At 37.9% G+C, this 144179-nt stretch overlaps 1 long non-coding RNA gene and 2 other non-coding genes across 3 annotated transcripts; all 3 read left to right on the top strand.

The window, feature by feature from the left end:
- Positions 1-117332: 117332 nt before the first annotated feature.
- LOC109453535 (uncharacterized) lies at positions 117333-119269 on the top strand. The gene is made up of 5 exons (XR_002138309.2): positions 117333-117434; positions 117999-118045; positions 118303-118367; positions 118652-118719; positions 118931-119269. It is a non-coding gene; the product is annotated as an uncharacterized LOC109453535 (long non-coding RNA).
- On the top strand, positions 118448-118517 carry LOC141571969 (small nucleolar RNA SNORD50). Its single transcript, XR_012497003.1, has one exon. It is a non-coding gene; the product is annotated as a small nucleolar RNA SNORD50 (small nucleolar RNA).
- LOC141571968 (small nucleolar RNA SNORD50) lies at positions 118766-118836 on the top strand. The gene has a single exon (XR_012497002.1). It is a non-coding gene; the product is annotated as a small nucleolar RNA SNORD50 (small nucleolar RNA).
- Positions 119270-144179: the final 24910 nt, after the last annotated feature.

The following is a 144179-nucleotide window of genomic DNA, read 5'->3' as shown; positions in this document are numbered from 1 at the left end:
GTATAGACTTAAAATTTTTTGTCTCTCCTACAATATTGTAAGTATATTTATCCTCCCTCAAACATCTCCAGTAAAGGAGGTATACTGTATCAAATAAAAGATGCCATTAAAATCATTAGCCAAGTTTTCAGCAGTTGGCTAAAATTTCTGATATGCTGCTAGACGTTTCCAAAATTGTTGACTATTGACCCTGAAAATATTTCCATGAGAGTAGTTTCCAGGAACAGTATGTATTGTTATTCATTTCACATTTATTGACACTTCATAGCTTGATATATGTCTAGAGCTTTTTATTCTTGTCAAATTCTCTTCGGGAAGATTTGATTACTTTCAGAACTTCAATACTTCTCTTAAACGTAACTCATTTCTACAAGCAGTTCTTTGGCCTAATTTTTTTGTGTGACTGTTTTAGTCACCGTTAGTTTAGAAGCAAGGACTAAATGTTATTAGAGCTAGTTCAAACAAAGGGGACCTCACAGGACAAGGTGCTAGAAACAAAGAAGCCATCAAAACTCAAAACAAATACTCTCTGGACATCTTGGTCCATTTCTTGACCTTGATCTTAATCTCTCTCCTTCCCCACCAATCTCCACACTCCCCTACCCAAAACTGGCTCTCATCTCTGTTTTCTTTGTCTGCTATATTCTCTTGTCTGCAGATAGGCTTCCTTCTTCATAGTTTGTCAGACTGCCCCAACTTTAGCCTGTGGGTGGTTTTGGCTTTAAAGGCACAGACTCCAAACCCAACACTACATGATCTCAAGGTCCAGCACCAACCAACAAGTTGAGTCTTTTGATTCAAGTCCCTGAGAGAAAGAATCTTTGGGGCACTTGCCAGACAACGGATTGACTCCACTAGGACAGGTAGCCACCACAATCCAAACCAGTTGCAGCAGGGCTATGTTTGGTGTAGTTCCAGAGAAAACAATATGGATGTACAGCCCCTCACTATTGTTTCAGAGGATCACCAGATTCCTCCAGGAAGCTGATGATCTGTTTAAGTTCTCCGCTACAGCCCCAAACTGGCAGGAGCTGGATGAAATTGAGTCTTGGGAGCACTGGGCACACTAAATGTAGTTTCTCCCATTCCCACATGCTGTTGGCCCCAGAGGAGAAATAAAAGCTCCCTGAGTTAGGCAATATTTTCAGACACAAACTATCTCCCTGCCTACTCTTATTTTGACATTGGATTTGGATGAAATTTATCTTTGAGAAGTAAAGCAGTTTCTAGAAATATTACTAAGGTATTTTAGCCCATTATCTTGTCACTGGGCTTCTTTTTCTTAATAGAAAAAGAAAAAGAAAAAAAAGGTACTCCACAAGTGGTTACCTAAGTTACTTAAACTACCTGAATTACTTAAACATTTAAGGTAAACGCTAAATATAACTAATCAAATCCTGTAATATGTTAGGCATAGGCTTTGGCTTCTGCTCCAAGCACATCTGGCCCCTCCCTATTGACATACCACTGCCAGATTTGTCAGCCCAAAGTGAACAGAAAGCCGGGAACAAGGGTGGCAAGGAGCTTCAACCCAGATTCTGGAACACTCACATCCCTACACTTGTCAAGAGATGTTTTTTTAATTAAGAAATAATAATTATTAACCAAGCTGAGTTTCTCAACTACAGGAGAAATATCACACCAGCAGCGCCAATGGTATTAGTCTTCTGGATCCTTAAAGCAAACTATATGAGACGCCCATATAGAGCCCCCTGCGGTCACACAGCAAGTAGGAGCGCTGAGGTTGGTAGGGTGGCTATCACAGAATACCCTCATTTATACCACCTTATCGAGCTCTCTACATTTACTGAAACTGCAGTGTGAGCTTTATATCCTTGAAAATCCACCTGTATACATACATTCCAAAACTGATGATGGGGGTGAAATCTTTTATCACACATGCATTCTGATTTTAAATTTAGAATGAAAATTAGAATAATCTAACGGGTATAGATTCTCATCATAAATTCTTTTAAAACAACTTCAGCTCAGGTCCTTATAGATTTTAAGCATATGTAACACAATCTGAAAGAAATAAAATGGTATTAAAACTTCTTACATTATTCAACAATAAAAAGTACCATCAAAAAAAGAGCCTTAATTAAAAAGAACAAGTGGGATAAAATATTATCAGTAATGCAGACAAAGGTAACAGAAGTATACTTATAATTTATTATCATCAGAATTATGAACAAGAAAGTAGTATATAAACTATGGCTAGCTAAAGAAAATTCTAAACATATGGAGAGAGACATAGTTTCAGCAATAAATAAATTTAAAATTATTTGTACTCTGGAACAAAATTAGAATTACTCTAGAAGATTGAAAGGACATCTCAATTAATGGATATGTAAAACAGTGGATATAAACTGTAAAATAATAGCAATATGACTAATAGAAGTAAATGAAATGTTTTCCTTTTTCTTTAAAATGAGTTCTTAAAGAGATTTTAGAGAAAAAAATCAAACAAGTAGAAAAAAAAAGCATTAAAGATAGCGTCAACTAAGCCATGTATTTGTTACAATTCACTGGAAAACAAAGGATAATTTCATCCTTAAATGCATAGTTTAGTTAAATTATGCTTTCAAATCACTGTGGAAAAATCTATTGTAATCAGAACAATACACACACACACAATCTAAGATTTAGAATCTTGCAAACAAAATCATAACATGAATTCCTAAAAAGTTTTAAAAATCTAACTCATAAGTACATAAAATGTTTTCAATGTTTGACTTTTTTGTTTCTCTGCTAACAAAAAAAGCAACAGATGCCACTCCATAAATAAACACAGCAACCAGATGCCACTTCCAAAATTAGAAAGTATTTTCCAAAATAAAACAACAAAAAGAAATGAGAATGGTATTCTTATATTTGGCATTCCAATATTCATTAAATACCTATGATCTGGCAGGCTTTGTCCTAGGCAGATATAATATTAATTAAACTAGCAAGTATTTACTTATTCTTTATTATGTGCCAGGCATTGTGTTAAACACTTTATATTCATTATCTCATCAAATTTTCACCAAAAAAAAAGACTATAAGGTCCTTAACATGCATGAAGGCAATGATAGATGAGTGACAGAGCTAGGGCTTGAACCTAAGTCATCTGACTCCAGGTATAAACACTTCAGTGTCACTGCCGAGGAGCAGAGGGCCTAGAGCCAGATCCCAGAGGGTCATAAACAAGTGCTAATCTGTTACAAATGTTAATGATAAAGTGAAGGCCATAGTGAGCATGGAAAAACCTTCTTATCGGTCATTTATTAATTCAACAAGTATTTACTGAGTGACTGTTCTGAGCATCAAGGACCCAGCAGTGGACAAAATAAAGTTCCTGTCTTCATGTAATGCGCATTCACTTGAAGAAACACACAATAAAAAAGTGAACAATTTCAATGAGTGGTAAGTGTAAAGAGAAATGCACAGCATTTCTGGGAAGGCCTCACTGAGAAGATGGCATTTGGAGAGATTGAAATCTCAGTGAGGTAAGGCAACCAGCCCTGCAAAGACCCAGGGAGAGTATTCCAGGCAGAAGAGAAAAGCAGGCATAAATTCCTCAAGTCTAGAACAACTTTGGTATCTTCCAGGTCCCAGGAAGAGGGACAGAGTGAACATCAGATAAAAAAAGTTCAGAGAACTAGTGGGGACCAGATCACGTGGTTAAGAAGATTGCTTTTTCTTATCTTTTTATTTGGGAATAGTATCAAACTGACAAAAAGTTGAAAGAATAATCATACAAAGACTCATATACCTTTTATCTATTAATAGATTTGCCTACTGTTGACATTTTCACCCCATTTGCTTTATCATTTGTGTTGTGTGTGTGTGTGTCTGTGTGTGTGCGTGTGTGTGCAATTTTTTGGAACCATTTTGAGAGTAAGTCGCATGCATCTTAGCCCTTTACCCCGAAACACTTCAGTGTGCACTTCCTAAGAAGGAATATTCTCTTACATAACCACTATATGGTGATCAACTTCTGTAAATGTAACATTAATACAATTATCTACTCTCCCATCCATAATCCAATTTAATCAATTTGACCTAACAATGCCGTTTACAGTCTTGTTTTTTCCTTTTCAATACAGAATCCTGTCTACTAGAATCAGGTATTTCACTAGTTGTCATGTCCCAAATAAACATTACTCATTTTAGGTTTGTCTGATGGTTCCTTAGTGATAAGGTGGATCCCAGCCAGAACACTACCTACATGGTGCTGTGTCCCTCCAGGTTGGCGCATCTAGAAGAAGTCAATGTCCATCTTTCTTCACTGGTAATGCTAATTTTGACCACCTAGTCAAGGTGCTATCTGATTTCTCCACTGCAAAGTTACAATTTCTTCTTCTTACAACCAATAAGCCATCAGGGAGACTATGCAAATATCCTGCCCTTCATCCAAATTTCCCTCTAGATTTTGTATCCGTTAATGATTCTGGGATTGTTGCAAAATGGTAATTTCAAACTGCAGGATTCCTCCATGTTTACCATGGTCCTTGGCATTCTATTATAATAAAGAGTGTTCCTTTCTAGCCATGGAGATATGTATTAGTTTATCTATTTATCATCAGTACAGATTCATGTATTTGTATTTTTCCAGTGGTATATAAGTCATTAATGTTTTTAATAATTTCAATGCTCACATTTTCCCAGTCTTCCCTTCACATTGTGTGATATGAACTCATTAGTTTTTGGAGCACTCCTTTATCTGTTCTAGCATAATGCTGTCCAATAAAACTTCCTGCAATGGTGGAATGTTCCATACCTGCGATATCCAATATTATAGCCACTAGCCACAGATGGCTACTGAGCACTTGAAATGGTGCTAGGGCAACTGAGGAACAGACTTGCTAACTTTACTTAATTTTAATTAATATAGTTTTAAATAGCCACCAGAGGCTAGTGGCTACCACAGTAATCTAGCAAAATGAGATATTCTAAGATCATCTTTTACCTACCCTGGCACAGCTCTGGAATCAACAATTTCTCCAAGGAACCCTGGTTCCTTTTAATAAGGAATGATGTTAGAAATAAGATCTAATACTAGGCTATCTTTGCTTCCAGACTCTTCAAGTAGAGAGAGCTAAGAAATATATATGTGTGTATATATACATACATATGTATACATATAGATTATACACACACATACATACATACAGAAACTGTGCATATATACATGCACATACACCAATTTATTTATAAATATTTTAGAATCATGGGTTCACACCAGTAACTCCAATTTCAACCCATCTCCACAAAGGTCTTTCTTGTCCTTCCCATTTTATTTTTCTACGTCTCTTCTTCCATTGGGAACCCTGGATCCCAACAATATCAACTCATTTCTTCATTGCTCAAACCTATATACTTCAAAACTAGTTTCAGAATTGCCTCACCCATACCAACATAAAAATCAAACCTATGAAAAGGAGCTGAAGATTTACTTGCAGATCTCCTCAAACCATGCCCCAATCTATAATGCCACCCAGACGGGTTATACAGTGTTCATAAAATCAAAATTATATAAGGTATACTCAAAGATGTGTCACTTGTTTTCCTATCCTTTCCACTCTGTTTCCCCTCCCTCACCATTCTTTATAAGTAACCAACCTCATTGTTTTGTGGTTTGCACTTCTGATGTTTGTTTTTATAGAGATAAGCAGATACAGGAAGGTCTGACAAGTTCATGAACTTGTTGCATCGATGTTGCTAACCTTTTTCTGATATCAGAGGGATTATTCATTATGAATTTGTACCAATTAGACAAACAGTTAACCAAGTTTACTATTTGGAAGTGCTGAAAAGGCTGCGTGAAAAAGTTAGATGAAAACGACCTGAACTTTTCGCCAACAGTTAATGGCTCTTGCATCACGACAATGCACCAGCTCACACAGTACTGTCTGTGAGGGAGCTTTTAGCCAGTAAATAGCTGTATTGGAACACCCTCCCTACTCACCTGATCTGACCCTTAATAACTTCTTTCGTTACCTGAAGTTAAAGAAAATATTGAAAGGAAGACATTTTGATGACTTTCAGGACATTAAGGGTAATACAATGACAGCTCTGATGGCCATTCCAGAAAGAGTTCCAAAATTGCATTGAAGGGTGGACTAGGCACTGGTGTCAGTGCACAGCTTCCCAAGGGGAGTACTTCGAAGGTGACTGTAGTGATATTCAACAATGTGGTATGTAGCACTTTTTCTAGGATGAGTTCACGAACTTAATTGTCTGACCTCATATAAGTATTACTATCCCAGTTTTATTTTCATTTCCATTTTCATAAAATACCTTTTTCCCATCGCCTTACTTTCAGTCTGTGTGTGTCTTTTGATCTGAAGTGAGTCTCTTATAGGCAGCATATGTGAGGGTCTTGTTTTATTATCCATTCGGCTACACTTTCTTTTGATTGGAGCATTTAATCCACTTACTTTAAAGTAATTATTGGTAGAAATGTAGTTATTGCCATTTTATTATTCATATTTTTGATTTTTTTTTTTTCATCTTAAAGCAGTCCCTCTAAGGTTCCTTGTAATATTGGTTTGATGGTGATGAACTCCTTTAGCTTTTTCTTGTCTGGGAAGTTCCTTATCTGTCCTTCAATTCTAAATGATAGTTTTGATGGATAGAATAATCCTGGTTGTAGGTTCTTACTTTTCATCACTTTGAATATTTTCTGCCAATCCCTTCTGGCCTGCAAAGTTTCTGCTGAGAAATCAGCTGACAATCTTATGTGAGCTCCCTTGTAGCCAACTAACTGTTCTTCTCTTGCTGCTTTTAGGATTCTCTCTTTGCTTTAACCTTTGCCATTTTAACTATAATATGTCTTGTTGTGGGTCTGTTTGGGTTAATCTTGTTTGGGACTCTCTGTGCTTCCTGAGCTTATGTGTTTATCTCGTTCACCAGATTAGGGAAGTTTTCCATTATTATTTCTTCACAAGGTTTTCAATTTTTCCTCTCTCTCTTCTTCTGGTATCTCTATGATGCAAATGTTAGTACGCTTGATGTTGTCCCAGAATAAAAAAAAAATCCTCATTTTTTAGATTCTTTTTCTTTCTTTTTGCTGTTCTGACTGGGTGTTTTCTCCTACCTTAACTTTTAAATCACTGATTCAGTCCTCTGCTTCATCTACTCTACTATTGATTCCCTGTAATGTATTCTTTATTTCAGTTATTGTAATTCTTCATTTCTGACTGGTTCTTTTTTATGTTTTTAATCTCCATTTTTATGTTTGCTACCTCTTTATTAAAGTTCTCATTCAGTTCATCCACTGTTCGTTCCCCTAAGTTCACTGAGCATTCTTATAACCAGTGTTTTGAACTCTGCATTCAATAAATTGCCTTTCTCCATTTTGTTCAGTTCTTTTTCTGGAGTTTTGTTCTATTCTTTCATGTGGGACATGTTTCTTTGTCCCCATTTTGGCTACCTCCCTGTGTTTCTTTCTATATATTAGATAGCGCTGCTATTTCTCCCATTCTTACTAGAGTGGCCTTATGTAGTAGGTGCCCTATAGGGCCCTGTGGCACAGTCTCCCTGGCCACCTGAACCAAGTGCTCCAGGTGTGTCCTTGGTGTGAGTCATGTGTGCCTTCCTGTTGTAGTTGAGACTTGCTTGCCATTTGCATGTTAGTGGGAGGGGTTGACCCTCCAGCTGATTGGTTGTGAGGACTAGCTGTGACTACAGTAGAGGGGCTATTGTGTAGGGGCTGACCCTATGGAGCAGGATTTGCTTTAGAAGGGATCTGGTGCCTACCTAGTCTGTCCTTTAGGTGTGTTGCCTATGGTGGCAGCTGGGTGGTACTCCTGTGAGGTACAAAGTCAGCCACCAGGCATGCTGGCCCTAGGGCCTCCTAGGAGGGGCCCCACTGCAGGCCAAGTTAAGCTGCTATTTGTGCCTTGCCTGTGGTTGCCTGGCATGAGCAACAAAGCAATCCACAGATGGCAGCTACCCACACTGGGCTTGGAGGTGCCTGGGAGAGGACAAGTCATGAACTGAGGTCAGCTGCCACTAGTGCTGGGCTTGGAGCTGCTCAGCAAGAGGTATGGGATACATCGAAGTCAGATGCTGCTTGTCTGGGTTTTCTGAACCTTTAAGAGATTTTAGGAAAGTGCAAAACATGAGCTTTTATATGGAAAAGCCACTGGAAGCGGCTTGGGTGGGTCCACAATTTGGGTGGTGTGGAGTCTTAAGGAATCACCAGGATAAGATGAACAGTGTTAGTCAGGTTGATGGAGACTCAGATATGGTGGCAGCCTGCGTCTGCATGCTGCGAGAGGGAAGGGCTCAACAAAGAAATAATGCATTCTTCCAGAACTTCTATCTGGGAGAAAGCTACCCCTCCAACCCCTGCCCTACAGCCAGACAGTTCAGTTCCTCTCCAATGTCCCTGATACTTTTTGAGCTATTGTCCCAGAGCTGAAGCCCAGAATGAGTGAGTTTGTCAGCTAGTAAGTCATGTGTAGGCCATTTAAGAGGAGTACCTGGGACATGAGCCACCCTCCATCTCACTCAGCCACAATCTCCACTGGTTTTCACATCCAGAAGTTGTGGGGATTTCTCTTCCTGGCACTGGAACCCTGGGCTAGGGAGCCTGGTATGGGTTTGGGACCCCTCACTTCTCTGGGGGAACCTCCACAGCCAAGATATCATTCCTGATTTTTAACCACCTCACACTAGTCTAGGACCAGCCTGTCCTGTGTATCTGCCCCTCCTACCAGTCACAAGGTGGCTTCTTCTCTATGTTCTTAGTTGAGAAAGTCTCCCAGAGACTAGAACAAGAAAATAAGGAAGAAAAAAATAATAAAATTAGAGGATCAACCAAGGGGGTCTAACATCTAAATAAAAGTCATTTAATCAAAGACAACAGAAAAAAATATGCTGTATTCTAGAGCTTTTATGTATTTTTGTAAAATGTCTCATGTTTTGAGAGTGAAGAGAGAATACAATTTAAATCCATATCCCTTCAGATTTGTCTGTTGAGAAGAAACCTCCAGGCAAACCAGAAAGATCATTTATATTCCACCTGCATTTCCTTCCAACACATTTAGGCTCATTAGTCTAACCAGGAAAGGACTAACAAATTAGTTTTCTCTTCCCAATCCATGCAAAACAGTTCAAATCACCTAATACAATTCTTATATGCATTCCCTACTGTTTTTAATCACTGGATTTCATCAAGGCTTATCACCCCCACCTTTATCTGTGCCTGAGCATCCCCAGAATTCAGTATTTCCAAAGAGAATCCTGCAGTCTTCTGGCAGGTGTGGGAAGGCCTTCCTCTGGCTGCAGGGAGTAGGGCAAGGATCTGAGGTCCTAGCTGCTCTTTTCAACACTTTCAACCAATCATCATTTTCAGATCCTCTGCTTACCACTTTCAGAAGTATCTGGTACCTTTGATCTCTGCACCTTTCTGATGTGTCTTTTATTTTAATTAAACATTAGACACATTACACATTTGTATACAAATGACAAATTCCTATGACCAATTAATTTCCAAAAGGGTTCCAAAAAAATTGCTAGACACAGGTGCAAAAGGGTTATAGTTACTAACAGACACTTATAAAAGACTAACTGCTTTATAAGAAGAGGAAATATGCTTATTTTCTCTCTTACAGACACACAGAGATGTATGTCTGAGACAGCCTCAGTTTTACAACTTTAACCATCATCAAGAGTAGATACAGATTCATGAACATCCATTACTCTATTTTACATTTGAAATTGTCACAAACCTTTAGATATTTCCATACTTTTCAAAGACTTTCCAAAATAATCCTTGGCTTTCAGGCTCTAAACTGAAAGACAGAAGGCCAACCAGGTCCTCCAGGCTCTCCTCCTACAGACAACTCTGGCATCCAGACCAGATTGTTTAGAGTGCATGACTCTGTAAGAAAAAAAAAAAAGTGCTTAAATTATTTAGTCAATTTTCACTCAGCAGTTATGATTTATAGGAACAGATTCTTTTGGTTTCTAATTTTCAAAATGATGAAGACATTTTAACCAGGGCAGACATGCAGCTCAATGACCATCAGACTTTGACACATGAGCTCTAAAATTAAACATACCTGCCCACTTACCATTAAAAATCTCAAGGATCAGAAGTAACAGCATCAGAACATGAAAACATACAAAAGTGTGTGTTGTGATGGACACACAAAAGATATCTTAACGTTATACTGATTGTGACATTCTTTGATCCAAGGGCTGCTCTGTCATTACCTTGCATGCTTATCAGGTGAATATACCTTTTTTTTTTTTCTCTTGAGAGCAAGACAAATAGCAAAGGTGATTTTATCAGCAGTCAGAAAGGCAAAAGTATTCAGTAGCACAGGAAGTGATGTGAATATGTTATTAACCTCACAGTTGAGACAAGTCATTGTTCTGACTAAACCAAGGTCTACAGAGCCTATAACAAAGAGATGAGTATCTCACATGCCAGGAAATAAGAGAATTCTCAATAACAACAAACAAACAAGAAGATCATACACAAGGAGTCATCTAGATTGCTTGTTATCTCCTACACAAAGGGAATAGATGCCTTGTCTTTGATAGTGAGATCAAAAAACAAAAACATATTCCAGTGTTTCCTCCACAACAAAGGCACTAAAACAGCTGCTTTAAAAACAAAACTAGATTTCATCTATAATCAGAGTAAGTGAATATAAAATCTTTACTACCCAATGGTAAGATTCACCCTGAGAGCTGAAAAAGATGAATCCAGGTCCTTGGGGACCATGAGATGCACATCTCAGACAACAGAGTGTAGTTGACTCCCATAGTTGAATAGAGTTGGGTGATCGTATTGGGAATCCACGCTAACTGTGCAAGGAAGGAAGACTCAGAAACAAAGGTCAGCATTAAAAAAGTAGTTTTATTTGCAATTTTATATTTTACATTTCAGAAAAACTGGGCTCTCAATGAAGGATATAGCAAATATTTAAAGAAAAATAACCTCAAAGTTCCAATCAGTCTGTTTATAATTCTCAATGGTGAAAAAAAAAAGAGAGTTACCCCCACATAATTACTATATCTGCAAAGATCTTACATGTGTCAATATCAGCATTTAGTTAAGGAGTCATCAACTTACAGGAAAGGGGCTCAAGGCTTCATCTAACTTGCGGACTAGAGGGAAATACAGTGTTGGTGTGTGCGCGCTCACTTTACCTTTGGATGTGCTTAAATTAAATGGCAGCAGGGTAAGATATCTGTCTTGCTGCCTCACACTTCTATAACTTAATTGAAACTTTCTGTTTAAAGTACTTCACATTTAAGCCTCATTCATAGCTCATACTATACAGAGCTTTATTTGAATGCCAATTGTGTATTAAGAATATCCTAAACATTGGAACTATAGCAGCTAAGAGGATAGAAAAAGCCCCTGCCCTCATCTTTGAAAACTGAGCCATGCTTTATTCATTATAACATCCCCAAAAGCATCTTGCTTAATACCTCACATGTGTACATAACAGATGCCAAAGAAATGATTGTAAAATTGAATTGAATTTTTATTAGAAGTTGACTTGTAAATGAAGTATTGGAGTAATGCTTTTGTATGTAAGTATTTGGGTGCAATTATTGTATCTCTCAAATGTGAACTGGTTAAAATTCATTATTTTCCATGAATACACAATACATCATCATTGAGACTAATGTTGGTTAAGAGGAATCAGTGAAATTGTTTGTTAGATACTAAAACATATCTGTTTTTTTTTTTTAAAGATTTTATTGGGGAAGGGTAACAGGGCTTTATTGGGGGACAGTGTGTACTTCCAGGCCTTTTTTCCAAGTCAAGTTGTTGTCCTTTCAATCTTAGTTGTGAAGGGTGTCATTCAGCTTCAAGTTGTTGTCCTTTCAGTCTTAGTTGTGGAGGGCGCAGCTCAGCTCCAGGTCCACTTGCCGCTGCTAGTTGCAGGGGGCACAGCCCACCATCCCTTGCGGGAGTCGAACCCGCAACCTTGTGGTTGAGAGGATGCACTCCAACCAACTGAGCCATCCGGGAGCTCAGCGGCAGCTCAGCTCAAGGTGCTGTGTTCAATCTTAGTTTCAGGGGGCGCTGCCCACCATCCCTTGCGGGACTCAAGGAGTTGAACTGGCAACCTTGTGGTTGAGAGCCCACTGGCCCATGTGGGAATCGAACCGGCAGCCTTCGGAGTTAGGAGCACGGAGCTCTAACCGCCTGAGAGACCGGGCCACCCCAAAAACATATCTGTTTTAATCTCAGTCTCTTCCATTTCTATTTCTGGGACATTGCAAATTAAAATCCTGTTATGTTTGTCCATAGATACTTGAATTCTTCTTTTTAAACCTATATTGTTGAAGGACTTCCACATAGCACAATTCAGTAAGATCTTGTTTTTTCATCCATAGCTGACTCACAATGAATACACAGTTTATTTCCTCAGTCACTAATATTGACAGATTCCCTTCCCAAATCAGCCAATATTTGTCAAGCTATGGCAACTCTAAGGCAAAGGTCTCCTCAAAATGTCCAGCACAACACCTAACATAGAGCAAAATCTCACTCAGATTGTTAAATTGGACCACACTTATTACTTTTAACTAAGAATGCTGTCATCACACAACACTGCAACTGATTTAAGATTTTTTTTTCTTTAGAATCCAACTTCGTACTGTGTAACTTTTAAGATGACATGGGAACTCAAAAATATAGCATATTTTATGTTACTCAGGTAGACAGAAAATTAAACATTTTCTTCAGAATAGGAAAAAATTCTTCCATACATTGTTTTTCAAAATAACTCAAAAGTAGCTTTGGTTTTGTGATTTGCGTCTCCTGGATTATATTAGATGCCTCAGGTTGCTTCTCTTCTTTTTAATTGAGGAGCAAACCAAATCTTCATAATGATTCCTTTGTTTTGTTTTGTTTTGTTTTGTTTTGTTTTGTTTTGTTTTGTTTTGTTGTGTAATGCAAGCAACAAAACATCATTTCTGTTTCTCCTAGACACAAAGCCATTTTCCTCTTAATATAGGAAACAGTGCCTCCTGCCTAAAAATGTCTTGCACCAGCACTTCCTTGTAAAGGAGGGACACTCTAAACATACGTAGGAGGATAAATGTCCATGTGTTCGGATATGCAAAAAGCAGTGTTTCTATATTCTTTTGTAACAACATCGTTTCCTCAAAGCCTCATTCCATCTGACAAGAGATAACATAATCTTAGTCAAATCTGCTCAAGTTAGGCATTTCAGTTAAAATTCATTAAAATTCAGTTAAAAAGTCAGTATAGGACTTTTCCATCATTACGTTTCTCCCCTACTTGTTATTTTCTAAATTCCTGAGGCAGAGATTACCTAGTATCATGACATGAAAATGAGGCATTTGTCCATGCTGGACTGTCTGTCTAGACTAGATCCTCTGTATGTGCCTCTGTAGGGGCCAAGGAACTGGATTCACTGTTCAGGCAAGATTGTCTTTGCAGGCTGGATTGACTTTCCATACTACCCTGTTTTCCCGAAAATAAGACCTAGCCGGACAATCAGCTCTAGTGCATCTTTTGGAGCAAAAATTAATATAAGACCCAGTATTATATTATATTATTTTATATTATATTATATTTATTTATTATATATTATATTATGTTACGTTACATTATATTATATTATATTATATTATATTATATTATATTATATTATATTATATTATATTATATTATATTATATTATATTATATTATATTATACTATATTATAGACCTGGTCTTACATTATAGTAAAATAAGACCGGGTCTTATATTAATTTTTGCTCCAAAAGATGCATTAGAGCTGGTTGTCCAGCTAGGTCTTATTTTCAGGGAAACACGGTAGTACCTGTGGCCTTGGATTTGGTCATTTCTCTTCTACACTGGCATCTACACATATGTCCATACTCGTGGGCAGAGTCCGGTTACATCTTTCCCTTTATTTCCATCAAAAGCATCATTCATCACAACTCTAGACCGCTATAGGTTGGCCAACTCTCTTTCCCAGCCTGGGCTGGCAGAAAACCTGATGCAGTGGTCTGGGGTCTTCTCAGTTCCTCATACTGAGACCCGCTGTGTATACTGTCTGCACTGATTGCCTCTACTCTGCTATCCTACACCAGGGTGGGGGTGGGAACTCCAAGGCAGTGTTTTCCAGGCATGAAGAAGATACGCCTCACTTCTGTCCTCAGATTCCCACACCCATTGGTGGCTCTAATGCTAATCTGAGAGGGGAGGGGCAAGAAACCATCAATAACCCCTAAGTAGCTTACCACGTTTCCAATAATTGTTGCCTCCCCACCACCACCTTTCAGAATATTTATACAGTCTGGGAGAGAAAAAGAGTACTTATTGTTTATGAAAAAATGAAAAAAATGATGACTTGAGAGCTCTGCTTTTGAGAAACCAAAATTCAAGCTCTTAAAGCTCGAAATTATTCTCCTTGTCTTGGACTTCAAAAGAACATAAAAACAAAACAAAACAAAAAAAAACACCAATCCCTAACCTCCCTCTCCTGGACTTCCACAATATCAACATGTCCTGAAGACAGCAACCCTAGAATGTTCCAGCTACCTAGGCTTTGGAAAAGCTAAGATATATGCACAGTCCAGGGTCCAGGCTATAAAAAGAAACAAAATTAGTTATTTCTAATAGAGGAAGTTTAATATAGGCAATTAGTGTGAAAGGTGTTGGAAAGCTAACAGAACACAAATTGGACTTTGAGGTAACTCTAGGAGGAGCCACCACCCCTGGGGCTTGGAGAACAAAAAGGAAAAGAAAAGTGCTACCAGATCCTAAGAGCTCAGAAGAGATGCTGCCATGGGACTGGAGTTCTGACCAGTGAAGGGGTGTTCGCACACAGACCTCTGAGCAGGGTTGGGCCCCGCAGGGCTGGCACTCAGACCTCTGAGGGGACACTGCAATCCAGCGCTTGGACTCCTGTGGAGGGCACCACAATGGTTCGCTCTCAAACCTATGCAGAACGCAGTGCTCATCTGATCTTAAATTCTTGAGGGAGCCTTTTGAAAAACTGGTGCTCAGGGATCTGAGAGCGCACTGTTCTTCTAGTCCTTGGATTTCTGAGGGTCTGTGCATGCCTCCCAGGGGCACTCAGAGCTCTGAAGTGAGGCTTCTTAGGGGCTGTGTTCCAGCACTGAGGAGGTGCTGCACATATGAGGGGATGCTTTGCAGCTGCTGCTTGGCAAACCAAACAATGCAGGAGTTGGAGTAGCTGCTCCTATAGCTCCTGCTGCGGGAAGAATGCTTACAAGACTTGGGAACAACAGGATGAGTCCCTTTCTTCTGCTTCCCAGTCTCCTGCCAGTTCATCCCACTGGAGCTACAAGGGAGTACTGAAAATGTAATTTTCAGACTCTGAGCCTGGTATCACAAAGCCGAGTAAGGAAGGATGGGCATGAGTTAAGAAACAATATACTAATTGATAGTATAGTACAAAAAGAAAATGTGTCACTGGAGGGAAGCACAATGAGGATACTTCAACGTGCTGTGAAGGAGATACTTTTCAAGCAAACAGAGGTACTGCAGTAGTCTCTGGACTCAGGCATGAGTTTTGCCATCTGCCTTCAATCAAAAACCTTATCACTGATTTTTATTTTTATTAACAAAAGGTTGGAACTTACTGTCCTGTGCTATCAGAGTACTAAAACTTAGCTATGTTAGGCACTAAGTGGGCCCTCTAATAAAATGAGAACTTTGGAGCAGGTACATTTTGCTGAAGAAACAAGGGAAGCAGAATCTTATCCTCTGCCCACTTGAGCAAGGCCTGCAATGAGAAATCTCAGGAGTTTTGATTTGCATCATGTGTTCCCTCACTCAGTGGGCAAAGCTAAATCAGAAGAGGCAGGGTGGGGCTAGGTCACCATCAGTACAACTTGTATCTTGTGGTTTCCCAGCCCTGATCCACTGGACATAGCCTGTTCACTTCCAAACAGACTCTGAATTTGTCTGTGGCTGTTCTTGGGCTTCTGCCCTAGTTCTATCTCCTGCTTTGAGCTTTCACCTCCTTTGCTCCTTATGATGGTTAATTTTATTGTCAATTTTGTAGACAAAAATGCCCCATTGTTTAGTCTAGGTATCGCTGTGAAAGCATGCAATTAACGTTTTCAATCAGTAGACTTTGAGGAAAGCATATTATCCTCTCACTACATGGGTGGGCCTCATCTAATTAGCTGAAAGCCTTCAGAGTAAAGACTGAGGTTTCTTGAAGAAGAAGGAATTCTGCCTCAAGACTGCAACATAGAAAGCCTGTTTGAGTTTCAAGCCTGTTGCCTTGTGGAATTGAAACTCAAGACTGAAACATCAACTCTTCCCTGAATCTCCGGCTTGCCAGCCTGCCCTACAAATTTCATACTTTTTCACACTTACCAGCCCCCACAATATTGAGAGCCAGTTCCTTAAAATAAACGTGTGTGTGTGTGTGTGTGTGTGTGTGTGTCCTATCAGTTCGGTTTCTCTAGAGAAACACAACCCATAGACCCCTCACTCCACCCTGCCCTCCCCCAATATTCATTCAAGTCATCTATGGTTACTGCTATTTTGAGCTTCCAAGTCTAGCTGTGAGCACAATTTTTGAAATACCCCTTGCCAGGTTAAGGACATCCTTGACCTGCTCTTTATACTTCTCAAACACTTTCAAGGTCTCCAGCAGTCCTGACCAGCCTCCTGTCTTCCTAGCCTGGGAATGGAAAGTAATTTACTATTATCTTCTAAATCCTAATCACCACCGTATGTCCTGCCTAGGGCCGTCATATTCCAGCTGAAATTATTTATTTGGTTGCTGATAGCTTCTTATGCGGTTCACACTGAGAAGCTAGGGCACTAGAGGTCTGTTGGGAAAGTAAGTGGGGGAGCTGATGGGGGGATGCTCACACAAACACCAGGCAGAGTGAGGGCCATCGCTGTGAACTTCACCTGCTACACCACTGTGTGGAGGGATGTCTGTCCTGAAGCAAAGAACTGTAGCTTTATATACGTATTTTAATGGAACTCAAAAAATGCAAGATTAAGTACTGTTCAAATGATCAAGTATCCAGCTGCTAAATTGTTTTCTACTTTTCCCTAGAAAAGAAAACAAGCCTTGGGTGTTTTCAGACTGATTACAAAGGTTTTGCTCTGGATTTTATTGAAGCAAATGCGTTTGGCTGCTTTTTTTGTGGCTAAAAGCCATGCTCACCCCAATCACTCATATATTTCTGTCACTCTAATTGCTTCACAATTCACTTTGAAAAACTCTTAACAGCTTTCCTTTCCATTATGAAGCATCACAGAGAGAGTTGAGGCTGATGTTCAGTCATCAGCCTTCCCACCAAGAATCTCAGTGCCCAGACTGTGAAAGCTAAATATTTACTGAACCTCCTCTTTCCAAGGTCAGCGAGACCTTTTACTAGCCAAATCCAATGACCTTTTATCTATCCTTATTCTATTTGACCTCCTTCATTCATTTAAAAAATATTTGCTGAGGGCTTACTGGGTATCCGGCTCTATCTACGTGGTAGGGACAAAGAAATCAATAAGACATGGTTTCTGCTCCCAAATGAAGTCAAAGAAAGAGGGAGAGATAATAGTAAAAAATGTGTGCTGGTTCCACAGGAGTTTGTGAATTAGAGGTATGTTTGAAGGAGCACAGAAAAAGGCTGCCTTGTTCCAGCTGAGCTCTCAAGAGATGGCTTCCGAGAGGAAGTAGCAGGAATTAATTCACAAAGCCTAAGTAGGAATTAGCTCATTGGATGAAGGAAAGAAAAGTGACCCAGAAGAAGGAGTCACTTGTGTAAAAGCAGCAAAGCATGAAAGAGCAGGAAGCATTCCAAGAACCACTAGAAGACTGACTGGAGGGAAATGAGTGTAAGGAAACTGGCCAGATGTGAGGCAGGACAAAATGAGTTTGGGGGTGCGGGGGCAACAAAGCATTCAAAGGGACGCTCTAAGAGTAATATGGAAATAGACTACTGTGAAATGAGGGGGGGAGAAAAGCAGAAAGATTCTTTAGAAAGTTATTGAAATAGCCCAATAATGCGAGAAATGATGAGAACCTGAATTAAGGAATTGGCTGAATCATCCTGACGTTAAATGAGATGGCGCGTGCACGAGAAGAGTCCATCAAGCTGGTGTAAACTTGAGGAGCCTCCGGAGTAATGCAAGGTGTGGCCAGAATTCAGATATGGGAGTGAATGCATGCTTAGTAATTAAAACAATTAGTACGGTTAACGTCACCCAGTGTGGAGACTGAGAGGTACAGTGACCCGCAGATAGAACTTTTGAAAGGAATGTCATTTCTTAGAAGCGTGAAATGTGATGAGCCTGAAAAACAGGGGAGCAGTCAAGAGGAGAAAATCCGAAAGACAGCAGTATCAAAGAAGCATTTAAAACTGCTGACTACCTAGGAGGGGATCTGTGTAAAACTGGGAGAATGTGGGTAATGGAGGTAATGGTGTCATATTTTACAAATGTGCTTTGTTCTTTTGCCGTCTTGAGGGAACTGTATTTCACATTAGGCATCCACCTGCCTATGAGAAGACTAAATTTGCTACGTAAGACATGTAAAGAAAGGACAAAGAGAAAGTCAGTTTCTTACACCCCGCATACAATTGGATATGCAGCAAGACAATAAACCTTGCCCGCCAGGATGTTACCTCGAGGAAGAATAGGCTGAAAGACTTAGAATATTACTAATGTGGAGGGCTATCCCATACCCCTACCAACAGCCAGGACAGAGAAGAGAACATATAATGAAGAAGAAATAAGAGAGCTGTCTGGCTGTCTCTGGCCTGCGGGGAGAAAAGAGAGACAGATTAGAAGCTGTCAAAATTGTGTCTCCCCATCTCCTCCCTGGATTTCAGGAAGACGTTTGTTGTATAAGTGAAGATAAAATCCTTGATAAAGCTGTGGGCTATAGCCACCCACTCATTTTCTTATGGAATACTCTGGGGTGGGGGGCGGGAAGCACCTTTCAAGTGGTCCCCTTCCCCCAAATACAACAACCTTGGATGCCGCCACAACTCCTTGGCTGTGTGGTATGTGCAAAAAAAAGAAAAAGAAAAGGAGGATCAGAGGTTGAGCTTTCTCAGACCTCCCCAGATTTTGCATTTGGAGGGACAGTGGGCTGCCAAGGGGCTTCTTAGGCAGAGCAGGGTGAGCACAGAGGAGGCTTAGTAGACACGGGGACAGCAAGCTGGATGAAAACCCAGGCAGTTGCTCAGGAGCCAAGTGAGGCCAGGTCAGCTGAAAGCACTGCTGGATCCTTGCAAAGAAAACGAAGACTGCCTATAACAGGGCCCAGTCAGCCAAGAGACATTGTCCCTGAGAGCAGCAGACAAATGCGAGCAAACATCCCAGGACCAGCATGAGCCTGGGAAGCCTTTCCCCAAACACCTGGATGCTACCTTAGGGAAAGAAGCAGGAGCTGGAGAAGGCCATATAAGAGACTGAATAAATATGTGTCCCAAAGGAGAAACAAACAAACAAACAAAAAAACTCCTAATATTACATTGGCCTTTGTTTATCCCAGATGACACATTCAATCTGTTCTCCTGCTATTCCATAGATAAAAGCTCGGGAAAAAGATGAGATTCGTTGTAGATAACGTAAAGAATTTTTTTCTTTAGAGTGTAAGCACAATTTTCAATCTGGGTATATAGATAAAGGTGGGAAATAACATTTGCCAAAGTATATCCCACAAAATACTAATTCCTCAGAATACTGACAGATATTATATAGGCAAAAAAGTAAATAGAAATTTTAAATCAATGGTCATTTATATTGGGCTAAAAAAAACAAAATATGTTTAATGCAAAGTCTTCTGAGCATTTATTTTGCTACAAAAATTCTGAATCTCCAAGAGAGCGATATGATATGGCTCATTTCCCACATATTTGTCCAAGAACTTTCTTTTCATAGACCACCTCTCTGAAAAACAATTCTAGCATTTAAAAATGGAATCATGCAATATTTATCTTTCCATGACTGGCTTATATATTATGTAGCATAATGTCCTCAAGTTTCATCCATGGTGTCACATATTGCAGAATTTTCTTTTTTAAAAGGCTGAATAGTATTACAATGTATTACCACATTTTATTTCTCCATTCATCCATTCATTGGTTTATGGTGGTAGCTCTCTTGGGCCTAAGCGATTATATATGCCTTGTTCTCAAGCTTTATAGTAATTAGAGTTCCCAGTAATAATCAGAAATATTTTATATATAACATTTTAACTGCAAAGACACATACATAAGAAAAATTCTACTTGATGTAGGTAAAATTTTTGCTTAAAGAGCTGTATAGCTTTTTAGTCTAGTTGAAACAATGACTTTCCCCTATTATTGCAGAAAATGATAGTAAACTTCCTCACCTGGCACCAGAAAAACACTTCTGCCTTTAATAGAAGTACCACAACCAATGAATAACATGAGTTTTAGTTTTTCGACGTGGAAATAGTTCTCCCACATAAAAATTGGACACAATATTAGATTTGTTTTTTTGATTGCCATATTGGGAAAGGGCTTCCTGCCAAAAGCCTTCAGCTTAGAAGCCACATCTCACAACTCTTTAAGCTCTACTTACAGGCAAATAATACAAAAGGAAGAGAAAGGTAACATAATACATCAAGATACAAACCACAGCCCTATGTGGAAAGTCACCTATAGATGCATTTTTTGTTAACTCCTCACCAATTGTAACATGCCACAGTCTAACTGTACAATATTACACACTAGATCTTAAGCTCCTTCAAGTCGGGGCTTTATCCATATTTTATAATTTTGCTGACTCACAGTACCCTTTTCTCTGGCAATTAGAGCAGAGACTCATACACGGTAGGCACTGCTTAATAAAGAGCCCTTGAAATGTCATTACATGGAATCAAACTAAGCCACCAGCACGGGTATTCGTTTTGATACAGGAAGAGAAAGGGAAGAAGGTTATGTCAACATTCCCCAAGCTATGTTGCCACATATTCCACAGAAAAAGAAAAAGAATTTGATAGTCAACCAGATTCAGGAAAATCCATACGCTATATCATCCTCTTAGAAATTCACATCCCAATTGCAAAAGCTTCAAAAAGTTTTGTTGAAAATGTTTGTTCAACTTGATTTAATACAGCATTTCCCAAGTGTGGTTAGTGTTATGTGTCAACTGGGCTAAAGGATGCCCAGAAAGCTGGTAAAAAAAAATAAATAAATAAATAAATAATAATAATAATAATAATTACTGGGTTTGTTTCCAGAAAAGATTAGTTAGCATTTGAAATGATGAACTGAGTAAAGCATATTTCCCTTCCCAATGTGGACGGGCATCATGAAATCCACTGAGGGCCCCAATAGAACAAAAGGGTAGGAGAAGGGTGAATTTGATTTCTCTGTTTGAGCTGGGACATCCATCTTCTCCTGCCCTCAGACATCAGCCCTCCTGGTTCTCAGGCCTTCAGACTCAGACTATCAGCCCCCCGGTTACACTATCAGCTCCCCCTTCCCTCACCCTAGTTCTCAAGCCTTGAGATTTCACACTAAATTATACCATTGTTTTCCTTGTTCTCCAGCTTGCAGATGGCAGATTGTGGGAATTCTTGGCCTTCGTGAGCAAGTGAGCCAATTCCTATACAAATATAAGATGTGTGTGTGTGTGTGTGTGTGTGTGTGTGTGTCTATCCTACTTTATATACATATATATATATTTCATATATGAAATATGAAATACATATGTGTATATATATATGTGTATATATATATATATATATATGTGTGTGTATATATATATATATATATATATATATATATATATATATATATATACATATATATATATCCTATTGGTTCTATTTCTCTGGAGAACCCTAATATACTAAGCATGTTTGACAATAGAGCCTTTTCCAGAAACAACAGTGTCCTATGGAACAAAATCTCAGAAATCTTCAGTTGTCCAGTTCAAACCACTAATCAGACTTGAGAAGGAAAGGCACAGGCTTTTGGAGCCAAACAGACCATGAATTCTGCTGTTATTGGATTCACATGACCCTGTGCAAGTTATTTACAGTCTCTGAACCTGTTTCCCCAAATGCAAACTAGACAATAAGGCATCCTACAAAGATGGTTGTTATTTTTCAATAAAATAATGTACTATATTGCCTGTCATAAAAAGTTTTTTGTTCTGCCCCAAAGGAAGGACTACCCGTTCCCTTTAGGAAGATAGAAGAAGGAAATAGCAATCCTGTTAGGAGAGTAGTTATTGATGCATGTGAGAAAGTTAGGATCAATTAGGGGTCATTTTTATTCTCCTGAAAACAACAACAAAAAAATTTCTAACACATTGAAAAATAAAATAAGCCAGCCACGCTAAGAAAAATATAATAGTAAAAGCAAAAGAAATGGGGGGGCGGGAATAAACCCTTTCCTACCATGAACATGGAACAGTGGACTTCAGAAGCTGTAGGTTTGCAAATTAACAGGATAGCATTTGCCTCTGACCTAAATATAGATGTTCCCTGCCACTGGCACAGCAGAAGAGGAGGTAGTGGCTGCTCTCACAGCTCAGCCAAGGCTTTCACAGAGGGCAATAGACATTCTTAAAACACAGTTCCATTGCAGCTACAGAAATCATACATTTTTCTTACTCTAGTAAACAGGCATTAGTTTGTTTCAGAGTCTGATTATGAGGAAGTGATGGAAGTCATCAACCCTCTGCTCTAATTCTTTCATCTAATTTCCTATGGAAAAGCATATATGCTGCCTATGATATATGCAATGGAATATTAGGAGGCCAAAACATTAATATTATCCTTACTCTCCTCTCCTTGAGAATGCCCACATCCAAATAATTTGCTTTTAGTTGTCAGAATCTTCATTCTGCACAATAAATGAGGAGGGATCGAAAGGTTCTGTATAAAGCCAGCAAAACAGACCATGAAACACATACATGGGAGAGGTCTTTCCCCAATCACACCGTAAACTGACCAAGGTCTATGAATCTATCTAGATTCCCAACCAAAACACTGTCACTACCGTGACCAACCAGCAGTAATTCATAAATATTGGCCAGTGTATTGATATTTTTCCAAAATGCAGACGCCTTTTGCATGCCTCTAGAAAAAAGAGCAATGAAGTAAATCAGGAAAAAAGTGCAGTGAAGTAAAAAAGTGCAATGACGCTGCTTCTTTGTGCTCGTTGTCTTCACCACACACAGTAGGGCCTGGCAGGAGTTCAGCCCCAGGGAAGGTTTGATTTGTCTGAGATCAGACACTTTTTTGGAAGTAAACAGCATTTTCCCCAAAGAAACCACATAGAAATTTCAACCAAGTTTTACATCTGTTGCATTCCTTATACAAACAAGCATGTGTATGTTTATTTTCAAAGGAGAAAATTTCTTGTCTAAAGCTAATCTCTCATTCATACTCAGTGTTGTAGACTGAATGTGTCCCTCCCATATTCGTATGTTGAAGCCCTAACCCCAATATAACAGTATTTGGAGATGGGACCTCTGGGAGGCAATTAGGTTTAGATGAGGTCATGAGGGTGGGGGCCCATGATGGGGTTAGTCCCTTTACAAGAAAAGGAGGAGACACCAGAGCACTCTATCTGTCTATCTATCTATCTATCTATCTATCTATCTATCTATCTATCTATCTATCTATCTGTCATCTATCTCCACACGCACACACTGAGGAAAGGCCATCTCAGGACACAGTGAGAAGGCCGCCATCTGCAAGCCAGGAAGACAGCCCTTACCAGAACCCAATCTCACCGGCACCTGGTCTTGGACTTCCAGCCTCTAGAACTGAAAAAATAAACGTGGTTTAAACCACCCAGTCTATACAGTATTTTATTAAGCAGTCCAAGCAGATCAAGACATCCAATAAGACAATGGGAATACATGTGATTAAGAAGACAGCTAGTGGTCATATGGGAAAGGACAACAATGACACAAAGAGGGCATATACTCATAAAATCAGGATATGTTTTCCTCTAACTTTATTTTAAAATATGAAATACTGTAGGATTATCAGAGCCAGACAGGCTAAGTTTGCCCTTGCCAAGGGTCTAGGCACTATTGCTATGAAAGTTAGAAGTTCCGTGATGGGAGACTAAATACAGCCAGTGAGGTTGAAGGTGAACAAGCAGGTCTTCACCTGCAGCCCCCATGAGACAGATGCACACTGACAGCATTTGCAAAGTCAGATCCTAAGGTCCAGACTCTTTGGAACTTCATGCTATGGATTCCAAAGTCCAATCAACTCTCAAACTTCTATATTCACAGAGGGAAGAGGCCATTTTCATCTAATACTCCCCTAAGTATTCTACTTGTCTTTATAAATTTGCTCTACAGAGGGACATTGTATTAGTCCAATTCTGCAGAGAAACAGAGCCAACAGGAGAGAGAGACAGAGACAGAGATTTTAAGGAACTGGCTCATGCAACTGTAGGGACTGACAAGTCCAAAATCTGTAGGGCAGGCCAGTAGACTAGGAATTCAGGTAAGAATTCATGTTGTACTCTTGAGTCCAAAATATGTAGGGCAGGGTAGTAGGCAGGAATCTCAGGCAGGATTTCTATATTGTGGTCCTGAGGACAACTGATTCTTCTTTGGGAAACTTGAGTCTTTGCTCTGAAGGCCTTCAACTGATTGGATGAGGCCCACCCACATTATCTCTATTTTACTCAAAGTCTACTGACTAAATGTTAATCGCATATGAAAAAAAATGTATCTTCACAGCAACTGGTGTTTGGCAAACTGACTAAGCACCATAGCCAGCCAACTTGACACATAAAATTAATCATCATATTGTCACAGTCAGATGTTGTCACAGCCTCTTACCAGCCCTGGAAGCCTGGCTGGGGAGCCCAGTGTGGGGCTGGGACCCCTCGCTCCTCAGGGTCAAGGGAATCATCACCATCGAAATATCCCTCCCAATGCTCAACCACCACACGTGAGTGTGGCACAAACCAGTTTCGCATCTGTGCGCCTCCTACAAGCCTCAACATGGCCACTTTGTTATATCCTTAGTTATAGGCGTTCTGTTCAGCTAGTCTTCAGATGGTTCTCGAGGTTGGTTGCCCTATAATTTAGTTATAATTTTAATGTGGTCATGCGAGGTGGCAAACACAGCATTTACCTACTCGGTCATCTTGCCCAGAATGCAAACATTTTTAATGTAATGAAGAACAGAAGTAGTGGAAGGATAGCAACCTTACGGGCCTACTCACAAAACACTGTCAGACTTTATGCTACACCTCTTCACCTATTGTCATCTTGAATGACAATTGATACTAGCAATTGGAATCTTAAAAATTGTTGAGTTCCATGTCTTTTCCCAATGAATTGTAAAAGAAATATTTATCTCTCCCCTTCTCTCTCTCATTTACAGGTACTTTATTATTTACTCATTATTATCTTGTTCTTTAATTTTTTATTTTATTCAACAGGTATTTTCTACTTGTGCACTGTTTGCCAGGCACCACGCTGGCCCTATGGGATTCCATAATAAATAAGACTTCAGTGTCCCTGTCAGCATGAGGATTCTGAATTAACAAGAGAGACAGGGCCGGCCCGGTCTCTCAGGCAATTAGAGCTCCATGCTCCTAACTCCGAAGGCTGCCAGTTCGATTCCCACATGGGCCAGTGGGCTCTCAACCACAAGGTTGCCAGTTCGATTCCTTGACTCCCACAAGGGATGGTGAGTTGTGCACCCTGCAACTAGCAATGGCAACTGGACCTGGAGCTGAGCTGCACCCTCCACACCTAAGACTGAAAGGACAACAACTTGAAGCTGAATGGCACCCTCCACAACTAAAATTGAAAGGACAACAACTTGACTTGGAAAAAAGTCCTGGAAGTACACACTGTTCCCCAATAAAGTCCTGTTCCCCTTCCCCAATAAAATCTTTAAAAAAAAAAGGGAGAGAGACAGGCATTACCCACAAAATTACATAGTGATTGTTTCCTCACAATCCAATGGCTGTCTGAACACAAGTGTAGCGTGCTGTCAGAACATTTAGTAAGCCAGAAGGGGTTGATAATATATAGTTTGCAAGGTCAGGAAAAAACATTGAACTTGACCTAGATGAGAAGTGTTAGACAAAGGTGAGACAATGGGCAGACAAAGTGCTCCAAAGAGTGGAATAGATATTATAAACAAAATTGTTCTGAAAAGAGTGTTTAATGTAAAGTTACTTGCTGTGACTGTTAGATAGGCATACCTAATACAAAAATACAAAAGTCATTGAGGACAACAAATATCTATCGAATGCCTCTATTTGAAAGATATTTTACATATTGCGTTGAATTTTTCCTTGGTTTATTAGGCTGAGTATGAGTCTAACTAAGGGGAAGGCCATGGCAGTTGGTACAAAGCCACTCAAGGTCATGGCTACCTGTGTATTTGCCTCATGCATAGACCTGCTATCCAGTGGTCCCATTATCTGTGCTCTGGCTCTGGCTCTAACTATTTTAAACTTCATTTTCCTTTAGCAACCATGAAAAATAAAATTTACATAAAAGCAACTACCACAAAAAATTAATCATCATAAGCATAAAATGGGAAGCGAAAAGACAACAAAGACAGATTTTCAAATTGTCTTCTGTCCTAACCAACTAATCTTATTAAGAATTCATCTCATTCATTGTCACTTTAAACAACTTCCTGAATCAAATATGTTCTATTATATCCAAAGGGATACCTTGCATTTTTACTAACATTGCCAAGTACAAGACGAGTTCCTGGAATGCAAGAAATAAACATGGTCAGCTCTAAACCATGAGATGTCAAAGGTTAGTAACCTAAGACAGTCTGTTAGGGCTAGGATTCTGCATGTCTGATCAGCATTTTAGCCCCAGGGGCCAGCCCTATGCCTGGCACACAGTTGGTCCTCAAAAAATTTTTGTTGAATGAATACATGAATGAATTGGGAGGTAAGAGAGATTAATATTATCAAAGGTGCTTCCCACTAGGAGATGACAAAGCCAAGTAGAGGACTGTTTTGTTTGTTTATTAGTTTTTGTACTCCATTACAAAATAGATAATTACCTCTGCAAATTCAACAAAGTGCAGACTTACTGTTACTCTACTCTTGAACCCGGTCAATAAGGTCTCTTGGGTATTTTGGAGTCTTTCACTTTCATCCCATGTTGCAGCATTCAGAATTCAATAAACATGTTTACCAGCTATGTAATACTGGGTAATAATAATAATAATAATAATAATAGCTAACACTTACCAAAAGTCAGGTGTTATTACCTGTCCTTATTGCCTCTATTTACCCATTACATTCTTATGAGGTGAGTTCTATTAATCCCCTTTTTATAGAAGAGGAAACTGCAGCACAAATAAATTAAGGAAACTTGCTCAAAAGTCAGACTAGTAGTTAGTGACTGCATTGGAATTTGACTTAGTCTGGTTCCAGACACCTCTCTCAGCCTTTACTATACTGCAACTTACTTAGCTGCTCAGAGCATCACTATGTTCATTTACAAAACAGAGATAATAAATCCTCCCTCCTTGTAGGATTGTCTTAGATTTAGAGCCAATCTATATAAACATGGAACAGTGCCTGGAACACAGCCCATGGGTCTTGTATAAACAAATGGTGATGATGGAGGCGGGAATAGTAACAGTAGTTGTAATTGTTGTTATTGTCATCGTCACGACTGGAGTAGACTCCCTCTACAATCAACTCATCTTGCCATCGCTACTTAAGTAACAAAATTCAAGGGGCATGTACTTATCTCTATCATTTGGTTCATAAAATAAATAATAAAACACCACTAATAAAGTGAATTCAGAGATGCAGAGTAGTCACTTCTAAATTGTTTGCTATGTTAACATCTAGGTAAAGTGGGGTAGATAAAAGATGACCATAAGTCTTTTGCTATTTTTTCTATTAAAGAACTGATTCCAATTACCGCTCCCTGAACCTGGGCTGTCTTTAGTGAATTGCTTCACCAATAGAATGTGACAGAATCGACATTCTGGAAATTCTGAGACTAAGTCATGGAACCATTTCAGCTTCTGCCTGGGCCACTTAGAATACTTGCTCTAGGAGCCCTGCACTCTACATAAGGAGTCCAACCATCCTGAGTAGCTAAGGCCAACCTTCTAGCCATCTCCATCAAAGTGGCAGACACGTGAGAAAAGCCATTTTGGACCCTCCAGACCAGCCCATCTTCCAGCTGCATACCACCATGTGACCTCCGTCAGCGCCACTTGGAATAGACAAACCACCAAAATTCCCACATTCCTGTTCAACAAAATAGTGAGATATAATAAAACAGTTGTTTTAAGCCACTAAGTTTTGGGGTCGTTTGTTAAATAGCAGTAGTTAACTGGAACAGAAAGATTTCCAAAATACCAAATGAGTATTTGCACAGCACAATGCCCTGAGAGAAAATACTTGTGGATTCAGCTGCCAATCAATAGACTCTAAATGAGTGATGTTGAAGGGGCAGCATTGCTCAGAGGGGAATGTATTTATTGGCAAAAGAAAATGTACCAGGGTTAGTTAATTGGAATAGAATGTTGATGTCCGTGAATTCAAGGTAATGCTTACAAGTCACCAAGACCTTATAAAGCTAAAATAAGGGGACAGAAACTGCAGAATGTTTCCATTCTTTCTACCACAAAATTGAAACAAATCAATAACAGAATTTGACCAGATGGAGCAGGGTCCAACTGAGACAAAAAATGCATGTGCCATGTAGATGCCCTTACAATAGGAGCATCTTAGGTTAATGATACTGCAATGAAGAAGTCACATAGAAATTAAGCTTATCATAATTAAGGCAGAGCTACATGTGTCTTGCTAATTCCACCTGGGAAAGGATCTGGAAAGGAGTAAGGGAGCCATTTTTGCCCCCAAACAAAAGGTGAGATACTGAGAAAAAGAATTTGAGTTATGTGTAAGAGGATTAAACAGAGGCCATGTCCTCCAGACTTTTTATGTGGCAGACCTGTGATGTCTCCCTCTGGCTTGGGTCAGTAAAGAAAATAGACAACATTAATGTTTTATACGTAGAACTACCTGGCTTGTCAGCAGCTGTTGCTGGATAAAGAGAAATCGGGCAAAGGAAGACAGATGAACAAGCACCATGTAGTCTAAAAGTGTTTGCAATTTCCTTTATTTAACCTATGCAACACTCTTCTGGAGACAATAACAGAATTTTCATTTCTGGAGTTATAAACAGAGAGCTATTAAACAACTTATTTAAAGCCATGTGACACCTCAGATAAAAGTCTGCAAAACAAGTTTGTTTCCGATTTATAGGACTTTATTAAGCGATCTCTCTCTCTCTCTCTCTCTCTCTCTCTCTCTCTCTCTCTCTCTCTCTCTCCTCCCTCCCCCTTCTGTTTCTCTTCTTCTTTTTTTGTCCTTGTATACAAGGGAAAACCTTCCCTGAGAACGGTCATGCAGATATTTCAAAGTAGCCCTAAATTCCTATATTCTTAAACAGACCAATAACAAGGCAGAAGGACAGCTGAAACTATCCAAAGGCAAATTAACTAATAAGAACTTTATTCCATGACACTGTATGATCAATATTTTTATTCTAGGGAATTTCTGTCTGCAGAAACGTTTTGCTATTATGTCCAGCTGTTCTTGAAGAGCACAGTTAGGTGACAGCCCAAGGTTAAAAGAGACTGGAACAAAAGGAAAAAATGACAATTTGCTACAATCCAACATCAAATTATACATAATATACCACCCCACAAAACCTAAAGAAATTCTGACCCACAAATATTGATTTTTTTTCTTATTTGCTAAAAACATCAAGTTTAAGGAGACACATATACAGCTTCAGAAGTGTCTTTTTAGCTTTCTTGTTTTTAGTGAAAGAAATTAAAGATTTTGTTAAAAACAAAAACAGTTAATCCTTGAGACACAAACTATTTTCTAAACAATCCATCTTGGAAAAGAATGTTGCTCCCTCTGCAATTTAAATATGAGCTTAAGACAATTAACCCTATAGAGAAGAAAACAGAAGATCTTATTTTATTTTTAAATGTTAAGCAATTAAATACCTTGCTTTACCTTCTAATTAGAAAGACAAATACCATAGGGGTTCACTTATAGGTGGAATCTAAAAAAAAATATATATATATATATATATATTATATGTATATATATACATATTATATATATACACACACACACACACACACACACACATATATATTATATATATATAATATATAATGTTGATATTTGCAAGAATTTTAAATGACTGAATTTGGACTTCCAAGTCAACACAGTGAGAGACTCTACATGAGAATGGGATCCTGATAAGCTTCTTCTTAACTTGCTAATAAAATACCCTGAAGACACAGAAGTGTGAAAGCTAGCTTTGGAACCCAACCATAAGGAAGATCTTAGAAAATCCTGGTGGAATTCCCACTAAATGTACCATCAGTCAAGATGGAGTGAGAAGTACTTTACAGAACCACAAATCACCTACTCTATCCTCTGAAACAGAAGAAAAGGCCATCCCAAATCCAGCAAATCAGTGCTGAAGACAAAAATGAGAAGTCAAGAAAAGAAGACAAAAAGAAGAAAATAATGAGAGAAGATAATACATGTGGAAGGTAGAGGACAAAAACCCAGATAAGAATTATAAGTGTTCCAGTGAAAGAAAAAATAATGAACCAAAAATGATAATCAGGAAAAAAACATCTCAGTTGAAAAAATACATAAGCCTAAGTGTTCTTAGGGTTCCAGAAAAAAAAAAAAAAAAAAAAAAAGCAAAATACCAACATTAAATGACAACAAAGATTTAAAAAAAGAAATTTTGTAAGTATCTGAGGAAAATATCTGGCCTCACATTTCTCTCCAATACTAAATATACCAGAAGATAGTACAACGATCAAAGTCTACTGAATGATGAGGTAAAACAGCTCTGACCTAGGAATTTTATATCCATTCAAGTAATTTATTCATTTGTGACAACAGAGAGACTTTTTCAAATAAATACTAAAAAATATACTACTGAAATATGCCCTTTGTTAAATTTAAATAAGACAGTCTTCCCAAGCTCTTTGTTTATTAAATAAGAAATCTGCAGGGCAACTTTATTTTACCTCAAGCAGGTGAAATGAGGGAAATAACAGTGCCCTCCTTCAAATTTCACAGAGAGTTCACAAGTTTTATACCTTTTAGAAAAAAAATGATGCGTACATCAAAATCATTACCAAGGCAACACATTATTAAGTAAAAAAACCAATCAAAATTACTGACCTTTCAAGATTAAAGGTTACTGTCAATAGTAGTTAGCAACCACCTCTGAAGCCCAGTTAACTCATAAAAATGCTTATCTGCAATTAACATAACCAGGAACACTTTCTGGTTTTCTCTGCAGGGGCAGGAAACAAGGAAACATTTCCTTCTTATATTACACTGTCTTCTTTTATTTGTGATTAGGAGAGCCTGTGTTCCAAGACTAAGTACTAGGATTTCTTTGGTTACCACTAACAGAAAAAGGAACAGGCCACAGAAGCTCAAAGCATGTGTTATGGAATAGAAAGGATGAAATCCCATTATAAGCATTGGCATGTTGAGTGTGTAATGCTTTGCATCTCACTTTTCCAAGAACACTAAGAAGAGATTTACTCCAACTATGAAGGATGAGTCAATCTAGAGTGGACTTCTGTGTTATAATCATGGCTTCCTCACTTGCTTGAGCTCTCTGTCTCAGTTTCCTCCTCTGAAAAATAAGGATATGTAATTGAACCTACATCACCAGATTCCAAAGAGAATCAATTTAACATAGTGTCTGGTACACAATACGCACATAATGATAAACTTTTTAATATAATAAATTATCATCTAATACTATGTTATTCTCAGAGAGGAATATATTTGTATTAGTTATCTATTGCTTGTCATTACAAATTACATCAAAATTTAGTGTCTTAAAACAAGAAACATTTATTATCTCTCAAGACTTTCTGAAAGTCAGGAATCCAGAAGCAACTTATCTGGGTTTTTCTGACTCCCTATCTCTTATGAGGTTGCAGCCAAAATGTTGGTTGGGACGTAGACATCAGAAGGTTGACAGGCCTAGAGGATCCACTTCTGGGAAGACTCACTCACTTGGCTGGTGGCTGGAGGCCTTGGTTCCTCACTGGCTAATGGCAGGAGGCCTTAGCATCTGGCCTACCTGGGCCTCTGCTTATGACATGTCAGCTTACTTTACCAGAGTGAGCAATTCAAGAGAAAAAATGAAGTCATGGCATTTTTCATGACCAAGTCTTTGAAGTCCCACATCACAACTTCTGCTTTTTTATATTCATTAGAAGCGCATCACTAAGTCCTATTCATACTCGAAGGAAAGGTGAATTAGCCTCCACCTCTTGAAGTCTATCAAATAATTTGTGGAAATATTCAAAACCACTACAATTTTATTCATGTAGTATATGCATATATCTCTAAAAAAATAGAAAAGCATAATATACAAATTCCTTTTTTACTCAGATATGATTGACATATAACATTGTGTAAGTTTAAGGCATACAATGTATCGGTTTGGTACATTTATGTGTTACAATATGATTATCACCGTAGTCTGAGCTAACACTCCCATCGTGTCACATAATGATCATTTCTTTTTTCTGGTGAGAAGAGCTAAGATCTAGTCTCTTAGCAATTTTGAAGTATATAATACAGTATTGTTGACTATAATCACAACGCTGTACATTAGATCTCCGGGACTCACGGGTCTTCTAACTGCAAGTTTGTAACCTTTGACCAACATCTCCCCAATTCCCCCTGCTAATCACCCCAAGCCCCTGCTAATCACCATTCTCTCCATGTTTTAAAATTCTGGGTACCTGGAAAACTAATAAAATATATGGAATTAAGCAAAACGTTTTGAAACGTTTACAAAGTTCAATTCTAAAATGTGTCTGTAAATTAAAGTATATAATAATATAAAACTATAAAATAATAAGCCAAACTTATGACCCAAAATTATTTGAACAAACATATAGAAGTGAATATGGATTATAGAAGAGAAAGCACACTACATTTATTGTCGTGTATAGGAAGAAGTTACTATTTTGATACTAATTTTGATGATTACAGAAATATAAATTCAAATATATATCTGATAAGCAAAAATTTGGCCACTAGTAAGATTTTTATTGCAATGTTTTCTGATCACAAAAGAAAAATACCCTCAACATAGATAAAGAAAATTTGAAAAATACCAAAAAAGGATAAAAAATAAATAAAAACATCTATAAACCCATCACTCAGAAAGCCATTTGGTTTTTTTCCTTTCAGGCGATTATTCACGTGTGTGTGTGTGTGTATGTGTTATAAAACATTTAAAAGTATGATAACGTATTTCTCCAATATGCTACATAGAATCATAACATATTATACATCTATCATGCTTTTCCCTTAATATTATAAGCTTTGTCTCACGTCTTTGAATCTTTCAAAAATTATTTTTAAAGACTGAAAACTAACCCATTACTTGCATAGGTATAATTAAGTTAACAATTCCTCTGTTATTGAATAGTTAGGTGGTTTCCAATTTTTTATTAATATAAATAGAAAATATATAAATTCACATATTTCAAAAATCTAATTATTTTCATAGAATAAAATCCTAGAAGTAGAATTTCAAAAGAATGAAAACATGTTTAGAGATCTTAATTAGCATTGCAAAACTATACTTAAAAGGTTGTGCCAACTAATTAATGCCCCAGCCGTGTTGAAAGTTCTCATTTCTCAAATTAAGCCACACTGAGATATCACTTCACACTTGTTAGAATGGCTATCATAAAAAACAAGCAAACAAGTGTTGGCAAGGACCTAAAGAAAGGGGAACTCTTATGCATCGTTGATGAGGATGTAAATTGGTGCAGCCACTATAGAGATCAGTATAAATGTTTCTCAAAAAATTGAAAATAGTACTACCATATGATCCAGCAATTCCACTCCTGGGTATATATCAGAGGAAAATGAAAATACTAATGTAAAAAGATATACGCACCCCATGTTCACTGCAGCATTATTTACAATAGCCAAGATATGGAAACAACCTAAGTATCCATCAATGGATGAATGAATAAAGATGTAGTATATATATAAAATGGAATATTAATTAACCATAAAAAAGAAGGAAATCTTGCCATTTGTGACAGCATGGATGGATCTTGAGGGCATTATGTTAAGTCAAATAAGTTAGACAGAAAAAGACAATTATAGTATGTTCTCACTTACACATGGAAACTAAAAAACAAACAAACAAAAAAAAACCTAAGCTCAAAAATATAGAAAACATATTGGTGGTTGCCAGAGACAGGGGGTTGGGGATGGGCAAAATGGGTGACGGGTCAAAAGGTACAAACTTCCAATTAAAAAATAAGTAAGTCATGAGGACATAATGTACAGCAATGGTGACTACAAGTAATAATACTGTATTGCATATTTGAAAGCTACTAAAAGAGTAGATCTTAAAAGTTCTCATCACAAGAAAATTATAACTTTGTATGGTGACAGATATTAACTAGACTTATTGTGGTGATCATTTTTAATATGAGATCTGACAATTAGGTTCACGAACTTGCCACCATGTGCTTACATTGGCAGCACTGTACGAACAGCTCAGTAAGGTTTCAAAACCTTGGTATATCAGAGTCTCACAGCTGTGTTTGTGTTGACGTATGGTGGTGTCTTGCTGTCTTGCTGTTCATTATTGTTGTGCGTGATTTTGTGTGCCCTCACAAGAATGTCTGACCTTGAATTAGAGCAACGAAAACAACATTAAATTTCTTGTTAAACTTGGCAAAAGTGGAAGTGAAATCAGGGACATGTTAGTCCAAGTTTATGGGAATAATGCCATGAAGAAAACAACAGTGTACAAATGGATTAAATGTTTTTCTGAGAGTAGAAAACACATCACTGAAGAGAGGTCAATGCTGCCAGTAGCGAGCAGAACTGACAAAAACATTGCAAAAATTCCTTGAATTGTGCATCAAAATCGTCAGCTGACTGTGAGAAGCATAGCAGACCAAGTGAACATCAACAGAGAAACAGTTAGGAAAATCTTAACTGAAAATCTTGGCATAAGAAAGGTGTGTGCAAAAATGGTTCCAAAGGAGCTCACCGATAAACAAAAGCAAAGGAGAGTCGAAGTTCGCAAAGACCTTTTGGAGAGGCAAGACAATGTTTTGGGCCATGTTTTCATTAGTGGTGAAACATACGTGTACCAATATGACCCTGAAACAAAGCGTCAAAGAGCACAGTGGAAGTCAGCCAGTTTTCCATGACAAAAAAGTTCCGTCAGTCCAAATCAAGAGTCAAAACGATGTTGCTAAACTTTTTTTATATCAGAGGGATTATTCATTATGAATTTGTACCAATTGGACAAACAGTTAACCAAGTTTACTATTTGGATCTGCTGAAAAAGCTGCGTGAAAAAGTTAGATGACCTGAACTTTTCACCAACAGTTCATGGTTCTTGCACCAGCTCACACGGCACTGTCTATGAGGGAGTTTTTAGCGAGTAAACAAATAACTGTATTGGAACACCCTCTCTACTCTCCGGATCTAGCACCCAATGACTTCTTTCTTACCCGAAGATAAAGGAAATATTGAAGGAAGACATTTTGATGACATTCATGACATCAAGCGTAATAAGATGACAGCTCTGATAGCCATTCCAGAAAAAGAGTTCCAAAATTGCTTTGAAGGGTGGATCAGGCACTGGTATCAGTGCATAGCTTCCCATGGGGAGTACTATGAAGGTGTACACCATATTTTGAAGGTGACTATAGTGATATTCAGCAATGAGGTATGCAGCACTTTTTCTAGGATGAGTTCACAAACTTAATTGTCAGACCTCGTACACCGTTGGTGGGAATGCAGATTGGTGCAGCTGTTATGGAAAGCAATGTGGAGGTGCCTCAAAAAATTAGGAATAGAATTACCATATGACCCAGCAATCCCTCTTCTGGATATATATCCAAACAATCTGAAAACATTTATCCGTAAAGATATATATGCTCTGATGTTCATTGCAGCTTTATTTACAGTGGCCAAAACATGGAAACAACCAACGTGTCCTTCGATAGATGAATGGATAAAGAAGTTGTCTAACAATTGTCACCCCAATAAATTTAATAAAAAAGAAACCAAAAAAAAAAAAAAAAAGAACAAGTTGTAGTATATATACACAATGGAATACTATTCTGCCATTAGAAAAAATGAAATAGTGCCATTTGTGACAACATGGATGCATCTTGAGATTATTATGCTAAGTGAAATAAGTCAGACAAAAAAATTCGAGAACCATGATTTCACTGATGTGTGGGATATAAAACTGAAAACAACAAAGGAACAAGACAAGTACAGAAACAAAAACTCATAGACATTGACAGTAGTTTAGTGGTTACCAGAGGGTAAGGGTGCAGAGGGGTGGTAGAAGAGGGTAAAGGGGATCAAATATATGGTGATGGAAGGAGAACTGACTCAGTGGTGAACACACAATGTGATATATAGATGATGTATTACAGAATTGTACACTTGAAACCTATGTAACTTGACTAACTATTGTCACCCCAATAAACTATAATAAAAAAAAATCTTTTCAAAGAACCAACTTTTTGTTGCATTAATTTTTCTACTGTCTTTTTGTTCTCTATTTCATTTAACTATGCTCTGATTTTTATTATTCCCCTCCTTCGGCTGACTTTGGGTTTCATTTCTTCTTTTACTATGTATTTACTATTTACATTTACTTTTAAGATGTAATGTTAGGTTGTTTATTTGGGATTTTTCTTGTTTCTTGGGATAGGCCTGTAATGATATAAATTTCCCTCATAGTACTGCTTTTGCTGCATCCCAATAATTTTGATACAAGGTATTTCATTCTTATTTGTTTCTATGTATCTTTTGATCACTCTTTTTATTTCTTCTTTGACCCAGTCTTTCTTTAGTAGCATGTTGTTTTTTCTTCACATATTTGTGGGTTTTCCTGCTTTATTTTTGCAGTTGATCTCCAATTTCAAAGCACTGTAGTCAGAGAATATGCTTGGTATGATTTCAATCTTCTTAAATTTGCTAAGGCTACTTTTGTGTCCCAACATATGATCTATTCTTGAGAATGTTCCATGTGCACTAGGAAAACATATATATAGTCTGTTGTTCTAAAATTAAAGGGTCTGTAAATGTCAATTATATCCATTTGGTCTAATGTGTCATTTAAGGCTGATATTTCCTTATTGATTTTCTGTTTTGATGATCTATCCATAGCTGTCAATAGTGTATTTAGGTCCCATACTATAATTGTATTTTTCTCAATTTCTCCCTTTAGTTCCATTAGTCATTGCTTTATATATTTTGGTGCTCCCTGATTGGGAGCATGTATATTCATAAGTGTTATGTCTTCTTGTTGTATTGTCCCCTTAGTCATTATGAAATGTCCTTATTTGTCTCTTGTTACTTTTTTTATCCTGAAGTCTGTTTCATCAGATGGAAGTACAGACATACCCTCTTTTCACTGGATGCCATTTGCCTGAAGTATCATTTTCTTCCCTTTCACTTTGAATCTGTATTTATCCCTGCAGCTGAGATGTGTTACTTGGAGGCCACATATGGTTGGGTTTGTTTTTTCATTCAAGCTGCTACTTTGTGCCTTTTTATTGGAAAGCTCAGATCATTTACTTAGGGTGATTATTCATATATGAGGAGTTCCTATAGTCATGTTATCTTTTGTTCTCTGGTAGCTTGGTGTCTCCATTGTTTCTTTGTCTTTGTGTTTCTGCCTATTATTTTACTTAGGTGGCATTCTATGACTGTTTTTCCACTGTTTCCCCTTTTTTAATGTTATGTGTCTCAGTTCTGGGTTTGGGGGTTTGTTTGTTTGTTGTTTTGTTTTGTTTTGTGTTTTTTTTTTTGAGTGGTTACTATTAAGTTTATGTAATAGAAAGTTTCATATATACAGTACTCCTTTTTGTTCAGCATGCATCTTATATCAATTCCCCTTCACAAATTTAGACCTTTACTTCCTCCCCTTTTATGTTTTCTTGTCACAGATTATCTCTATTTGTCCTGTGAGTTCATTTCTTAGTTGCAGTAGCAAATAGTCTTCTTTTTCTTTTTCTTTTTTTTATGTTTTTTATCTCCTTTACCCTTTATGTTGTGTTTAAGTGTATAGTGCCCAATTCTGTGTAGGGGTTGTTATTTCCTGCTTGCATCTGTCTGTTTTAATCTTGCTCATAGTTTTGTATCCTTTGTCTTTTTGTTTCAAGTAGAATAACCTTCTTCAGTATTTCCTGTAATTCAGGCCTTGTGGTGGAAAACTCCCTTAGATTCTTTATACCTGGAAAGGTCTTTATTCCTCCTTCATATCTAAAGGATAACTTTGTGAGACAGATTATTCTTGGCTGATAATTTCTCTCTTTCAATAGTTTCAATACTTGATTCCACTCCCTCCTAGCCTGTAGAGTTTCAGCTGAAAAATATGATGATAACCTAATAGGCTTTTCTTTATAGGTAGGTTACCATCTTCTTTTCCACGGCTACCTTAAGAATTATTTGTCATTAATTTTTGACAGTTTCAATATAATGTGCGTTGGAGAAGGCCATTTCAAATTGAGGTAATTAGGTGTTCTACTTGCTTGCTGGATTTGAGAATCCAGTTCTTCCCATAGGTTTGAAAAGTTCTCATTGACTATCTCTGTGCCCTTCTCTCTGTCTTCTCCTTCTGATATACCCATTATGCTTATACTGCTCTTTCTGATTGAGTCAGATAGTTCTTGAGGAGTTCATTCATTTCTTTTAACTCTCATGTATCTCCTTTCTTCCATCGGCATCATTTCCAGATTCCTATCTTTAATATCACTAATGCTTTCCTCCATCTGGTCAGCTCTATTTCCTAAGCCTGCTTTTTAATTCTTCATCTCTTTTATTGAGTTCTTCAGCTCCAGAATTTCTATTTGGTTCTGTTTTTAATTTTCAGTCTCTGGGAAATTTTGCTCATTGATTTTATTTGAGTTCATTGAACTGCCTATCTGTGTTTTCTTGCATCTTGTTTAGTTTTGTGTAAGTGCAATCTTGAATTCTGTCATTTAAGTCACACATTTCTGTGTCTTTAAGTTTGTTTTCTGGAGATTTTTCATTTTCTTTCTGAGTTGCCTTGTTACCTTGAGTATTCATAGTAATTGATGGATTATTTCTCTTCCTGGGCATCTACAGAAATGAATTCTGCAGCAGGTTGATATGAATAGTTCTTTCTTTTGTTTTCCAGTAGGTAGCACTGGAGAGTTTTATTTTTTTCTTGCCCTGTTCAGGATTTTGTAGGCTTCTTGCATTGGAAGAGTCTGCAGTGGGAGGTAGGCATCTCTTCTGTGACCAAATTGCCTCAGTCTTTGGGCACTATCCCCATGGGAGGATGTGATGGATGATGGGGTTCTGAGCACCTGAAATCCCAGTGCTGCCCCAGAAGCCAGATGCAGAGCTGTGTGACTCAGTAGCCCTGGGTTCCCCTGCTGGGATCAGCTGCAAAAGGTGGTGGCAGGGTCTGGTGGTGGCAGGATCAGCTGGTAGAGCTTGCTGGTGTGTTTGTGTCTTTGTTCTCCTCCTAGTAATGGCAGATGCCAGACCACAGGGGCCTTGCCCCTGTATCTCATCCCTTGTCACTGGAATTAGCTGCATTGAGCTCCTCCACTCTAGAACTGTCTGTCCAGTTCTCAGGGCTATAGATGTTCTTCTGTTCTTTAACCTGAAACTGCTGCTGTTTCTTCTGGGGGAAGAAGAAACATGCTGCTAGCATTGGGAACATGTGGAGGAGGTGAGATCTAGGAACATGAAGGGAGGCAGCCAGGCTTTGTTTGGCTTTTTCTTTCTGCCGAGGAGTGAGGGCTGTTAGACCACAGCTGTCGCTCTCCTGTATTTGGTATTTGCCCTGAGGTCTGCCCCGATCACTGGGTTCAACATATTATATGCTGAGCTCTCAGGCAGGAATACTGGGGGCCACAGAGAGTGCAGTTTGAATGCTCCCCTCTCCCGTGACCACAGTGAGCTCCAAGCTGCATCTGTGGCACCTGTCTCTGCTCTTGTCCCTTTTCTCCTCCCCTGTTCACCCCAATTTGCCCACCTTCAGATGTTTCAATGTGTGGATCTCTCAGATGTTTTTGTGTCTTGCTCAGGGAATCCTTTGTTGAATTATAGCTGTTCAACTTGTTGTAACTTCAAGGGGAGAGATCAAGAGGGACGCCTCCCACCACCATGTTTTGACAGACGTCCTCTTTTTTTTTTGAGATATAATCGACATATAACATTGTGTAAGTTAAAGGGGTACAACATGTTGATTTAGTACTTTTATATGTAGCAATATGATTGCCACCATACCATTAACTAAAACCTGTATCATGTCACATAATTATTATTTCCTTTTTGTGGTGAGAAAAATTAAGATCTAATCCCTAGGAGTCATTCTTTTTTCTTTTTTTTTAAAATCAAATCTATCAAATCTATTGTTTGTTTGTTTTATTGGGGAATATTGGGAAACAGTGTGTTTCTCCAGGGCCCATCAGCTCCAAGTCAAGTCATTGTCCTTCAACCTAGTTGTGGAGGACGCAGTACAGCCCCAAGTCCAGTCGCCATTTTCAACCTTAGTTGCAGGGGGTGCAGCACACCATCCCATGCGGGAATTGAACCATCAATTTTGTTGCCAAGGGCTCGTGCTCTAACCAACTGAGCCATCCAGCCGCCCTACCGGCAGCTCAGTGGCAGCTCATTGTCTTCAATCTAGTTGTGGAGGGCGCAGCTCACTGGCCCATGTGGGAATCAAACTGGCAACCCTGTTGTTAAGAACTCACACTTTAACCAACTGAGCCATTCAGCCGCACCCCCCCCACCCCCAGGTGTCATTCTTGAACCTCTTCTCTCCCTTGGATCATCTTCATCCAACTCATCAACTAATCCTATTGGCCCTACCTCAAAAATGTATTGAATTCAATCACTTCTTTACAGCTACACTGTTGTCTTTCTAGTCCAAGATCCCATCATTTCTCTCCCAGACTAATGCAATAGATCTGCTCAGTTGGCTTACGCCCATGACTCTCCTAAATTCATTCTATCACAGCAAGTTACTTAAAACTCCAAGAGTCACAATGCATTTCGAATGAAATCTGTACTCCTCACCTTAGCCTATTCCTCCTAACTGGAGCTGCTTCCCTGTATCAGTTAGGGTTCAATAAGAGAAGAGATCCACTATGGCTGATATAGAATAAGACTTATCATAGAGGTTTGACACTGAGCAATTGTGTGAGCTAGCAAAAGAGTTTATGTAAGGATGTTATTTCTGTATATGATGCTGAGCCTACAAAAGAAGGATGAATGTGAAGTGAGGGAGAGTAAGAAGGAATTGAAACCTGCAAGGGTGAGCTGTAACTCATAAAATGAATTAGAACTTGTGACTGTCTTTCACTACATTCAGGCTTCAATTTCAATGACGTGGGTGACCTGCAGTAAAAGCTTTCACTGGTCATCGTGACTTTGCACAAATACCTGGCCTATGATTAGGAAGAACTGAAGAAGGAGATCCAGTAGCAATTGGAACAGCTACAGGCTTGGCTGCTATCCTGTATCACCAGCATGAACCAGCAGATCCAAGAAAATGTGTGTGAGCTGCTCAGAACATGATCCTACATGAACTTTCAGGACATAAATGTGGCTGCGACTTTACTTGTGCCTTCCAAATCTCATGCAAAGTTCTCTTGAGGCCAACCCTATTTAGAACTATATAGGGAAGGTCCTTGGACATACACTTCCAGCTTAGGTAGTTTAGCACAGTATAAAGGCACCTTTTTAAAATTCTACCTAACTTCCAAATCATGACAATAGAAAAATTATGTTTCTCCTAATATAATGCAACTATCCTTTGTCAAAGCAAGAGTCTGCATAATTCCTCTATCTATTTTTTTTTCCTCTATCTATATTTATTCTTCTAATTGAATCACTCTTTCTCTTTGATATCCTATAACCGAAACACTACACTATAAGTGGTTCACTGGTAAATGTTGGTCTAGCAACCAGTTCTCTGAGGCGGAAAAAGCCATGATACATAGTGTTTGCCAGTTTCCTCTGTATAACTACTCCCACCATGCCCAATTTCATGCCACATATATGCCATCCTCTGCAGCTAGCTATCCTCTGCATATATGATGTTGCTGAACACAGAATTGGGAAGAGATATGGAGTAGCACATTAAAATGTGCTATTTCCACCATATAGATGCAGCATACATAAACAACCTCAGAAATACAGATAATAGTAAAATGTAATAAAAATAATTAGAAAGTGATGTATTTAAAGTAGTTGTTACCATTGTTTTAATGTAATTTATTTAATCGTACGTTTATATAATTTAATTTTATATTGATTCTATTAAGGCCCAGTAGAGAACAGCTATCTGCAGAGGACGGCAAGAGGTATCGGGGAAGCTTCTGATGACAATAATATTTAGTTCCCTGCAAGCAAGTACCTCAGGAGAGGCAAGAACAGTCAAATACTTGCAGGTAGGAGAAGCAGAGCTCCTTCCACTGGCAAAGAAAATTGACGAGTCAGTCAGAAACCAGAGGAGCTACAAGCATGCCTGCTGGCACACACTGCCAAGATTAGTCAGCAGATCAGCAACAAGTATGTGGGAAAATACAGCACTGCCCGATGGTACACCAACCTTCTAGATATAAATATGATTACTCCTTTTATAATCGCATAGAAATGTTGCTTGTGGCCAACCCCAATCTAAAACCATGCAGGGAAGGGAATTCTGGAAAACAGCATTCCAGCTTAGCTAAATTGACAAGTACTAAGTAACCACACTGCCCACCTAGCTGACATTATGTTCCACTCTGATCATACCAACATCTTTCTGCTCTTAGACTATATCACAATTCATTGCCACCTCAGGGCCTTTGTACTTGGCACTCCTTCTGCCTGAAGTGCTCTTTCTCCAGAAACGACCTGGCTTCTTCTCATCATTCATTTCTCTACTTGCATAGCACCTCTTCCCCTATATAAAGTATATCTTGTCACTGGTTACTATCTATTGTGAAAATTTTGTGTTACTTGGCCAGTCTCAATTCCCCGCCTCTCTCCTTACTAACAGTAAATAGATCTTTTTCCAGGTATCTACCTTCCATGCAGCTCCTCTTTCCCAGCTCTAAGAATGGTCGCTGACTGGTTTAAATTAATCAAAAGATTTTATTCCCATGATGTAGATGCCTGATCACCGCACTGTACACCTGAAGCTAAAGCTGAACAATAATGAATGTCAACTACAATTTTATATACATATATGTATAGTTACAAGAAGCAGAGTACAGCATCAGGAACAGAGACAGTGGAAATGTAATGGCTGTGTGCGATGTCAGAGGGGTAGTAGATGGGAGGAGGGGGGTTATCACTGTGTGAGGGATATAAATGACAAATGTCTATTACATTGTTTTGTACACCTGAAACTAAAAATAAAAAAAAATTTATTCCCACCCTCAGTCATTTGATACAGAGATGAACAGTAGACCTAAACTAATCATCTCAGTACCTTTTACTAGAATGCTATGATGGAAGTCCTGCTGAATACGAACAACAACAGATGGGGTCCTGACTCCTCCTTCCCAGTCCTGAGAGCACGCAGCCCTACGATCAAGCCATCTCCATGGACTACAAGGCAGAAGAGTGAAACAACTGAGTCAGTGCTGACACTGTTAACCTCCTGGATCAAACAACCACAAACCTTCCCTACTTCCATTTTTCAGCTACATGAACCAAGAAATTTCCATGTTGTTTAAGTCACTTTGTTTGGAGGTTTCTTTTGTTTGTTTTTTATTGAGGTATAATTGACATATACCATTGTTTTCTTAACAAAAAAATCATCATACATGATATAACCCTATTATATCGTGTTGTTTTATTGTCTTTAAAGAAAGTGCTGCTATCTATAATTATCTTGTTTGTTTGTTTACATTTTCTCTTTTTGTAAATGTCTGCCTCCTCTACTAAATTGTAAACTCAACCCATATACAGAATTTGAGTGTTTTATTCCAAACTCTTAAAGCAATGCCAAGCACACATCAGAATTCAAAAACACCTGAGGAATTAATGAGTAAAATGGATGTAGATAGTCTTTTTCTATAGAATGTAAAATGTAGAACAGGGACTAATGCTGCCATCAAACAATAGCATGTTTTAATTCAGTTGGAGCACCAATTCCAGAATTTGCTGCCTATCTTTCCTTTTGCCTTGACCATTTTGTTCAAAGTTGATCTCTATGTGGAATAGTTGTGAGTATAACATAATTGCTAAATGACTAGCATGTCGGTCATTGTAAATCATCATGGGTGTTCAACTTAAAATTTATAGCCTATGATTGAGATTACTATGCAATGAAACAGCTAACCTTTTAAAGTTTCTCAATTCCCTAAGCAGGAGGTGCCAATTTTCCACTTAAACATTCTACAAACACAGCCATTGTTTCTCCAGTAAAGGATCTTTAAAGACCCTCTCAGAATTTCATCAGCTGCCTGTGAGTGTTAACAGTTTTGAAAAGGAAAGCAACAACATAGACTAAAGTTAATCCATCAGAAGATAAAGAAATAAACCTGCTCATCCACCCTCAGGATTGATTTTCTAGTTTTCCTTCTGCTTTTCATCACTTCATTTTTACATAGCTTAGAAAAATGCACAGTACAAGGGGTCATAGTTTCTGAAACATATGCTTGCTTTCTCAGACAATCTTTAATGTGTCATGGTAACTGGAAGTAGAAACTCCAGAAACCTGACAGTATCCAACTGGGTGTCTCTGCTGCAAGACCTATGTGCAGAGAGTGTTGATAATCTTGTTTTTCTCTCCTGTTTGTGGAGCTTTAAAGACTTATGAGATTATTATAAAACCCCTAAGCAGTGTGAGACATTTGATAAACGTTAACTATGTTAATCACACTTAACTGAGGGTTCAGCTAGCCCAAGAAGAATGCAGATTTTTAGGTAGCTGCATCCCAACAAATTTCCTCTTGAAACCGTATGCCCTTATGGTTTCCTCTTAAAGCCATCTCTTTAAGGAAGCAAGATTCTATTCCTCAAATTTTAGATATAAAAAGGAAAGGATAAGATAGAATTGGAAGTTACTTAAAATGATCAATCCCCCTGATTCCAGACAATTAAACCATTCTACATCCATGCATTTCAATACTATTTCCAAAGATCTCAAAGATCGGTCTGATTTTAATATTTCTATCCCCCTCCCGATTTAGACAACTTCTTAAATCACTTATAATTCTGTCTGGGAGGGTAATTTTAGAATTAAATTAGATGAGGTGAATAGAAAGAGCCTAACAGTGCCTGTGCCTGGATGCTCCTTTAAAAAGAACAATGCCCCTGTCTTTTTTCTGCAGTTAGCCATATCCTTTCCTTTTGTGCTTATAGAAAAGAGCTCTACTATATAGAAGAGCTCTCCATAACTGTTTTTTCCTAAGTAACTGTTATGAGCTGAATGCTTGTATTCATATGCCCAGTGTGGCTGTATTTGGAGCCAGGGCCTCTAATGATTAGGGTTAAATGAGGTCGTAAGAGAGCAGACTGATCCGATAGGATTAGTATTCTTATAAGAAGAGACACCAGGGAGCTTGCTGTCTCTCTCTCTCCACCATGTGAGGGCACAGTGAGAAAGCACTGTCTGCCAGGAGAAAGCCCTCACCAGAAATCAACTGGACTTTCATCTGGTACTTCTACCCTCCGCTGTGAAAAAAGTAATTTCTCTTGTTTAAGCCACCCCGTCTATGGTGTGCTGTTACACAGCAGCCCAAGTTGACTATGACAGTAACCATTACTGTAGCCGAGCCCCTTGTAGTTTTAGTGCCCCTAGTATTTTTTACAGCTAGATTTAAATAATCTAACTCTTAATTAGGCCTTTCACATATTAATCACTTTTCTTGCTCAACTCTTTTTGTTCTCATGGTATGATTTTGTGTTGCTAATGTGCTGTTTCATTGTCAAGGAGAAGGAGATAACTTCAGGGTCTTCAGGAGAACTTATGAAGGAAGGAAGGAATGTCTCCAAGGTAGCTGCGACCAGCTGCTGCCGCCCAGGAGTCTGATGCGGAAAAGCGGAAAAGCGTTATCTGTGACTAAAGAAACACAAAGTTCTCTCTCAGGTCCCTGGAACTTCTCCTTCCCTTCCTCCCCTTTAAAACTCTTCTGCTTGGTCCAGAACTTTGGAGATGGTCTTTGGACTTTAGCCCGCTGTCTTCCCAGGCTACCATCTTCATGAATAAAGCAAACTCTCCTCTCCACCCAACAACACTTGTCTCTCCAGTATTGGCTTTCAAGACACAAGATGCTGAACTTGGGGTTTTTTCAGTCACATTATCAGTTTTATTTTCTTATGTAGAATTTGTAGCCCATATAGACTGACATAATATATTTGGAAGTTCCTTGAAAAAGAACAAATGTAAAAATGGAAGTTTGTTTCATATTACTTGAAAAATATGAACTTGTTCACTTATAAAATTTGCTTCTTTTCCCTAACAAAGCACTATATTCTAAGACACATAGCTTTAAAATGTTTTCATTAGTAAATGGAGGTTGTAGTTTCTTTCAAGTGAGCCTTGGTTCCTCTGCCCATGTGATTTATGCCTTCATGTTGACACAGCAGAAAATTATTTGTGTAATCTAAAATTACCCTTCCAATAAAAACATAGTATTCAGATCTGTTACCTTAATAATTGAAGGACTTGATATGGCCTAAATAAAGTCCTACAATGAAGGCTTTAGGGCTCAGAACACATACTTTATCTACTTTAGACAAGTTTAAGACATATTGGACAGACTTGACAGGGATTACGTTATTCAACAGTATTCTGAAAACATCCCATGATTTTTTGTCTGAGAGATATTTTCAGAATTCAAGGTACCAGGTGCTTCATAAGACTGTGGTCAAGAATAAATCACATAATGTGTGTGAGATACACTGGAAATCACTCCGCAATAAAGTTACTGATATTGTGGAGCTATTTAATGCAATAATTGGCTTCACCATCAATAGTACTAGTGGTGGTACATTCCTACTCCCATTAATAATAATAATAATAATAATAACTAATTTATCCATCACTTATTGGATACATGGACTGGACACTGTGTGAAGTGCATCAGAGGTATTAATGCATTTAATCCCACCATAACCCTTTGTGGAAGTAATATTATTATCCCAATTTTAGAGAGAAAGACACCAATACAGAGAGAGTTTAAATAACTTGCTAAGTAAGGTCATCATGCTAGAAATTAAAGTAATATGCTATTAGGAAAAAAACTTGGGTGTAGAGGTAAGTCAGGGACCTACCATCCTGGAATTAGATGGTAGCAGACATCACTGGTGCTATGTCACATCGCCTTTGTATGGGTTTAGACTCACCTCTACTACCAGTGTCCTGAGATTCTCATCTTCCCACATTCTTTCCCAAGGCTGTCAGTGGTCAATTGGCCCTCTTTCAAGAATAGCTGAGAAGCTGACACTCTCAAGGGGCAACCCTTAACTAACAGGGAAATGGAAATAGTAGATACATGCCCTGGCCTCCATCTTTCAAGGGGACAATTCTCTTTCCCTGCCTCACTCTGCCTACTCTCTCATGCCTGATTGCTGAATCACCTTCCAAATAAACCACCTCTCCCCCAAATCCTTATCTCAGGTTCTGCTTTTGAGAAACCCAAACTATGACATATTCAGCCCTTCTAACTGGTATAATAAACATCTGGGTTTAACCCAAAAGCACTTATTAAATTTAAGCAACATGTTTATTATAGAGTTCTAATTATTTCTAAAATTTTGTTTTAAAATTTTCGGGAACCAGAAGGAGATTTGTGGACAGAGAAATTGTGGGGCTTTTAAACACTTTTTTAACACTTGCTGAAATGTTTCAAATTAAAGAGAAAATCCTTTCACTCAGCAAGACACTAATTAGATCTTTAGGTAATTGTTCCTATAGCAACACTCTACTCTTCAATATTCTATTATTTTTTTAAGCCCACCTCCTCAGCCAGAGAGTAGAGTTCATTACACATAGCCATCCTTTCCAACACTGTCATTCAATGAAATGTTTCCCATTTTTCAGCTTATTTCCATAATTATTTCTTATTTCTTTCCACTTTCATTTCAATAGTGAATTTAATTAATTGAAAACATTTCACTAAAGCTATTCTGTATATTACATATGTTGATATAAGATGTTTAATGATATAAGAATAATAACAGAATTTCTTATTAGCCAAATATTCAAGACATTCCATAAATGAGCTCCAAGCTACCTTTACTAGCACAGGAACTAAGAATGTGACTAGTCACAGAAGTGAAAGGCGAGGACGATCCTTTCATTTGTTCACTTATTCAGTAAGTATTTAATATAGTTAAATTCCAGAGACAGTGTTGGGTACCAGTGACAGAACTTTGACATTTCCCTGCCCTCAAGGAGCTGATAGTCTAGAAGAGGCAGACAAACAAGTCATGAAGTGCAGACGTGATGAGTGTCATAGCAGGGAAAGCACAGAGAGCTACGGAAGAAGAGACTGCCATATCAAGGGACAGAGAAGGCCTTTCAGAGAACTGTAAGCATGAGGGCAAGTTAGCTGTGATACTAGCATGCTAGGCAGGAGCAACCATGTCGTAGAAGACTTAGAAGCAGGAATCATGAAAGAACTTAGATATAATTGGATGAAGAGTGTGAGGAAGAATGGGAAGAGATGAAGTGTCAAGGGCTAGCATATACAGAGCCTGGTAAGCCATACGTATTAGTTAGGATAACTTCAGTGCTATAATATAAAACCCCCAAATTTTAGTGGCTTAGCATCATAAAAGTTAACTTTTGTTCACTGGTGGGGGCATTGCTCACCATGTTCCAAAATCAGGCTTCCTCCATCTAGTGCCTTAATCATCCCTGGGACTTGAGCACCTTAGGCATCAAACCAGAGATCAAAGGGAGAACCACATGAGATTTCCTACAGAGCAGGGCTGGGAGTGGAACATGAAACTCTCTTTCACATTTCATAGCCATGTTTCACCACAAGGGGGCCAGGAAATGTAATCCCTAACTGGACAAGCCTCCTCTCATCAACAACTATATACTAGGACAGGGTATCATGAAATTTTAGTAGATAGCTATTTCCCTTTGCCACACTATGTTAATGAGTTTGGATTTTTTTTTTTTAGGAGGAATGAAAAACCATTAAACAGTTTTAAGTAGGGTCATGGCATTATCAGATTTGTATTTTTAAAGATGGTTCTGGATGTTGGATGGGAAATGAACTAGAGTCAGCTAAGAAGTTATCGAATAGTCCAAGAAAGAAATAATTGTGTAGTAGACTAGGATGAGTCAATGGAGACAAAGGTATTTATAAGTGGCAGAATTTATGGAAATTGGTGACTGGTTGGAGTGAGCATGGGAAAGGAATCAAGAATGACTCACAAACTTCCATCCTAAAACAATGAGTTCCGTTTAGCAAGATAAGATGACACCCTTAACAGTGGTTATGTTGAGTTTGAGGTGGCTTTGAGACTTCCACATAGTAATGTCCAGTCGGAAGCTAGGGCTGGAGCTGAGAGAAATAATCTAGACTGAAAATGCAGATTATGGATGTGAACGTATATTGACGCTAATTAAAGCCATGAGAAAGGATGGTATCCTCAGAGAAGTGTATAACATGAGACAAGACAGAGCCCAGAGAAAAATAAATATTTACAACACAAGAAAGAGGCTCCTAAGCCTTGGTTTCCTCATCTACAAAATAGGGAAAGTAATAGTCCCTAGCTTATAAAGTTTTCTAAAGATTAAACTAGATGATAAATATTTAATTTAAATATCCACGTAAATATTTAGCACATTGTCTAACACAGAGAAAGAAATACGTAAATGTCACTTGCTGTTATTAACTCTAGAGATAAAAACAGAATGTGCTATCATGAAAACTAAGGAAAGAAAATGTTTCACGAAGCCAGATGTTATTAACAGTGTCAAGTACTGTTAAGAGTTAATTTATGGGCCTTTATGACACCTGTAGAAACCCAAGGAATTGGATTTCCTTGCCCTTAATGCCCTTTGGTTCTTTTTTCAGTGCTGAACACTCCTGATACCACAGCTGGAGTGTGGATCATTCCAGTCTTTGTCAATCACTCTAGTCAAGTGCAATAATCTGCTGCAAGTGGGGAGGCAGAGTGTAAATAGCCTCAAAATATTCACTTGGTTGATTTGACTGCCCAGTTTGCAATGACATCTCCTCCTCTTGTTAAAAGTCTTTCTCTCAGTCTGCAGTTGTAGAGGCCCGGAACCAATTTTGAGTAATGCATTCCTCCCTTTGCCTTGTTGATTGGCCCATGACTGAGAAACTGGCCCCAAGTTTGACAAATGCAGGTCCTATCCCCAACAACTCCAAACTGTAGACAGACAGAGGAGCAGTTGCTCTTTCTGGAAGCAGGAGGCCTGAGCTGTAATATATACTTGGGTGCTGTTAGGAGCCATATTTTCCTTTTTTATTTGGACCAGAGAAGCAAAGGAAGTCAATCTGCAACTAGAGAGAAATGAGGCAGTAGGGCCAAGAAGAGTAGAGAAAGAAGGCTCTAAAGGTGTTTGATTTCAGGTTCCAGTTCTGTCCTAAGTGCAGCCTGTGGTTATGATCCATGAGACACTCTGTGCCCTTTCTTACTTAAGGTAGTTGAAAGAGTTTATTACTTCAACCAAAAGAGTCGTAACCTAACACAGGAGGCTCTAGGAAATAATTAAATCTACAGTGAAGAAAAGGATTCCCTCTGGAATTGGCCTTGATAAATCCTGGATCTGATACCAGGTAGTATCCTAGCCCACAGAGTGGAAGTTCTGGAGACTGTTTTTCAAGACATGGGGCTTGCAGACCCCCACAGCTCTTTAGTTTACCATGAATTGAGATGTTTTTGATTAGTAGTTTGAGGGGAGGAGAATTAGAAGGGAGGCAAAGAGCTCAGATGAGAGTATCCTAGAAGAGGTGAGAAAATATTGTCCCAAATTCTTTCCCCCCAACTTACTCTTCATCAAAGATTCCAAATTATGCATCTCAAATATGATTATTCTGAGGTCATTCCTTCGGACTGCACTATACCACTTCTTGGGAAGTGATTTCTTCGGAAATCAGTTATTTTGTGATTTTTCAGGGAAACATTCATTAAACAAATAAAAACCCTGTTCAATCTCTGCTATGAATTTTCAAAACAAACATACATCAGGAAGATTAAGTCCTCGTGTCCTGTTTACAGCACAAATAGAGCTGAATGCAGGGCAATTCATAAATGGCAGTTGGAGCTCCCATTTCTGCCACTCACTGGCAATGTTATTTTATACAAAAAACTAAATTCTCCAGAAATGACTTCTTCATAAATGAGAGAGTTGGGTTAAATGATTTTTAAGGCATCTTCCAGCTATAAAAATCACATTCTATCTAAATTCATTGGCAAACAGCAATCTCAGACACAGTGTTCCTGGAAGAGTCAGTATGGTAGAGTACTGACTCATGGAGTGCACTTTATCATGAGAATCACACGACCCTGGTCCCACCGCCCCAAGTTACCACACAGCCTGCTCTGCAACTACTTTCATCTACAGCTAAAACTATACTTTAGTAACTATGCCTGCACTTAAAAATAGACCACTGATTAGTGTGAACACAAAGTCTAGAATCAAGACTGAAAATCTTTTGGATTAACAGTAATTTCCTAACTATGTTCTTTTCTTGTTGTTTATTTTTATTTTAATAGCTTTATTTTTCAATTACCGTCTACATACATTATATTAGTTTCAGGTGGACACCATAGTGATTAGGCATTTACATAATTTACGGGACGATACCCTTGATAAATCTAGTACCCACCTGACACCATACATAGTTCTTAGAATATTTTTGACTATACTTTACAACCCCATGACTATTTTGTAACTACCAATCTGCACTTCTTAATCCCCTCACCTTTTTCACCCAGCTCTCCAACACCCCTCCCATCTGGTAACCATCAGTTTGTTCTCTGTATCTATGAGTCTGTTTCTGTTTTGTGTGTTCATTTATTTTGTTCTTTAGATTCCATATATGAGTGAGAACATATGGGATTTGTCTTTCTCAATCTGACTTATTTCACTTAACGTAATACCCTCTAGGTCCATCCATGTTGTCACAAATGGTAGGATTTCATTCTTTTTTATGGTAGAGTAATATTCCATTCAATATACTTATGTACCACTTCTTTGTTCAATCATCTATTGATGTACATTTCCGTTGCTTCCATATCTTGGCTATTGTAAATAGCACCACAATGAACATAAGGGTGCATATATATTTTCAAAGTAGTGTTTTGCAATCTTTGGATAAATACTCAGAAATGGGATTGCTGGATCATATGGTAGTTCTACTTTTAATTTTTTGAGGAACCTCCATACTGTTTTCCATAGTAGCTGCACCAATTTGCAAACACACCAATAGCGTACAAGGGTTCCCTTTTCTCCACATCCTCACCAACACTTGTTGTTTGTTGATTTATTAATGATGGACATTCTAACAGGTGTGAGGTGATATATCACTGTGGTTTTAATTTGCATTTCTCTAATGATTAGTGATGTTTAGCATCTTTTCATATGTCTATTAGCCATGTATGTCGTCTTTGGAGAAATGTCTATTCAGGTCCTTTGCCCATTTTTTAATTGGATTGTTTAGGGGGTTTGGGTGTTGAGTTGTATTAGTTCTTTATAAATTTTGGATATTAACCCCTTATCATAATTATCATTTGTTAGTATCTTTTCTCATTCAGTAGGATGTCTTTTCATTTTGTTGATGGTTTCCTTTGCAAACAAAAACTTTTTAGTTTGATGTAATCCCATTTGTTTATTTTTTTATTTTCTTGCCCAAGGAGATATAGCAGAAAAAAATATTATTAAGGGTAATGTTGGAGAGTTTACTGCCTATGTTTTCTTCTAGGAGGTTTATGATTTGGGGTCTTACATTTAAGTCTTTAACCCATCTTGTATATGGAGTAAGAAGGTGGTCCAGTTAAAAAAAAATTTTTTTTGCAAGTATCTGTCCAGTATTCCCAGCACCATTTATTTAATAAACTGTATTTATCCCACTATATATTCTTGCCTCCTTTGTCATAGATTAAATGACCATATAGGTGTGGGTTTATTTCTGGGTTCTCTATTCTGCTCCATTGATCTATGTGCCAATTTTTACGCCAGTACCATGCAGTTTCTTCTTTCACAAGAAGAAAGAAAAACTTTTAAAACTGTGGAACTATTCAAAATAGACTGAGAAAATTTAAGTTAAATTCATGAAGTCTTTATAATTCATGAATCTTAGAATTTTAGCTGTAACTCTGGAGAGTAGAATGATGTAAGTCTTCCATTTGGGGAAAAATTGTTTTATTGATAATAGACACTTTTTTTAAAAAAGACAATTATTTGTTTTCATTTTTCAATTGACTTTTTGAGCTATACTTGACATAACATATTAGTTTCAGGTGCACAACATAATGATTCAATATTTGTATATGTTGCAAAATGATCATCACAATAAATCCAGCTAACATTTGACATCATACATAGATACAAAATTTTTTCTTGTGATGAGAAATTTCAAAATCCACTCTCCTAGCTATTTTCAAATATGCAATACAGAATTTTAACTATAACTACCATAGTGTACATTACCTTCCCAAGATTTATTCATTTTACAACTGAAAATTTGTACCTTTTGACCCCCACATGATTTTTAATTAATGAAATTATTTAGCTCATTCAAAAGTCTGAATCAGCCAAATACAGGTATAAAAACTATTTGAATCATGAGAATGCTACATTTAAAGTCATTTTGTGTCTGTCCTCATTTTGAGAATGTTTTTGAATATATTCCAAGATCAAATTGTTAAGTATCACTTGAACTTTCCAAGTATATATGTTAGGTTTTATCTTCATTTTTCTAAATAAGTCAGATTTTTTCACAAGACTTTATTTCCCAAAGCAGCCTTAAAACTTCAATCTAGCCACATGATTGTCAATTCTAATTCTAAAGCTAACCTCATGTGTTGAAGATTTGAAAAGAGCACTGGTAAAGAAATAATTTAGAGCTGATCCTTCATGAAGGTAAAAGATGACATTGTCATCATGGACCTGTCAGCCAAGAGAAGCTCAACTCACTTGATGGGACAGAGATCCTGCTGTGCAAGTATGAAAATGGGGTGAGAAATCTCAACAACATAGCTCAAAACAATTGAGGAGAGAGCAATTGAGTTGCAAGTATTGCACTTTCCCACAGGTCACAGAAAAATAACATTATGAAAGAAATGAGAACAATTCAATGCTGAAGACATCCTTGTATTCAAAGACTATTGCTGATATATCTGTCAAATACACCCAAATTAAAAACAAACAACAAAATAGAGAATAAGCCACAGTGACTATAGTTTAAATTAACCAACATTATATTAAAGAAAGTAATAATATTTAAGGCAAAGGAAAGAGCCAAGAGAGAAAAGAGAGGGGAGTTTGCTTGTTAATCATTATTATGAAGGTATTTTTTTATTTTCATTTTTAATGCAAAAGTTGAGATCTTCCAACATGTAAATGTTGGCCCTAACAGCATGAAGTTAAATTCCGAGTCCTAATCAATGTTTTAGTGCAAACACTGTGTGGCAGATTATGTTTTCAAAAATGGCTACAGCAATATTTCCAGTCCCACATACCTTGCCATTCTCTGTGGCAGGATCTGAGCAGGACTTTGTTGCTGCATTAACGAATAAAATACGATGAAAATGATGCAGCATGACTTCTGAGGCTTAGCTAATGACTGTGAGGAAGACCAAACCAGACCACACAGAGAGATCACATGGAGAGAAGCTGAGTTCCCAAGCTGACAGCCAGCATTAGAAAAGAAAATTTTTTAATTAAATAAGGTCATATTAGTTATCTACTGCTGAATAACGAACTATGCCAACTTAAAACTATAAATGTTTATTATTCCATAAATCTTCTATAGATGATGAATCAAGGGGTGGCTTTGCTGAGTGGCTCCAGTTCAAGGTCTCATGAAGTTGTAGTCAGGATATCATCTTGAGGTTCAATCATCCAAAAGCTTGACTGGTGATGAAGGATCTTCTTCCAATGTGACCCACTCACATTCCAAGTTAATACTGGATGTCGGCAGCGGACGCCCATTCCTTGCTATGCTAACCTTCCATGGGGCTACTTGACTAGCCTTCCAACATGACAGTTGGTTTCCTCTGAGGAAATGATTCCAGAGGGAGTAAGGTGGAAGCTACAATATCTTTGATGACCTAATGTCATAAGGCATACTTCCTCATTTTCACAATAGCCTATTGGTTACACAGGTCAGCCTCTTCAGCGTGGGAGGGGACTGCACTAGGGCATGAATACCAAGACTCAAAAATCATTGGGAGCCATTTTGGAGGCTGGCTATGACAGAGGTTTAACATCCAAATAATAAGAATCCATGAAAAAAAGAAGAGAGGGAGTAATGGAAGAAATAATATAAGAAAAATTGCCAAAATTGAAAACTATGAGTTTCCACACTGAAATGACCCACCATTGACCCAGCACAACAGGTGAAAGTAAAACCACATCAAAGAAAATCATCATGAAATTTCAGGACACTAGGAACAAAAACAAGCTTCTAGGTAGGGGGTCAGGGAGGAGTTAGGAAGACCACCTATAGAAGATCAGGAAACAACTACATATGATTAAACAGCTAAAAGTAGAAACTGGAAGCCAGAAGTCAATGCCTTCAAAATTCTCAATGCAAATCATTACCAATCTAAAATTCTTAACAGTAAAGTATAAAGTAGAATAAAGACATTCAAAGTTTCAAAAATGCATCTTGCCTGGCTTACTTTCTCAGGAAACTACTGGAAGAAGTACTCTATAAATTGAGGAATTAAAACAAGAAAAGAGCATTTCAAGAGATACAGTAAATAGTTGATAGCAAAAGAGATGCAAAAAGATCCCCCAAGATAATGGCAAAGGAAGATTTCAAATGAGATCTTATACCGGACACAGAAGGAGGAAGTAAATTGGGGGAAACAGAGAGTTAAAGCTTCATTTTTCACTGTGATAAATCAATAGATAATGTCTAAAAACTGAAAAATCAAGAATACGATCAGGTGACACAAGCTTGTTATTTGGAAATCTCAAAGTAAACATTAACATAATAATCAGCTAAAAGAGACCAAAGTGTGGTGGCCTTTGGGTAAGGGGAACAATGAGGAGGTGGTGACATGGCTCTTACTTATATAATGCTGCCAAACTATTTGGCTCTTTAAACTGTGAATGTATATAATGGGATATTTTTCAGTGCACAGTCTTGTTTTTCCTTGACTTGAAATTATTTAAATATAGTTCATTTCTCTGCTGCTACAATAGGTACAGAGAAGAGCATGGAGGGTAAGGCCAGAAGACCATTTATCAAAGCCAGTAATTAATGCCTTGCTGTCTAATTTGTTTAAACTACATTATAACATTCCATTATTACTTTATGTACTGATTAGTTGCCTGGTTCTCCAATCAGTGGAATGTCAGGCAGGTTTTTATTTTGCCATCAAATGAGTTTGAATACTTAGTTCTTAATTTTGTTACCTTGTGAACAAAGCCAACAGATTGGTATAGTTCATATTTTTCTCCCAAATTTCTGGAAAACATTTGGTGCTTTGATTAGAATTGCTAGAAGTGCAAATATTCTTCCAGTTTATATGGTGCCTTTCAATAGTATAATGGTGAAATCAGTCTTCTCAGAATGAAGAACAGGATAAATCTAAAAAATTTTTATTGAATTGACTGAGTCAATTTTTCATTAACTACTATATCGTGTTACATACAGTTACCAAATATATCAGTTAAGTTGAATTCCATATTTAATATTCACATAAGCAATAATGATGGTTAATTATCTCAAATATAATAATCTGGAGATAGAGGGTTTCCAATTTGGTGCAATGGTTCAACAATGTCATTAAGGACTTTTAACACTGGCATCCTTAATGTGTTGACTTTTAGGCCTTTAGGCTTTCACAATCTTATCAACTCACAGTCACAAGATGGCTGCTATAGGTTCAGGCATCATATTTCATGCCAATATCCAAGGCAGGGGGGAAAGGATAAATAGACCAGAAAGGAAAATATTTCCCAGAGATTGCAGGCTGACTTTTCTTTATGGCAAGTCACAAAGGACACTTGGCAAAAGTCAGTGGAATTTCCACTATTAGTTTAGACAAATTGTGATTCATCTTCTAGGGCTGTGTATTAGTTTCCTATTGTTAATGCAACAAATTACCACAAACTTATAGCTTAAAACAGCACAAATTTATTTTCTTGCAGTACTGAACGTCAGAATTCCAAGAAGGTGTCACAGGGCTACAATCAAGGTGTTAGAAGTTCTAGGTATCTTTTGGAGACTCTAGGGAAGAATTTCATTGCATTTTCCAACTTCTAGAAGCCCCCTGCATTTCTTCGTTCCTGGCCTCTTCTTCACATCCCTCCAACCTCTGCTTCCATCATCATATCTCTTTCTCTGATTCTCCTGCCACCCTGTTTACATTACAAGGATTCTTTTTTTATTACTTTATCTACCCAGATACTCCATAGCATTCTCCCCATCTCAAAATTCTTTACTTAATCACATCTGCAAAGTCCCTTTTGCCATAAAAGGTAACATTGACAGGTCTCAAGGATTAGGAAGTGAACACTTTGGGGGGTGGGGCATTCTTCAGCCTACCACAGCAGAAGGGGAGGAATGGCTATTGGATAAGCAACTACTAGTGTGCTGCCTTCCATCTGTATTCCACCGACCCCTCAGCAGGTTCATCCTCTCCCCAATGCAAGTTCAGAAAGGAAAGGAAAACTTGTGCTTGTATTTAATCATAAATATTTTATTCTAACACAAAACCAGAGCAAAAGTGTTATACCTTCTATTTATCTTTGATTACAGTCTTGGCAATTGTTTAAAGAAAAATAATTTTTTTTAAGTCTAAAATAAATAAATAAATAAATAAATAAATAAACAAACAAATATTTTCTTCTAAAAGCTATTGGAGAATATAATTTTATTGCAGCAGCACTAGAGTGTCAAAAGTCAGACTTTCCAATGTGCATGTTATTGTCTATAGGCTATCATAAAAGTATTACAATGTATAGAAGCTAAAATTAAAACACAACAAAGAGGTAAGTTTGTCTTTAGATAGATCTAATTGCATTGTTTTGCATCTGAATCGCTACATTTTCATTCCAAATGTCTACATAATTTTTCCACATTCCATTTTTTACCCTTTCTTTGAAAAGAGGAAAACGGTAAACTAGGAAGAGTATTAGTGATTTGCCAGCTTAAACCAGTAGCTAAAAGGTCAAAGTATTGACTTTGATGCAAGTCTGTTATTTTAAGAAATTTTGGTTTTCTCTCTTAACAGCCAAAATAACTGGCACAGGCAGAACTTAGTTTCCCTGATATCGAATGCAGGCTTGAAAAAGAGATCCTGATTGTTGTTTCTAGTGTGAAATTACTTTAGCAGACACAGAATAACATCCCATGGGGTTTGTTTATAATCATTATGAGATATTACCTAACAAAGTTGTTCTTAAATAGGTTATGCTTTAGAATTGGGCATGCAAAATAGGTAGTAATTTACCACCAACTCGCAATGTAGCCGTGACCATGGAGATGAAGAGTGTGAATAGTGTTTATAGAAAAAAATGAGTAAAATTTATTGACAGATCAATTTTTTATAAGCAGGTGGAAAAGCTTTATTCATGGCAGGGGATTTTTCCAACACCCTCCTCAGTGTATAGGGTTAGAGTTTTGAATCCCCCCAGGAAAATTCTATGTTAGAGTCCAGCAAAACTTTATAGGACATTCTGACCTGGGTCTCATTTCCACACTCCCTCACTGAGATGGTAAGAAAACAGTCCCAAGGCCCTGATCTCTTTGTCTTTCTCCCAAGGCAAACTGCAAACATATTTCACCTTAGCACACAGATATTCTTTCCTCAAAAACTAACAGTCATAAGTTCCCCATCTTTTTAAAGAAATTTAGTTTGATCTTCACACTATTGGCTTAGAAGACCCCTGGGTCATGGGATCTGAAATGTTCCTGGAAGCTTTGAAGTAAAGCTACTCTTCAAAGAATCCTCTTTATTTCACACCAGTCCTGTGTCTTCTTACATCCCTCCGTCCCACATCCATCTGACCTTCCTTCTCACACACAGACAATCCTCCCCAGAAACTTAGCAAAATAACATACAGGTTCATTAAAATTTTGACTCAATTTCACAGTCTGAAGTAATTTCTTAAGAGAGCAAGAGTTAAGCAGACATAATATATACTTGCAGTGAAGGAAAGATAGGCAATAAGACTATGAGAAACTCATACCTAAAGACAACGTTCTAAGTTCTTACATAGGGTGAATCTCCAAATGGTTTCAGAGGGTCTTTGTGCCAATGCACATACTCTACTCCTCAAAACTAGCTTCATACTTAACTTTGATTTGAATATTTAAGTAAAATTGATTTTTAAAGATAAATTTACTATTTTAAAGATAAAACCACACTATCCTGATTTGTGAAGTGGTTTTGAATATTCCCTTTAAAGAAGAAATTGATATGTTGCTCTGAATATAGTTGGGAAGCTCAATATTCAAGAACTGATTTCAGGTGTTGAATGAATTCAAGACAAATTTATATTTGATCATCAATCTGAATGTCCAACAATTGACCCTAATGTCATCCAATTTGTCAATTGGATGTAGGCTTAGTTTGCTGTAGGAAGCTTGCTTGTAGAAAAGCACTTATTGTATTCTTTAATTTTTTTTTCCATAGTCCTTAAAGTAGCTTATCTAACACAGGGGACATGCCTTAATTACCCACTGGCAGTGCTGTGTGTGTCTCCAAACAAGTAATTTGTGACATTTTGAGTCAGAATTTAGCCAGATATTATCTTTCCTGTTCTTATAATCAATTAGTCTTTTCATTGTCCCAAAATTTAAGTAATTTATCAATTATTTTCTTAGATTTTAGCAACTTAAGATTCATTTACTATCCATTAATTACATGAAATTTGTTATTAAACAAAAAGTAAAAAATGAATCATGTTCATTTTCAGAATTATCTTATGGAGAAATGTCATCAAATAGTAGTTTAAATGTCACTATTTGCAGATTACATGGTATTATATATAGAAAACCCTAAAGACCCTACTCAAAAACAAAAAAAACTATTAGTACTAATTTAAAAATTCAATAAAGTTGCAGGATACAAAATCAATATACAAAAACTTGTTGTATTTCTATACGCCACTGGCAAACTAAAGAGAAATTAAGAAAACCACATTTACAATTGCATCTAACAGAATAAAATACACAGTAATAATTTTAACCATGGAGGTGAAAGATCTGTACACTGGAAACTATAAGACATTGAAGAAAGAAATTGAAGAAGACATAAATAAATTGAAATACATTCCATGTTAATGGACTGAAAGAATTAATATTGTTAAAATGTCCTCGTACCCAAAGCAATATTTAGTGCAATCTGCATCAAAATCCCAATGGCATTTGTCACAGAAATTTAACCAAAAAAATCCTAAAAAAGACCCAAATGGCTAAAGCGATATTGAGAAAAAAGAACAAAGCTGGAGGTATCACACTTCCTGATTTCAAACTATATTACTAAGCTGTAGTAATCAAAACAGTACAGTATTGGCATAAAAACAGACTCATGGATAAGTGGAACAGAATAGAGCCCAGAAATAAATCCACACATATGTGCTCAATTAATTTACAACAAAGGAGCCAAGAATATACAAAAGAGAAAGGAAAGTATCTTCAATAAATGGTGCTGGGAATACTGGATAGCAACATGCGAAGGAATGAAAACTGAACCCCTATCTTATACAGTACATAAAAATCAACTCTAAATGAATTAAAGACTTGAACACAAGACCTGAACCATAAAATTCCTAGAAGAAAACATAGGTGGTAAACTCTTTGACATTGATCTTGGTGACGTTTTCTTGGATTTGACACAAAAAGCAAAGGCAACAAAAGCAAAACAAAAAAGAGTGGGACTATATCAAGCTACAAAGCTTCTGAACAGCAAAGGATACCATCAACAAAATGAAAGGGCAACCTAAGAAATGGAAGAAAATATTCGCAAACCCTTTATCTGATAAGGGTTAATACCCAAAACATATAAAAAACTTAAACAATTCAATAGCAAAAAAAAAAAAAAAAATCCAATTAAAAAATGGGCAGACGATCTGAATAGACATTTTTTCAAAGAAGACACAGTGCAGCATTGGTGGTATAATGATGAGCATAGGTGCCTTCCAAAGAAGACATACATATGGCCAACAGGTACAGGAGAAGATGCTCAACATCTTTAGTCATCAGGGAAATAAATGCAAATCAAAACCACACTGAAATATCACCTCACACTTGTTAGCTTAGCCATTATCAAAAAGACTAAGAATAACAAGTATCTTCAACAATGTGGAGAAAAGGGAACCCTTATGCACTGTTGGTGGGAATGTAAATTGGTGCAGCCACTGTGAAAAACACTATGAAGGTTCTTCAAAAAATTAAAACTAGAACTATCATATGATCCAGCAATTCCACTTCTGGCAATACATCTGAAGGAAATTAAAACCCTATGTCAAAGAGATATCTGCACCCTCATGTTAATAGCAGCATTATTTGTAATAGCCAAGAAATGGAAACATAAGTGTCCATCAATAAATGAATGACTAAAGAAAATGTGACATATATGTGTGTATATATATGTATATATACACATGTATATGTATGTATATATGTATACAGAGTGTGCCAAAAAATGTATACACATTTTAAGAAAGGAAAACTGTATTAAAATTGTAATATTCAATATATACCAATAACAAAAGATGAATACAGTCACGTTTGACTTCTGCAATTATAAGAGGTGTTCAAAGTGGTTACCATCAGCATCCAGACACTTCTGATTACGGTGAACTCTGCTTGAGTAATATTGACCAAAGTGTCCACTTGTATACATTTTTTTGGCACCCCTGATATATACATACACATATACCAGGGAGCAAAAAAAGTATTCATCTTTTGTTATTGGTATATATTGAGCATTACAATATTATGTAGTAGTTTTCTTTTCTTAAAATGTATATACATTTTGGCACCCTCTGTATATACACACTATATTAAATATATATATATATATGTATATGTATGTATATATACACACACACACATATATACAAAATGGAATATTATTCAGACATAAAAAAGAAGGAAATCTTGCCATTTGAGGCAACATGGGTGAAACTTGTGAGCATTGTGCTAAGTGAAATAAGTTAGAGAGAGAAAGACAAATACCATGTGATCTCACTTACATGTGAAATCTAATAATGACTTGGCTATAACAAGAGATAAACTAGAAAAACCTAACTTATACAAGATGATCCTTCTACAGAGCTTGCAGAACCCAGTGCATTCTGGGTCCTCTGGCAGGTACCAACTTAATGATCCTTTTCTACCCCTGCTAAAAAAAGTTTATGCCTAGATATTTACTCTCTTGAAAATATTAAAATCCCTCTCCTATCTGCTGTAAGTTTGTTCTTCATGTACTGACCTCTGCTGAGGTCATTTGCCTTTATAATGATAACGAGAGATCTTGATCTTACCCACAGGAATGTTTCCATACTTTATGTTCTCAACAAGCTAATTACGTCAGAATATATCACAGTCCACCTTGCATTTTTACAAGACAGAAATGTACACAATACTGAAGAACAGAAATCGTTTCCTTGCAGTTTGTTGATTCTAAGCTGAGAACAAGAAAGATAACTTTGACAGGTATGTTAAGAAGAATAACAAGACAGAAAGGCCTGATACAATAGTTTAGGTGAAAAATGAGCCAAGTCCATGAAGGAAGACATGATCGAATTTGGAAATAGAACTAGGTGTTCATTAAGAGTGTCAAGTTGAACATGCTGACTATGTTTCTTGTTTAAGACCCAGTAAACTGGAGTCCTTGTACACTGAGCAAGAGAAATAGGTGTAGATACGTGAGGTGGTGCACTTGTGACTTTTATTTCTGCATCTTCCCAAATGCCCAGCTGTGGTCTGAGAGCAGATGGAGAACTTCAGAATGCAGCATGTATTATAAGTTTAATCTGTGCCCTTTTTATCTTCTCTGCCTCTGTAAGCATCACGATTTTATGCCCCCACAGATCTTGAGAGCCTGAAATCATGGATAATGACTGCATTCGAGTTGATATCATGAACAGAAGCAAATTCCACCAAATCTACGTTAGACAACAATCATTATAACTTCATGATGTCACTTGACATAATTTTTCTTGTTCAGTGGTCTATCATTCAACCAAAGGATAATTTAGGTTAAGTTGCCCCCTAGAGGTGGCCAGAAAAAAACTAAACTGTCAAGAAATGTAAGCAAAAGTCCAAATAAAATGTTAGTAAATAGAAAATGCAGAAATAGATAATAGAATATTTACATTTCACATTTCCCTTTTTCAGAACAAAGAATGGAGATAGGATTCTCCAATTATGTTATAGATAAATATTTACCCAAATTGCTTAGATACATTGTTTTTGAATCCTGTCCCCCAACAATGACCTGTTACATTTGTATCACTCAGTAATTCAACTACAAATTAAATAGTAAAGCATAAAAACAATAGTATTTTTAAGAACAATTGATTTCCTCAGAAATAAATATTGGTTTCTAACCGCACATTTGATTCAACAAGCTGCATACTGGTTTGGCTTTTGATGTTGTTATAGTTTTTAACATCAACTGTAGTTGTTATAGTTCTGTTTCTATCTCACTAAGAAACACTTTGTGTGTCACTTGACCATCCCCTGATCCAGTTTAATCGCTAGGTAGGTGTTGATGACCTGCTTTATGTGGCATACATAATGCAGTTGGAATTTTCCATCCCCAAGTAAGAATCCAGTGCAATCCTCACTCCCTGATGAAAGTTCAAAAGGAAAGGACCAGTTTAATGACCACTGAAGGCAAGTGGTCCTGTAATACTTTTGACCACAATTTAGAGCAGGAAGTAAACTGCAGAGGGAAGTGGGTCTGGCTCAATTGCAATATTGGTATTTTAATCAAACAGCATTTTCATTTGTGGAAAAAAAATTAATGCCAGGTATAAGACAAGAGTTCAAAAGCTCAAACTGAAATAAAATACGATTCATGGAAAGCAGCACAAAGCAGATTTGAACATGATGAATATTTAGAATCTAGGGGGAAAAAATTAACCTCAGAGTTAATGAGCTGGGATAAGGGACACGGCTGGTAATTGATCATTTCTTGAGTAATGATTAATGTATATAAAAATATAAATTACTAAGTGGGAAATGTTCCTTTCACAGCATAATGGTTTCCATATACTAAAAAAAAAAAGAGAGAGAAAGAGAGAGATCTTAAACCATTTAAGGAACATTTCTTTAACAATAAAAAATTGGGGAGGAGGCCCAAGATAGCCTGCTTCCTTCTGTGAACACATTGAAATTACAAGTAAATTATAGAACAATCAACCTGGAGAACCATCTGAAGTCTGGCTGGACAGAAGTTTTATAACTAAGGATACAAAGAAGCCACGATGAGACTGGTAACAGGGTGGAGACACGAAAGGTGCTGGTCCCAAACCACTGGATGGTGGATGAAAACTGGGAGGGATGCCTCAGCTGCAAAGATTCCCCCTGGAGGAGTGAAGGACCCCAGTCCCACTCCAGACTGGAGTACCGGTGCAGGGAAGAGGAGCTCCTGCAACATCTGCCCGTGAAAAACAGTGGGGATTCCAATCATCCGGGTGGGACAGAAGGCTGTGGGAAACCCAGAGTACTCTTAAAGGGCTCACACAGACTCACACCCTCTCAGGCATTCACCCTGGGCTCCAGCAGAGAGATGGTGATTCAGGAGGCATACAGAGAGCAGACTGAGATATGTGGCTCCCAGGCCAGGGCTGGAGGGAAGTCCCATTTTCCCTGTGACAGGTCCTCCACCCATGTTTAATGTGTTGATTCCTCCCCCTATACTTAAGGCGAAGTCTGAATCTGATTGGTCTGGTGAGCTCTAGAGCTCAGCCCTGCTGACTCACTGAGAACACACCGCACCCAACTGCCCCAATGCTGGAGGCACTTTCTCTGCGAGCAGCCAGCCCAGCCTGCATTGCACTCTTACTTGGAAAATTATCAGAGTCCATGGGTCCCAGGCAGGTGACGACTGGTCTCAGTGTGATGAGACTTTTGCTAAGCAGCTCCATGCTCAGCACTGGTACCAAATCAGAGTCTACAATAACCTGGTGATCACAATGCTTCCCACTCTAGCGACTCCGAGACCCTGCCTCACTTAACTTGCATACCACATGAGGCTGTATCAGTAGCTGAACTTTAAGGTGGCAGGTGGCAGTAGGATTCAGGATGTCCTGGCTTTGTGTGGAGCTACCCCAGGCTCAGTACTAGTGGCAGCCATCCTCAGTTCAGAGCATGACCTCACACTTGTGCCTCCAGGTTTAGCACAGGCAGCAAAAAAACATGGACTGCTTTGTGGCTCCAGGGACCAGGTAGTCCCCGACTGGTCACAGGCCATGGGTGACCTGGGCCTGTACTGGAGCCCCTCCCAAGAGGCCCCAGAACCAACATACTTGGAAGTTGGCTTCAGACCACAGCAGAGCATTGCCCAATTAACCCCACAAGTGGCACACACACAGAGTGGTCTCAACAGGCACCAGAGCCTGCTGGGGAAAATCCCAACCAGTGGGTTAAGCCCCACACACAGCATCCCATAAGCTGTGGATGTGGCCAATCCCCACAGCCAGTCAGCCTGAGGATCAATCCCACCTACTGACCTGCCAATAGCAATTAAGACTCAACTATAACAGGAGGGCACACACAACCTACCCAAGGGACACTCCTGGAACACCCAGAGCAGGTGACCAGGGAGACTGGGCCACTGGGCCCCATAGGGCACCTATCACATAAGCCACCCTGCTAAGACTGGGAGACATAGCAGATCTACTAGAAGATTTCAACAAGAAATTGACATTTCAGGTTTAGAAATTATTTTTTTCTCATTGAATTAAAATAGCAAAAAGTGGCAAATTAAAGGTAATACCAGCATCTTCCTTTCCGTCCCAACTGGCATTAGATTCATCACCTCTCTCACCTCTACTGTGAAGGTTCTCTGGCCTTCTCATCAAAGCTACTCTCTAAGCATCAGACTGTATACAAGAAGTCACAAGCTGGCAGTTTGCCACACCTGACCCATGGGAAGGTTTGTTTTCCCCACAGTGTTACCTGCTAAGCAGATTTTTAAATTTTAACTTAGTTCCTAGCACATAAAAATCTGGATTTCCAGATTCTCTGGGGATATCAGAAGAACTGGCATTAGTGGGTCTTCATGTCCCCATATCAACAGCTAGAGCTGAGGAGGGTCTGTCCACTTTAGACAGGGCATGTGTGCTCTAGTTTTCCACTCCCCTCTGGCTCCTTCAACACTGAGGTTTGGTAAGTCATTTGCCATCAGATTATTTAGTGTTTTTTAATACCTGGTGTAGTGGATTGAATGATAACCCCCAGAAAAATATGTCCATGTCCTAATTTCCAGAACCTGTGAATTACCCTCTTTGGAATAAGGGTCTTTGCAGGTGTCATTTAAGTTAAAGATCTTGAGATGAAGACATAACCTGGATTATTCAGGTGGGCCTTAAATCCAGTGACGGGTGCCCTTTCAAAATACACACAGAGTCAGACATAAGAGGAGACAGTCTCACAGAGGAGAAGCCATGTGAAGACAGAGGCAGTGAGACTGGAATGATGTAGCCACAAGTCAAGGAAACCAAGGAATGCCAAGAACCACTGGAAGCTGGAAGAGTCAAGGAAGGATTCTCCTCTGGAGACTTTTGAGGGAGTAAAGTCCTGCTGACATCTTGATTTCAAACCTGTGGCCTCCAGAATTGCGAGAGAGTATATTTCTGTTGTCTTAAGCCACTCAATTTGTGGTATTTTGTTACAACAGCCATGAAATGTCTCATAGATAATGGAAAACTCAGAGCTAATGATAAAGAATGTGAAACACAACAACATAATTAAAGTAGAAAATATAGATAATGTCTCCAGACGAATTTAGTAAGAGAAAAAGAAAAATGGGAAGAGATGAAACTTAAGTGCTAGCATAAGGAAAAATCATTATTAGGAAAGATAGGAAGAGAATGAGGATATGGCCAAGGATTTGGAAATTAACAGAATATGGTCATTTTTGTTGAGTGATGATACAGTATAAAATGGGGTTGAAAATATGGTGTAAATAAGTTCAAATGTGTTTGATGTGTTCACAAACCACTCATTTGAGGATTCTGCCATCCACAGAAGAAATACACTGAAAGTGTCTAAAAACGGCAGCAGATTCACAGGGATGAGTGGTATGTTTGCTTTGGCTTCTTTTTTCTCTTTTGGTTTTTCTTTTTTTTTTTAATGTAGGGAAAATATGATTGAAGGAAAAAAGAAAAGGTTTCTTTCCTTTCTATCTTGTTTTTTATTCTTAGAGTTTGAGACAAATACTGATAAATTTAGGAGTAATTATTGAATTTTGATCATTAAAATAATATGTTTTATTAAATCTTTCAAATCCTTGAAATACAGTTTTTGCAAGTTCCGATAGGAGTCAATTACAAAATAAATATTACAAACAAAAATCAAATGTGTGTCATTATTTACCAATGCAGAAAAAACATTTGACAAGATACAACATCCATTTGGGATTAAAACACTTAATAAAATGGGTACAGATAGAAAGTACCTCAACATAGTAAAGGCCACATATAACAAACCCTCACTTAATATCATACTTAATGGTAAAAACCTGAAAGCTTTTCCTCTATGATCAGGAACAAGACACGGATGACCCCTGACATCACTGTTATTCTACATAGTATTGGATGTTCTAGCTTGAGCAATCATGCAAGAGAAAGAAATAAAAAGCATCCAAATTGGGAATGAAGAAGTTAAATTTTCACTTTTTGCAGATGATATGATTCTTTGTATAGAAAAACCTAAAGATTTTACCAAAAAAAAAAAGAAACTGTTAGAAACAATAAACAAATACAGTCAAGTTGCAGGATACAAAATCAATGTACAAAAATCCACTGTGTTCCTATATACTAACAACAAAATTTCAGAAAAAGAAATGAAGAAAACAGTTCCTTTTGCAATTGCAATAAAAAGAATAAAATACTTAGGCAGAAACTTAACAAAGGATGTGAAGAACCTATATACTGAAAACCATGAGACATTATTAAAAGAAATTGAAGACACAAAGAAATGGAAAGATATTCCATGTTCAAGGATTGAAAGAATCAACATAGTTAAAATGGCCATAGTACCCAAAGTAATATACAGATTTAATGCAATCCCCATCAAATTTCTAATGACATTTTTTAAAGAAATAGAACAAAAAATCATCAGATTTATATGGAACCACAAAAGACCCGAATAGCCAAAACAATCCTGATAAAAAAGAATAAGGATGGAGATATCACACTCCCTGACTTCAATTTATACTAAAAAGAGACAATAGTCAAAACAGCATGGTATTGGCAGAAAAAAAGACACACAGACCAATGGAATAGAATTGAGAACCAGAAATAAACCCACATATATATGAGCAGATAATTTTCAATAGTGGAGCCAAAATTATACACTGGAAAAAAGAAAACCTGTTCAATAAATGGTGCTGGGAAAATTAGAAAGCCATGTGCAAAAGAATGAAACTAGACTACTGCCATCATATACCAAAATGAACGTGAAATGGATCAAAGACATAAAACAATACGCATAGATTGCATAGAAGAAAGCATAGATCCTAAACATATGGACCTTGGGTTCAGAGAGGATCTTATGAATTTGACCTCAAAGGCAAGGGAAGTAAAAGCAAAAATAAATGAATGGGATTATATCAAACTAAAAAGCTTCTGCACAGCAAAAGAAACCATCAACAAAACAAAGAGGCAACCAACCAAATGGGAGACGATATTTGCAAACAACACCTCCGATAAAGGGCTAATATCCAAAATATATAAAGAATTCATACAACTCAACAAGAAAACCAAAGAAACCAATTTAAAAATGGGCAGAGGATTTGAACAGATACTTCATATGTATGAAAAAATGCTCAGCTTCACTATATATCAGGAAAATGCAAAACCAAAATGAGATACCACCTCACACCCGTCACAATGGCTATTATCAACAAGACAAGTAATAACAAGTGTTGAAGAGGTTGTGAAAAAAAAGAAATCCTCATACACTGCTGGTGGGAATGTAAATTGGTACAGTCACTATGGAAAACAGTATGAAGGTTCTTCAAAAAATTAAGAAAAGAATTACCATATGACTCAGTAATCCCTCTTCTGGGTATCTACCCAAAAAATCTGAAAGCATTTATCCATAACGATATATGTACCCCTATGTTGACTGCAGCATTATTCACTGTGGCCAAGACATGAAAACAACCAAAATGTCCTTCCATAGATGATAGGATAAAGAAGATATATATATATATATATTATATATATATATATATATATATATATGGATATATATATATATGGATATATATGGATATACATATACATATATATGGATATATATATATATATATATATATATATATATATATATATATGATGGAATATTACTCGATAAGAAAAGATGAAATACTGCCATTTGCAACAACAAGGATAGACCTTGAGATTATCATGCTAAGCAAAATAAGTCAGACAAAAATGTTGAGAACCATATGATTTCACTCATGTGGCATATAAAACTGAAAGCAACAAACGAACATGACAAACAAACAAAAAGTCATAGACACAGACAATAGTTTAGTGCTTACCAGAGGGTAAGGGAGGAGGGGGGTGGTAGAAGAAGGTAAAAGGGGTCAAATATATGGTGATGGAAGAACTGACTCTGGATGGTGAACACACAATGCAGTATGTAGATTATGTATTATAGCATTGTACACTTGAAATCTATGTAATTTTACTAACCAATGTCACCCTAATACATTTAATAAAAATTTTAAAAAATAAATAAAAGTAGAATATTCTTTGTTACAAGTGAAACCAGGTATCACAGGGCACTATGATATCAGACTAGTACTAGTTGGACCAGAGGAAAATGGTTGGGAGAATTGAGTTCATCACATAGCATACAAGCACACAATAATACAGGCACAAGAAACTCAAAAGAACCTACATCTAGCACAGAGAATATAACAGATTGTAGGCACTTCACAAAATATGAAGGAAGGGAGGGACAAAGGAAAAGAAAGGAGGGAGGGAGATATTTACTAGAATGTGAACAGTGATGATGTTGGGTGATGGGATCTTTTTCAATTACTTTATGCTTCTTTTAAACAGAACTGAAATTTCCTTTAATAATCACATACTTTCTAAAATAAAAATCACATTGTTAAAAGTATTTATATTATTCAATATAATGCTATGTATTGGTTATTTTTATAGTACTTGAGGTACCTAATATTTTATAAAACACTGCAAGACTTCCAGTTTCCAGTCTGACATGGAAAGAGCTTGGAAATTGTAACTCCCATGCTCATATCTAGAAAAGAGCTGAACAAACTAAAAATCAACATTTCTGCTTAGATCCACCAGAGAATTGAGGTCACAGGGCAAATCACCACTCTGAAAACTGGAGACAGGCAAATACACAGAATTACAGTTTACTGGAGCAGAAGCTGCTGCTAGAGCCTGGAAGAAACACTGTATAATTCACTAATTTCTATATGCTGAATTTAGACTAGCTTGAACCATAAAAACTCCTGAGGGCCCAGCTTCAGGGGAGGGCTCCCACTTTCATGAGTTTCACCTCCAGGAGGCTCACCAGGTTCTCGGTGAAGATCAGAGAAAAACTCTCCTGATGTCTGTGGAACTGGGGGGGGGGGGGGAGTAACCATTGTGAAATAAGCCCAGATCACTTCATTCTCCTTTATAACTGCCTGCCCCCAAGGAAAACTAACATATGTCAATTGCTTTCCTATATACCAGCAATGAAAAATTGGAAATTGAAATTTAAAATATTACATTATTTACATTAGCACACCAGAAAAGAACTACTTAAGTATAAATCTAACAGAATATATACAAGATCTACATAAAGAAAACTACAAACTCTGATGAATGAAATCAGAGAGCATCTAAATAAATAGATATTCCACATTTATGGGTAGAAGACTCAATGTTGTTAAGATCTCTGTTCTTCCCATTTGGATCAATAGATTCAATGCAATTCCAGTCAAAATCCCAGCTAGTTATTTTGTGCATTTGACAAACTCATTCTAAAGTTTATATACAAAGGCAAAAATCTGAGAAAGACAACACAGTGTTGAGGAAGAACAACAAAAAAGACTGCCACTATCTGACTGTAAGACTTACCATACAGCTACAGTAATCATGAAAGTTTGGTATTGGTGTTAAAAAAAAAAAAAAAAAAAAAAAAAAAAGCAGACTAATTGATCATTAGAACAGAATAGAGAGCTCAGAAATAGACCCACACAAATATAGTCAAGTGATCTTTGACAAAGAAGCAAAGACAATTCAATGGAGAAAGGTTAATTGTATTAGTTTGCTAGTAACAAAATATCATAGACTGGGTACCTTCAACAATAGAAATTTATTTTTTCATGGTTCTGAAAGCTAGAAGTCCAAGATCAAGATGTCAGCAGGTTTGGTTTCCTTCGAGGTGTGTCTCTCTGGCTTGTACATGTCACTGTGTCTTCATATGGTCGCTTCTAGATCTGTGTCTGGTGTTTCTAATCTCTTTCATAAGGACAACAGTCAACTGGATTATGGCCCACTTTAACAACCCATTTTAATTTAATTACCTCTTAAGAGACTCTATCTCTCAATATAGTCATATTCTAAAGTACTGAAGGGTTAGGACATCAACATATGAATTTGGGAGGGACACAATTTAGCCCATAATGCTGTAACAACTGGACATCCACATGTAAAAAATGATAATAATAAAAATAATCTAGACAGATCCTACAACTCTCACAAAAACAAATTCAAAGTGGATCATAGACCTAAATGTAAAACACAAACTAAAATTTCTAAAAGATAACATCAGAGAAAATCTAGGTGACCTTGGATTTGGCAATGAGTTCTCAGATATACCACCAAAAACAGAATTCATGAAACAAAATAATTGATAATTTAGACTTCATTAAAATTTAAAACTTAGGCTCTGTGAAAGACACTGTTAAAAGAATGAAAAGACAAGCCACCGAATGGGAGAAAAATCTTTGTAAAAACTTACCAGATAAAGTATTTACATTCAAATTATATAAAGAACTCTTAAACATCAACAGTAAAGGGAGTGGCCGGTTAGCTTGGTTGGTTGGAGCGAGGTGCTGATAGTACCAGGGTTGCCAGTTTGATCCTTGCATGGGCCCCTGTGAGTTGTGCCCTCATTAAAAAAAAAAAATTAAAAAACAAAATAAATAAATAAAATTACTACTAAATTAAAAAAAAAAAATCAACAATAAGAAAACACGACCCAATTTAAAAGCAGGCAAAAGATCTAGACAGATACCGCACCAAAAAAAATATATAGATATAGAAATATATATATGGCAAATAAGCACAGGGAAAGATGATCAACATCACATGTCATTAGGGAATTGCAAATTAAAACAATGAAATGCTACTACACGCCAATTAGAATAGCTGAAATCTAAAACACAGATAACATCAAATGCTGACAAGAATGTGGAGCAATAGGTAACTCTCATTCATTGCTGGTGGGAACGCAATATGGTACAACAACTTTGGAAGACAGTTTCCTACAAAGCTAAACATAATCTTACCATATGCTTCAATACAATTGATCTCCTGGATACTTATGCCAATGAGTTCAAGATGTATATCCACACAAAAATTTGTACATATTTACAACAGCTTTATTTATAATTTCCAAAAACTGGGAGCAACCAAGATGTCCTTCAAAATGTAAATGGATAGACAAACAGTGGTACAACTATACAATGGATATGAGCAATAAAAATAAATGAGCTATGAAGCCATGAAAAGACATGGAGGAGACTTTAATGCATATTGCTAAGTAAAGAAGCCAATCTGAAAGGCTACATATTGTATGATTTCAATTATCTGGTGTTCTGGAAAAGGAAAACTGAGAGACAGTGTGAAGGTCAGTGATTGCCAGGGATTTGGGGGAAGGATGTACAGGTGGAACACAGGAAATTTTTAGAACAATAACACTATTCTGTATGGTGCTGTAATGGTGGATGCACAATATTATGCATTTTTTAAAACCCATAGAACTGTACAGCACTGCTATGGACTAACCTGTGTCTCCCCAAAATTCATATGTTGAAGCCCTAAACCAATGTGACTGTTTTTTGGAGATAGGACCTATAACAGGGCAAAGTTAAATGAGGTCATAAGGGTGGGGCCCTGATATTATAGGATTAGTCTGTCTCTGTCTCTCTGTCTCTCTCTCTCTCTCTCTCATCTTGTTGGCACACAGAGAGAAGGCAGCTATTGACAAACCAGGAAGAGCTCTCATCAAAACTGAAACTTGCCAGAGCTTGAACTTGAACTTCCAGCCTCCAGAACTATGAGCAAATAAATTTCTGTTGTTTTAGACATCCAGTGTATGGTATTTTGCCATGGCAGTCTGAGCAGACTGATACAAACACAGGGTGAACCCTAATGTAAACTGTGGACTTTAGTTAATAGTAATGTATCAATATTGGTTTGTCAATTGTAACAAACATACCACATTAATGGAAATGTTAAAAATAGTGAAAACTCAATTAAGAGAGGAGGGGGGATATATGGGAATTCTGTACTCTCTGCTCAATTTTTCTGTAAACCCAACAGCTGCTGTTAAAAAGAAATTATATTGATTTAAAAAAAAAAAAAAACACTTTGAGAGAGAATTTTTGTGACTTTTACTATAAAGTATGTGTTTCAAAAAGGTAGGATCTGACCATGCTGTAAATATATCATCATAGATCGATAGTTGTGTATGTTCACAAAAAGTTGACATATTTTGGTGAATTATACTGTGTTTCTTCCAGGCTCTAGCAGCAGCTTCTGCTCTAGTAAACTGTAATTCTGTGTATTTGCCTGTCTCCAGTTTTCAGGGTGGTGATTTGCCCTGTGACCTCAATTCTCTGGTGGATCTAAGCAGAGATGTTGAGTTTTAGTTTGTTCAGCTCTTTTCTGGATGTTTGGACAGGAGTTACAATTTCCAAGCTCTTTCCATGTCAGACTGGAAGCTGGAAGTCTCACAATGTTTTATAAAGTATCAGGCACCTAAAGTACTATAAAAATAACTGATAAATAGCATTATATTGAACATATAAAGATTTTTAAATTTTTTTTGTTTTAGAAAGTACATGATTATTAAAGGAAATTTCAGCTCTATGTTGGTTCCCAGTGACCCCTTGTCATGCAGGGACTCTGATCCCGCTCTCAGCGGGTGGACACAGAATATGGTGACGCCAAAAAGGAACAACAGAGCCATAGGTAGGGGAGTCATCCCACTATATTCTCGACGGCAGCTGGTCGAGACACAAAAGCAAACATCTGCCAGTACCCCAACGAGGGATCTTCCTGCACCTCAGTCTCGCTGATGGCCGGGCAAGACACTGGAAGTCAGGAAGTCAGATCCACACCATCCGCAATCCGCCATCCATGCTTGCTAACCGCACTTGCTAGCTGCAATCTGCCATCTGCTTCTCTGCCAGCCAACCAACTCCCTTGTTAGCTGCAATCTGCGCTTGCTAGCTCAGCCACAACAGTTATATCAGTGGCTAATAGCTAACTGATTACAGCTGAAGGCCAACTAGTCACAGCTGAGGGCCATCTACTACCCGAGCCAGCACCTTTCCACATGAGGCCCAGAGCCTGGAAACAGCTCTCTGGGACTCTGTCCCCACACCTTTATCTATTGGTATTCACACTCTTGTGTAATCCTCTCCCCCAAGAGTGTGGGTAGGTTTATTGACTCATTTCTAACAAAATATGGCAAAAGTAATAGGGTATCACTTCAGAGATTAGGTTATTAAAAAGACTGTAGGCTCCATCTTGGGCATGTACTGTTTCTCCCACTTAGATAACTTGGTCAGGGGGAAAATAACTGTCTTGTTGTGAGGCTGCCCTATGGAGAGGCCCATGTGAGTGAGCTTGGAAGAAAATTCTTCAGTCCCAGTTGAGACTTGAGATGACTGCAGCTTTGGCCAAAGCTTGACTGCCACCTTGTGAGACACCTTGAGCAAGAGGCACCCTGCTAAGCTGCTCCCATATTCCTGAACCTCAGAAACTATAAGATAGTGAATGGTTGTTACATCAAGCCACTACATTTTGGGGTAATTTGTTAGTCAGAAATAGATAACTAATACAAGTTACAATTATTAAAGCCAGAATTTAAATAAATTGATGCAATATCTGATACATTCTTTAAAATGCAGTAAATCTGTTGTCCAAAGAACAGAAACAGCAAAGAGCAGATGTTTAATAATGTTGGTTGTTTGTGTGATAGATGATTGAAACATCACTGCAGTAATTCAATAATCAATAAAATGATAATCACATTTCAAAATAATGAAAACCTTGGAATGACTCATCAAAAAATTAAATATTATTCAGCATAGCAAGTTTGCATATTTTATATTCTGTGTGAAAATCCATTTATGATATTAATATATCGAGAATCTTTGGATAAACAGAATCACCAATCACCAGTTCTTCCAATTTACTGAAGCTGAAATTTCAATTTGTAGGTCTAAAATTTATTTCAGTTGTAATTCCTATCAATGCCTGAAACAGCACTTGCTTTAACTAATGGGACATGAGTGCCCTCTTGTGATAGAATAGACATTTAAATATTTTTCAGTTGCATATGAAATAATTTGAACAGAATCATTTCACAAACACAACATGCCCTCTACTGCCAATTTGTATCAGTACTTTGAAGTCCAAGAAGGACAAGTGTCTGAAGAACCTGGTTAGTGTTAATAGAATAAGTTACGCTAAAATTTTATTCCTTCAATTTTTCTGGTTGATCTAACAAAAGTTGAGTATGATAGAGGCTCTTTCAACTGATTATCACTTAACTGTCTCAAAAATGCTCTCCATTCCTGCTTAGTAACCCAGATAGTCTCCCAAAACAGGAGGAAGTGAAAGGACCAAGCTTGTAGGCTCCGGTATGCTTCCAGTCTCCAGCTCCCACTGGGTAAGGTGTCTACTTTTCCAGGGTCATTATTTGATCCTAAACCTACTTATGTCTATTGTACTTGTATTCAGTTCTATAATTAAACAATATGCAAAATTAGAATTTATTAAAAGAAACAGAAAATGTTATTAGGTAAAAGAAAACTAAGTCGGAAGCTTTGGAATGACTTCAGAAAAGGTAATCGGGAAAAAATGTTTTGACTTGTACATGGGCAAGAAAACTATGAAAAATCAAAAATAGAAGTCAAAATCTAGAAGAACTCTAAACTCAATAGCATCAAGACATCAGCAGACTACTTAAAAAATAGTTTTAATAAAAGCCTTGACCTAAAATCAACAGACTGCTAAAATAGTCATTTTTATATTTTATACTGAAAATATTCTAGATACATATTATTTTTTAAATGAGTCTCCACTTCAACCAACTTTTTTGATTCACTGACTCTGATGGTTGATTTACCCAACTGCTCATATTTTATATTTATTTAGATAAAAACTTGTATGAAATATGGATATGGTCAGATTCTAAAATGAATTTGGGTCTGTGCGTCCTATTACAGGAAATCTGTCTCTAGTTAAAAATCAAACCCTAACATTTGGCATTTATATCTGGAAATATTTGTATGAACTTTTGACCCCTAAAATTACACTGTTCTTACACTGCTGATTATCGATATTTGGAATAAAAGGTCTATGTAGATGGTAACTGTCTGGAATCCTCACCAAAAGAGGGCATTCTACACCCATTTTTTAAAAACCTAAATGACTTATTATCTGCAAACGTGAGAACAGTTTTTCATAACATACCAACTATAGCATCAGATAAGGGGGCTTCTATCTCATTTTTAAATTATTTTTTAATTACCCAGGAAATTGTGACTATAACTTGCCCAAATTAATGTAAATGGCCAATGTTTCTCTGAATTGTATTTATTTTAAAACTTTTTAAGCACCTACTATGTACTACTTCTGTTTTTTTCCTTGAATTTACACAGGAATCTCAGTAACTGTCACATTGATTAGTAAATTTTGATATATAATTTTCCTACTTTGGATTCCCTGAGAGAGTATAATTGTTGTCGTACCAGAACACATGTGTTCACACATAACTTAACCATTAATTATTTAGCATTTACTGTGTGCCAGGCTCTGTTCTTAGCCAAGCTGAGAATAAAACAGATAAAAATTCCTGGCCTGTAGAGCTAACATTTTGGTAGGGGGAATATAAAAAATCAATAAAATAAACATAAAGCTTATTGTGTTAGAAGGTGATAAGTGCTATAGAAAGAGAAAAAAAGGAAAAAACAGGAAAGAGATGGATGTGGTGTTGGGCCAGAGTTGCAATTTGAAACAGTCTGGCCTGGGAAAACTACACCAAGAAGATAACATTTAGGTCAGGACCTGTAGGAGGTGAGGGAATGAGCCAGGAAGAAATGTGAAGGGAAGAGCAATCCATGCCAGAAGAGGCACAGCCTCGACGAGGCCTAGTCATAAAGCAATTTCACTTATACGTAGAATGACAATATAATTTATGTCCAAAGCAGGATGTGGGTATTAGGCAGCCTGTGGCATGTGCTTCAGCAGCAGGAAAATTAACAGGTATTTGAAATGCAATAATGCTCTCTTCTGTACTTCTTTTTATAAAAAAAATAAAATACCTATTTACTACCCTAAGGTCATTAAAACAATGTGTTTTTTCATAAATTATGATACAATGATGTAGTGAAAAGGGTCCTGAATAAGAAGAAAACTTGGATAATATCTCCTCTACCCATGGAATAGACTAGAATGAGATGAATAACATGTGCTTTAACATTGTCTTAAATAAAGCCAAGTACTTATTAAAGATTACAGTTGGGATAAATTACTAAATGGCTCTGAGTTTTTGGAGATTACTTAACGGTGATGCAAAACTTTGTCAGGAACATCCACTGAAAGGAAATGACAGTCTTATGATAGAAAGATGAAGTAGTTAGTAATGGGAGAAAACAAGAAATAACAAGGAAAAAAGTAAGAAAAGATATTTTACAGGTCAAACTAAAGATATAACCAAAACAAGATGTGAAATAATGAGCATTTCATCATTCAAAGGGGAGAAATTTAGTATTGGCCACATTTAACTTAGTTTGACAAAGTAGCTATGACTGTAATCAGGGTCCCAGATTGTGTTAGATCGTTGAATTGGAAGAGCAAGATCAGGGAAAGTCACTCAAGACAATGTTTTCCTAGATTGTAAAAGTGTTAATTTATTAAAAATTTCTCCTGGTGTATCTGGGTACAAACAAAGTGAGATTAAAATAATTTTTTTAACTGTAATCTCCTAATAAAGTATAATAAGTTCAATAGGTAAGTTATTACAGAGACTTTCCTTCCATCCGTTTTATAAACACCAAGCCTCTACCCTTCTCCTGAGGCTGCAAGAGTTTAGTCAGACACAGCTCCCACTGTCCCTTCCACCCATTGTCCACTCTTCCTTCTGGACTCCGTCCCATCTAGCCATGCTCTTCCCTTCCAGATGTCCGTTTTGCTTTTAAAAATCAGCTGCCAAGTATAAAAGACAAATGGATCCAAACCTGGTCTGGGACAGAACTTTTTACTTGATGTAATCAACAACCTCTTTCCGTGAAGAAATGAGCATTCCTGATAAAATGCTTAAGCAATTTTCAGATAAACTCTAATAGAATTAAGACTTGTTCTAGGAAAGTCAGGTTAGGTAACAGCCGATACAAATCCAACCAGGAAGCTATTGGCGGTGAGTGCAGATTCTATAGAGGCATAAAGCAGAAGCCAAAAGACAATGAGTTGAGAAATGAAGAAGTAAGGGACTGCAGACCATGAATGTCAGTGACTGTTTCAAGAAACTTGGCTGGGAAGGACAAGAAAAGATGAGGTGGCAGCTTGTTTCCTAGGACGGGCACGATCATGTTGATATGTTGAAGGAAAGGAGGATTGTACCTAGAAGTTGGCATTTTGTTTCTGAATAAAAACTTTTGCCTCTCGTTACAAATAAGATAATGTGCTCCGATTTGGTTTTATTTCCTTAGAATACATAAACACTGGGAATTTAGAGATAGAGAAAATCTCATTTTTAATACCTGCCATTAGAGAGACGGTACAGTATAGGGCAGGGTCTCCTAAATTTGCCCACTAGACTCTCCTAAGGATCTTCATAAAAATAAAGATTCCAAGGCTCTGTGCCAGACCCACTGAACCAGAATGTCTAAGAGAGATGCCTAGAAATCTGCAGTTTTAGCAAGTATCTTATGAGCAAGAAAGATTGGGAGGGAAATGGTATAGTGGTGGAAAGCAAAGGCTCTAGAATCAGAAATACCTGGGTTAAACCCTCCTCCATCATTATACAGCCTTGTATGAATTATTCTACTTCCCTCAGTGGTTTTTGTGTGTATGAAATAATACATGTAAAGTGCCTGGTACACATAAATGCTCAATATATATTATCTTTATTTTAAAAATAAGACTTGTTCTAGGAAACTCCACTCCCCAAACAGAGTTGACTGCCAATGAAGTCTAATGACCTCTAGTGAATTACATTTTTTTAATATGGCTAGTCTAAGGATTACGTAATCATTCTCTTTTCCTATCAAATTGTCCTAAGGAAAGTGAATCGTGTGTGTGTGTGTGTGTGTGTACTTCCAGGCTATTTTCCAAGTCAAGTTGTTGTCCTTTCAATCTTAGTTGTGGAGGGTGCCGTTCAGTTTCAAGTGTTGTTGTCCTTTCAGTCGTAGTTGTGGAGGGCACAGCTCAGCTCCAGGTCCAGTTGCCATTGCGCAGCCCACCATCCCCTGAGGGAGTCGAACTGGCAACTTTGTGGTTGAGAGGATGCACTCCAACCAACTGAGCCATTCGGGAGCTCAGCAGCAGCTCAGCTCAAGGTACCATGTTCAATCTTATTTGCAGGGGGCGCTGCCCACCATCCCTTGCGGGACTCGAGGAATTGAACTGGGAACCTTGTGGTTGAAAGGACACTGGCCCATGTGGAAATTGAACCAGCAGCCTTCAGTGTTAGGAGAACGGAGCTCCAACCTCCTGAGCCACCGGGCCGGCCCAGGAAAGTAAATCTTTGAATTGACCTATAAGGGACCTTTTGCCCTGTAGCAAGATTATAATAAAATGTTGACATAACTCCTAACTAAAATTTTTAATAAGACTTATTTATCACAACCTTTGACTCTTTTGAATTTTTCCAGCCCCTGGACTGTGTTTACTTCTTAGTGTTAATATTTTTTTACTTTAGCACCACTCCATATATTCTGATATTGCCATAAAATGGCCTCCCAACAGCTAACCCAGCTGGAAAGACAGAACTGCACAGTCTTAGAGGAGAGTGGTGAATTTATTCTCTCAGGGTAGGAATTCAAGTCCAAGGCTTCTGATTTACAGGGATATTATAGCAAAGCAATGGGCAGAAAAAATGCAGTAATCCAGATGCTGGAAACCATTCTAAACTAAAGAGAGAGAAAAGAAATGGAGATAGGATTTTTCTTAAAAGCTAGAATAGCATATCAAACATACATTGGGATTAAGTAAAGTCCTAAACAGAAAACAAAGTGCAGTCCACAAAAGTTGGAATAAAAGATCAGAGTTGAGCAGTAGAGTTAATTAGATCAATGAGATATCTTTGGCCTGAAGCCATCTTGTTGAATTTAAAGAGGACTCACCCTAGGGAGTAACGCTGAAAGCTTGAGGGTGTTTTTGAATATCAATAATTTACCTGGATTTTGGCATTGATTTTCCTGCTTCTTCTTTTGTTGGTTTATGTAGTTGAAATATATGCATTCTTTTTTGTTTTTTCACTTAACAAAGAGGAATTAATTTTGTCACCTGACAAGATTCAACTTCATTTTGAACATGTTTTGCTCTAATAGGCTCAGTTTTGGATTAAGTTGTTACAATAAAAGGGGTAGGACATATCAAAATAGCAATCAGGGAGCAAGATGGCAGCATAGCACAGGAGCAAAGCCAGATGAGCAGAAGGACAGAAGACCTGAAGCAGCCTGGGAAAGGAGATGGAAACAAAGTTCTAAAAGAGTAGGTTACTCCAGTGTAACCATTCTAGAATCCAGAGAAGGAAGCTAGTGAGCTAGCTGAAATGAAGCCCTACAAGTATGGACATACAGAAGAAGCTACCTCGATACTAATAGGAGGGGCAGAGATGCAGAATGGGCTGATCCCACACCCCCATGTGACCATTAAAAATTGGGAGGTATATCTTAACTGTGAATGTTCCCCACCTAAGGAGTGAGGGGTCCACCCCCACTCCAGCACAGGGTTTCAGTGCCAGGGAAAGAAGTCCCCATAACTTCTGGCTGTGAAAACCAACAGAGATCGTGGCTGAGTGAGACAAAGGGCAGCGGCACTCCCAAGCAGTGCTCTTAGAGAGACCACACATGGACTTACTTGCTTATGGACACACTCACAGTGAATTCCAGTGCTGGGGCAGCAACTCAAAAGGCACCAGGGACAAATGGGAAGGAACTGAATTATTTAGCTTCAGGGTGAGGGCTGGAAGGGCAGCTTTCTCCCAGATAGAGGAGCTGGTGGAAGCCATTGTTTCTTTGTTGAGCCCTCCCACTCCCTGCGTGTAGATGCAGGCACACATCATATCTCAGTCTCCATCAAATTGGCTATGGCCTTTCTTCTGCCCTGCCCTAGCGATTCTCTGAGACTACACCCCACCCAACTTTTGGACACACCCAAGCCGCTACCAGTGGCTTTTCCATATAAACAACCTGCCTTGGCTTATGCTGCAGACTTTCCTAAAATCTCTCAAAGGTTCATAAAACCCAAACAAGCAGCATCTGGCTTCAGTATGTCTACTGCTGAGCAGCCCTAAGCCTGGCACTAGTGACAGCTGGCCTTGGTTCATGGCTTGGCCTCTCAAGGCACCTCCAAGCACAGTACAGGTGGCGGCCATCTCTGGATTGCTTTGTGGCTCATGCCAGGTGGTCCCAGTCAAGGCACAGTCTACAGCTGAACTTAGCCAAGAGTGGTACCCTCCCAGGAGGCCCCAGGGCTAGCTGGCCCAGATTGGGCAGAGCATAACCCAGCCACCTCCAAGGACAACACACCCAAAGGGCAGACTAGGCAGGCACCAGAGCCCCACTAAAATGAACCCTATTCTACAGGGTCAGCCCCTGCACAACAGCTCCTCCACTGTAGTCACAGCCAGTCCTCACAACCAATCAGCTTGAGGGTTAATCCCTATTATTGATGAGCAAACAGCAATCAAGTCTCAGCTACAACAGGAGGGTACATACAACCCACAAAAGGAACACACCTGGAGTACCCAGCTCTGGTGACCAGGGAGACTGAACCACTGTGTCCCACAGGTCACCTACTGCTAAGACCAGGAGGCATAGCAGTCCTACATAGAAACAAACATAGGGAGGCAGTCAAGATGGGGAACCAAAGAAACGTGTAAAAAATAAAAGAACAGAACAAAGCTCCACAAAAAGAACAAAACAAAATGAGATAAGCAATCTACCAGATGCAAGGTTCCAAACACTGGTTATAAAAATGTTCAATGATCTCAAGGAGATCTTTGACAAAGAGACAGGAAACATAAAAAATGGAGATACAAAACATAAAAAACAACCAGCCAGAAATAAAGACTACAATAACTGAAATGAAGAATACATTAGAGGGAATCAATAGTAGATTAGATGAAACAGAGGATCAAATCAGTGATTTAGAAGATAAGGTAGCAGAAAACACCCAATCAAGAGCAAAAAGTAAAAAAGAATCCAAAAAGTGAGGACAGTTTATGGGGCTTCTGGGACAATATCAAACATACCAATATTCACATCACAGGGGTACCAGAAGGAGAACAGAGAGCAAGGAATTGAAAACCTATTTGAAGAAACAGTGATTGAAAACTTCCCTAACCTAGCAAAGGAAATACCATGTTTATTTTTATATACACATCCCAGATGTATATATATCTATATTTATATTCATATTTATATATACCGTGTTTCCCCCAAAATTAATTTTGGCTCCAAAAGACTCATTAGGACTTATCTTCAGGGGATGTCATCCTGAAAAATCATGCCAGGGCTTATTTTCCGGTTAGGGCTTATTTTCCAGTTAGGTCTTACTTTCAGGGAAACACGGTATATATACAAGCCCAGGAAGCACAGAGAGTCCCAAACAAGATGAACCCAAACAGGTCCACACCAAGACACATCATAATTAAAATGCCAAAGGTTATAGACAAAGAGAGAATCTTAAAAGCAGCAAGAGAAAACTAATTAGTAACCTACAAGGGAGCTCCCATAAGACTGTCAGCTGATTTTTCAACAGAAATTTTGCAGGCCAGAGGGATTGGCAGGAAATCTTCAAAGTGATGAAAAAGAAAGGACTTACAACCAAGATTACTCTACCCAGGAAAGCTATCATTTAGAAGTGAAGGCAGATAAAGAGCTTCCCAGATGTATATATATTTATATTCATATTTGTATATACCGTGTTTCCCCGAAAATAAGACCTAGCCAGACCATCAGCTCTAATGCATCTTTTAGAGCAAAAATTAATATAAGACCTGGTCTTATTTTAATATAAGAACAGGTCTAATATAATATAATATGATACCGGGTCTTATATTAATTTTTGCTACAAAAGACACATTAGAGTTGATGGTCCAGCTAGGTCTTATTTTGGGGGAAACATGGTGTGTATATATATACTTATATATATTATATATATAATATATATTATATATTTATATATATATATTTAGATAAATATAAATATATATATATATTTATATATAATATATATATAATAAAATGGCAATAACTACATATCTGTCAACAATTACTTTAAATGTAAATGGATTAAATTCTACAGTCAAAAGATAGGGTGGCTTAATGGATAAGAAAACAAGACCCTTACATATGTGCTGCCTACAAGAGACTCACTGCAGATCAAAAGACACACACAGACTTAAAGAGATGGGAAAAGATATTTCATGAAAATGGAAACAAACAAACAAAAAGCTGTGGTAGCAATACTTATACTAGACAAAATAGAAGCCTTTAAAACAAAGGCTATAACAAGTGACAAAGAAGGACCCAGTAATATCACTTCTGGGTAATTATCCAAATAATATTCAAGGGGAAGTAAACATCCATATGTTCAGTGCAGCATTGTTTACAATGGCCAAGATTTGGAGGCAGCCTTGGTGTCCATCGATGGAAGAATGAATAAAGAGGAGGTGATACTTATATACAATGGAATATTGCTCAACCACGGAAGGCAATGGGTTCTTGCCATCTGCTTCGGCATGGACAGACTTGAAGGGTATTATGCTGAGTGAAGTATGTCAGACAAGACAGACAGATGCAATGTGATTTTGCTTATGTGTGGAATCTAAAGAACAAAATAAACAAACAAAACAGAAACAAACTCATAGATACAGAGAACATTTTGATGGTTGCCAGATGGGAGAGGAGTTGGGACTGGGTGAAAAAGGAAAAAGCATTAAAAACTACAAATTGGTTGTTACAAAGTAGTCATGGGCATGTAAAGCATAGGGGATACAGTCAATAATATGGTAATAACTATGGGTAGTGCCAGGGGGGTACTAATCAGGGGGAGCACTTCTTAAATTATATATAAATGTCTAACCACTATATAATTCTAACTACTGTACACCTGAAATTAATATAAAATATTGAATGTCAACTGTAATTGAAAAAATTTAAAAGAAGGAAAAAGGTGAAGGGGAATAAAAGGTTCAAATTTTCAGGTATACAACAAATAAATCATGAGGATGTAACATACAGCATGGAGAATATAGTCAATAATATTGTAACAGCATAGTACCATGTCAGAAGGTTACTGGACTTACAGTGATCACTTCTTTAGGTATATAAATGTAGAATAGCTATTATGTACACCTGAAACTACTATAATATTGTATGTTAGCTCTATTTTAATAAAAATAAATAATAAATGATAAAATGCCAACACCTTTACACACACACACACACACACACACACACACACACACACACACAATTCCTATCTCCTTCCCCAGCCATTTTATTTTTCCTCTTAGTTCTTCTTAGTGTCTAACATATCATATATATTACTTATCTTGTTTAGTCTTGCCCACTATAATGTAAACTCCATGACAGAGAATTTGTCTGTTCATTGCTGCATTCCCTACACCTAGAAAACTGCTGGGCACATATTGAGACTCAAAAAATATTTGTTACAAAAAATGAAGAGCTTGTTAACTAATCATAAAGATAACTTGTTCAAAATAATTAGACGTACCAGAACACAATTTATGCATCATTTGTTGAGGAGGAAGGGTGGAGAGATAGTATTAAGAATAATCATTTGATAAAGAAAATCATGAATTTTAGAATTGGAAAGGAATCTTGGAAATAATCTAATTGGAAACTATCCTTGTTATGAACTGAATGTTTCTGTGCAAAAAAAATCATAATTTGAAGTCTTAACCCCTAGTGTGATGGTATGAGGGGGTGGGGCCTTTAGGAGGTACTTAGGTTTAGATGTGGTCCTGAAGGTGGAACCCCCATGATGGTATTAGTGCCTTTATAAGAAAGGAAGAGACAACAGAGCTTCCTCTCTCCTCAGTGTGAGACTATAGGAAGAAGGCAGTCATCTGCAACCCAGAAGAGGGCCCTCAACAAGAACTGAATCTGCCGGCACCTTGATCTTGGACTTCCCGGCCTCCAGAACTGTGAGAAACAAATATCTGTTACTTAAGCCACCAGCCTACAGTATTTTGTTATAGCAGTCCAAACTGACTAAGACAATCCTAATGTCCTTTAAGAGAAGTCTGGCTAAATAAATCATGGTATAGCCAAATAATCAAATACTATGCAACTCTTAAATTAAAAAATGTAAAGCTATATGCTTTTATACAAAGATCTCAAGATACACTATTAAGAGAAAAAAGCAAAGTGTAGAATAATATATGTGAGTATTGCTTTTTGTATAAAAAGGGAGCAGAAATAAGAATGTGTATTTGTATATGCTTGTGTACACATAAAGAAACATTTGAGGATACATAAGAAACTAAGAAGGGAGAGAGTAAGATAAGAACTGGATAGATGGGGGGACAAGCATGGAAGAAAGACTTAATACTTTATGATATTTTACACCTATCTTTGAACAATAAACAAATTGCCTCTTCGAAACAATAAGTTAAAAATATAAATCCCTGACCTCTCTGGAACTCAAGACTACCTGCCCAACAGATCCCCTGAAAGTTCTAATGGGCTTCTCAAATATGACTTGCCCAAAACAGAACATTTTATTCCCCCTCCCCTCCAAACCTGCTTCTCTCCCTCTTTTCTCTAACTCAGTAAACACCACCATCACCCACCCTCTTACTCAAGTTCAAAATCTGAGAGTTATTCTTAATTCCTGTTTCTCCTACCCCAGTGAATTTGTGAACAAGTCCCATCATTTCTGCCACCATGATAGAGCCATAATCAGCTCACTTCTTACCATCTCTACCGTTACCATCCCAGTCTCAGGCACCGTCATCTCTATTCTGAACTACTGAAATAGCCTTAGACGTGTTACTCAGAGTGAAAGCCACAGACAAGAATTGCTTGTTTCTAGTCCATGGCAACATAAAAACTTTGCACCAAAATGAAAATAAACTATTTCACTAAGCATAATGTGTAGTTCAGCTAATAATTTTTTTTTTCATAGCAATACTGTTCTTGGTGAAAGAAGGGATGCATTGATTTGTACTCGAGCAAGCTCTTAATCTCTTTGCAACCAGCACTTGCTAGTATCACTGCTTCCACTCTTGCCTATTTATAACCATTCTTCATATCGTAGAGAAATTTAATTTTAAAACAGTAATCACATCATGTTGCGCCCAGCTTAAATCCCTGCAAAGCCTTCCCACGGCAACTGGGGTAAAATCTAAGCCCCTTACCAAATTCTAAATGGACCTACCTGACCTGGCTGTCGTGCGGAGGCCTTCTCGCCGCGCCATCTTTCAGGCGGGGCAGCCTGCGGGGTCTCTGCTCCCGCTCCCCACACAAGAACGCAGGATATGGTGAGGCCGAAAAGGAACACCCACAGAGCCATAGGTAGGGGAGCCATACCACCACGGTCTCACTGGAGGCTGGGCCCACAGGACGCCTACCTGCCGTCTGCTTTTCCGCCAACCGACCGACCGACAACTCTTCTCCACTCTCTCGACTCTGTTCCTCTATCTCGGCTCTCCTCTTCCGCTCTCCTCGGCTCTCCTCTTCCTCTCTCTTTGGCTCTGCTCGGCAATCCTCGGCAGTCCTCCGTAGTCGCAGCAGTTATACCAGCAGCCAATTGGCTAACCGGCCACAGCCGATGGCCATTCACCACCCGAGCCAGTACCCCTTCAAGTGAGGCCGAGAGCCTGTAAACTACTCTCTGGGCCTCTGTCCCCACACTGGCCCTACTCTCTTTTATTGCATTCCAGACCGGCCTTTCCCATCTTTGGGCCTTTGGGCCTTCTGCCAGGAATTCTCAGCCCCTGTATCTTCTTGTGACTGACAGAGTGTCACCATTTTGGTCTTAGCTAAAACGAATGATAAGATGAATGTTACAAGTGATCTTATCTCCCCAGCTTTTTACTTCTTTTTTCTTTTAGGAATAGAACCAAGTGTATGTCTTTCTTCTTGCAATTGGATAGGATCTTATGCTACACATTGCTGTTTGTTATGGGCTGAATTCTGTTTCCCAAAAATTCATATATGGAAGTCCTAACCCCCAGTACCTCAGAATGTTAATGTTTTTGAGATAGGATCTTTCAAAAGGTAATTAAGTTAAAATGAGGTCATCAAGGTGGGCCCTAATCCAATATAACTGGTGTCCTTATACGAAGAGGAGATCAAGCTACAGGCACATATAGAGGGAAGATGTAAAACTACAAGGATAAGACAGCCAAGGAGAAGATAAGCCAAAGAGAGAGACCTCAGAAGAAATTAACCCTGCTGGCACCTTTATATCAGATTTCTAGCCTCTAGAATTGTAAGAAAAATATATTACTGCTGTTTAAGCCCCCCAGTTTGTGACACTTCGTTATGGCAGCCCTAGCAAACTAATACATTGTATATTAACTAAAGTCTCTTCTGAGTTGCTGTGAGTATTCAATCCTAATGTTTCTTTTTCTCTGATATTTTATTTATTTCCTTTATCTTTTCTGTGTGTGTTTATGTAGCCACCTCAAATCCCTTTTGGAATCCATCAGTTCCCTGAAGTATGAGCCTAATAATCCTCTCTTTAAAATGTGGGATTAAGATTAATTTGCCGTCACTAGTTCTTAATGAATCCTCCTGGATCCTGAGCAACACTGCTTCCTTTTCTAAGCGGCTGTACGCCGCATGACTCATGATCCATTGAAGAATGTTGCCAAGAATCAACAGCAGGTCAGAGGGGAGGGGTGGGAAGCATCTAAAGAGTTTGGAACAGGGAACCTGGAGTTGGCATTAGTACCAAGGATTTAAGGAGTGGTTTTTGGAATCTGAGCACTGCCTTTAACAAAATTGATCAAAGAAATTGTTTGATACAGCCAGCTGTATGCTTAAATGAATACATGTTATATACTAAACACATTGTTAAACATATGGTTATTTCATTTAATTCTCACCACAATCCTGTGACGTAGATACTAATATCTCCATTTTAGAGATGAAGAGAAAGCACAGAAGAAGTTTAATAGCTTTTCCAAGGTCATGCAGCTAGTAAATAATAGAGCCCGCTTTGATAACTAGCAGTCTGACTCTAGAGCCCATGCTCTTGGCTGCTGGATTATGGTACAGGTGACAAATAGAGTGCCCAGTCACTTCAGCTGAATAAACATTTACTGAGCAACTCCCATGTCTGAAACACTGTCCTGGAGATACTGAAGAAAAAAGTTCAAGTTTCAGAAGTATTAGAGTGGAAGAAATGATTCCTCAGTTCTAGGACAGTTTTCCAGGGAAGTTAACCTATGATCTGGATTTTGGTGAAAGAGCTGGAATTATTAATGCAGCTAACATAGAGAAGGGAGTTCCAAGCAGAGAGTACAATATGTACAATCAGTATGGCTAGTCTGAGGAACAATTATATACTGTAGTCTGATATTACTGGAGATCAAGTGAGAGGTAGAAGACAGAAAAGGAGGCTGGACATATTGACAATATGCTTTCCCTGGGTGCCTTTCACATTTCATGTTTACCCAATTTTCGTCATAACTTCTCTTGATTTTATTGTCTCATTTGGGAAGATGTTATGTTTTATCCCACCTGGGACTACAGCTAATTTCCCTCACAGGTTGATTGGATTTAACAAATACCCACATTGCCTGACTAGATTCTACATTCCTCTTATATTTTCTTTGTGTAGAATCAATTTTATAGCTATTTGGTTGACAGGCTAGGATAGACAGATATGAGCGGGTAATTACTATTCGGTGACATAGGGCAATCTTTGAGATATGTACCTGGCATTATGGTAGCAGGAAGGTGTGTTCTACTTCATTTGAGTAGGAAAAGACTAAATCTTGAAAGATGAGCGGAGAAAATAGTATGTATTGTACAGAGGCGTGAAACACAGCTTGTAAGAGATACATGAACTAGTTTAACCAGAGTGTAAAATGTACCTAGAGAAATGGTGAGAAGTGAAACTGGCTAGATAAGCAAATATCCAGAAAGAGAATTATGTATTCCATACCTAAGAGTTTTGATTTTTCTGGTAATTGGAAGTTACTGATGAGTTTTAAGAAGCAGACTAACAAGATTAGAGTTTCATTTTATAAATTGTTTCTGGCAGCATCACAGAGGGTGAAAGCGAAACAGAGAGATCAGTTAAAAAGACTACTGAAAAAGACAAATTGAAGGGCAATTTGGCAACATCTGTCAGCATTAAAAATCTACATACCTTTTGACTCAGCAATTCCACTTGAATGAATTTATCCTATGGGTACACTTGTACATGTATGGAAGGTTAAATACAAGGTTATTCATAGCACCTAAATGTTCATTAGTCATCCATCAAATGAAATACTTTAAAGCTATAAAAAAAACTATTTTATGTATTTGTATAAAATGATCTCCAAAAGTTATTAAATTACATAAAAATGCAGAACAACAGGTAGTGTGTGTGTCAATATTTAAGTATAAAGGACAAACAAAAGCAATTTATGCTTTTAATATGCATGCAGTACATGAAAGAACAATGTTTGTGTAAAATAACTCTGGAAAGAAATACTAGAAACTGATAACATTGTTTCCAGAGAGGTGAACTGGGTGGATGAGAGACATAAGTGGGAAGAGACATTCCAGTAGAACTTTTGAATGTGAAACCATGTTATATTGTACAACTGATTCCTAAACAAATAAATCCAATTTTAATTTAAGGGAGGAGGGAAAATCCTACTAAGAGATGAAGAGGAGCTCTGAATCAACAAAGTAGCAGTCACAGGTGGAGAAAAAGGTATAGATAAAAAAAATCTATACAATCTATACCGGCCCGGTGGCTCAGGCGGTTGGAGCTCCATGCTGCTAACACCAAAGGCTGCCGGTTCGATTCCCACATGGGCCATGGGCTCTCAACCACAAGGTTGCCTGTTCGACTGCTGGACTCCGCAAGGGATGGTGGGCTCTGCCTCCTGCAACTAAGATTGAACACAGCACCTTGAGCTGAGCTGCCGCTGAGCTCCCGGATGGCTCAGTTGGTTGGAGTGCATCCTCTCAACCACAAGGTTGCTGGTTGGACTCCCACAAGGGATGGTGGGCTGCGCCCTCTGCAACTAGCAACGGCAACTGGACCTGGAGCTGAGCTGCGCCCTCCACAACTAAGATTGAAAGAACAACAACTTGACTTGGAAAGAGTCCTGGAAGTACACACTGTCCCCCAATAAAGTCCTGTCCCCCTTCCCCAATAAAATCTTAAAAAAAAAAAAAAAGTTAAGAAAATAAAAGAATTTCATGACTCTTTAGAGATGGCATATAAGAAAGAAGAGTTTATAATAATCCCAGTATCTGACCTGGAAAACTGAGTGACTATATAGGTGTCACTTACCAAGGTAATGAATACAGAGAGTAACAAGTTTAAGGAAAAGAAAATTAGTACAATTGTGGACATGTTATATTTGAAGTGTTATGGCTCCACATATCCAACTGCCTACTAGGTAACATATTCATCCAACCAACTATGTTAACCACTGTGAGCATATACATGGTGGGAAAGTGTACCTGTCAGAAAGGTATTGGGTTATCTAGTCTGAAGCTAAAAAAAAAAAAAAAGAAATCTGGACAAGAGATATGGATAGAGATTTTAGAGTCATTAAAACATATGTGGTTGATCTGAGCTGAATTGTGTCCTCCCCAACTTTCATATGTTGAAGTCCTAACCCCCACTACCTCATAATGTAACCATATTTGGAGATAAGATCTTCAAAGAGGTCATTAAAATGAGGTCATTAGGGTGGACCCTAATCCAATATGACTGGTGTCCTTGTAAGAAGAGGAAACTTGGACACAGACATGAACAGAGAGAAGATGATGTGAAGACACAGTCAGAAGACAGCCATCTACAAGCCAAGGAGAGAGGTCTGGAAAAGATCCTTCTTTCATAGACCTCAGAAGATGCAAAGTTTGCCAACACTTTGACCTCAGACTCTGGCCTCCAGAAGTATAAGAAAATTAATTTGTGAGTTGTATTTTTGGGGTTTTTTTTGGGGGGGTTAGCTCTCTGAGTCTCTTGTCTGTGGTACTATATTATAGTAGCCCTAAAAAACTAATAAAGTGGTTGTAGGCAGTAAAAACCATGAGTATGGCTTTATTTTTTTATATATAAATCACAGAGGATTCTGGGAAGATGGCAGCAGAAGCAACATAGTTTTTGAATTTCCCCCAAATCTCATCATAAAAACAGATAAAGCAATTAGGGTAGCAATATAAAAAGCTGATGGCCAACCTATATAACAAAAGTAGGTTAAAGGTAGTCCTACAAACCCCAAAATGTGAGTGTGTGGACATAAAAAGCAACATCTATAAGGGCTGCATGGTACCAGTAGCAGGGAAATGAAGAAAAGTAAAAGATGACTGATTGACCTGTAAATCCTGAAAAAGACAACAGGTGTTCCTTGAAAAGTTCAAAGTGTCAATTTAAAACTAAAAGCTGAAAACAGAAAGGGTTTTGCACACTCTGAGAGCAGAGGTCCATATTAACATTTTCGCTGTGATGTTCATCTATAGTCAAATCATATTTCCAAGCCACTGACTGGGGCATTCACCTTTATCCCACAAGCTCAGTGTTCCAGAAAGGAAGTTTTAAAAAAGCAGATGTACATTTTTCTATATTTTTCTGCTTTTCAAGAGTGAATAACAATAGGAAATTTTTATACTTTAAAGCAATCATTTGTTTTAATACAATGTAGCACCTTAACTGTATTTACTTTAAAAATATATAAATACTGTAATTATTTTCTGTGGATTTTTGACACATTTTGGAGAATAAACCTGAAATCAATTAATGCAGTGAAAAGGTTAAGGTCTGAAGGATATGGAGCAGTCTTGACCATATTATCTCTCAAAACTAACTAGCTAAAGGATCCCTCAAGTATAGCCCCACACTGAGGAGAAACTTCTGACCAAAGAATCAAATTGAATAGCACAGTGACAATAGAAACAAAGGAAAGAGAATATTCAAGTAAAAATTGGGGAGGGGGATAGAACTCAGAGAGCTCAAAAAATAAGCCATGATATTTTTAAACACTTCACAAACATAACACAAGAAGAAATTCTAAACCAAAAGAGTTAGAAAACCCATCCAGCAACGGCTTCCTTTTAAAAGGTCAGGTAGATTAATTTTACATAAAAATGAACAACAGAAAACTATCAAGGTCAAATTCCATAATACAAAGTTATTATATGAAAAAAGGAGATAACGCCCCCATAGATGTTGAAACACAAAAAAACACATAAAAATTATGGCATACTATTTCAAAATGAGCTAAAATATTATAAGGTGTGAAAGAACAGTATAGAGTTAGAAAAACTCATAAATGAGGTGATAGAACTCGGGAAAAACATCAGAGATAAAATAAAAAATTTCAGAAATGAACACTAAAGTAGAAGGAACAGAAGAGTGAATAAAATTCATATAATTCCTTAAGAGAAATGAATGACAAGAATAGCATTTTTAAAAATAAAAAAAGGAATTGAGAAGAAAATAAAAACAATTCAATAGTAAGTGACAAATATAGCAGACAACAAAGAGAATCCAACATACCTATAATAGAAATCACCAAAGAACAAAACCAAAGCAAGAAAGCAGAACAACTACCAAAATACATAATTCAAGAAAACTTTCCCAAAACAATAAGAGAAAAGATTTGAAATACATAATGAGAGGAAAAACCACAGTGAGAGATATCCAAGTGGCAGAGTAGATAAACTCTGTGCCTGAGTTCTTCCGTGAACACATTAAAATTACAACTACATTATAGAACAATCAACCTAGAGAACCATCTGAAGTCTAGCCAAACAGAAGTCCTGCAACTAAAAATAACAAAAAAGAAGCCACGCCGAGACTCACAGGAGGGGTGGAGACACAGAATAGGCCCCACGCCTACGTGTGGTAGTTGAGAATCAGAAGGGATATCTCCACCGCCTTGGTTCCCCATGGAGGAACAGTGGACTTCAGCCCAGAGTACTGCTGCTGAGAAGAACACCCACAACATCTGGGTGTGAAAAACAGTGGGGATTCTGACCATTGAGGTGGGACAGAAGGCTGCGCGAAACCCAGACGTCCTCTTAAGCGGCCCACGTACAGACTCACTTGCTCGCAGGCACTCACCTTGGACTCCAGCAGAGAGATGGTGACTTGGAAGACCTCGGAGATATACAGGGACTGAGGAGTGAGGCTTTGGGGGAAGACTGGAGGACAGTGAGAATATGAGGGAAAATTCACCTTCCTGCAGCCTGCAGGTGGGCGCCATTTTTCCTTTGTTGAGCCCCACCCCCCAGCCAAATCTGAGTCTGATTGGCCCGGTGAGCTCTGCTGCTCCACCCTGCTGACTCACTGGAAACCCTCATCAACCAAATTGTGTACCTCTGGAGGCACTTTCTCTGTGAGCAGCCAGCTATGCTTGCATGGCACTCTTTCATGGAAAACTGTTGGAATCTGGCAGGCCCCAGGCAGGTGGCAAATGTCCTCAGTGTGCTAGAAGACTTTTGCTGAGTTACTCCAAACTCAGCACTGGCACCAAACTAGAATTTACATTAACCTGGTGACCACAATTCTTCCTATTCTAGAAACTCCCTGAAACCCTGTCTCACCCAACTCGTGTGCGTACAGCATGAGACTTTATCACTGGCTGAATCTTAAGGAAGCCAGCATGTGGCAGCAGGCCTCAGGGTGTCCTGGATTTTTGCAGAGCTATCCCAGACCCAGTACTGGTGGCAGCCTTCCTTAGTTAGTAGCATGGCCTCTCCCACACACCTCCAGGTCCAGAACAGATAGTGAACAACTGTGGATCACTTTATAGTTCCTACCAGGTAGCCTCCAACAAGTAACAGGCAGTGGGTGACCTGGGCCTGCACCGGAGACCCTCCTAAGAGGTCCAGAACCAACATACTTGGAGGTTGGTTTCAGACCACAACAGAGCCCAGTTAGCCCCACAAGCGGCACACCGAAAGGGCAATCTCAACAGGCACCAGAGCCCACTAGGGCAAATCCCACTCAGTAGGATAAGCTTCCAGCATGACATCCCATAAGCTGTGGACGTGGTCAAACCCCACAGCTCAGTCGACCTTCAGTCTCACCCACTGATGTACCAAGAGCAATCGAGGCTCAACTATAACAGGAGGGAGGGCACACACAACCCACACAAGGGCACTGCGGGAGCACCTGGCCCAGGTGACCAGGGACTCCTCCACTGGACCCCACAGGACACCCACTACATAAGGCCACTTGGCCAACACTGGGAGACATAACAGATCTACCTAATATGTACAAACAAACACAGAGAGGCAGCCAAAATGAGGAGAAAAAAAAAAAAATCCCAAATGAAAGAACAAGAGAAAAATTCAGAAAAAGACTAAATGAGATGAAGGCAAGCAACCTACCAAAGATAGAGTTCAAAACAATGGTTATAAGAATGATCAAGGAACTTAGTGAGAACTTCAACAAAGAGATAGCAAGCATAAAAAGGGACATAGAAACCATAAAAAAGAACCAGTCAGAAGTGAAGAATACAATAACTGAAATGAAGAATGCACTAGAAGGAATAACCAGCAGACTAAGTGAAGCAGAAGATTGAATCAGCAATTTGGAAGACAAGGTAGCAGAAAACACCCAATCAGAACAGCAAAAAGAAAAAAACAACCCCCAAAAATGAAGATAGTTTCAGGAGCCTCTGGAATATCAAGCATAATGACATTCACATTATAGGGGTACCAGAAGGAGAAGAGAGAAAGCACAAGATTGAGAACCTATTTGAAGAAATAATGACTGAAAACTCTCCTAACCTGGGGAAGGAAATAGATATACAAGTCCTGGAAGCGCTGAGAGTCCCAAGCAGGATGAACCCAAACAGGTCTACACCTAGACAGATTATAATTAGAATGGCAAATGTTAAAGACAAAGAAAGAATCCTGAAAGCAGTGACAGAAAGGCAACTAATAACTTATACAGGAGCTCCCATAAAACCATCAGCTGATTTCTCAACAGAAACTTTGCAGGCCAGAGGGGATTGGCACAAAATATTCAATATGATGAAAAGAAAGGACCTACAACTAAGATTACTCTACCGAGCAAGGTTATCATTTAAAATCAAAGGACAGATAAAGAGCTTCCCAGACAAGAAACAGCTAAAGGAGTTCATCACTACCAAACCAGTATTACAAAGAATGTTAGAGGGACTTCCTTAACACACAAAAAAAAAAAAAAATTAAAAAAAAGAGAAAGAAAGAAAAGAAAATTATGAATAATAAAATATCAATAGCTATAATCTATCAACAATTACTTTCAATGTAAATGGATTAAATGTTCCAATCAAAAGACATAAGGATAAATTCATAAGAAAACAAAACCTTTACATATGCTGTCTATAATAGACTCATTTCAGATAGAAAGACACACACAGACAGAAAGAAAAGGGATGGAAACAGATATTTCATAAAAATGGAAATGAAAAAAAACAAAAACAAAAAGAGCTGGAGTAGAAATACTTATACCAGACAAAATAGATGTGTTTTTTTTTTTATTAAAATGTATTGGGATGACAATAGTTGGTAAAATTATATAAGTAAAATTAAATAAGTAAAATTATATTTCAAAATGATGTAATTATATAAGTAATACATCATCTATATATCACATTGTGTCTTCACTACCAGAGTCAGTTCTCCTTCCATCACCATATATTTCACTCTGTTTACCGTCATCTACCATCCACGCACCCCCTTATCCTCTAGTAACCACTAAACTATTTTCTGTGTCTATGAATTTTTGTTTCTTTAGTTGTTTGTCTTGTTCCTTTGTTGCTTTCAGTGTTATATCCCACATATCAGTGAAATCATATGGTTCTCAGCTTTTTCTGTGTGACTTATTTCACTTAGCATAATAATCTCAAGATCCATCCATGTTGTCACAAATGGCACTATTTCATCTTTTCTTATGGCAGAACAGTATTCCATTGTGTATATATATCACAACTTCTTTATCCATTCATCTATCGAAGGATACTTTGATTGTTTCCATGTCTTGGCCACTGTAAATAAAACTGAAATGATACACTTTGAAACAAAGGCTATAAGAAAGACAATGAAGGATCCAGTAACCCCACTTCTGGGTATTTATCCAAAGAAACCCAAAATGCTACTTCGAGAGGACATATGCATCCATATGTTCATTGCAGCATTGTTTACAATGGCCCAGATGTGGAGGCAGCCTCAGTGTCTGTTGATGGATGAATGGATAGAGTAGGTGGTACATATTTACAATGGGATATTGCTTGGCCATGCAAGACAAGATGGGTTCTTGCCATCTGCAGCAGTGTGGATGGACCTTGAGGGTATTGTGCTGAGTAGAGTATATTAGACAGAAAAAGAAGCATGCAATGTGATTTTGTTTATATGTGGAATCTAAGAACAAAATTAACAAACGAAACAGAAACAAACTCATAGATACAGAAAACATTTTGATGGTTGCCAGATGGGAGGGGTGTTGGGATGTGGGTGAAAACAGGGGAAGGGATTAAGAAGTGCAAATTGATTATTACAGAGTAGTTATGGGGATGTAGAATAGAGCATAGGATTATAGTCAATAATATTGTAATAACTATGTATGGTGTCAGAGGGGTACTAAATTTGTTGGGATGATAGATGGGAGGGTTTGGAAGGCAGGGTGAAAAAGGTGAAGGGATTAAAAAGTACAAGTTGGTAGTTACAAAATAGCCATGAAGATGTAAAGTAAAGCACAGGGAATATAGTCAATGATATTGTAATAACTATGTATAGTGCTAGGTGGGTCCTAGAATACTCAGGGGAATCACTTCTTAAATTATATAAATGTCTAACCACTATGCTACACACCTGAAATTAATATAAAATAATATTGAATGTGAACTGTAATTGATAAATTTAAAGGGGGAAGGGGAATAAGAGGTCCACATTTTCAGGTATAAAACCAATAAGTCATGGGGAATATAGTCAATAATATTGTGATACCATAGTACAGTGTCAGATGGTTGCTGGACTTATCATGGTGATCACTTCTTTAGGTATACAAATGTTGAATAACTATGGTGTACCCCTGAAGCGAATATAATATTGCATGTTAGCTATATTTTTAATAAAATTATTCTTAAAAACTACATGAGAGGGGGCCGGACTGGTGACTCAGGCGGTTAGACCTCCAAGCTCCTAACTCTGAAGGCTGCCGGTTCAATTCCCACATGGGCCAGTGGGCTCTCAACTACAAGGTTGCCAATTCAATTCCTCGAGTCCCACAAGGGATGGTGGGCAGCGCCCCTTGCAACTAAGATTGAATACGGCACCTTGAGCTGAGCTGCTGCTGAGCTCCCGGATGGCTCAGTTGGTTGGAACACATCCTCTCAACCACAAGGTTGCTGGTTCGACTCCCACAAGGGATGGTGGGCTGCGCCCCTTGCAACTAGCAACGGCAAGTGGACCTGGAGCTGAGCTGTGCCCTCCACAACTAAGACTGAAAGGACAACAACTTGAAGCTGAACGGCACCCTCCACAACTAAGATTGAAAGGACAACAACTTGACTTGGATAAAAGTTCTGGAAGTACACACTGTTCTCCAATAAAGTCCTGTACCCCTTCCCCACAAATAAATAAATAAATAAATAAGTAAATAAATAAATAAATAAATGTAGTAACTAAATCAATAAAATAAAATAAAAATACATGAGAGGACATAACACCTGAGAAAAATTGACCCAGAATGCCCAATATCAAGAAATATTGAACGGGTTGTCTTTAAAGATGGCAACATAGGGAGGCTCTTGAATTCCCCTCCTTCTATGGACATACCAAGTATACAGCTACACATATGAGTAAAGCAATTTCCTCTGAAAGAAATCCAGAAACTGACTGAACAACTCCTACACATTGGGTGAATGATGTAACATCTACATCAGAACAGGTAGAATAGGCTGAGACACTCTCACAATAAACCCCATTGCTGGCACAGTACCATATAATCAGGAGGGAACCCTTAACTCCCAACTTTTCTGTAAGGAGAGAAGGGTTCAGACCTCATATCTATCACCTCAACTTTTAATACTCCCTCCTGAGGGACAAGCCCCAGAAATATCTAGCTCTAAAAACCAATAGAGCTTATATACAGGAGACCCATAAGACTATAGCAAACAAAGAAACAATTCTTAGTGGGCACACAGCACTCACTGTGGCTCAGCGAGTGGGAGCAGGTAAAATTACCCAATCTTTCCCTGAATGGGGTCTATTTTGCATACTTTTAAAAATGCAACTTGAGACTTAGGCTTCTAATTTAGCATATAACAAGGAGCTGACTGCAATCCTCTATGGACACCTGAGAAACTGCCAGACACCTCCCTGCCCTCTTCCTCTAGCCTACCCCAAGTCTCAAGTATCTCCCTGGAAGGAACTTATGCACATATCTGGCACGCTAGTTTTGTTGCTGCTGCTTGAGGGGCAGGCCACGAGATTGCCTGGCTCTGATAGCCAATAGAGCTTACATGCTCTATTGCAATGCAATAGAGGTTTCCCACAGGACTTTAGCAAACAAGGAGGTTCCTAACAGGCTCAGGAGCACCCCTCACAGCTATACACCCAGACCCAGCACAAAGGGAGCAGACAAAAATGCCCACCTCCCAGTTTCTCCTTGGAAGGGGCCTGTCTACATATATTCCCAGCTACTGCCTGAGTTTCCAACTTCTCACCAATCTGCATCTAGATACTAACTGCAATCCTCCCTTTTGGGATAATGATGGGTTTTGGCATACGCTCAACTACTGGGAGCCACCAAGAACAAAGAAGGCAGATTGGACAATTACAAAAGTTTGAGAGACAATTAGGAGCACAAGTTGGGCTTATTGGAAGGGTCCATCACCTACATGGCACCACTCTCTTAAGACTGGGAAAGGAGGTTGTTTTATCAAATGCCCGGAAAGCATACAGCAAGTCAAGGAAAGTGAAAAAACAAAGGAATATGTCCCAAACAAAAGAATAAGATATAACCCCAGCAACAAATCTTAATGAAACAGAGATCAGTGATTTACCTAATAGAGAGTTCAAAATAGTAATCACAAAAACGCTCACCAAGGTCAAGAGAACAATGCATGAAAAAAGTGAGAATTTTAACAAAGACACAGAAAATATTAAAAAGCACCTAACAGAAATCACAGATCTAAAGGATACAACAACTAAATTGAAAAATTCAATAGAGGGGTTCAAGAGAAGACTACATCACATGTGAGAAAGGAACAGTGAACTCGAAGACAAGACAGTGAAATTCATCAGAGAGGAAAAAAGAAAAAAGAATGAAAAAAAGTGAAGATAGCTTAAGACACTTAAGGGACACCATCAAGCCAACCAATATAGGCATTATAGAAGTCTCAGAAGGAGGAGAAAGAGAGCAAGTGTCAGAAAGCTTGTTCAAAGAAATAATGGCTGAAAACTTCTCTAACCTGAGGAAAGAAATAGACATCCAGATGTAGGAATCCTGGAGACTAGCAAATAAATGAATCTAAACAGAACCATAACGAGACACATTATAATTAAATTTTCAAAGTTAAAGACAAAAAGAGAATATTAAAAGCAGCAAGAGAAAACAACTTGTTAGATTCAGGGCAGCCCCCATAAGATCATCATCTGATTTTTTTCAGCAAAACTTTGCATTCCAAAAGGGAATAGGGTGGTATATTCAAAGAGCTGGAAAAAGAAACCTGCCAACCAAACAGCAGTCTACCCAGCCAAGTGCCCCTTTAAAACTGAAGAAGTATAAAGAGTTTTCTAGACAAACAAAACCTGAAGGAATTAATTACCACTGGACTGGCCTGACAAGAAATCTTAAATAGACTTCATCAAACTGAAATAAAAGAATGCTAATTAGTAACAGGAAAACATGAAAGTATAAAACTTACAGGTAAAGGTAAATATATAGTTAAATTCAGACTACTCTAATGGTGTAATGGCAATAGATAAATCACTTATAACTCTACTATGTAGGATAAAGGACCAAAAAATTAAAAATAACTATAATTACAACAATTTGTAGAAAAGAAGATCTGTGTGTTAAGATGAAATGGAGAGGAATGATGACAAAACAAAAATATTTTTTGCAGTGTGCCTTGGGAGAAAGACAAAGAGAGCAGGGCCTTGGGACTGTGTTCTTACCATCTCAGTGAGGGAGTGTGGAAATGAGACCCAGGTCAGAATGCCCCATAAAATTATGCTGGACTCTAACATAGAATTATCCTCAGTGGATTCAAATAACAAAGATCAGAGCAGAATAAATAAAATAGAGACTGAGAAAAAAAATCAATGAAAATAAGAGCTAGTTTTTTGAAAAGATAAACAAAATAAACAAACTTTTAACTAGGCTTACCAAGACAAAAAAAAAAGACAGGAGTCAAATAGTAAAATTATAAATGAAAGATGAAACATTACAACTCATGCCACAGACATACAAAGGATCGTAAGACACTGCTGTGGACAATTAAATTCCAACAAAATGGACAACTTAGAAGAAATAAATTCCTAGGAACATACAACCTACCAAGACTGAATTAGGAAAAAATAGAAAAATCTGAACAAATTACTATTAAGAATATTGAATCAGTAATCAAAACCATTCCAACAAATAAAGCCCAGGATACAAATGGCTTCACTGGTGAATTCTACCATATTTAGACAAGAATTAATACCAGTTCTTCTCAAACTCTTCCAAAAAGTAGAAGAAGAGTGAATGCTTTCAAACTCATTTTATTTGGCCAGCATAACTCTGATACCAAAGTCAGACAAGGACACTATAAGAAAATTACAAGCCTATATCCCTGATGAACTCGGATGCAAATACTCTGAACAAAATATAAGCAAACCAAATTCAGAAATACGTTGAAAGGATCATACACCATGATCAAGTGGGTTTTATTCCAGGGATGAAAGGATGTTTCAACATCCACAAATCAATCAATGTGAGACACCATATTAACAAAAAGAAGGATAAAAATCATATGATTATCTCATTAAATATGGGAAAAGCATTTGACAAGATTAAACATCCATTCATGATTTTTTTAAAAAAAAACTCAATAAATTGGTTATAGGGGGAACACACCTCAACATAATAAAGGCCATATATTATCAGCCCACAGCTAACACCATACTCAGTAGTGAAAAGCTGAAAGCTTTCCTCAGGAACAAGACAAGGATGCTCACTCTTGCCAATTCTATGTAACATAGTACTGGAAGTCCTACCCAGAGCAATTAGGCAAGAAAAAGAAAAAGGCATCCAAGTTGGAAAGACAGAAGTAAAACTATCTCTATTTGCAGATGACATGATATTAGATATGGAAAAACCTGAAGACTCCATCAAAAAGCTGTTACAATCAATAAATGAATTCAGTAAAACTGCAGTATACAAAATCAATATATAAAAATTAGTTGCAATTTTATGCATTAACAATGAATTATCAGAAAGGGAAATTAAGAAACAGTCCCATTTACAACTGCATCAAAAAGAATAAAATACTTAGGAACAAATTTAACCAAGGATGTGAAAGATCTATACATTGAATACTATAAGATATTGATGAAAGAAACTAAAGAAGACACAAATAAATGGAAAGGTATTCTGTGTTCATGCATTAGAAAAAAATTAATATTGTTAAAATGTACATACTATGCAAAGCAATCTATAGATTCAAAGCAATCCATATGAAAATTCCAATGACATTTTCCACAGAAATTTGTATCAAACCAAAAGACCCCAAATAGCCAAAGCAATCATGAGAAAGAAGAACAAAGCTGGAGGCATCACACACCCTGATTTCAAACTATATTACCAAGCTATAGTAATCAAAATGTACAGTATTGGCATAAAAACAGACTCACAGATAAATGGAACAAAATAGAGAGCCCAGAAATAAACCCACACACATATGGTCAATCAATTTATATGGAATCAAGAATATACAATGGGGAACGGATAGCCTCCTTAATAATTGATGCTGAAAAACTGGATAGCCACATAAAAGAATGAAACTGGACCCCTCTCTTATACCATACACAAAAATCAGCTCAAAAAAAAAAAAAAAAAAAAAAAAGAAAGAAAGAAAGAAAGAAAGAAAGAACCAGAAGGAAATTTTAAAAAATTTAATTTTAAAAAATTTAAAAACATAAAAAAATCAGTTCAAAATGGGTTAAAGACTTGAAAGTAAGACCTAAAATAGTGACACTCCTAGAAGAAAATATAGGAGGTGAGCTTCTTGACATTGATCTTGACAATGACTTTTTGGGTTTGACACAAAAAGCAAAAGAAACAAAAAGGAAAATAAACAAGTGGGACCCCAACAAACTAAAAAGCTTCCGTGCAGCAAAGGGAACCATCAACAAAATGAATAAGACAACGTATAAAATTATAGAACATACCTACAAATCATATATCTGATAAGGGGTTAATATCCAAAATACAAGGGTATAAGCAAACACGTTGGTCAATGTTGTTCAAGCAGTAGTTCGCCGTAATAAGAAGTGTCTGGACACCGATGGTAACCACTTTGAGCACCTCTTGTAATTGCAGAAGTCAAACATGACTTGTATTCATCTTTTGTTATTGGTATATATGGTATTGAGTATTACAATTTTAATATAGTTTTCCTTTCTTAAAATGTGTATACATTTTTGGCAACCTCTGTATATAAAGAACTCAAACAACTCGATAGCAAAAAACAATCTAATTAAAAAATGGGCAGATGAACTGAACAGACATTTTCCCAGTGAAGACAGACAATTGTCCAACAGGTACATGGAAGGGTGTTCAACATCAGTAATCATTAGGGAAATTAAAATCAAAACCACACTGAGATAATCCCTCACATTCATTTGAATGGCTATCATCAAAAAGAAAAGATATAAGTTTTGGTGGGGATGTGGAAAAAAGGGAACCCTTATGCGCTGTTGATAGGAATGTAAATTGGTGCAGCCACTATGGAAAACAGTATAGAGATTCATCAAAAAATTAAAAATTGAACTACCATATGATCCAGCAATACTTATATACATCTGGGAATAAATCAAAAGGAAATAAAAACATGATCTCGAAGTGATATCTGCACCCCCATGTTCATTGCACCATTATTCACAATAGCCAAGACATGGAAACAACCTAAGTGTCCATCAAAGGATGAACGGATAAAGAAGATGTGGTAGTATGTGTAATGGAATATTACTCAGCAGTGAAACAGAAGGAAATCCTGCCATTTGCAACAACATGGATGGAAGTTAATGCCATAATGCTAAGTGAAATAAGTCAGGCAGAGAATGATAAATACTTTATTATGTCACTTAGATGTGAAATCTAAAAAAGCCAAATTCATAAAAACAGAGACTCGAATGGTGTCACTAGGGGCTGGTGGCGATGGGGGGTGAGGAATGAGGAGATGGTTGTCAGAGTACAAATTTTTAGTTATAAGATAAATAGGTTCTGGGGATATAATATGCAGCTTGGTGATTATAGTTAGTAATTCTGCATTATATATTTGAAAGTTGCTAAGAGAGTAGATCTTTTTTTTTTTTCAAATTTTATTGGGGAATATTGGTGAACAGTGTTTTTCCAGAACCCATCAGCTCCAAGTCAAGCCGTTGTCTTCACTCTAGTTGTGGAGGATGCAGCTCACTGGCCCATGTGGGAATCGAACCCGTGACGTTGGTGTTGTGAGCACCATGCTCTAACCAACTGAGCCACCTGGCCATCCCAAGAGAGTAGATCTTAAATGTTCTCACCACAAAAAAGAAATGGTAATTATGTGATGTGATGAAGATGTTAGCTAAAGCAAATCAATATGTTGCACAACTTAATCTTACATAATGTTATATGTCAATAATATCTCAATAAAGCTGGGATACAAGAAATACTCAAGTATAATTACTGGGCATTAAAGAAAAAGAATTCTTTTTGGCATCTAGACAAAGGACAAAGTCACTTAAATGGGGGAAAAATCAAATTGTCATTAGACTTTCCAACAGGAGTGCTTTATGCCTGAAGAAAACAGAGTAACATATTTAAGGTACCAAAGGAAAGAAAATATGACCCAAAGATTTTATAGACAGCCACACTGACTTTCAAAATTAAATGCTGCAAGTAAACTGTTATTAATATGCAAGAACTCACTGAATATTGTTCACATGAGCCTTTCCTGTCAAATCTACTAGTTAATAAGCATCAGATAATATAATGACTAGAGAAATAATAATAACTGTTGGTGAACATTAAATATTTATTTGTAGAAGATTAGATGAGGATTATAAGAGAGAATAAAGTATGCAATGGTTGATACAATGCAACTGTACCATAAATCTATCTTTTTTAAGGTAGGGAAATGAGGAAAGCATACACAGAAATAATTGATTGTTTTCAGCAATCACATGAGTGATGGTAGTATTGGCATTGTTTTTGATGAGACTATTGTGTGTATAATTTGGAAAAAACAAGTAATTATATGATATTATAATTACATTATCTCCAATATTCTTGAGAACTAAGATTATTTTTTAATGTGAAAAATTTAGAGATCACAATTTTATAATTAATAAAGAATTAATGGATTTAGGCATTGAGTTTCAGTATCGGCTAGCATCATGAGAGACAACCAGACATTATGTATCTGAATCTAAATAAGATTCTAGATTCAATGTCCTGAAAATACAGAAGACTGAGGAATGTGTCAAAATATACTATTAGGATATAATCTGTAAAAACAAAAGAAATCATATAGATCAAATGACTTGATTTCCTCAACAAATAAAATATGAGGGAAAAGATTTAAAAAATGATGGAGGGGTACCCACAAATTAAAAGACTTAAAGAAAATAACTAAATAGTAATGTTTAGGGATGCATATGTGGGTAATAAAATTATAATGAAAAGCAAGAAATTGATTATTGTAAAATTCATGACAGTTGTTACTTTAAGAGGGTAGAAAGGGACTTGTGACTAAGAAAAGGCACATACAGGGAACCTGGGGTGGCTGGCAAAATTTTATATCTTGCCCTAGGTGGGAATTACAAGGATGTTCACCTTTTGGTTTTACACAGTTTTCTGTTTGTAATATGTTGGGCATAAAAAAGATTAAAAATAAACAAAACAACAAATTTTTAAATCTAAATCATATTATGTTGCTCTCCTGCCTAAAATTCTCCAATGGCTTTCTATCACACTCACACAAAAAAATCAAAATTTTTTCCTTCCAATCTCATCTTCCAATCTTTGCCATTTTAAAAGTAGTCCATTCACATTGGCCTTCTGTTTCTTGATTATGCCAACTTTATTTTACACTAGCTCTTCCCTCTGTCTGAAAACTTCACACCAACTCTTCCCTTTGTTTAAAGCAATTTCAACCCACATTTTGCATGGAAGTCCCCTCTGCTCTGTAGAATCCATTCTCTATTAATTACATCATCCTGTGTTATATTCTTCCTAGTACTCATCGTCTGAAATGACCTTGCTTAACTATATACTTTTTCTGATTGTCTTCCATTCGAATAAAAGGTCTATCAGAGCAAGGAATTGTCTGACCTATTCACTGCTGTAACCCCTGCTCCTAGAACAGGACCTGGCACATAGCAGATATTCCATGAATTGAATCACTCAGAGGGAGTAAACAGTATGAGAACAGGCTCAAGAACAGAACCATGGGGAAGGCGTACATTTAAGAGACAGGTAAAGGAAGAGAAGGCAGAAAAGAAAATGTCTGAACCAGAGAAAAGAGGTGTCGCAGGAGCCAGGGAGGAGAGTGCCCTGGTCAATTTGGTTCTTGAATCCTTATTTCACCTATTGCTTATAGCTTAGAACTTGCTCCTTGGATGTGATGCTTGATATTCTTCAACTGGTACCTAGTTCTGAATTCCCCGTTTCAATTACCTCTTGAACTGAGAAGTTTCCAACTGCTCCAGGAAAAGTTGACCCATCCCATCCCCCTGAGGCCTCAAGAATGGGACAGTCCTTTGTGGCTGGAATTCCTGCCAGATTCTCCCCAGAAATAAGGCCTAGATAGAACCAGGTTGATTGTATGGTAAATGACATTAAAATAATGTCAAACATCTTGTGGACAGAAAAAGGGCCACATACTAAACCTGACAAGCTCAGGGAGGCCAGCATGGCAGGCCCTACAAACTCAGAGACCAAAAATAACCACATAGGAAGGCCTGAACATAAAAATTTCTAACTAAAAGCAGGTCACGGCCAGTAGTGACATCCTAGACCTGTAGGTTCCTTGACAAAGATCAATCTTTACCTTAAATGAGCCTGCCTATTGTCTTTCTGCATTGAAGATAGCATAGTTTTGAAATGTCAGAGTAATCTCATTTTCCAGACCCCTCAGACATACCTCCCACCAGAGCACAAGACCACAGAAACCTCATTATTATCTTGTTACCCCTGAATACCATCTCTATGTGCTATAAATGCTAACTATCCTGTGCCCACCAATGTCAAAGAAGTGTCTCTCTATTTCACTTTTCATCCAACCTCAGAGATTTCTCCACTTTGCTTTCTCCCTCCCCCTTAATCTACCACCAACGGATATCATGTAATCCTACTTACATCTCCTCCTTTGATTCCAATGTAAAAAATAAGCTGCAAAACTGTCATTCTCTGGAGCATTTTCAAAATCCACTGAGATTTTGTTTCCCAGCATGTCATCAGTTTGGCTCAAATAAACTCATAAAAATTCTCTACAGGTTTGGACATTTCTTACTTCAATGGTCTCTGTAATCATTCTCACTGAAACAAACCATCAAGGGTGAAGATCAAAAATAAGAGTTGGAAATAGAAAGAAAAGCTCAAAGAAGAAATCAGAAGTGACAGTTTAACAAAGAAATATTTGCTAAATGTTAAGTATCAAACACAAACGGAAATGGGGAATAGATAAGATCTGAAGCATCATGTACTCAAACTGTCATGTTGTCAAATTTCATACTTAACAAAAGTATATATTTCATCCAGGAAGAATTAGGATTCTAAGGAAGAAATCTTTAAAAAATGACAAAGGGATCTATATAAAAACAAAGGAAGAAATGATGAGGGCACATAATATTGTGCAAAGACACGTGACAGGATAATCCACTGATATATATTAACTTGCTCTCTCATCTGAAGGTATTTTCTCTCCTCTGTTCTAGGCAGGTAGTCAATCCTTTGATTTCACTTTCCATAAAGACTTTTTAATTTTCCTGTAGGAAAGACTCACAACTCAGACTTTTCTAAAAAGCTAAGTCTTCTCTGAGAGGGAGACGTGGAGTGACTCTGTTGGGTATAATCAGCCAAAGAAGCCTCACCTAAGTTCCCAGTGTTTGGCCCTTGAAACTTGGCAAAATTTTGATATATTGAAAAACATAGTGGGATCTTCACTGGCATTATCCCATTTCTTCTTTCTAACTGAATAAAAATCAGTAGACTGGCTCTTAAAGTGTAAAATACTCTAAGACATATCTCCATCACATTTGTCTCCACATGGCTTCCCTGAACTGCCAAAAAGTTATAGTTTATACTATAGTTCTTTAGTTTTTCTCTCCAAATTTTGGATTTGCTCAAGCAGATTTCTTAATTCTCTTCAAAATGATATGTATGTGTTTAAAATCTTTATCTTGTTCGCATCATTTCCCTTTGTGTCAGTGTTAGCTTTTGTTGAACAGGAGAAAATTCTAATGAAGAGTGCCTTAAACAAACTAGAATTTCTCTCACACATAACAGAAACCCAGAGTTGAACAGTCCAGGGTTGGTTTAGTAGTTACACAGTTGCTATGGTCTGAAAGTCTGTGTCAAACCTTTCACCCTTCAGCTTTACAATATACAGCCACATGTTATTTAAACTCTGGTTTGAGGGAATTTCATAAATCTCTAAATGATAAACACTAGATGACAAAGAGCTTTTATACATATCTTAAAGATATTTCAAGGGAATGAAATCATGGCCATAGTTTTGTATGTTAGTAATTGTCCAACACACTATAAAGTTTTGCCACTTATGTTTTATCATACAACCAATGTGATGACTGACTATATTTTGTAAGTACTTTTAACTGTATTCTGTTTTGAGCTTTTCCCTCAGTTATTTTAGAGGACAAAAGTAGAGATAGTGGAGTCTTCCACTGGGGAGGCCCCTGTCCCATGAAGGCCTCCCCTGCATGGTCCACATCCTTGGGGTAGAGTCATATAGTCAGTTAGGTATCTATGGCTTTTATTTGAAATGCTGTCATGGCTTTATGAATGGTTTCCCCGGGGCTCTTGTCTTAGGGAAGTCCCCATTGTTGGGAATACTGTTCTCATAGTCTGCAATCCAAATCAAGAGCGACATGGGCTTATCTCTGTCCCTGTCCTGTTGGATGCATGTTCGATGTGGGAAAAATCACACTGCAGCACTGGAGGCTACGGGTGTGTCCCTGGTTATCTTCCCCCCACTAGACGACTAGACAGAACCATTCAGTCTGACACATCAGGTCAGCCAGGCCGCCTTATAAAACAGGCGCACCAACCAAGCCATGTGAGATTCCCCTGGCCTCTGACCATATCTGTCTTTATTTTCGTATTTCATTCTCAGAGAAGGACTTCATTTTATCAGCTAGATTGTTAGGAACACCATCGGTGATTTTGTGTTGAATGAAAACAGGTCCTATTTGGGGCTTTTAAGCAACCCAGATCAGGCAGACCTTCCTACACAGCGATCTTTGATTCTTCTCCAGCGTCCTCTGCAACTCCTGGTACATGGGAGTTAGAGGATGGTGTGGAAGCGTGAAAGTGGCCAGAAGCCCGGTTAATTTAAAAAAAAAAAAAAAAGTTGTGGGACCCACCTCTTGCATTTCTGCCCTCATCTGTCATCCCAGTGTATCCTGGTTGACAGGGAGCTTATCTACATCTCAGTTACCCCCAATCAGCCAGAAGGAGGTCAGCACCTGTCAGCGCATCATCCCTCCAGGGAGCTGGCACCCTGCTGGGATGCTGCACTAACCAAGCCCATGGATCTCCACCAAGCCATGGTGGACTTTGTCTGTGACCTTGCGCAATGCACCCAGCTGTTGAGCACATGACACCGACAGCCTACCACCAGGAGCAGCAGTACGAAGATGGTTAACCCACTGCAGTTTGCAGGCATTGCTGTTGCCGAGAGAGTCCCAACTCACACAGGACTGGATGGAACAACACTGTAGTTGCACAGAGAAAAGACAGAAGGAGATCAGATTAAGTAGTGAGTGTTGGTCCCCTGGGGCCGTGCATCTTGCCCTGCTGCTGACACAGGGAGATCACCCACACACACTCCTCCTGTTCTGCAGGGGAAGGACACCCTTCCCTTCCCACCAGGAACCGACAGAGCAGTGGGGTTGGCGAGGTGCCATATCCTGCATACCCTTTCAGCAGAACAAAGAAGTATACAGCAAGCCTAGAACAGAGAAAGATACTTCCAGACAAGTCCATTGCCCAGCACAGGATGTGAGAGCTCCTTATCTCCACGTAAGAAAATGTTCCAGGCCTGTGGCACACTCTTACGCAGTTATGTGAGGGTCAAGAGGCCGTGTGCAACTACCTTTCGCAACATTTGCCTTATCTTTTATTTAACAGATGAAATAGATGAGATGTCCCTGTTGCAAAGAGCGTCATTTGTATTCCAGAAAGGATCTTCTCTTGTCTTCTCAAGGATTTTGCTCCTGTAACTTTTGCCTTTTTCCAGCATCCTAAGTCTCTACCCTCTACTAAATCACCCCTGTGAGCAAAGAACTATGCTCTAGTGTCTCCCATTTAAAAAGCATTCCCTTGACCTTACAACCCTCTCCAATTACTGACACATTTCCACCTTCTCAATCCTCAATCGTCAATCCTCTTCAACAGGACTTCCATCATCACTATTCCACTTGAGGCTTTTACATGATCATTGCTGAGCTTCATGCTGCCAATCCCGATGGTCAATTCTGCTAACTTAATTGGCCTTCAGAAGCACTCATTCCAGTTGACCTCTCGCTCCCTGAAACTCTTCACTTTGTTTCGGAGATACCACACTCTCCAATCTTCCCCTCAAGGGGTCTCCTTTGCTGGCATTTTCTTCACTACTAGAACTCTAACGTTTGCAGTGCTCCAAGACTCTGTCGTGGGCCTTCTCATCTTTATTTACACTCTTTCCCTGATGATCTCACTCAATGTCATGTTTTAAATACCTTACTCATGCCAATGACACTAAATCCCAGAACTTTCTTTTGAACTTCACATTCATGTATCAAACTGCCTCCTTGACATTTCCACATATATGTGATTTTTCCACTAATTCAGCTCTTCACTGTTTCATGAACATAACACTTCATTATTTCATGGAGTATTCACAAGATTTTCTTCAATTTGTAGTTGTCTGTCCTACCATCAAACCTAGAGTTTACAGACCAGTTCAATTTAGACACTGGGGGAAAAAAAACATTACGGACTAAGAGATGAGATTCTTTAATTCTTATGTTTTAAATTATTTTAATTGAGGTATAATTAAACATTATATTAGTTTTAGGTGTACAACACAATGACTCAGTATTTGTACATATTGTGAAATGATCACAATAAATCAAGTTAACATACGTCACCATATAGTTATAGAACTTTTTGTTCCTGTGATGAGAACTTTAAGGACTTACTCTCTTAGCACCTGTCAAATAGTATTAACTATAGTCACCATGCTGTACATGACATCTCCAGGTTTATTTATTTTATAACTGGAAGTTTGTACCTTTTGACCCCCTTCACCCATTTTGCCCACCCCCTACCCACTGCCTCTGGCAACTACCAATGTGTACCGTGCATCCATGAGCTTGGTTTTTTGGGTTCTTTTTTTTTAGATTCCACATATAAGTGAGATCATATGGTATTTGTCTTTCTCTATCTGACATTTCACTTAGCATAATGCCATCAAGGTCCATATATGTTGTCGCAAAAGGCAATATTTTCTTTTAATGGCTGAATAATATTCCTGTGTCTGTGTGCGTGTGTGTACATTTTCTTTATCCATTCATCTGCCAATGGATACTTAGGTTGTTTCCACATCTTGGCTATTGTAAATAATGCTACAGTGAACACGGAGTGCATATATCATTATGAGTTTTCATTTTCTTCTGATAAATAGAAGTTGAATTGCTGGGTCATATGATATTTCTATTTTTAATTTTTTGAGGAACCCCATGATACTGTTTCTCATAGTGGCTGCATCAATTTACATTCCCACCAACAGTGAGTAAACGTTCCCTTTTCTCCACATCCTGACCAGCATTTATCTCTTGTCTTTTTGATAACAGCCATTCTAACAGGTGTGAAGTGATATGTCACTATTTTTTCTTATTTGCATTTCCCTGATGATTAGTGATGTTGAGCATATCTTCACGTACCTGTTAGACGTTTGTATGTCTTCTTTGGAAAAATGTCTACTCAGATCCTATGCCCATTTAATTGGTTTGTTTGTTTGTTTCTGCTATCGAGTTATATGAGTTCTTTATATATCTTGGATATTAATCCCTTAACAGAAAATTCTTATTTTTGAAGGCTGATTGTTTTCCACTTCTGAATAAGTTAATTATGTTTACAATAATGTGGCATACATATTCCTCCTATGCCTTAACCAAAAGCTGTAATAGTGAACGTTTTTCTCATGCATACATTATCTCACCAGATCTTTATGTATATTGACTGTTTTCAAAGGTTATCTACTGCAGGGTATCTGCACACACTGTGGTCCTAATTCTAGGCTACTGCTGCTAGCCCTTATTTCTTTGTTCCCACACTCATCTGTGCACATGGCTTCAGTGACTTCTTATGGCTTTTCTCTTGGGCTTCAGTTCTACATTTTTATGGTATTGCACAAATGTAAAAGAATGTTCCACTCAAAATTTAACACAACCAAAAGTGAATCTTTTTTCCCTGCTCCCAAGTCAGTAACTGCTGACCTCCTTCTTCCTGTCAATGGAGCTCCCCTTCTCTTGGCTGCCAGGCTCACTTCCTCTTTTCCCCTATAGTTCATCATCAGATACTATTTCTTCCTTCACCACGTCCTAGTGGTGAAGTGGTCCTTCATCATGTCCTAGTGACGTGACTAGGACTTTGGGGTCAAAAGATTCGGGAATGTTAGTTAACTGAGATCTCTATGCCTCACTTCCCTCATCTCTAATACAAGGTTAAAAATACATGCAATTGTTTTGAAGATTGTATGATCCAATGCATACAAGGACCTAATAGCACATAAGTTCTCACCATACGTTGTTCTCTTCCTGCCTTCCATTTCTATGGCCCTCACAGTATCTCATCTAAATGACTGTACTCATTTCTAAACTCTGCTTTTAATTGTTCTCCCCCAAACACTTCCTAAAACATTATTTGTTTCACAATACAAGCTTAACCAAAAATCTGTAATGACCGTCTAATTTTTAAAGCAAAAGTGTCTAAGGTTGGGTGGATATTTCTTACTAAACCATAAACTCTTCCAGGAAGGGCAAGGACTTTTTGTATTCATATTGATTTTCCCTGAAGAACATGTACCAGGGGCTCAGTGAACATTTCCTCCCCAAACTGACTAAAATAACTTTATCTGGAAGTTTGTTACAGAATATGTGAATTTATTTTCAGTTGGCTGAATTCATCAAGGACACTTTTCAGTTCTGACTTTTATACGGTCTTTCTTAAATCACTTCAAATACTTGGTAGCAATTCGCTCGACTGTTTTAGGTATGGGAGCAATGACTGATGGCTTTATCCTTCAGTATGTTTTTCTGTTCCTTGAAGAGATAAGCATCTTGAGTGAGTTGTGTACTGGCTTCCAGTCATCATCCATGTTCACTAACGGTAGTGTTGTCAATAACCAGGCTCCGGATTCATTTCATGTTGTACTGCATTTGTTAGAGTTATCAGTTTGTGAGTTAAAATATTGAACTTTTTTTAAAAAAGACTAAAATATGTGTCAAGTGTGCAGTACTGCACTTACTCTAACATAGTGGTTCTCAAACTTCTATATGTACATGAATCACCCTAAACCCGTGCTTTCCAATACAGTAGCCACTAGCCATGTAATGGAGCACTTGAAAGTGAGCAGTCAAACTGAAAAGTGCTGTGAGTATATAATACACATCAGACTTCAAGGACTGAGTACGAAAAAAAAGGAATGTAAAATATCTCAATAACATTGATCATATGTTGAAATGAAAATATTTTGGTTATATTGGATCAAATACAATGTATTATAATTAATTATAAATGATTTTTAAACTTTTTTTAAAATGTGACTACTAGCATATTTAAAATTACATAAGCAACACGTATTTATGATTCATGTCACATATGTTCCTATTGGACAGCATTGCCCTAGATGCTTGTTTAAAATGTTTTCTGGGTCCCACTTTTGGAGATTTTGCTTTAGTAGTTCCAGGTTAGGGCTCAGGAATCGATACTTTTTTTAGTTCTCCAAATAATTCAATTGCTAAGTCACGATAGGGAGTCATTGTTTTATACTGATTTGACAAGATGATTTTGATGATTTTCAGCAAAGCAGACAGTGATTCAAAGATAACAAAGACACTAATCGTTTTCAATTTCAATTATGTAATAATTACCATCCCGTAATAATCATGCATGTTTTTCAATTAGCAAAAACACACTTCCAAATATAGTCATAACACAACCATTTTGTGAAAGGTGAGAGCCATTGAGCAATACATATCACAAATTTAAGTACATATAACCTTTGACTCACTTCTAGAAATTGATCTTGCAGATCTTCTCACAAGCTCACTATGACATATCTATAATTCACTTTGGCACTTTTTGAAATAGTGAAAAATTGGAAAATGAAATAAATTATGATACATCCAATTGAATGCTATGCAAGCTATAAACAAGAATAAGGTCATATATATGCACTGATATAGAAAGATGTCTATGACATTTATGAGGGGACAAAGCAAGTTGCACAAAAGTATGTAGATCCTATTTGTATATCCAAAAATATGAACATATATTTGTACAGAGTTCCCAGCTTACGATGGCTTGACTTAACAATGTTTTGACTTTACAATGGTGCGAAGCAATATGCATCCAATAGAAACTATACTTTAAATTTTGAATTTTGATCTTTTGCTGGGCTAGCATATGAGGTATGAGTCTCTCCTGATGCTAGCCAGCAGCAGCAAGCCACAGCTCCCAGTCAGGCCCCTGATCAGGAGGGTAAACAATCTTTACACTGTATTCATTGTGTGGGATGATCTTGCCCGACTGTAGGATAATGTAAGTGTACAGAGCACATTTAACATAGGCTAGGCTAACCTATGATGTTTGGTAGGTTAGATGTATTAAATGCATTTCCTATGTAAGATATTTTTAACTTACAATGGGTTTATTGGGAAGTAAGCCCACTGTCGTGCAGGAGACCCTGCTCGCTGCGCCATTTGTCATGCGGAGCGGCCTATGGGGTCTCTGCTCCCGCTCCCCACACAAGAACACGGGATATGGTGAGGCCAAAAAGGAACACCCACGGAGCCATAGGTAGGGGAGTCATACCACTATGGTCGCACTGGAGGCTGGGCCCACCGGACGTGCGACCTGCCGTCTGCCTTTCCGCCAACTGAGCAACCGACTCTCCTCCACTCTCCTCGACTCTTTTCCTCCGCTCTCTTCGTCTCTGCTCGGCTCTTCGGCAATCCTCGGCTCTCCTTCGTAGCCGCAGCAGTTATACCAGCGGCCAATCGGCTAACCGGCCACAGCCTACAGCCAATCAGCCACAGCCGACGGCCATCCACCACCCGAGCCAGCACCCTTCCACGTGAGGCCGAGAACCTGTAAACTACTTTCTGGGGCTCTGTCCCCACACCCAACATCATGAGCCAAAGAGCATCTGTATATGCATAGAGAGTTTCAAAAACTGTTAATAGTGGTTACTGTTAATAGGGAGAGGATTCCCAGTGATATGGAAAGGAATTTTTACTTTGCTTTTTATATCCATTTGTATTGCTTTATTTGCTATGAGCAATATACAAATTTACATTGGGTACATTACAAAACAATATCTAAAATCGTACATAATGCCTAGCCAAGTAAATTCCTCGTCACTTTGGTTCCTGTTACAGAAATTTGCTTTTCACTATATTTTATTCTGGAATTTGGTCTTCATTTGAATTTTCTAAAAAGCGACCTTATATTATTCATTCATTCATTCATTCATTCATTCAACCTACTTTTTGCTGGGCACTGTTCTAATTAGAAAAATAGAGTTGCACAAAACCATGTGTTCCTTACACAAAGGCAATAAACAAACACGTAAATAATAATTAGTAATAAGGGCTATGAAGACTTGCATTTGCAAGTGCTGAAATGTTCAAATGTCATGTATGCTTGTGTGTGCATATACATATATTTACTCACACATGCTAATACACCAGTTGCTACTGAATTTTTTGTGTCGTTTGGATATTCTGCAGTAGTTCTCAACTGAATCTTCTTCATTCATTATAACGAACTTAGTACAAGGGAATTAAAAATACCAAAGCTTTTCAGTTGTGTGAATTTAGGTAAACTACTTAGCTGCTTCAAGGCCTGTTTTCTCCTCTGCCAAATGGAGTATTTACCCCCCAGGGTTTGCTGTCTCAGGGAGAATTCTATGTGCTGAACACAGAATGTAATAGAAGCGCCTGGCACAAGGAAGCGTAGGGGTGGGGACCCCGTGCCGCGTGGAGAACCGTCTCTCCCGAGGCGCTGTATTTTCGCTGAGCACCCGCGGAGAAACGCGGCGTTTTCACATACTTTCTTCACCCGAGCATTGCTGCTCGCCAATTTCTCTTTCCGCGTGTGCGGCGGCCGCTGGGCGTCAACTCCCTCCAGACGCCAGCCAACCAGCCAGCCCGACTTCTCGAATGGGCCATAAGCTCAGGCCGCCCTGCGCTGCAAAACTCAAGTCCACGCTCGGTCCCGGGCCGCCCAATCCCTCCAGGACCGACTTGGCTCGCGGCAGGCAGTAGCCTTGCCTCCAACTGCTCCTGTTCGTTTGAATTCTGGCGCCATTCCCGCGCCACGTAGAGCCAGACTCCGAAGGGACTGGAAGCAGCGCGCCAATGGGCGCGCGCTACAGACTGGGAGGGCGCGCGGCGACAGGCGGCGCGCGCACCACGCCCCGGACCGAGCCCCCGAAAGAAAAGAGTCGCCGTGCGCGCTCTCGCCCTCTTCCGTGGAAACGGCCACGCCCCCGTCTTCTCTCGCGTCCAATAGATGGGAGAAGGAGGGGCGGTCCCGGGCTGACTCAAGAGAGGCTACATAAGGAACTGCTGGGCGCGCGGTGCGTTCTTTTGCGTCGGAACTTGGGGATCGATTATGTGTGGTCGGTAAGTAGGCGTCGCGGGCGAGAATGCGAGTGAACATGGGGGTCCCTGGCTTAATTTGGGACTGCCGTACTGTGAAGAGGTGGAGAGATTTTAGCTTAGGAGAGTGTTGTGTATTGAGAACTCGCGTGTGGAAAACACGCAGGCGGGCCGCCACGTGTCCTGAGTCTTGGTGGCGGCAGGCTTCGAGCTTACGCGTGAGGAGGCTGCTGCTGCTGCGGCTCATGGCCACCGGCGCTGCGCTCGGCCTGGTTACTGAATCCCGGCAGCCGTGGCTGAGCCCCAGTGGTGGCAGGAAAACCACATTCCCAACACTTGGGACGAGGAGTTTTACGTTAAGAGCAAGAGGCCCTTATTAAGGCGAGAGTCTTTCTCCTGTCGCCATATCAAACGGTTATTTCAAAATGAGCCGCCCTGATTTTGTCGGAGACTGAACTGTATTGTGCCCAGGTGGCGCTGTGTGCAAATCGGATTTGTGAAGGAGAGGGTTTTTTAGTACCGAAAACCTGGAACTGTGACATTCTCTATGAGAATGCTTAGTTTTAAATATATATTGATTTCCCCCAGGAACAATGGCTGTCGGTGTAACGGAGCTGTTACGTGAAGATGCTAAGGTAAGTGCTGTTGAGCTTAGTTTTTAAACTGAAGAAATAAACCTGTTGATTTACAGGAATAAAAGATGGTGCATCATTTGAAATTTGCTTTTTTTATTAGATGCAAAGGAAAATTCCAAAACATGGGAAAATATTTGCTGGGCTCTACTTGATTAAAACCTGACGATCTTACTAAGTATGTGTTGAACGAGTGTTTGGTTCAGTGGATGTTTAGTCCATATGTAGATTAAATGAACATTTTTTTTGCCCTTGAACAGCATCCTTGGGGATGATGAATACTAATGAAGCTATGGATGTCACTGATTAGCAGCTTCGCTTTGAAGTAAGTTGTGTTTCACAAGATCTATTGTAGTATTTCTAATACAGGAACTTGCCTTTTAATGTTGCTTTGGTTTATGGTCTGATCAATGATGAAACATATCCCGAAGCTGATTACCTGAAGAAAAGCATATACGGATTCGGCTTCTGAGATAAGACCGATATTCAAAATGAAATAAATTTTTGTTGCCTGAATTTTATAACGACTTGATTAAGGCATATATCTTGTAGAGGAAAAGCTGCCACACAATATAGTATTTTTGTGTTTTGTTTTTAATCTGCCAACAGTGAGGGGTCGCTGTCTCCCCATTGAAAGAGGCCAGTGTCTGTGACGTTCCCAAGCCGTAACCATTTCTGTGAGTGGAGGTATTTTGCTTACAGTCAATATTGTGTCCTTGGTCTTATCTATGATGATCCTATCCCGAACCTGAATTTCTGTTGAAAAAACTTAATACGGATCTGGCTTCTGAGATAGACTGTTATAAGGACAATAGTATTTATGAAAATAAATTTTAAATAAGTTCTAATGTTTACAATTTTGTGAATCAAATGTTTTTCCTTTTCTAGGGCTAGTGCTACAAGATTTACTTGTCTGTTGTATGGAAAACTGGTGGTCAGGAAAAGCTCTTCATTTTATGGACATGGAAAGAAAACATACAGATCAAGATGGATTATATTTATTCTTAATTTTTCAAATAGATTCTGAACCAACATCAAATCTAGATTAATGTGTCCATAGGATTCAAGCCTATGGTTTCTTTTTAATCGTGTCACTGCCCTAGAGAGTCACGACCTATTAACCAGTAGATTACTTTTTAGATCTATTTCTAGGATTACATAGCAAATGAAGTATTTGTAATAGAAATTTCCATTAACTGGCCTTGTAATTAAATTACTCTGAATGAATGTCTTATCTTTAGTCACTTGTTTGAATTTAAAATGCATAATTATAAAGCTGAGTGAAAGTTTATGCCAGCCATTTAATGGAGATGAAAGCAAAGTGGAGACAGGTCCTATTGGGGAGGGAAGATACCAGGCATCAAAATGATTGCTCTGATTATCAACTAAATCATAGAATATTTAGTTCTAATGTAATTATGATTTCGAAGTATATTTAAGGTAAAAAACGGAGAATGATACTAAAAATGTAGAGAGCAGTATAGCATTAAGGGTCACAAAGAAGGTCACTGAAAATCTGATTTAGAACTAGTCAAACACTGCACAGAATGGATTTAGTATAAACAGTAATAACATCTGATCTAATGGAGATGATTAGGGCCCATTCCTGATCATTTTCCCTAAATAGCTGCATGAATAAATTGCTCCCAAGCCTATATTTAAATGTCAAAGTCAAATACCAATTTTTTTCCCTCTTGTGAGCCGTCATTTTCTTAGTTTTCCTTTCCTGCCTTGGTGAAAAGGATTTTAGTTTGGACCCATGCAGCTCAGAAGAGGTTCATGATATGATGAGCCTGTACCTGAGTGGCCAGACACACGATGTATTTGCCCCGAGTAGTAAGACAATGTACAAAATGAAAAATGGGTCCCTGGAAATGTTTCTCGCACTCATATTAAAATAACAAAGTATTGATGTCATAAAGATTAAAGGGCTTAGTATTTGGGGTATCTGCACATTATTTAGGTAAAGGAAGTCCACAGTGGCCATATGGTTAAGTACATTTCTAGGAAAGTGAACCTAGGCAGGTGCTTTGTGGGAAATTAGGGGGCCTTGAGGCTTGTTGCAGTGAAAAAGATGGATTAACATAATGCATTACACATGAGAAAAACTGGGACCTAAGACAGGTAAAATGCACCTTCAGGTAAGGATTCAGTGAGATAGTGTATATCTTAGCAATTGACAATATTGGCTATTACAGCCCCTACATTTCCTCTTGAAGCTATAAAATCAAACCACTTCAAGTAGCATTGTGTTGGTCATCTCAGTTGCATTTCTTTATTATGTGCGGATTGTTTGATATTGCAGTCTGCACCCTTGATCTTTGTACTTATTTATTTGGAACTTCATAACATGCCTTGTAAGATCTGTTTTATTCACTGACTTAAATGCCTAGGTACCTGTACCTGGTACTTGGTTGTATAGTAAATGTTAAGTGAACAATGTAAAAAAGACTCATTGAGGTCCTGCACAAAACTTCCAGGCAAAAGTGTCTACCCTTTGTCAGAGCTGGCAAACATAACTTCACAAGGCAAAGTTGTGAAATTGACAAAATGAACCCTCTGACCTTTTCCTGCAGTTCTATTTTTGTTCCTTTCCTGCCCAATCGTCCTTGTACTCTCATATTTCCTTACTTGATATAATCCAAATCAAATTGGTAATGTGCATTTATTTTATTTCTCTGTACTAGGTTCTGTCAAGCAGGTCAGATGTAAAATACTTCCCAAATCTTCTGTGTCAGTGGTAGAAGATGCCAAGAAAAGTCAAAAGCAAGCTATAGAGATACAAAAGTACTATGTGAGAGGAATAATTAAAACCTCTAAAGATTGAACAAGTGAACTTACGTCAAAACCAACTCCAATGTGGGGATGCTTTAGCATAAGAAACACCAAAGGTGGTATGCTCCAGAACATGAGGGTGACTGGATGTTAAGTCTGAAATGTTAGAAAAGTACACTTACTAATGTTTTTGAGCAAGGGAGTTAGAGCTGCAAAAGTTATTTGAATTTCCTAAGACATGATTTCAGTAGAAGATGCAGTCATTTAGCCCTATTGACTGCAGGGTCCACACCTGAATGAGAAATGAGTCAGGTACAAAAAGGTACAATTTTAGTGGAATTAAACTTGAAAGTTCAATGGATGTCAACTTTAAATTACTAGTTGATTTGTACCTTGAAATACACACCTGGATGGATTTTTCATTTCACACAGCAGAGGTCTTGCTGTTGAGACTTCCAGCTTTCTGACACGAACGCTGATTTATTGAGTAATAAAACAGGCAACTACTAAAACCAGGGACTTAAGTTGTTAGCTGGGTTAGGGATTTAACCTCTAGAATGTGTTTGTTACTTAATAGAGAACTCAATGGAGACTCAAAAACCTTAGAGACCCAAAAGAATGGGACACTGGTGGGGCTTGGCTAGGAGTGGATTTTGAGGTTGAAAGCAATCTAGATATGTCTGGCTTTAGTGACTAGCCAATTGGAATTCTTTTCTCTGCTTTACACAGTGCTTCCAGGTTATCTTAAAGTTCACTTGGCTCAAGCCTGCCATTTGGTACTTTCTAAAATTAGTTCTGTTGCCAGAAATCCAATATCATACTGCACTTCGCTTCCCAATCAAGTGCCCTATGAACTGATTAGTGCTTTATAATCTTTGTTTGCCCAGCCTGTGAAAACTTTTGGCTGTTTTCATGGCTTTTTCACTAGTTCTCCAGTTAAAATTTAGAGCCTTTATTTAGACCCCAGGCTACTAAGATACTCTTTATGTTTGTCAATCACTCTCTGGGAGTGGGACCCTCCTTCCCATCTTTCCTAAAAGTTTGGTTCCAGATTCAAATTGTACTTAAAGCATAGTAGTACTACAGTTGCCTCACTGAATATTGTCACTCTATGGCCTTCTCTATCTCACTGATTCTATATACTTGGGTAGGTACAGAGATCACATTAAAACAAGTATGCTATGTGGAATTTTATGGACCATCTTGGGATGGAGGAGCAGGTACCTTTCTAATAAAACCAGACTCCGTGGTCTCATTTTCCCAAGTCCTGTCCTTTTACTGTTCACTACTGAGGTCCCAGCATGCTATGTGACTGAATTATAACAGGAAATACGGATTTCATCTCAAAATTCCAAAATGAGTACAGGATAATTCAGCCTATTTGGGAGCTTTATCTTAAGCTTACTCAGTTCTACCATGTTTCCCTGAAGTAAGACCTAGCCGTACAATCAGCTGTGATGGCAGCTTTTGTAGCAAAAATAAGACCCAGTCTTATTTTACTGTAATATGAGACTGGGTCTTACATTCTTTTTTTAAAAGAATGGCCTTTTTTTTTTCATTGGGGCAGGGGAACAGGACTTTATTGGGGGACAGTGTACTTCCAGGACTTTTTTCCAAGTTGTCCTTTCAGTCTTAGTTGTGTAGGGCGCAGCTCAGCTCCAGGTCCAGTTGTTTCTAGTTGCAGGGGGCACAGCCCACCATCCTTTGCAGGAGTCGAACCAGGAACCTTGTGGTTGAGGACACTCCAACTAACTGACCCATCCAGGAGGCAGCTCAACTCAAGATGCCATGTTCAATCAATTGCAGGGGGCGCTGCCCACCATCCCTTGCAGGACTCAAGGAATTGAACTGGCAACCTTGTGGTTGAGAGCCCACTGGCCCATGTGGGAATCAAACCAGCAGCCTTCGGAGTTAGGAGCATGGAGCTCTTACTGCCTGAGTCACTGGGCCGGCCCCTGGTCTTATATTCTTGCTCCAAAAGATTCATTATAGCTGATTGTCCAGCTAGGTCTTATTTTCAGGGAAACCTGGTAGTCCTTTTTAAAAGAATATTAATGGAAAACACATTTTAGGAGTTTGAAGAAAGTAAGTAGAGTGCATCACTACTGAGGTCAGGAAACTTGACATGCCCTTGCCTCCTAATTTGAATAATTCATGTACAATAAATTGTACCCTTGGTGTACAGTTCGATGACTTGTACCCGTGAAACTTACCACAATTGAGATAATGACTATGTCCAACTCTCCCAAAAGTGTCCTTATAGAGGCTTGATTTTGAATATACTAAGTCTCAGATGGCAAAATCCTATGTAAGACTTTGAGTTAGATAACAGATCTGGAGAAACAAAATTGGGAGTCATGAGCATGTGGATGGTATAGGAGTATTTAAAGCCCTAAGATTAAATGATATCACCAAGGGAGTGAATATAAATAGAAGTCCAAGACAAGTCCTGGAGTAGGACACTCCAGGTTTACTTTAAATCCTGGAGATAGTTTTGTGCCAAGGAACAAAAATTGGGAAGCAGAAATCTATTGTCAAGTCTAACTACCATATCTGAAACAAACCAAATAGAAAATCAAGGAGTTCTGGAATGAAAAGCAAAGGTGAAAACTAAGCAAATAATTACTTGGGTGACTGGGCTAGAGATTTCCTTTGATTTAATGCAGGGCATGTTCATATCTGAGGACAACTTTATAATAAAATATCAGGCAAAATGGTTTTCAGGAGAAAGGTGAGGAATTTAGGAAGTGTGAAGGGTTTTCATCAGACACTGGACTTAGAAGCAAGTTACAGGTTGGCCTTGCAGTGCTAAACTCCCTGCTGATTCTAAAAACTACCGATTTTTGTAGTTAATCAGCATAACTCACTATTTTCCTATGGGGCTTTTCTGCCTGGAAGCAGAAAGCAAATCAGCATATTAACCCAAAATTGGGGATAAACTAACAAGGTGGAGCAGAGCAATGATGGGCCAAGAAAATTGAGGATGTAGGTAAAAAAATTATTGACCTTGAGATCCAGGCTGATGGGAGAAAAAAAAAAAAAATGCTGGAAAACTGACCCAGGTAATGACAAATACCAGATACACCATGGTAAGATGCTGGTGAAAACGAGGTAAAGTAAGGTCCTCTCTAGTTACACTACAAAATGACCCATATAGCATATTGTATTCTAATTATGGTTTCTTTATATCTTGCCCTGGAGTGTGAATTCTTTGCAAGCAGAAACACCTTTCACCTCTTAAACTCTGTGCCTAGGAAAATGTAATGGCTCCCATTAAAAAAAAAAGTAATTAAATGAAATTCAATATGTATATTTAGGATGGGCAATGATGGTGTGATTGAATTCTCCAAAAGATATTGAAGGCTTAACCCCAGTGTGACAGGATAAATGGCCACTGCTATAATTTGGGGAGTTTATACATGGCTAGAGAATTACAAATAACTGAGAAGAGCCCATGTAATGTAATCTCTGGTTTTATACATTGAAATTGGATCTGACTATCTTAGAAGTGAACATTGTCTGAAGTTTTGTGCTTCACAGGAAAAACTTTAACATGAAAATAGTTGTTTCATAATTCATGTAACAAAATGATTTACTAAATATTTCAGGGCAAAATATTCTATATGAATATTAAGATTACAATAAGTTTAACATTTTGTAACTGATAGGTCATACTTATGACTTTTTTCCCTATTTGATGTAAAAAACAAGTATAAAATGATGACTGACTCATTTATTTTCCCCAGTACTTTGATGTACATCATCTTGGTTTCTCCTATAGTAACCCTAGAAGGTAATAAAGTAGGCATTATTTAGTATTTATACATGTTATATGTGAATAAACTTAAGATTTTGAGAGATTTAAATTATAGACTAGATCATTGGAAAGGTCTAGATCACAGGAAAGCATGATTTTATCATCCTATGTACTTTGCACTTTAAAATACTGTTTTTTAATTTGGGTGGGACATTTAAGAAGAACAGTGACAAATTAGGCAGTATCTTCAGGAAGAAGACAAAGGATCTGGAAAGTTTATTCTGGACAATATTTTAAGGACTTAGATATTTTTAACCTGAAGAAATGAAAATCAAGGGAAGGCATGATGACTACTTTTAGGTATTTGAATATATATCATGTGGGAAAATAGTAATATGAGTAATCCCATGTGGTAGGTACAATTATGCCTATTTTATAGATGAGTGAACTGAAACTTAGAAAAGTAACCTAATAAGGGTCACGTAGGAAAGCAGGGGAATTGGAATTTTAAATCTGGCAGTCTAAGTCAAGAGATGGTGTTCTTACCCTACTAAATACCTTCCCCAGAGGAGTAATTAACTTAAATGTTTCTCTAGAAAGCAACGGTGATCAATGAAATATTAGGTTGGTGCAAAAGTAATTGTGGCTTAAAAGGTTAAAAACAATTGCGAAAACCACAATTACTTTTGCACCAAGCTAATAAAAAGAGGCAAACTGCAACTCAACATAAAAATGAACTTCCCAATAATGAAATCCACTGCCTCCACATCAGTCTCCCGTCGGTGTGAGTTGGAGGAAGGAGGCTCTCCCTAACCTTCAAAGACCATTCTAGTCTAAATTTAGGTTCTTGACTTGCCCAAGGTAACCCAGCTAGTTAATACCAAAATGACAACCAACATCTTCTACCCCTCTCTCAATCCAGTGCTCAATCCACTGATAATGTGGTACCCCAATTTTTTCCCAATAAAAATTTAAATTTCCTCAGAATTCAGTGTGTGGGAATCTGTAAGATCACATTAAATTGTACTGGCTCACTACCCGTCTGTTGACACAGGGCTTCTAGTCCCTACATAATGCTTTCAAGGGGTTCTGGAATCCCGGTTAGAGCATTTAACATGTGTTCACAAATAGGTCTTCTCCCAAAATCCCTCTTGGTACTCTGCTTATTCCTGTGGCCCCTTCTTTGGGTATCTCTACACATCTAGTGCCTCCCACAGAACATCGAAGTCTGCTTTAGTGCTGACATTATCATAGTCCTGGAGGATGTTGTAGTCTCATATCTTGCATCTGGTGCTTTGCCTCATAAAGTAGAAATCTGTGCAGCACTGCCTGTACCTCCTGTCACAAAGCCCTTCAGAAAACAGGCCCTTCAGCCTGTTTTCATAGACATTTTTCCATGGCACTGAGACCTGGTCCTTGGAATCAGGCTTGGATTTAGTACGTTCCTATCATCTGCCCCATCTCTGGTCTCTTCCTAGCAGGCTCTCACCCTGCAATTCATCCTAAAAACCTAGAAGGCTCAGCCTCATGATCCTATACAAATCAGAATCTCAGATTAGGCATAACTGCTGTGTCAATAGCCCGGAATCCATATTTGTCACATGAATTTATTGATGATATGGCCTGCAGTTATTAAAAATATGGATTTTAGCAGTAATGAAAACAAGCCAAATAACTTCAACTATTTTTATACAAAAGTAAGTTTGGGGACTTGCTAATGGTTAACTACATTAGTGAGAACGTGGGCATTAAGCACACTAAACTCGGGAGCAATAGTAAGGTGTAATCTGAGGTACATCTCAATTCTCAGTTTTCATTTTCATCACTGATGGAGACCCTCAGCTTATGTTTCTTTTTCAAAAATAAATGCAGACATTGCTCAGAGTCTGACCACATGCCCAGAAATGTCAGGGTAGCTTTAGTTCACGGACTTTTCTCCACATATCTAGATACAGCTCAATTTCTTGATGAATTTTTTGATGTTTGCTTTAAATTCAGTCTTTTCCTCTGGAGATTGAGCCACACTAATAGGTTTGGTGTGTGATAATTCAGAAACATCCTAAGCTTTCATTCATTTGTTCACTGAACAAATAGGACCTGAGTAGCTACCATGTGCAGGTAGTTCTAAGCAGTGAAGATACGGCAGTGAACCAAACTACCAATATCCCTGTCCTTGTGGAGCTTATGTTTTAGGAGGAGGGGAAGAATACTACTTATAGAATAGATAAATTGTCAAGTACATGAAAAAAATGAGAAGTGATAGGAAAATAAGTAGAACACAGGACTTTGGGCGTGGATTTGGGGAGGTTAGTAGTGTGATTTTAACTGGCGTTGACAAAATAGGTTTCCATGAGAAGGTGAGATAAGCAAAGACTTAACAGAGGGCGAGGGATTGAGCTATGCACCTATCTGGGCAAAGGGTATTCCATGGTAGTGCCCCAAAGACAGGTAAGGAAAGAAGAGACAGCATACAGATCATGTAGAGCCTTATGGGCCATTGAAAGGATTTTGTTCTGAGTAAAATGGGAACCACTGTAAAAGAAAACAAACTTGAAGTATGATTTATACACATCAGAACCTGTGAATCCTACTCCTAGGGCCCAGATTGTGGTCTCTACCATTTACCATTAAAAGGAAACCAGGCTCATTGGAGAAATGACTGATTACTTATCTGAGGCAAGAAATGTGCAAGATGAGCCTGGTGCATCTTGCTGTATAGCACAGAGCAAGAAAGCTATCAAAGACTGCGAGGGTTTTTTTAAAAACAATTCAGAAGCCAACTTGCCGCAACTCCTACTTCCCAAAGGTGAGATTTTGACTATTAAGGATAATAACTACAACAGATTAAAATACACAGAATATGTTCAAATCTATGAGTTCATAATGGTACCTTAAAAAAAAACACACTGATTTTGATGCTGTTAGAGGATGCTAGTGAACCGACTTACTGATTTCAGAACTGGCAAATAAAGGGACTTTCCAACAGCAACTGTAGTAACAGAAAAATAGAAGGTGAGAAAGTTTCTTTGTTGATGCATCCCAGTTAAGAACTGAAAAAGATTGACATAATTAGAATCTCACCATATTGCAATATCTAATGACTTAATGTAAGCAATCATCATCAATGGCTGCTAAAATTTAAAAAAGGCAACCGGAGTATAAGTGGCTAATTGGATGTCTGGGGGTCATGTCAACAACATATTGCTACTTAAAGATACACTTCCCACAAGAAATAATGCTTTAAATAATTTTTCCCAATTAAGATGATATATTTATCTTAAGATATTGGCCCTCTCCATTCTTTTCAAAAATGTCACACATCTGCAAGACGTCTAATCAATCTTCCCAAAAAGAATTCCACGGATAAGTCAAACAAAACTCTACAAAGCTAATTATTGACACGAATAAAATAACATGGGATTTATTACTTCAGCTTCAGTGGCGTCTAAGAAAGGTGAGTTTGTTACATACACTTTAAACACTTCTATCAACTAGTGATACTAGTGATATCAGTGCTGCCCATAGTATTGTCTATCCTACTAAACAGCAAATCTCAGGAAATACAATAAGCTCAATCTGTGTTATTGTTTATTCTAGATTTATGGCTAATAGATAATTCATGTAATAAAACTTCAAATATCTTTGAAACATTCATAATATAGAATTAAAATATAATCGATTAAACTTATATCCAGTGAAATCCAAATATAAGAAACTGTCTCCTGTGCAATTTTCTATTTGCCACTTAATTGGAATTTAAATTATTTATTATTTTTTAACTTGAATAAAGAATATGTAGAACACAAACTTCCAGAGTAAGTAAAATACGTATTTTCAATTTTAGTCATAGGTTTCAGGGGTGTTTAGATACTTCCTAAAGGCTATATTTTTATTTTTTACCTCTTAAAAGAATTACAAAGTATTTTATAAAAATATAAGATATTATGAATAAAATTAGAGTAACTCCTAATTGTACCATTTAGACATAACCACTGTTTAAAAAAATTATATATTCTATGCAGATATATATTTCAATAAAATTTGAATTATTGTATATGGTTTGTCCTGGTTTATTTCATTTAATATTCTATAGTGAAAATTTTCAGTGTCATTAAACATTATTCTGCTCATTGTTCTCATTGGCAAGACCGAGAACATTTCATTTTTATGGGTATTCAATAATTATTTAACCAATTCCCTAAACATGGAAATTTTGATTGCTTTGAATTTTATGATGACAAATTTTATAGCAATAAATATTCCAAATGGTAATGGGTTATATCTGGAGAGTGGGTTTATATTACCATCCAAGAATTAAATGCCTTTGGTAATCGATGTTCACACATCCATTCGCAGCCATTCTAGTCCATAATACCTCCAACAGGTGCCCTCTCTCCCAGACTTTTCCACTGCCCAGTCTACAGGAATAAGAAACTACCACACATCCTCTACCATAGTTCCATATTTTTGTGCATTACTCCCACCTCCTTGCCCTGATTAAAATCTGGTCCTCCCCTGAAGGCACTGCTTCCCTTTGCAGCCTTCTTAAGCTACCTTCCTCAGGTCTGGAAGTTACAGTGAATATCTTCCTTGCTCCATACTGCCACTTCTTGACAATTTTGACAAGTATTCTTCCATCTTTATGTACAACCCCCTGATTTATTTTTCATGCTTATCCCACCTGGCTTGCCACGCTTTGTCCTGCTGTAAGGCTATTATTTTTCCAAATTTCTAGTTACTCCCCCTTATTAATTCTGAAGAGTTTGGGACCAGGTTTTCTGTCCTATGTCATCTGTCTCCAATGTCCACACATCAATGCCCAAAAGATCTGGCTTCTTAGTTCTTTGACTTCTACTTTTTCCCTCCACACATAACATTCTTACCTGGGATCCACTGACCTCCAAAGATCCATGGATAGAATTCAAGGGGTCTGTGAACTTGGATAGGGAAAAATCTGTATTTTTATTTTCACTAAGCACTAACTGAAATTTAGCGTTTCCTTCAGTAATGTAGGCGATACACCACAGAATGATTAGAAGTATCTATGTCTTTGCTACCAATAGAAAACACAGCTGTATTACTGTTCATATCACATTACAAATACTCAAAAAGTTTCATTTAAGCTTATTTCTACTTAGAAATTATGGTCCTTTTTAAGCCTGCCACTAGATCTTGTTTAATGCAAAGGAGCACATTATCTTAGTCCATTCAGGCTGCTATAACAAAATACCACAAACTAGGTAACTTATAAGAAACAGAAATTTATTTCTCACAGTTCTGGAGGCTGGAAAGTCCAAGATCAGGGTGCAGCATTTTCAGGTGAGGGCTCTTCTGAGTCGAAGATTTTTCATATCTTCCTCACACAGTGGAAGGGGGTGAGGAAGATGTGGCGTCTCTTATCAGAGCACTAATTCCATTCATGGTGGCTCCACCCTCACGACCTAATCACCAACCAAAGACTCAACCTCCTAATACCATCACATTGGTGTTAGAATTTCAAAACGTGAATTCTGGAGGGACACAAACATTCAAACTACAGCACACATACATTACTGTAGCATACATTTGGTTTGCTTAAATATTGATGACTATATTTTAATGTATGGGGTTTTATATGTAATACTATATATTTTGGTTTATACATTTAAAATATTTTTTGAGAAGGGATCCATAGGCTTCACCAGAGGCCAAGTAGTCCATAGCACAAGTAGTTAAGAACATCTGTGTTATGTATCAAGTCCCACTTGTCTTTAACTTCTCTTGCTATCTAGCCTAATTCCAAGACATGTCAGTGACCCTCTCATGCCAATGTTCCCATCTTCCTCACCTTGTCTTTCCTTGGCTACTATCTGGCAAAACCCCAACTGTGGCAAATGTATCCAACCATTTGCCTTGCTGCAGAAATCACACAGCAGGGCAGATTTATGCCACGATATATTCATGGTCTCTAATCTGAACCAGGCCCTCAGTGCTACAAGGCAGTCTTCATTTCCCTTGTCAGTTTTCTTTCCCATTTCAGACTTCCATACCTTAACTCTTCCCTCCCCTACCTCTTTTCACCTCTCTCTTTATGGAAAATTTTGAAGACTTCAGATGACACAATTTCATTATACCAGCTAGTATCTATATCCACTATTTTTCCTTCCTTCTCACTATAATGGACTGGTTTCCCTCCTCTGGTCTAAGGCAAATTCCTACCCCAGTTCTCCAAATCACATTCACTCATTCAACAAATATTGAATCAAGGTTTCCTGTGTTTGTTATGAATATAATTCTGTCCTGCAAGAAAAGATACATTGAAGCCCTAACTTCCAGCACCTCAGAATGGGACCTCATTTGGAAATAGGGTCCTTGCAGATATAATTAGTTAAGATGAGCTCATACCAGAGTAGGGTGAGCCCTTAATCCTATATGACCGGTGTCCATATAGAATATGGCCACATAGAATATGGCCACGTTAAGACAGAAATACAGAGAGAATGTTATGTGGCAATGAAGGCAGAGATTAGAGTTACACAGTCGCAAGCCAAAAAAAGCCGAAGATTGCCCACAGACCACGAGAAGCTAGGAAGAGGCAAGGAAGCTTTCAGAGGGAACATTACCCTGACATGTGATCCATGCACCTCAAATTCAACATTTTTTTGCTTCCTTCCCATCCATCCATTCCAGTTCTTTCTCCAGCATTCCTAGTAACAGAAAATGGCATTTAATTCCTCCTATTGCCAAACCAGACCATGGACTCATTTTTAACTCCTCTCTCCCTTATCTCCCGTGTTTCCCCGAAAATAAGACCTAGTTGGACCATTGGCTCTAATGTATCTTTTAGAGCAAAAATTAATATAAGACCTGGTCTTATATAAGATTCGGTATTATATTGTATTACATTATATTATATTATATTATATTATATTATATTATATTATATTATATTATATTATATGACCTGGTCTTATATTACAGTAAAATAAGACCGGGTCTTATATTAATTTTTGCTCCAAAAGACGCATTAGAGCTGATGGTCCGGCTAGATCTTATTTTCAGGGAAACATGGTATAACCATACAATCTATACATGCTACTGCTCTGGCAGCCCAAATATTTTTTGAAACCATCCACTGTCCCCCATTTTCAAGAATGAGTTTAGACTTCCAGAACTGTGAAAGAATAAATTTATGTTGTATTAAGCACACAGTTTGTGGTACCGGATGGTACAGTGATACCACCAAACGGGTACAATTTGTTACACCAGCCTTAGGAAACATACATATACTGTTCTAGGCACAAAATGGTGAACAAAACAAAGATTCTGACCTTGTTTGTGGAGCTAATCTGCCCTTTTAAATACCTAGATATAAAGATAATCCCTTCTTTCTCCTCTATTTTCAAATTCTCCTTTCCTGACTTCTCCCAATTACAGATGTCCTGTATCTCTTTACATAAAAATTAAAATATCCCTTGCCTTCACATTCCCTTCTCACTAACAGGTTATCCCTTGCTCTTCTTTTACAGCCACATTTCTTGAAATAATCATCTACACTTCTCTTCATATGCTGAACTACTCACATGTCAGCCTTTTGCATTCTCACCTTTTGTCCTCACCATTCCACTGAATTTGCCCTTACCAAAGTCACCAGATGACCTTGTCACTAAATCCAATGGAATCTCAAGTCCTCTTCCTTCACTTATCAGCAGCATCTGACCATGCTGACCACTTCCTCCTTCCTGAAATGCTCTTTTCCTTTGGTGTCTATAACACTATTCCCTCTTATATTTTCTCCACATTTCTGATTGCTCTTTCTCTGACTCTTAAAGATGCTTCTTCCACATAACAGCAGGAAACGGCAGAGATATGTATTGCGTTTATCTCCTCTACTCACACACGTGCTCTGTTGTCCCACTGGACTTCATTTACAAAATACCAGTTCAAAGATAAAAATATTAAGGATTGCAAGGTGGTGACAACAAAGCATAACACTGAGGGGCTCTTTTGAGTGCAAGACCCTGGGGAACTGCACAGGTCAACTGCCCCTGAAACTGGCCCTGAGAGCAGCACTGGAGGCAAGAAGACAAAGAGGGTAGTGTAGTAATCAAAGTGAGAGAGGATGGTGGCTGAGACTAAACACATACTCTTGAAAATGGGGGAAAGTGGATGATTTCAAGAAATATCTGGGCTGCCAGACCGGTAGCATGTACTGATTGCGTGGTTGTAGAGGGGTAATGGAGAGAGTAATTAGAGTCCCAGGTTTGGCTTGGCAATAGGAGGAATGAAAATGCCGTTTTCTGTTTCTGGGAATGCTGGAGAAAGAATTGCAATGGAGGGATGGGAAGGAAGCACAAAATGTTGAATTTGAAGTACACGTATCATATGGTAATGATACTCATAGTAGGATAGTCAGGTTTGAATCTCTGGAAAAAGGTATGAACCAGAGTTATTGATTTGGAAGTGATCCACATATAGATTGTGACTAAAGTCATGGAAATGAAAGTCACTGCTTAGGAAGACTGTGCAAAGTAAGAAAAGGACCCACCATAGAATCTTAATGAACACCTTAATGCCTGCTCAGCCTTGGGGACCCAGTACAGGCATCACATCCTCAGGAAGCCTTCTCTGACCCCTAAGTCCAGGTGAGTCACTTTCTAAGGGTTTCAACAGCATTTTCCCCCTATCATTGGACTAATTACCATGTTGCATAACTGTCAGTTGATTTTGGGTCTTGTGAGGGAAAGGACAATTATTATTTTGTTCATGTGTATCTCTATTTTTGTACATAGAATCTAAAACACAGCAAGTGCTCAATAAATAATGTTACATTTCATTTAAGAATATGTTTTCTGGGGTGGCCGGATGGCTCAGTCAGTTAGAGCATGAGCTCTCAACAACAAGGTTGCCAATTTCTGCCTGGAATGGTGGGCTGCGCCCCCTGCAACTAAATATTGAAAACGGTGACTGGACTTGGAACTGAGCTGTGCCCTCCACAACTAGATTGAAGGACAACTACTTGGAGCTGATGGGCCCTGGAGAAACACACTGTCCCCCAATATTGCCCAATAAAATAAAAAATATGTATATGTTTTCTATGTAAAGTACATTACACTATCATACATGCATCTGCTTTTATTTAAATCTTTTCAAGATCTATGATTATGTTCTTAGGATAAAGCTCTAGAAGCAAAATTATTTATTACTGGATTAAAGAATATAATCATTTTAGTGTCCTTAACATATATTGGGAACTTAATTTCCAGATGTTTATTGTCCTAAATCTATTTAGGAAATACTGACAATTTTTACAACATTTAGTCAACCTCATTCAGGACTATCCTATAGCTCTCTATTTATACAAACCTTACTTTTATATTATTCATCATAAGTTCTGTAATTTTCCTGACATATGAGCTTCACATTCCCTTTAAAGGTGAGTGTTTTATATATGTTTGTGCATGTATATGTGTGAATACACACATAAAATCACTATTGTAAATTAGGAGTATTTTCCACCATATCTTATTACCAGATATTGCTGGTATATAGGAAATCTAATGGTGTTTGGTGATTGCTTTTTTATCTGGCTACTTTATTGAACTTTTTTATTAGGTGTAAATATACACTATCTTATCAGCTGTAAATAATGATACATTTATCTTCTCCTTTGCACAGTATATTTCTTATTTGTTTCACATCTCATTTTAATTTCTAGAATTTCCTGCAAGTGTTAAATAATGGTAATAAGGGCAGGTTGCCTTTTGTACTACTTACTTTAATGGAACCACTAGTATTTCAGCATTTAATGTGTACTGCCTGGATTTCATAAAACTATTCTTTATAATTGTAAGGAACTTTTATTCAGTTCCTACTTTACTATTATTAAAACTTAAAAGTAGGTTTTATTTTTATCAGACGCTTTTTTAGCATCTATCTAAATGAATATATAGCTTTCTCCCTTTAAATTATTGATGTGTTGCATTAGAAAAGGTATTTGGGATAAACTACAATTTTTTTTAAACCAATTTTAGAACTTAACTAGCAAATACTTATTTTATTTAACATTTTTACATTTCTTTCCATAATATAAATTGGTCTGAGTGTGTGTGTGTGTGTGTGTGTGCATATGTGTGTGTGTTCTGTCAGTTTTTATATCAGAGTTTATGCTGATTTTGTAACATGAACTAAGAAATTTTCTATCTTTCCCATTCTATGTTGCAATTTTTATAACATTGTAATTATATTTTCCATGAAAGAAACTTCCAATTATTTAGGCCCAAAACCATACGAGGAGGTAATTCTTTAACATCTTTTATAATTGCTCCCATAGTTTTTAAGTCTCTTTCTATTTTCTACATAACTTAATTATGATAACATATTTTTCAAAAATTTTTCTATTTTATCAATATTTCCAAATTTTATCCAGATATTATGAAGTAGTACATAAAATATTCATGACTTTAAAACATCATGGTCATTCTATTATCATTTTTAGTCTTCTGAATTGTGTTTTCATCTTCTTTCCCCAATTAGACTGACATTTATTTGCATTACTGGTTCTTTAAAAGAAAAAAAGTTTTTTGGGGTGTGAATCAATTACATTTTTCTCTTATTTGTCAATTATTTTTTTCTGTTTTTTCCCTCAATTTTCCTTTTTTTTAAAAAAAAAAAAGATTTTATTGGAGAAGGGGAACAGGACTTTATTGGGGAGCAGTGTATACTTCCAGGACTTTTTCCTAGTCAAGTTGTCCTTTCAATCTTAGTTGTGGAGGGTGCAGCTCAGCTCCAGGTCCAGTTGCTGTTGCGGGAGTCGAACTGGCAACCTTGTGGTTGAGAGCCCACTGGCCGATCTGGGAATCGAATCGGCAGCCTTCAGGGTTAGGAGCACAGAGCTCAAACTGCATGAGTCACCGGGCCGGCCCCACCAATCTTGCTTTTTAAAATTTAGCTTTTGTATTTCATGGTTCTTTATTTCTGATTGGAATGTTATACATGTTCATTTATTTTCATTTATCCATTTATTTTCATTCAATATTTTTCCAAAGTGGAAACGTGTAAGGTCATAAATTTGCCTCTAAGTGCAGCTTTGGCTGTAGTCTATACATTTTGCTGTAATATTATACTGAAAATTGGCTTTGGCTTTGGAATTAGACTAAAATCTGCTGTTACACTATTACTTTTTTTTAAAAAAAGATTTTATTGGGGGAGGGGAAGAGGACTTTATTGGGGGAACACTGTGTACTTCCAGGCCTTTTTTTCCAAGTCAAGTTGTTGTCTTTTCAATCTCAGTTGTGGAGGGTGCTGTTCAGCTTCAAGTTGTTGTTCTTTCAGTCTTAGTTGTGGAGGGCACAGCTCAGCTCCAGGTCCAGTTGCCGTTGCTAGTTGCAGGGGGCACAGCCCACCACCCCTTGCGGGAGTCGAACGGGCAACCTTGTGGTTGAGAGGATGCGCTCCAACCAACTGAGCCATCCGGGAGCTCAGCGGCAGCTCAGCTCAAGGTGCTGTGTTCAATTTGAGTTGCAGGGGGTGCTGCCCACCATCCCTTGTGGGACTCGAGGAATTGAACTGGCAACCTTGTGGTTGGGAGCCCGCGCTCCAACCAACTGAGCCATCCGGGAGGCAGCTCAGCTCAAGGTGCTGTGTTCAACCTTAGTTGCAGGGGGCAGAGCCCACCACCCCTTGCGGGACTCAAGGAGTTGAACTGGCAACCTTGTGGTTGGGAGCCCACTGGCCCATGTGGGAATCGAACTGGCAGCCTTCGGAGTTAGGAGCATGGAGCTCTAACCTCCTGAGCCACCGGGCCGGCCCACACTATTACTTTTTATTTTTAGCCTGTAGGAGACAGAATTGTCAAATGTTGACTTCAAAAGAATTCAAGGCATTTCTGTACTTGTGTGCAACCAGTGACCATGTAGTCATGTATATTGTTATTATTTTTAATCAGAGTAAGTACATCAGTAATGTGAACAAGGCTTGCATTTGGATATATTTTTAATATCTGAATATAAGACAAACATTCTAGATGTTATCTGCAGTAAAAAAAATCACTTGATATGCTTTATGTATTAAAACATTATGTCAGTTGAAGGATCAGAGTATATTTATTATTGTAAAATTATGATATTACAATAATCAATGATGATGATGAAAAGCTGGTAAAAATGTCCAAACTATACATCTTAAGAAAGCAAGTTATATTAAAAAGATTTTTAAATATATAATATGAAACCATTATTTTCAAATATATGACTATAATAGTATCTGGACAGATAAAAATCAGAAGAAATATATACCATTTGTATTTTTATATAGTAATCATCTCTGGCAATGAGGTTATAGGACATTTTATTTCTATTTTGTATATTTACATAATGCTTGAATTTTTATTAGGAGCATTATTACCTTTTATAAGATGTTTTACACGTTTTTATTTTAAATATAAAGTATCTTTTATATTTAAAATAAAAACAGGACTGAAGATATACAAGTTAGTAGTCTAATAAACTATATAATTATCTTTCTCTTCTTGGAAGATTCTGCAACCCAGTTATCTAGGACTTTTATTTCCTCGTGCTTTTCATACTGGCCTTTCAACCACTTCACTAATTACCATGAGTATACAAGAAGAGAACTAGTCAATTATGTCATATTTTATTAGTTATGATGAAGAATGGACACAATAATGCAATTGATTCATATAAATAGTTAAGTGTTATATGGGAACACATGTTTTAATTGGGCCCTTTGTGCTAGCTAGATCAAAGAACTCAATTTCATTGAATAAAGGGAGTGTTACTTTAAGCATACATGGGCATTAAGGGGCAATTGAGGAATCTGAGACTGAATGACGTAATGATTGTCCAGTCAGCACTCACAGGACCTGAACCTGGAGAGACAACAGGACCCAGGATGCTCAAAGGCCTGAGAACTTTGTATCTCCTCTCTTGTTGTGTGTGGTCTTTCTTGAACTGTCTTTGCCCATCTCTGAATATTTGCTCTATTTTCTTTCTGCTTTCTGTTGGCCTATTCCCTCCCTCACCAATATTTACATCTATTCTCTTCATTCTTGTCTTATCAAAAACCTTACTCCTTTGTTCAACTCCTCTCTCCTGCATCCTCAAGCTTTTTCTTTATACTAGATTTTATACACACGTACATAAGTATGCTTCTCCCATCTTAAAAACCCAAACAAACCAACCAAAACATGACCAAAATAAACCTCTGTCTTGAACCAACATTTCCTTTAAGCAACCATCCATTTCTCTGGTCCTTCTGTCAAAGGTCTTGAAAGAGCAGTCCATATATGCTGCCTCCACCTCCCCTCTCATTGCTCCTTCATCACATTCTAATCTGCTGTCACTCTCATGTCCCAACTGAAACTACTCTTCTTAAGATCACTTTTCTGTTCCAGTCTTAACCAAAACTCTTAACTGCATTCATTCAGCGTAGCTGATCACTTCCTCCTTAAATGCATTCCTCTCTTTTCTGAAACATTACACTCTTCATTTTTCTCCAACCACTCTGGCCGTTCCCTCTCACACTTCTTTAAAGTCTTCTCCTTCTTTAAAGGCTTCTCCTTCTTTAGTCGTTCTCTGTAGATTGAACTTTGCCAGTGCTCAATTCTTAGACGTCCTGGCCTTGCTCTCTTCCTAGTCTTCTACCTCAGTGATTGCACCTATTCAAATGGCTTTAAATACTTTTGTAAAAGGCAATTAAAAATGCGGGGCGGCTGGTTAGTTCAGTTGGTTAGAGCGCGGTGCTCTTAACAACAAGGTGGCCGGTTCAATTCCCTCAAGGGGCCACTGTGAGCTGCGCCCTCCACAACTAGATTGAAACAACTACTTGACTTGGAGCTGATGGGTCCTCGAAAAACACACTTAAAAAAAAGTGCAAATGGGTTGTTCTTAGATCAGGGTGTTCAATAGAACTTTCTGCCCTGGAAATGTTCTGTGTCAGTGCTGTCCAGTACCAGAGTCACTAGCCATATATGGCTATTGAGCATGTGACTGTTGGATTTTGTGACTGAGGAACTGAATTTTAGATTTTATTCAATTTTAATTAACTTAAATGAAGTAGCCACATATTGGAGAGTTTGGTTCTAGATGAAAAGAAACTGAAGACACACAACAAAATTCAATGTTTGAACTTGGTTAAATGTAGTAAAAAAAACAGATGCAGAGATGGGTTTCAGCTTGATGTCGCTCTCTCCCCTGGTCTGTATCTAGCTCTTTTTCCTAACTGTCAACCCTGCTAACCAACAGTAACTGCAGGCCTGCCACCAGCCGTAGAACAGCCTCCCATAAAGCTCTCCACTAGTTCTTCATTGTCCTACAGCAACCGGACGTGCCCAGCTTCCCAGATTCCCCTGCAAGGTCTCCTTTTTCACCAGCCTTCAGGAGGGTTGGTTAGTGACTCAGCTCTCATTCTCCAACTCTCCCTTTGGATCATTGCTTCCTGAGCTTCTCTCATCATATACATTTTTATTCCTATAATAAACTCCTTATTCCATAATACTCATAGGAATACTTTGACAAAACTATTGTTTGAGTTTGTTTACATAATCTTTGTTTTTATCGTAGTTCCTTGTATAAACTCTGGGGCTTTTTGTAATTTAATTCATCACTTTCCATTATAAATGTTAAAATGTAAACAGCTAAAATGAGACTAAACTTCTAATTAAAAAAAAATCTCAGAGCAATACAAAGAATGTCTAGCATTTCAAGTGTATTTAAAACATCAGCATTTTTAAAATTAATAGATTTTATATTTTAGAGCATTTCTGGTCTAAGAAAAATGAGCAGAAAGTACAGAGATTCTATATACCCTGGCTTCCAGCTCTCCTCTCCCCAGCTTCCCTCGTCAGTAACATTGTGCAGTAGATGGTACATTTGTTACAACTGACAAACCAATTGTGATATATTGTTATTAACTAAAGTCCATAGTTTACATTAGAATTCACTCTTTATGATGTACATTCTATGGGTTTTGACAAAAGTATAATGACATGTATTCACCATTATAGCATCATACATACAGAATAGTTTCACTGACCTAAAAATTCCCCATGTTCCACCTATTTATTCCTCCCTCCCCCAGAACCCGGAGCCACCACTGATCTTTTTACTGTATCCATAGTTTTGCCTTTTCTAGAATGTGATATAGTTGTAATTACAGTGTGTAGCTGGTTTAGATTGGCTCTTTCACTTACGAAAATGCATTTAAGATTCCGCCATGTCTTTTCATGGCTTGATAGATCATTTCTTTACAGCAATGAATAATATCCCATTATATGGATACCAAAGTTTATTTATCTATTCACCTATTAAAGGACATCTAGGTTGCTTCTGAGTTCTGGCACTTATAAAGAAACTTGCTATAAACATGTAGGTTTTTTTGTGTGTGTATTTAAATTTTAAACTCATTTGAGTAAATACCAAAGAATGCAACTGTTGAATCATATGGTAAGAGTATGTTTAGCTTTATAATAAATTGCCAAACTGTCTTCCAAAGTGGCTGTACCATTTTGTATTCCTAATAGCAGTGGTAAGAGTCCCTGTTGCTCCACATCCTCACCAGCATTTAGTGTCAGTGTTTTGGATTTTGGCCATGATACATGGGAGGTGGTATCTAAATATTTTAATTTGCTGTCCCCTAATGATATATGATGTTGAGCATCTTTTCATATGTTTATTTGCCTTCTATACATCTTCTTTGGTGAGGTAAGTCTGTTCAGCTATTTTGCTCATTTTTTAAAATTGGGTTGTTGCTTTCTTGTTGGGTTTTAACTTTTTAAAGTTTTAACATGTTTTTTGAGTTTGTATATTTTGGATACTACTCCTTTAATAGATAAGTGTTTTGCAAAGATTTTCTCCCAGTCTGTAGCTTTTCTTTTCATTCTCTTAGCAGTGTCTTTTAAAAGCAGAAGTTTTTAATTTAAACACATCAACCTTTCAGTTACTATGAAAATAAGCTGTGAGAGATGTTTGAAAACTTTCTTGATTACTGGAAAGATTAGATTGAATGACTTCCACAGTCTTTTTTGAGTCTAGGTTTTTATGGTTCCTTGGAAAGAATGATGGTGTGTTATGGATTTTTCTCATGAAATCTAGGGTCCCCCATTATAACATTAATATATAATAATTGAAGAAAGTTTAGAAAATGTAGAAAGAAAAGAAGAAAATATGATATATATTTAAAACAGTGTAGCATTGAGTAGGTAGAAGAATTTTGGAAGACAAGCAAAAAAATCCAACAGGCATGCTCTATGCCTGCCTTACATTGATTACAACTAAACAGCCTCCATCTTTTTCACTACTTCAAAGTTTACATGGACAGAAAGACAGTAATGAGGTACATGAATAATTAACTTTTTTTTTTCATTGGGGAAGTGGTACAGGACTTTATTGGGGGACAGTGTGTACTTCCAGGCCTTTTTTTTTTTTTTCAAAGTCAAATTGTTGTCCTTTCAATCTTAGTTGTGGAGGGTGCTGTTCAGTTTCAAGTTGTTGTCCTTTCAGTCTTAGTTGTGGAGGGCGCAGCTCAGCTCCAGGTCCAGTTGCCATTGCTAGTTGCAGGGGGCGCAGCCCACCATCCCTTGCGGGATTTGAAACCGGCAACCTTGTGGTTGAGAGGATGCGCTCCAACCAACTAAGCCATTCGGGAGCTCAGCGGCAGCTCAGCTCAAGGTGCCATGTTCAATTTTAGTTGCAGGGGACAGAGCCCACCATTCCTTGTGGGACTCAAGGAATTGAACTGGCAACCTTGTGGTTGAGAGACCTCCGGCCCAGGTGGGAATTGAACTGGTAGCCTTCAGAGTTAGGAGCATGGAGCGCCAACTGCCTGAGCCACCGGGCCGGCACAATAACTAACTTTTTAAAAACACATACTTATTGTACAAGTTATATATCACCAAAGTGTATGAAGTAAAAAGTGATGGTCACCTTTCACTTATATAGAGATATAGATATAGATATAGATGTAATTAGATTTTTATTAAAATATAGCTAACATACAATAATATAGTAGTTTCAGGTGTACACCATAGTTTTTCAACATTTATATACCTATGGAAGTGTTCACCATAAGTCCAGCAACCATCTGACACTGTACCATGCTATCACAATATTATTGACTATATTCCCTGTGCTGTACATTACATCCCTGACTCATTTCTTTTATACCTTTATACCTGAAAATTTGAATCTCTTATTCCCCTTCACCTTCCCCCCTTTTTACTTTTTCAATTACAGTTCAAATTCAGTATTATTTTATATTAATTTCAGGTGTACATCATAGTAGTTAAACATTTATATAATTTAAGAATTGATCCCCCTGACTAGTCTAGGGCCCACCTGGCACTATTCATAGTTATTACCATATTATTGATTATATTCCTTATGCTTTACCGTACATCCCTGGACTATTTTGTACCTACCAATTTGTACTTCTTAATCCCTTCACCTTTTTCACCCTGCCCCCCAAACTGCCTTCCAACTATTACTTCGATAAATCTAGTAGTAACCATCTGACACCATACATAGTTATAAAATTACTGACTATATTTCATATGCTATACCCTACATACTCATGAGGGCTTTGTGACAACAAATTTATACTTCTTAATCCCTTTCCCTTTTTCACCCACCTCTACAACGCCCTCCCATCTGGCAAACATTAGAATGTTCTCTATAACTTTCTTTTTGTTCTGTTTGTTTATTTTGTTCTTTAGATTCCACATATATGAGAAATCACGTTGCATATGTCTTTCTCTGTCTCACATATTGCACTCAGCACAATACCCCCAAGTCCATCCATATTGCCACAGACAGCTAGAACCCATTCCCTTCCGTGGCTGACAGTATGCCACTGGAAATATGTACCACCTCCTCTTTATCCATTCATCCATCTACAGACACCCAGGCTGCTTCCACATCTTGGCCATTGTAAACAATGGTGCAATGAATACATCGATGCACATATCCCCTTGAAGTAGCATTTTGGGTTTCTTTGGATAAATACCCTGAAGTGAGATTACTGGGTTCTTCTTTATCAGTTGTTATGGTCTTTGTTTTAAAGTCTATTTTGTCTGGTATATGTATTGCTACCTCAGTTTTTTTTTCCATTTTCATGAAATAATTTTTTCATCCCTTTATTTTCAGTCTGTGTGTGTGTGTGTCTTTCAATATATTTTTTTTTAAACTGGGGAATATTGGGGAACCATGTGTTTTTCCAGGGCCCATCAGCTCCAAGTCGTTGCCCTTCAATCTAGTTGTGGAGGGCGCAGCTTAGCTCCAAGTCCAGTTGCCGTTTTCAATCTTTAGTTGCAGGGGGCACAGCCCACGATCCCATGGAGGGAGTTAAACTGGCAACCTTGTTGTTGAGAGCTCATGCTCTAACTGAGCCATCCGGCTGTCTCTCCAGCAGCTCAGCAGCAGCTTGTTGTCTTCAATCTAGTTGTGGGGGTGCAGCTCACTGGCCCATGTGGGAATCAAACTGGCAACGCTGTTGTTAAGAGCTCACACTCTAACCAACTGAGCCATCTGGCTGGCCCATGTCTTTCAATCTTAAGTGAGTCTCTTGTAGGCAGCATATGTATGGGTCTTGTTTACTTAGTCATTCAGCCATCCTATCTTTTGATTGGAGCATTTAATCCATTTACATTGAAAGTAATTGTTGATAGATATGTAGTTATTGACATTTTTTTTTTTTTTTAATAAAGTCCCTCTAACTTTCTTTGTAATATTGGTTTGGTGGTTGATGAACTCCTTTAGTTTTTTCTTCTCTGGGAAGCTCTTTATTTGTCTTTCTATTCTAAATAATAGTCTTGCTGGGTAGAGTACTCTTGGTAGTAGGTCCTTGCTTTTCATCACATTGAACATTTTGGGCCAATTGCTTCTAGCCTGCAAAGTTTCTGTTGAGAAATCAGCTGACAGTGTTATGGGAGCTCCCTTGTAGGTAACTAACTGCTTTTCTCTTGCTTCTTTTAAAATTCTTTCCTTGTCTTTAACTTTTGGCATTTTAATTATGATGTGTCTTGGTGTGGGCCTTTTTGGGTTCATCTTGTTTGAGACTCTCTGTGCTTCCTGGGTTTGTATGTGTATTTCCTTCACCAGGTTAGGGAAGTTTTGTGTTGTTATTTCTTCAAATATATTTTCAATTTCTTTCTCTTTCTCTTTTCCTTCTGGTACCTTTATGATGCACATGTTGGTGCACTTGATGTTGTCACAGAGGACCCTTAAAATATCCTCATCATTTTGGATTCTTTTTTCTTTCTGCTGTTCCAATTGGATGTTTTCTGCTACCTTATCTTCTAAATCTCTTTTTCAGTCCTCTGCTCCATTTAATGTACTGTTGATTCCCTCTACTATTTTCTTCATTTCAGTTATTGTACGCTATATTCTGACCGATTCTTTTTTTATGTTTCATATCTTCATTTTTATGTTTCATATATCCTTGTTGAAGTTCTCCTTGAGATCACTGAGCATCCTTATAACCAGTGTTTTGAACTCTGCATCTGGTAGATTGCTTGTCTCTGTTTTGTTTGGTTCTTTTTCTGGAGCTTTGTTCTGTTCTTTAATTTGGGACATGTTTTTGTGTCTCTCCATTTTGGCTGTCTTTCTGTGT

The sequence above is a fragment of the Rhinolophus sinicus genome, linkage group LG05, assembly GCF_036562045.2.
Source record: "Rhinolophus sinicus isolate RSC01 linkage group LG05, ASM3656204v1, whole genome shotgun sequence".
Classification (NCBI taxonomy): Eukaryota; Metazoa; Chordata; class Mammalia; order Chiroptera; family Rhinolophidae; genus Rhinolophus; species Rhinolophus sinicus.
Note: the sequence above shows the minus strand (reverse complement) of the source record. Positions and strands in the feature narration are given on the sequence as shown.